General features: G+C 47.4%; 3 protein-coding genes across 3 annotated transcripts; all 3 read right to left on the bottom strand.

The window, feature by feature from the left end:
* Positions 1–8,854: 8,854 nt before the first annotated feature.
* On the bottom strand, positions 8,855–33,979 carry LOC142579862 (uncharacterized). The gene is made up of 8 exons (XM_075690486.1): positions 33,742–33,979; positions 30,275–30,484; positions 27,257–27,331; positions 23,729–23,767; positions 22,474–22,557; positions 20,884–20,983; positions 15,213–15,318; positions 8,855–9,638 (listed from the first exon to the last, which is right to left on the bottom strand). The coding sequence occupies exons 1-8, from the start codon at positions 33,823–33,825 to the stop codon at positions 9,425–9,427; spliced, it is 912 nt and encodes a 303-aa protein (XP_075546601.1). The 5' UTR covers positions 33,826–33,979; the 3' UTR covers positions 8,855–9,424.
* A 5,766-nt stretch (positions 33,980–39,745) lies between these two features.
* Positions 39,746–99,339, bottom strand: LOC142577985 (uncharacterized). Its single transcript, XM_075687410.1, has 9 exons — positions 99,225–99,339; positions 98,731–98,743; positions 60,606–60,818; positions 57,312–57,386; positions 50,253–50,291; positions 49,656–49,739; positions 45,219–45,318; positions 41,616–41,715; positions 39,746–40,722 (listed from the first exon to the last, which is right to left on the bottom strand). Exons 3-9 carry the CDS (start codon positions 60,684–60,686, stop codon positions 40,455–40,457), a joined length of 747 nt encoding a protein of 248 aa, XP_075543525.1. The 5' UTR covers positions 60,687–60,818; positions 98,731–98,743; positions 99,225–99,339; the 3' UTR covers positions 39,746–40,454.
* Positions 81,356–82,000, bottom strand: LOC142578361 (amine sulfotransferase-like). The gene has a single exon (XM_075687757.1). It carries the CDS (start codon positions 81,998–82,000, stop codon positions 81,356–81,358), a length of 645 nt encoding a protein of 214 aa, XP_075543872.1.
* Positions 99,340–144,179: the final 44,840 nt, after the last annotated feature.

A 144,179-nucleotide genomic window follows, 5' to 3' on the forward strand; every position in this document is an offset into this window, starting at 1 on the left:
TTTTCTCTGGCTTTCCACTGTAAAAAGCAGGCGATTATGGACCGGTTTTTACCTTCTCTGAAAACGCCTACGCAATGAGCACGCGTTCAACCGAAATATCAAGTTTCATCACATATTTGCATATTCCACTAATTAGTTTTTCAGACGCCTCCCACGTCTCGTTATGCTCCCTGTCAGGCAAACCGAAAAAAGATCAAACTCTGTCCACGGCTTCTATTCTCAAAGTCGGTCAGTTCAGCCATAAATCTATCTTCAATTTTTTCCACCCGAGCCAATACGACTTTCTACATTCCTTGTCTTCTCTATTGGGCTCGTAATTTTGGATTGTAATTCACTTTGTCTTGCTGTAATTTCCGTTAACTTCGCGAGCACAGTTTCCTGGCCTATTTTTATTTATAAGAGAATCCTTTCGATATTTGTCATTTGGTCACGCCCCCCTGCATTCATGGGGCCCTGGATTTAGTTCTACGTCCCCCGACAGGAGCAGTAAGATTTGGGAAAGCGTCAGACAGCCGTCGTAGAGAGAGATTAGCACAGCATCAAGGATGTTCAAAGCATTCAATCATTTGTCACTTAATTGCTAATAATGCAATTGCTATCGCAATAAAATCTCATTACGGAAACGCCACCGTGTAGGCTTGATGTTGTGATACTTAAGGTGACCCAAGTTGACGTCAGAAAAGGTTCATTGATAAGCAAGCGGAAGGTGCCCGTTGGCTCCTGGGGCACATACTCAGAAGCACACACCCTCATGATACATACGCAATGCAATAAACAAAAAGAAAGAGCCTTAACCGAAGGGCCCGATTTTTATTAAGCATATCGTAAGACATTGACACCAACGGCAACATAGGGGAAAACACTTGAACTTGACTAAATGAATGGTATGGTATGAAGAACTTTATTTAGGTCCTGAGGGATCAGTCTGGGACTGATGCGGGCCGCTCCCACGTTGGTACAGAGAGGCCGAGCCCCTCTGCCATCACACGGGCCCTCTGGACAGCCCTGAGTTGGTCCGCCAGCACTTCACTGTGCAGCATTCGCTGCCACCACTGTTCACCTCGAGAACCATCACCGGCCAACGCCAAGCAGCGCCACAGCATGTGTTGTAAATTGAGCAAACCCCCACACTTACTACAATAGACTGAAACCCCGCAGTCCGGATTAATTTTATTCATGATGACCGGGTTAGGGTACGTCCGTGTCTGCAGAATCCTTAATGTAACCGCCTGCGGCCTACTTAATTTAGGATGTGGCAACGGGAATGCCCTGCGCCCTAAGTAATAGTGCTTGGTGATTTCGTTGTAGGTTAACAGTTGGTCCCTGTACTCAGGAGCGGGAGATCCAGCCCCTTCAGGGAGTACACGGCACACTAATCCTCGTGCCTCCCTGTGCGCCACCTCGTTGAGGTTACGCGGGGCTCCCTCCACTGTCCCCATGTGCGCCGGGAACCAAGTAACTGTATGCGAAGTGATATCCCTACCCTGCAGCAGTCTGTTAGCCGGTTCCGCAACAAGTCCTCTCGAGAAGGCTGTAATCGCAGATCGCGAGTCGCTAAACACCAAAACTCTTCTAGAATGAAGTAGTGCTAGAGCAATAGCCACCTGTTCAGCAACCCCCGGGTCTTTGGTATAAATGGAAGCAGCATTTCTAACGCTCCCTTTGCCATCTACTACCACCACCGAATAAGCATTTTTACCATTAATCCATGCGGCGTCAACAAATGCAGACTCCTCCTCCTGATCCTTTGCCTCTCGCAACAAAGCCCTAGCTCTCGCGACCCGCCTCCCTACATTGTGCACGGGGTGCACATTCCGCGGAAATGGACGAACCATGATATTTGCCCTAAGGTTCACGTTCAACTCGTGTAGGGGCGCCCTATCGTGCGACACAGCCACCGATTCTTCAATTGACTGTAATATATACCTACCCGCTGGTGTACCTAGCAACCGCTCCCTCTGTGCGGTACGTTGAGCCTCAGCAATTTCATCTAAAGTATTATGCAAACCCAGTCGTAACAACATATCGTTTGACGTAGTCATAGGCAGACCAAGCGCAGCCTTGATGGCTTTTCTGATTAATGCTTCCAATTTATTTTTCTCCCCCCTATTCCAATTTAGCATAGCTGCCACATACGAGAAATGACACATAATAAATGCGTGAACTAAGCGCATCGCACCTTCTTCTCCTAAACCCCTATGCCTATTAGAGATCCGTCTTATAAGTCTTATGGCCTCCTCCGTTTTCTTGGTAATACGCTGAATGATTGTAATGTTCGATCCGTTCGCTTCAAGTACAAAACCCAGGACCCTGATTGCTTCAACTTTGGGTATCACCGACCCTTCCCTAGTATGAATTCTAATGCAAGGCTCAACTTCCGGTACCCAACCCCTCGGCCTACGACCTAGCTTCTTAGATTTGAAGATCAACAACTCCGACTTTTTAGTGGAGCACTTGAGCCCCATGAGACCCAGGTACTCTTCCGTAAGCGTTACCACCTGCTGCAGCCTAGCCTCAAGCTCTCCATCACTACCACCGACACTCCATATAGTAATGTCATCCGCGTAGATAGAATAGCCAATATCCTGGACAGTGTCCAGTCTATTAGCCAACTTCGACATCGCCAGATTGAATAACATAGGCGAGAGTACGGATCCCTGCGGAGTACCACAGCAACCCAATTTAACGACTTCCGATTTGATCTCCCCAAACCTGAGACATGTCTTTCTATCCGTAAGGAAAGCCTTGAGAAAATTGAAAAGCCGCTGCCCCATATTCAAGTCCGATAGCACCCGTAGAATGAAAGAATGTCGGATTTTATCGAAAGCTTTTTCCACATCAAGTCCAATTAGTGCCTTAGTATCCCTTGTTCGCCGGTCAAGGATCTGATGCTTAATCCTGATCATAGCATCCTGAGTCGAGAGGCCGGGCCGAAATCCTATCATCGAATGCGGAAAGACCCCATTGCCCTCAACATAACGCGTTAGCCTATTTAAAATGGCATGCTCAGCGACTTTTCCCAAACACGACGTCAGGGAAATGGGTCTGAGATTTTCAAGCCCTATGGCCTTGCCCGGTTTGGGTATCAGAACAGTAGTTGCCAGTTTCCACTCTTCCGGGAAAGAGCCTTCCTTCCATAGGCAATTGATCTGCCGCGTAAGGAACTCAATTGACCCATCGTCTAAATTCCGTAGCATTTTATTCGTAATGCCATCCGGCCCTGATGCCGATCGACCATTAAGATTCTGCAGCGCCATCCTGATATCACTTTCACTAAATTCCGCGTCCATAGCTGCATTGTCGTCTCCACTATATTCCAAAACCACATCAGGTGTATCGTGCCAGGTCTCCAAAGGAAGGTATCTCTGAGCCAAATCCTTTAGCAACTCCTGCTCCGTGGAGTCCCGACACGCCTGATGGACCAGCTTACTTATCACAGTCCTCTGATTAGACTTAGTGTTTGTCTCGTCTAGTAAATGTCTGAGCAAACTCCATGCCCCTCCCCTCTTAATGCGACCATCAATAGAATTGCACACTTCATCCCATTGCTGCTTGCACAGTACCCGACAATGGTCTTCAATTTCCTGATTAACCACTGCTATACGCTTTCTAAGCCTTCTATTTAATCTCTGACCCTTCCATCTCGCTAACATGAATGAAGGAAATGATAAATTAATGAAAATGAAAGTGGATGAAAAAACAACTAGCCGCAGGTGGGGAACGATCCCAAGTTTTCGCATTACGCGTGCGTTGCGCTGCCAATTGAGCTACTGCGGCGCCGTTTCCCAATCCATTTTCTTGTGTATTTATGTTTCCTACTAGAACCCTGGGAGTGTTAGCCAGCGCCACCACTCACAAACCTTGGCGGTGGATGCGGAACATCCTCTCTGCCACAGGCGTCACGAGTACGTGATCTTTTTGGGTCAAGGCAACTGGCCAATAAACCCACGCATGCTACCTGAAGGCATCAATGTTGCCGGATTCGAGACCCTCTTTATGCATTAAACGAGAATGAAGGGGCTTAACCGGAGGGCCAGATTTTTATTAAGCATATCATAAGAAGCCAACAAACATTGACACCAAGGACAACATAGGGAAAAAATTAAATTATGGAGTTTTATGTGCCAGAACCACATTCTGATTATGAGGCACGCCTTAGTGGAGGACTCCGGAAATTTCGACTACCTGGGGTTCTTTAACGTGCACCTGAATCTAAGTACACGGGTGTTTTCGCATTTCGCCCCCATCAAAATGCGGCCGCCGTGGCCGGAATTCGATCCCGTGACCTCGTGCTCAGAAGCCCAACACCACAGCCACTGAGCAACCAGGGCGGGTAACATAGAGGATATCACTTGTACTTGACTAAATGAATTAAAGAAATGATAAATCAATGAATAAATGCATGCATCTTCACGACGACACGGGTCACTGTAGGTGCGGGACTGGGTAGGTTCCGCTGTTCAATTAAACTGTTTGACGCCGACTTGGAGCACTGAGTATGTTCCACTCCGTTTGTGCTGGTGGTCTTCAATGAACCTCTTTGACTCCAACTCGGGTAACTGGGGAAGAGTAACTGGGAACTGGGGAATTCACTGGGAACTGGGTACACGACATGCTGCAAGTGAAGCGCGAAAAACCTTGACATACGGAGGGTAGAACGCATGCGCTAACTTCAGTGATTGATTTATCAGGAACAGGGCGCTATAGCATGTACGGGGTGATAATTTTTTTTAATGTTTTCCGGAATTTTTAAATATCACCTGTGACAGATAGCACAATTCTTGTCCTTGAGCCAGATTACTTGAAGAGGGAGACATTTACTAGCACGAGAAATGGAAACATGTAATTAACAAAAATTCAATAATTACGGTAATTACGGCGAAATTTACGAATTGTAGCGGGTGAGTTCGCAAGACTTCTTGCAAGACTACTTGCAATGAATCTCCAGGGTGCCACCAGTTTCGAGATATCATTCTCCAAAATGTGGGACGAAGTACATGGGCGTTCCAGTTGCTTTTCTGCGTCAATGCATAAACAAGCGCTTTGTACAGAAAGTAAGCGGAAGAACAGCGCATTTTTACGCCGAGTTTGCACGCATATCTCGAAACTGGTGTCGTTCTGGTAATTCATTCGAAGTGGATACGCCTTGCTTACCCACCGGCTACCATTCGTAAATTGCAATATGTGCCGCAAAGTAAGTAATAAGTTAATTACTAAATTTTTAAAAATATCTGATCGTGTTTTGATTCCCCGTGCAAGCAATGCTTGCTTCTCTGAATAACGCTGCTCAAGCACTAGAATTACGTTATCTACAACAGGCGATTTTTAAAAATTTATGTGAACTTAAAAATGGCCACGCCGCACACGCACACACGCGCGCATACACACACACACACACACACACACACACACACACACACACACACACACACACACACACACGCACACACACACACAAGTGACGCTCAAGTGGCTTGGAAGCCATGCGCTGACTAGGGAAAAAAAGAAAACTTTTCCTGACAGAGATATAAATGGGATGCTCACACGAAGAGGTCCTGGATTATTAACTTTTGCAGATTAAAGTATCAGTCTAGTTAGAGCGTTTTTAATTCTTGTCAGAATTAACGGCGCAACTATGAAAGAGCGGACGACACCTACACGTGCTGCAGTGCAGACCGATCTCAAGAACTCTTTGCGTCATGTTCTCTGAGCCTCTCGTTTAGGTAGCGACCTGTCTTCCCTACGTAGTATTTTCCGCAGGAGAGGGTGATTTGATATACGACGCTCTCTGTGGATGCCACATATCCAGTCTTGTGCCGTTTTTTGCACGCTTGCCTCTTGCTACCACGTGGTTTGCAGATATTGCAGAGCATAGACGATTTGCCAGGCGCGGAAAACACTACTCTTGCATTTCCGCGTTCTGCTACCTTCTTCAAACCCTGTGAAATTTGCTGCAAGTATGGAACAACGGTAATTTGTTCTCTGACTCTGGAAGTGTTCCCACCATTAGCGTGCTTATGCTCAGGAGGTGGTATTATAACAAACATTCGGATACGGAAGATTGGACGTGCATAGGGTAACCTGCATCGAAGAGGCGATCAGACTGAACGGACAAGGTTGTCTAATACAGTGGCAGCAGGATTTCTTCAAGGCATTGTCAACACATAACCTAACCACATTGAGTTTCGAGTGTGCCTACTTGTGGGGTAGCAGTTGCCGGTTTCCTCGTGAACAGGTGCATGAACAGGTGCGATTGGCCAGAAAACGAAGCACAGTATTTTAAAAACCTGACTCATCTGAAGCTGGCAGTTCGTGCGTTACCACCACTGGCTGCAATATGTTTGATTACAGTTGATAGGTCAGGAATGTCAGAGTCCAAGGAGCCGTTATCGCGGTTAACTAAAAACAGGTAATCGTCAACATACCTGAACACTTCTATTACATTATTACCTCCGAGGGGCTGCAAAAGGTCTCTTTAAGCTTGGCTAGAAATAAGTCACTGAGGTCGGGAGCGATACAGGATCAGATGCATACTCCCTTCTACGTATGAGCGTTTCCGTTGGTCAGACAGTTCGCTGCCTAAACGAAGGGCTCAGAGAACATAGCGTTAAAATGGCCGAGAGGGCTGGCTAGCATTGCACGGCATGCAGCACGTGTGGGGGTCGCCCTCTATTTCAGAGTGGCGTCGTTCTGACTATAAATAAAGAAGCTCTAACTAGACTGATAGCTGAATCTGCAAGAATTGATAGTATCTGACCTCTTTGTGCGAGCATCCCTTCCTTATCAATCAGAGAAAGAAGCTATCTTTTTTCAATGTTCATTAGAGCGCGCCCGGCTTCTTAGCCACTTAAATGACACTTGTGTGCGTATATTAACTCGTGCGCTGTTTCTAAGGAATAATTGGTTGAGGTTAGCGCAGGTGTCGGGCCCTCTGCCCATTCCCATTTTTTGCCCTTCACTTCGCATGTGCTGCCTAGGCGTACCTAGGTATGTGCCGCTGGGAATGTGCCACTCTACAATGACGAAAAGGTTCCTTAAACTTATCCGATGCCGAGCGGAATCGCGCCCACGTCACAAAGATTACGCAAGGACAGCAACCCGACGCATAAGCAGACTGCGTCACAAATGCACTGGGTACGTCCCGTTTTTTTTTTCAATGAACGCCATTCACGCCAACAATTTAGCGAAGTGCGCCATGACTGCAATATGTGTGTGGCGCTCTTTCAATGAATCTCTTCAACTTGCTTCACTGAGTACGCGCAGCTGGGTGTGCAGCAAGCGAGGGAACAATTCTCAGCGTTCGCAAACACCGGCGCGCCATGCCACTCGTCTCGGAGGCCACGTGCGGACTTCTCGGCAGCGCCACTAGATGGCGCAGCGTGTCCGAGAAGCACGAGGATGGAGCGCGGCATGACGAGTTTCTCGGCGTTCGCACGCGCCGGCGCGCCACGCCTTTCGGAAACCACGCGCAGACTTTGCGGCGGTGCCGCGAGATGGCGCCAAGTGTTCTTAGGGAAGCGCGAAAGGCGAGTCCCGCTCTAGTACACGCCTCATACATAGTCGTTTCGAAGGTGGCAATACGTTCTGTCGCTATATTGACTCAATGTTAACGCATTAGCGTCGACACTTCGTCGACGCTAACGTCGAACCATTTCAGGATGACGTCAGGACGTGTTATAAGGCACCACTGTGACACTAAATAGAGGGTACCTCATTATTTACAAACTAGGTTAATATATGGATGACACAGCTTGGATATAAGAACCGATATTGTAAGGCTCCATCTTGATATTTGTGCGCTTCCACACGCTTTGAAATTTCAGAAATCTTGCGCCTTTGTTATTATTATTATTATTTGTTTTGAACACATATACACATATATACAGTTAACAGGAAAGGGAAAGCGAGGAGCAGGCTGGCAACTGCCACCGGAAGGGGCACAACGCCTGCCTACTCTTCTGAAGGGAGGTGACAGCAACACAGAAATGGAAGATAGGAAGGAAGGGAGGAAAGAGGAAAGGAAGAGCAACAGGACAAATCTAAAGACTAAAGTAGAACACAGTATACTAGCACGTTGTTCCGCCGAGTTTCGACTCTGCAGCCGGAATTAAAGTGACGCCGCATCGAACAGCCTCCAACAGCCACCAATACAAAGCCGTTCGGTATCAAACCAACTACCTCAGGTGCATCACCACCTATAGACTTACAATAACATATCTTTCGAGATCTGCTTTCTTTGCTTCAAGAGAACCGTCGGTGGAAGGTGCGCTTTCGACACAAAGACCGACGATGACAACAACAACGACAACAACAACAACGACGACGACGACAATACAACCTACATATAAACACTTTCTTGCAGTCTGCCATTTGTATTTCGCTTTCGGTTGCACTCAATTTCGTTCCGGCAAGCTTGAAGCTCCCAAATAAGCACACCTGGAAGCAGTGTCCTGAGAATATGCTGCTGAGGATGTTGCTCGGAAATGAGGCTCACGATAATTGCAGCAGCAGATGTGCTTAATATTCATAGGGGGCATGGTGCTGTGGACGTCCTTAGTTCGTCCCATAAAAAGCTAGGACGTTCGGATCTTTCCGGGACATCTACGGAATGCTTTAAGTTGTCTGGGAAGTTTCGTCTGTCCTTCGCGGCATAAATAAAGTGCTCATTCAACAAATATTACATATCTGTTCTCGTCTATCTCTAAGGAAAAGGTTCCCCGAATTGTAACCGAAGCCCATCCATTATATAAAGCGTTGGGCCCTAGAAGTACCTGCTGAATAAATTTCGTTCGTTGAAGCGGGAGAATTGCAACACTAAGTTTCACAGAAAAATGGCGCTCAAATGGGGCAGTAGTATAGGTATACAAACAGGCTTTGAAGAGCATTTTATTTCTTGGCACGGTGTTAAAAGGTTAAGAATAAATAAACCGCTTGTTTTACCTACGCATATTCATGTTAATTTCATCACAATTTTAAATAAGATGTCTTTTTAAACATAAGTTATGTCACAGTAACATTGTTCTATAAATCACTGGGAGTGCCACATGTATATTTGCAGTGCCGACACTACGCTGTCACGCGCGAACAGGACAAACCTACGCAGACAGGATCGAGGCCGACCATTTTTAAGCACGAATTACTATGGCTGCCCCTTACCGCAACACGCAGCAAGCGTGCTGCAGTGGCTTGTGCCGACTTTGGTGGAATATGCAGGATTGCATCCACGCTTCGCATCCTTAGCTATGAAACACTGCAACTAACTCTATTAGTACAGACGTTCACCGTGCGGCACAGACGCATCTCGATGGCGTGCCTCAAGGAGCCACGAGTGAAAAGTTAGGTGTCTCGCACTGCCCCGCCTTATTCGAGTCTCACAAAACCTGCACGTGTCACGTGCTCTCGCACAGGCGGAGGTTCTGGCCTTCTATTCCACGTTCGCGTAGTGGCCGAAGTCGGGCAGCCCCAGTCCTTCGCCCTGCGCCTCTTGCTGCAAGGCGGCCCTGGCGGCCGTTCTGCTGGAGGCGTCAGGCGGTGCCTCGGTGATGACGATCTCGATCGGAGGGCGGATCCTGGCCGGCGGCGACTTGGCGGCGCCAAACCGGAGTTTCATGCGCGGCGTGCTGGAGGGAGTAGTTTGCCTGCGAGGGAAAGGTGCCGGTTTGGTGGCCAAGGAAGGTTTTCCGCGGCGAGATTAACAATTTTCAAAAAGAGAAAGAAAAGAAGCTCGAGTGCGTGCGTTGCGTGCGCTTACGCACTTCTGTTGAAGATGCAGCATGCAGCGGAGCACAGGCAGACGCCTTCCATCCTGTGTGGGTTGACCCGGTACTCAAGAAGGCATCGACAGAAAGCGTTCTGGTACTTCCCGCGTCACTGTACTGCCGGTGAATTCTTAGCGGTGGATAAGAGCGAGCCGGAAGCTACAACGAATCTTAGACTCCCTCGCGGAATATTTCCAAGTGGTACAGCCACTAATGTACTTCTAAGTGTACCGCTCCCTATAGAAACCCATCCCCTTTCCATTCCATCCCAGATAATCAGTACCAAGACTGATGGTCGCACCCGCACGTAATATATGTAATATTTTGACCGCTATCACCATCGCTCAGAAACGTGGACATTACGACCTATTGTGAAACATAACGTAGAATTCACACACTCGAGTGGTTCGGCATCAAATTAGTGAATTTTAAAACGCCCTGAAATATTTTTTTCCTCACACAGTAGTCTCCTGGACTTCTCCGGTGTCGCTAGGAGGCATCGGAATTCGGACTACGAAGGTATGGTTATGTACCTTATGTAGCCACGTTAGGTTAAGCTTGGAAATAGAAAACAAACACCTTACTAGCAGCAGTTAAATAGGACAAAGCAACAGTGAATTTTACGTAAAAGTTACTTATTTTGCGGCTTTGCCCTTACGCGTCTAGGCAAACGCGAAACCGTCGCACGTGGTAGCTGCGTCGACTCGGCGTCTGTTCCGAGCAACCAAAAGCGCAGTCAAACGCTGGCGGACTACATGGCGCGGTAACACATGTGCAGAAGCTCCGCCCCCGTAGGTTTCCCTTCACTGCCACAGAATGTTGTCCGCGAGTGTAGAATACTTCGAGTAAAGCATTACGTGAGCTGCAGGAATGGATGCTCCTTGGTATAGGCCGGAAAATGTGGGTATTAAATGGGACCTACGTGTAAAGCTCCGCAAGACTGCCAGCAACCCAAGGATGAGCGGCTGCCGCGACAGCAGCGAGGAGAGCGTAAAAGCCAAGACGGCCTCTTAAAGCACGTGTATGCACGTTTATAGCGGCCTTTTGGAACACACTTGATCGAACTTTCACACAGAACGATCCCTTTGAAGACCCACCACGGCCGCTCAGTGCAAGGTTATGACGTTGCGCTGCTGAGCACGAGGTCACGAGTTCTATGGTTCGATCCAGGGTGCATATTCTGCGACGATCCCTTTCGGCGATATTATCGCCTCGGCCGACAGGCGCGCGCTGATTGGCTCGTTGAGCAAAACCAGATGAGCTGATTGGCTGGGTTGAGCAATACGTCACGCGAAAGCGATGGCACCGCCGAAAGTGATCGCCGCAGAATACGTCCCCAGGTCGCGGCGACCGCATTACTATGAGAGTGGAATGCCAAAACGCTCGTGTACCACTAATTGGGCGTACGTCCAGGAACCCCACGTGGTCGGAATTAATGCGGACCCCTGGGAACACTACGGCCTGCCTCATAATCAATTGGTGGTTTTGGTAAGTGAAAACCCAGAATTTTCAGTAATCTATTTGGAGAGAATGCAAGCAGTGAGAACTTCCAAAAGCGATCGCGGAAATCCTATCATGGGAGCATCTTCCTGTTCCATTGATTGTACCAAACCAGTGCCTTCAGTTCGTTCAGTTTTGTTATTCTAAGGACATTTTAACAGAAGATAGTTAATGACGCAAAGAAGCGAAACGTCATTTCGTTGCTCATTCAAGGTGCCTCGGCAAGGCAAGCTCTGCTGATTGGCTTTTGTTTATGGCTGATTCTGAAACGGCGTACTACAGTAACTACTGTGTACGAAGCACGAACAGAGCAGAACTCTTGTTTCAGCTGGGAACAGAGCGCCGGATCACACATTAATAGTTTTCATGTACCAGATCACCGTTATCTGATGGCTCTCCATCTTCCTATGTCAAGCTGCTATGAGACGAGGTATCCATACATTCGTTCGTCCGTCTGTCCGTCCATCCGATTCACTTAAACATAAACTACCGTTTTTAAAGGAGGACGGTCTGCTGGTTGTGTTCCGTCCTTTCATCCGGCCGTACACCCGTCCGTCCTTCCGTCTGTCCGTTCATCCTCTTAAACACGCCTAGTGACTCAAGTTGTCTACTAGCATGAGCCACTAGCAATGTATCATCGTCGTGGTCATTCGACCACCGTAATTTCAGCTTCGCCATCTTACTCTCGGGAAGCCGTCGTCACCGCTCTTTTTACGCCGATCCAGAGGACCAAATTGTCCAATAGCTTGAGCCACTTGGCATGCGCTTGTGGTCGTTGCATCGTTATCACTACAGCTACCAGGCTGAGCGACCATCTGTGATACGGACTCTGAGACGGTCAGTGGATATTGAGCAGAAAACTTACGTCGTCGCGATATAATTTTTCCCTCCACTTTTCCGTTCCCCCAGCGCAGGGTAGCCAACCGGGATCGGTCATGGTTAAGTTCCATGCCTTTCATTTACCATTTTCTCTCTCCATGCTCTAGTCATGCCATCGTAGTCATACAGTCGTAATGCATTCGCTGTCATACCTTCATCGCGAGGCCGTCGTGGTCGTTCAATCGTCGTCACAGCAGTCGTCATTTGACGCTCGGCATGCCGTCATCAGACCATCGTCGTCATAACTCTTAGCTATACGTCGTCGTCACGCCATCGTGCACGTCATCATACACATCATACAATTGCTTTCATACCATTGTCATGCCATCGATGCCATTGCCTCGTCGTCATACAGTTGTCGAGCATTTGTTGCCGTACCATCATATTGATACCTCGTGGTCGTTCCATCGTTGTCATTGTAACTTGGTCATCTGGCTCTCGTCATGCCATCGTCACACTGTCATCGTCATAGCATTGTCGTTTTACCATCATCATCACTTCAGAAACGTCATGCCACTGTCGTCACATTACTTTCGTCGTTCTGTCGACGTCATTCCTTTGTTATTTTATTGTAATCATGCTGTCTTGATCAACCGTGATTATGGCTTCGTTGTCATGAGAATGTAGTCATTGCGCCATCAAAGGAAACTCGGTGTCAGGCATCCATTATGCCATTTGATCGAACCATCGTAGTCATTACAGCTTCGTCAACCTGTTTTCACACCGCCGTCGTTATAACATCGTCATGATACACTCGTCGTCATCCCATTGTCCTCACGGCGACGTCGTCCCACTTTCGTCGTTATACCATCATCATCATTTCAGAAGTGTCATCTCATTGTCGGCATCCCAGCGTTGTCATACAGCTTTTGTCGTTTCATCGACGTCATTCCTTCTTTGTCATTCTATCGTCGTCCCTGCATCGTCGTACAGTCGCCGTCATGCGGTCATGCTCATGGGTGACCTTGGCAAGCGAGTGCCATAGCGAAGTTGGCCGATACCGGAAACAGTGTAAGTCACATGCAGCCGTAGCAAAGAAAGTCCCAAAACGATCACCATACATGTTAGCGAAACGTGGCCTCAGAAATACAGTGTGCCACTACATTGCTTGAATAGTAATCGCATTACCATCGACAGCCATCATAAGATGGGTTCTGCCGTAATGTTTTATGTAGCCGCTTGTGCCAGCCGAGTAGCACAAGTTACCAACTTGGGCCACCAGGAGTGTGCTCGTGGTCGTGATGTCTTCGGGGTCATTCCATAGTCATTTTAGCTTTGTGATATGACTCTCGTCATGTTGTCATTGTCGCATAATTGTCCAACAGCTCGGGCCACGAGGAATGTGCTCGAGCCTATGACGTAGTCGTGGTCAATCCAGCGTCGTTACTCCAGCTTCATCATCCGACTCTCGTCACGCAATCATTGTCATAAAGGCTTCGTTATACATTCATCGGGATGACATTATCCTCATACACTCGCCGCCATCCCGTTCTCATAGTGTAGTCGTGCCACGTCGTGACTGTGTCGTCGTGCATACGTTGTCATACCTTCATTGTGATGCTGTCGCCGTCGCTTCTTCTCAGTCATTCTCACTACGTCAAACGACGGACGTCCTGCCGTCGTCGTCACTAAGTCGTTGTCATGACGTGTTCGTAACGGTGTCGTTTTACCATCGTCGTCATGCCACCTTCGTCGTTCCATCGACGTCAATTCTTTGTCATTCTATCGCTCTCCACGCTGTGGTGCCGTCGCCTTCGAACAGTCACTATCATGCATCCGTTGTCAGACCATCGTCACTATGCCGTCGCAGTCGTGCTATTGTCATCACTCCATCTTCATCATCGGACTCTCATCATGCCTTCGTCGTAACGCCATCATCGTCATACAGGCTTCATGATACCTTCATTGTCAAGCAATTGTCACCATAACTCGTCATTATCCCATGTCCTCAAACCCTTGTCATGCTGTCGTCATCATGCAACTGCCGTCAATGCGTCATTGTCTGTCTGTATTAGTTGTCATACCGCTGTCGTTATGCAATCGCGGTCGTCGTTCTAACTGGACATTCGACTCTCGTGATGCCGTCGTCGTACAGTCGTCATTCCTTTGTCATGTCGTCGTAGTCATCACAATGTCGTTTTAGTATCGTTATCACTTCTGTAACGTCATCTCATCGTAGTTATGCCGTCATCGTCATACCACCCTCGTCGATTCATCGACATCGTTCCTTCGTCATTCATCGTATGATCACGCGGTCATCACACAATCGTTTTTAGGCCTCCGTTGTCCTGCCATTGTGTCGGCAAACAGACGTTATCATGCGTCCACGAGATACCGTCGTTATCGTGCTTTCGTCGTCATTCCAGCTTCCTCATCCGGTTATCGTCATACCATCATTCCATTGCCCTCATGTCGTCGTTGCCGTCGTTGTTATACCATCGCTATTGCTTAGGAACCGTTATCCCGTTGTCGTCATGTCGTTGTTGTCATAACTATTTTGTCTTCCTATCGACATCATTCATTCCATTGTTGCTGAGTCAGCGTCATACAGTGGTTTTCATGCCGCCATGCTCATGAGTTACCTTAGCAAGTGAGTGTCACTGAATGAGGGACGACACCGGAGTATGTCGCATATAGCAGAAGCTACGGAAGTCTCAGAATGACCCCTAGATATGATAAATAAACATGACCTTAGAAATACGGCACGTTACATTGCCTGAATGCTGATCGCATTATCATCGATAGTAGTTATGGGGTTGGTTTTACGTGCGAACAACACTTTCTGATTATGAGGCACGCTTTAGTGGGGGTCTCCGGAAATTTGGACCACCTGGGGTTCTTTATAAAACGTGCACCTAAATCTAAGTACACGGGTGTTTTCGTATTTCGCCCCCACGGAAATCCGGCCGCCGTGGCCGGGATATATAATCCATATTCATCGTGAGATGAGTTGGGCCGAAAATTCTTATTTTGCTTTACAGTAACCGCAGGTTTGAAGAAAAACAAAATAACAGAACATATCACAAAAAAAATCAAAAGCAACAAAAGCGAACGGGAGAATAGTTATAGACTCACACTTTCTTCGCAGGCCCAGACCGGTCAAACAGTGAGCCTGAGTAGTCAAGGTTGCCGCCCCAGGACTGACTTTTTCTTGGAGCCCATGAGCCGATGAATTGGTCCACTGCATAACAATAGAACAAGCCGATCTCGATGTCGCGAGTTTAAACCGTTGAATGGTACTGCTTTGAAGTGAGCATATTTGTTGGACCAAGTCATGGTGTCAATGGCGAAGACACGCAGAAAGTCCTCTGGAAGTTGTCTAAGTATGCGTATGCATTGTGCCACTTGCTCATCTGCATGAAGGTCGGTGTCATGATCGACGTTATCAAATTTGATCCGACCAGTGTAAAGCTTCAACCCTTATCAGCCGCTACCAACCTCATCGCACTAGATCCGACCCTTATCAACCCTTATCGGCTATCAACCTTATTGGACTCTATGCAACCCCTATCAAGCATTATCAGTCGGTATCAAACTCAACGCAGTCGATCCGATCTTTATCAACCCTTACATGTCCTTATCGGCCGTGATCCGACCCTTGTCAACTTTTTTCGCTCTTTATCAACCTTATCGGATTTGATTCGATCCTTACCAGCCGTTATCAATGCTTATGAAGATTATTAAAATCAGAATTGTTTCGACCATTATAAGCCCTTATCAGTCTAGCACCTTATCCATCCGCGTCGAACCATTATCAACCCTTATGAGACCCATATAACCCGTCATCCTTCCTTATCCTTATCAAATCAGTTACTGCTTATCTGTGTGTTGCGCGACGTGAAGTCCACGAACCTTCATCGATCGGATGTATATTCGTCGGTGAAGAAACGCCCCAACGTAAGGCACATCCCGTGACCACCAAAACGCAACGGGGATGTGGCGTGTTTGGCATCGAATTTTCGCAAAATTGAATTTTCCTGATGCCTACAATGCACTCAGTCGGCTCTACATGTGGTTCTAGAAATAGCTTTTATTCCACCATGACCAAATATTTCAACAAAGCCTTCATAGAAACAATGTTCGTTTTACGTGACGGACAGGTTTACTCGTTTGGCAGGCTGGGAAATACCTACGCACTTAAAAAAGTGCAGATCCAATGCGCGTGTCGGAATCTGTGTGAAGCGGTTAATTGATTGATACACAACTAAGCGGGATGCGTAGAATTGTTTATTTTCATCTTATGCAGCATGTGACCTCTTGCAATGTTTATGCTAATGCACTACACTGTTCTACGCTATACCGTAATGGATACACCAAATCAGGTGGATGCACAGTGCGAGGCGTCGACGCACTCATGTCGCGAAGACGAAGTCGACGTATGATACTTGTCGAGGGAAGAAGGACGACATGTATCTCACCATATTTAAAGCTTCTGTCACAGTGGTACGCGACCATTCTGGAAAAATTGGCGAAGAATGGGTATGTACTCCGCAGCACATACAAAGTGGCACATACCCAATGGGAACACCCGGCGCCCCGTGAGGGCGAGATAATGGAAGGAAGGAACAGGGCTCGGGGGTGACAGAAAATGGGGTCACGGGTTCAGATTACGCAACACGAAGGGCGATAAGTGTTCTGTTGGCGCACCGTATACCCAGCGAACTGTTGGCGCTGTGTAGGGTGCTAGTGTTGAATTCTGGAAAATGCCATTGTCAAGTAACAGACACCTGACGATGATAATGCCGATGATGTCTTCGACTTCAGAATTTTAAATGCTTTAGGCTTTACAGCAAGTCAGAAAATTTATTTGGCTTTATGAAGCGCAATTGATATGTCTACTACGTGCGCTATGCGCCGCCTAACAGCAGAACTTTTGCGTAAAGTTGATGAACAGGCATTCTGCAGTATAACTACGCAGAAATCACTGTTTTAGCAAAGCTGTTAATGAGACTTGAATCCGTCAAAATATGTGCAGAGAAAACCCGCCGGAAAACGTGTGCGCACACCTAGTGGTCGCGGCCTGTCCTGGAAAATTGAAGGTTATTCGATCAGCATTAGACTCAGTATGAGTACAGAGACCATATTGGTTGGTATGAAAAATTTTAAAAGTGTTGGTCAAGTGGCTTGCCATAAGAAATTGCTAAAATATTGCTAATTCGCACGAATAACCAAAATAATGTAATGTAAGGCTAACCAAAGTAAGAGTGAAAGGGAGGTAAGTATTTGAAAGCATAATTGGGGAAGCGCTTATAGATTTTAAAGAAGGCGGGGGACATACCAATGCATCTATGCTTGACATCTGAAATGTCAAGTCTGTGGGCTGTTCAGTAGCTGCATAAGAAATTAAAGAACCGCGGGGCCCGCTAAAATGCCTTGAAACTGGCGCAATCAATTGGAATACAAATGAAAAGTAGGACCACGAGCAGAGGAATTGAAGATTTTAAATTAAAACTTTACATAGGCACACTTGAGTCCCTCTACGAGCTGATTTCATTGCAGATCGCTTAATAAAGTTTCTATTAAGCACGTTAATCAAAGTGCGCTGGTGTCTCAGTGGTGGTGGAGGTATAGAGGCCACATGAGCAGCGCGAGTCGTGGGAACGAAATAATGTCAAGAGGGCGCAGGGAAATGCTACGGCATGCTGCGCCTTGGCAGGATAAGTGCGAGAACTTCAATTAGCATTCGATCGATGATTCCGAGAAGTCTCCTAGGTCTGATAGGAGAGTTTTCATTTACTGTGTTGTTACCTTATCGTAGAACATAACTACATTTCTGGGCTAGTTGGCATCGATTAGGCGCGGCGTGATTAGGGTGTGCTCTGCTTTGACACCCGAGACACCACGACGTAGCAGAACTTGCTACTGCTCCATATTCGTTATCTCATTTAGGCTTGCGAAAAGACGCGCGCGTCCTCCATGAGTAAAGACGAGCCCATGCAGCTTCGCTGACACGGCGAACTGGTAAGTCTGGGAACTGTGATGAAGCTCGAGAAGCGACAGTTGCGGCAAGTTGGTGCGATTACAATTTGAGGAACCCAGCGCGGAGGGAAGCGTACTATATGCGGCTACTGGTCCCGCCCCAGCGCCTGGTCCGTCGCTACTATCTGGGTATTATACGTCTTTGTTCGCTTCGCATTGCTTACCTTTAAGGTTGTGAGAATTCGCTAATAATTTGTCGGACCCGTTTAACAATGACAGATACCTCGCAGGCAGGAAATATTTAGCATCTTTTATCCTTCACCGTTTTCCAATGGTGTTACAGGTCAAGCTCACAGTTCAGATTAATTTCTTCGACTTCCACTAAGCCCCCAGTCATCTTCCTCCAGAAATATAAGTTCACGTACTAATGCGCATCATCAGACTAATGGACATATTGGCAGGTTCTCGACTGAAGAAAAAGCTTCGAGCACTCGGCTTAAAGGGACAGACAACAGCTCAAAAGATTTCGTGATACTTCGGTGGAAATGGAAATAATGATTCGTAGTAATAGAATCGAACATGCTGTTAGTGTTTTAAATAAAAATTACTATTTTAATTTGGCTGGGAAAGTCGCGAGAAATCGGTATGTCACGACACTTTACGGTCTAACTTTGGCAATAGCCTGACAGGTCCACCGCATGACCGCACCTTACTGTACTGCTGCTATTAGGTGCACCATTTACGCATTCCTTGAAATTGCATGCTTTATATTTTAGTAATTTACACTTTATTTTACGTTTATTGGAATCTAAGTAAAAGTTCACGCGTGCTAGTTCACTGAGGTTTTAAAGAGAAGATATGCTTCCGAAATCAAAAGCGCGCTCGTGGCTTCGGCGACACGCATCACGCGTAAAGGCGTTGTCTCGCTTTCGAAATCCTGGTTTGGCTTGATTACAAAGATCTTGACGTGCGAATGAGCAAATCAGTTGGACAGAAAACTACGAAAGCATTAATTATAGTTCAGTTCAGGAAGCATGAACAGCAAAACCACAGGTTTGATGTTTAATAAAAAAGATCAGTTTCTTGTACGGCTATAGGGCCGCACCTCTCTGCTTCCAACCAATGTCGGCTCACAATTGCAATCGCGCTCACGTATCAGTCTTCCCAGCGAATGCTGCGTAAACATGGTCACGAATACAGATACGCGAATTCTGGTAAAAAAATTGACAGTCATTTTAGCATACGTCAACGAGGGTGACAGGGGAAGCCTGCGCGCTCAAGAGACGTCCATTAAATTACTTGAAATTCTCATTGGAATGCGTTGTTACTTCCTATTACTTGTTTTCTCCCACTAAAGGTCGTGAGCTCGAGTGCCTTAAAGCTACCTTAATGAACTATGCCTTAACCAACTTCGCACCTATTAACACTAGTAGTGGTGGGTTCGACTACCACCAGAGGGTGAAGATTAAAACTAAATTAGGGGTTCTACGCGCCGAAACCACGATCTAATTATGAGGCACGCCGTAGTGGGGGACTCCGGAAATTCGAACCACCTGGGGTTCTTTAACGCGCATCTAAGTACTTGGGTGTTATTGTATTTCGCCCCCATTGAAATGCGGCCGCCGTGGCCGGGATTCGATCCCTCGACCTCGTGATCAGCAGCCCAACACCGCAGCCACTAAGCAACCGCGGTGGGTTCCCATCAAAGGTCGTGGGTTTGAGTGCCGTATTTAACTCTACATTAATTAACTGTGCCTTTTCTGGCATGATTAGCGGAACCGATGCGGCAGCGATGTGGAAGAAGCGACGTGGAAGAAGACGACGAACGGGCGAGCAGTGGCACGAGAGCTCCGATTTTCTGTAACTCACAACGCGACCTCGAAACGGAGATCTAAGGCTAATAATAATATATAATATTTGGGGTTTTACGTGCCAAAACCACTTTCTGATTATGAGGCACGCCGTAGGGGAGGACTCCGGAAATTTTGACCACCTGGGGTTCTTTAACGTGCACCTAAATCTAAGCACACGGGTGTTTTCGCATTTCGCCCCCATCGAAATGCGGCCGCCGTGGCCGGGATTCGATCCCGCGACCTCGTGCTCAGCAGCCCAACACCATAGCCACTGAGCAACCACGGCGGGTGAGATCTAAGGCTGTCGCCTTAAAAAAAAAAAAAACGATTCACGACGTTTACTGCGTTACCGCTTCGGGATCGGTCATTCTGACCGGTATAGCTTTCCGCTGCCCTAGTGAGAATAGCTGCCATTGAAATTGGCTGTCGGTCCCCTTAAGGCGTGCAAGTAGCGCCCCGCTAGCACATGTTACGGCGATGCTACTCGTTAGACGGCCGGGCCCGAAAGGTGCTCAAAGCGAATCCCGCCATCACTGACAGAACTTTAGTTAAGGATTTTATAGATTAGGGATCACGAGAAGCGAAGCAATAATGAACAAAAAGCATAGAACAGCCATATTCCTGTCCAGGACGCCCAGCTTTATTTCGTTATGTTTGATAAAAGACATGCTTTTTTTTGCCGCAAGTTAAAACACACACAAAAAAGAAGACACATGAAGACAACACGGGTGGCCTGTCTTTTAGCAAGCTCCAACAAGGCCAACAAGCAGTTCTGTTGCAACAGATTATGTTTGAACTTGTAAGCACGATAATGGAATCTGGTATACCGGTTCCGTTTATATACCGTATCATTCGAGCTGCTATGGGACTGGTATAGAGTAAACGTAACAGACGCTGCTGTGTCAGAAGAGAGTTTCTGTTGCGTTACGTTACGTTATGGAGATACGAGATTATAAAAGAACAGAACGACATACCTGTTTTCATCCGGTACTCCTCGAGATTGTTCGCTCGATCAAGCTTGGCTTGAACTTCGGCTTGCGACTGGTCGACACGGTTTATAATGATGGTGATGCACTGCGACGCAATGAGGCAGTACATATATATATATATATATATATACCTTCTATATGAAGCACAATATTCCGTCTGGGAGGCTACATGCGTGCAGGGGCAACAATGCCATATCTTCAAATTAGGAAACAAAATGAGGGCGCGCATTTTTAAAATGACAAATGTTGTAATGTACTTGAATTTACCACAAATTCAAATGACTAGAAATGTTGTTGGAGTTATTTGTGTTGGACACTGAATTGTAAAGCCAGTAGCTCACCGAAGCTCACCGTAGCTCATGAAGCTCACAGTAGCTCACGAAGCTCACCGTAGAAAACTTCAGGGAACAAATAGGACAGTTCACAATGTTCTACACCTGGTAGTTGAAACATGGCACGCAAAGTACTCGGGCTTTTATTGATGCCGGTGTTGTAAAGAGTAGTGAATCATTAAAGTTCTTTAGCGCGATTCGAAACAGCGTTAACGCTGGGAGCAGCTCTGCAAATATCATATTAATCTGGCAGAGTTGTTCTACTAGCTGGCATACAGCCAGCCAGTCTGACGACAATTCGCATTCGAAACATAACCACAGGCGCACAATCTGACAAAAAGATTCTTGGTTCATGGTAGTTTCTTATCAATTTACTAAAATTTATTAGTATTGTTTCATCAGTCGCTTCTCACGGCATGGATAAATGTACAACCGCACCGGAGCATACATAGAAAAGGTAATTGCACGAATAGTTTTAACTAATAATTCCTTGACTTCGTGGGGTGCCTCACCGCGATCGCTGCAAAAAAGTATTCACGCGCAGTGTGCGACTGTTAGAAGAGGATTATTCTTCACCTAGCAGTAGTCTAGGTGTCCTCCTTGAAAAGAATTGCAGAGTGTAGGCCTTTGGGCTGGTTCTTTCATGGCTTGAGCAGTAATAGAGCAAAGGAACAGGACGTAAGAAAGGGACAGGCAACGGTGCTGATGCCTGTCCGTTGTCTGTCTCTTACGTCGTGTTCTTCTGCGCTGTTTCTGCTCAAGCCTTTTTGAGTCAAGGTCGAGTCCGCCAACCAATGTTTCTACAACTTTTACTCTTCAAACCTATAACTCGGAACTCCGTAGTGGGGGGATTCATTTATTCTAACCACCAGGGGCTCTACAAAGTGCAGCTAAAGGACGGTACAAGAGCAATTTTGCATTCTGCTTCCATTAAGATGTGGCTGCCGCTAATTTGCATTGAGCCCGTGACCTCCCAGTCTGCAGTAGAACGTTCTGGCCACCGAGCCATCACAAAGCGCGCTCACAGCGTATTGGTCCGCATTGGTCGATATTGAATATACCTGACGCTTGGCTTGAAATGGTAAAGGGTCAACAGGGATCGACACACAGCCCGTTCAGATGGCGCCACTTATCAAGTAGCAGAGCACCCGACTCATTTGATTCCGCAACCTCAGCTATAACCGTAGTATAGAAATGCGTGCAACAGTATGCCCATTTGCATAGGTGCATGCTGTCACCTCACCTGGGCCACTGCAGACGCCAGAAGCAGGCTGCCTATGGCGGGAATGAATCTGCCACAGACGAAGATGACGTTCTTCAAACAATCCTTAGTGGGAGAAGGAAAAAAAATACAGAAGTGAGGTAACATGTCTACGCTGAAACTGGTATAACGAACTGACGCGTTTTCTATCATTTCTTTTGAAGAACAGGAAATTGAACTTAGTAAGTATGGCAAGCAGTTATTTTACTACTGAGATTTACTGCGGAGTGTTGCTTAGCTGTTGCACTGCTTCCGGACTACGCTGACATATATGTACTGTACTCCGGATGACAGCTATCAACCGCGAATACGATGGGATTAAACTGCGCGTCTCCTCTTGTACTTGAAAAGGGGTTTTCCGGCGTCACATAAAATTTTTCCACTGACTTTCCATATAACGCTACGCATTAGCAGTTCTGAATAACAAAAAAAGATACAAAAACAAATGGCTGATGACGTGAGGTCAGTACTGAAAACTAGGTTGCACGAAAAAAAAAAGAAAGTAAATCCTACACAGCTCACAATGCACTCCTGGCAATCACTATAGAGGAGGCCGTGGTCCAAGAATAATTCTCTAAAGAAATCGCAGGGCTCCCCATTGCACTAAACTTGCTACACAGCTCTCGCCTTTGCTGGGCATAAAGCGGTCAGGTTAATGTGAGATATCGTCATCTGGTTCACCACAAGCCCACATGATTCAGCACGCCCTATTCTACGCAGGAAGTGGTTGGCGAAAGCCGCATCTATAACTGATAGTCACATTAAGAGACTTGGTCACACCTAGGAAAAGTCGGTTAGGTGTGACCTAGCGTAGTGCAATCCAGTGTGGCCTAGCCCAAACCGTGTGGCCGACTTTCCTGGCCACCTATCTCTTTTTGACGAACTAAAAAGCTGGAAAATAGGCGCTTGTAGTCCAGGTACAATATATATGGCGCTGCAATGCCAGAGAAAAATCTAACTGAATAAGTTTCCGTAAAACAGCCGGGGTCCTATTAGAAAGAATGAACAGATCGCCCAACAAAATGGTGTTCTCGAAGACAACGTTTCGGCTTTCGCACGGAAGCCCTGATCACTGAACGTTTAGTTTAAGCTTTTAGTTTAAACAAGGCTAGGTAGAAGTGGAAACGCTTTCGACAGCACCATGTTGGTCGGCATTCTGTTTATTCTAATATGTATCTACTTCCAGGCCTGCTGAGATGATCGACCTCAAACAGCTAGAACACGCAGAAAGACTCACCTTGCAGTTCGTTCGTCCTGGTGGAATGTCGTTCTTCACCTGAAAGTTTATGAAGAACGATTAAGGCTTTTGGATAAAAGTACACGAACTCCTCAATGCTTTATCATTGTTACGGCGGCCGTATGTATTATTTGAACAAGTAGTCGTTTTCGTCCCTTCGTGGTTGTCACAAAATTGTTCGTACTATGAAGCTTTACGGAAAAAGGAAATTGTCGCAAGTAAAACTACACAGGCACCGAACAGTCTGTTACCAGGCTTAGACACTAAACAGTGAAGTACGCGGGCGAATCAGAAAGTCGTCGTCCCTATTCTTTATTAGCCAGAATAAAGGGCAAACGGGTGATTACAAAGATGCGCACGACTACGTACCTTATGCGCACTACGTACCTTAAACTATTTTTCCACACAGCCCCACACCGGTTCACACCATTTGTCCCATCGCAGAACTAAATTTGAGGTGCCCCTGTGCCGTGAGTCAGTGACGCACGGTCTCCCTGAATGCTCATTGTCGCGCAAGTCGTCGCGACCTTTTGCGAACTCGCAACACCACCACCTCGCGCTACTCAAAGCAAGACATTTTCCCATACGTGGGCTACATTTCCCTGTGAATTTCGCTTGGCGTTCGCCCATTGCTCCACAGAAAAATAATCACATTTCGTTGCTCGTACGGCATGGACGTGTGAAGCACAACCGCCATCTCTCAGCAACTGACAGCAGCGCCATGCCACGGAGCTACCGGCTGATAAGGCTGGGCCAGCCCAAGCTGGAAATATGATTACTTCGAATTCACAGCCGTAATTTGACTAAAAAATAGGGGCAAAGACTTTCATTTGCCCTCGTACTAAATTAACGAGAAGAAAAAGATGAAAAAGAAAGCAAGGCTACCGTATCGTATTCTTGTTCACAATCAAAGATGCGAGCGTTTGCTGGCCATTTATGTCTGAACAAAGCAGTGTCACTCGCAGACAGGTGGCAGGTTGTGGTAAGTGCGATTCAAACTTCTCAAAGTTTGGGCGTTTATCTAGATTTTAGACAGACGTGACAGCTGATTACACTCAGTGGCGACTATTACGGCCTTCTAGCCGATTTCATGTACCCAGCGATATGTTACTCGACGATAGCGTTTACGGTGTGTTTATTCTCAGCAACACATTTATACTGATTCTACTTTTCTTTATTGCGATAGCAATTATATGGACACCCCAGGCGCATTTTTGCTGTCGCCGTCGCCGTGATGTTCCGTATAGAGACGAAGGGCGATAAGAGCGTCGCCGCGCGCCGTATACTGTACGTGCGAGTGAAAGCGTGCGAGAGGAGCCGACGATGGCGGCTCTATCTCGCGCGCGGAAAGGGAGGAACCGCGCCTTCTGTCGCACGCAAGCCACCGGGCGGAGGGGAGGGAGGAGGAGCGGCGTCGAACTCCGGCAGCAACTGCATATTGAGCGGCCACGCGCCATGCATTGAAAGCAATCTGCATTGGGGCCAGAGTCTGGGTGCGCCAACGTATCATACCTTTGCGTGCTGCGTTCTCGCCGCTCTGAACTGAAGCGACAGAGAGCCCGAAGCTCACTTCGCTCACTGCTGCTGCCGCGCTTCCTCACACCAGCGTTTTGACAGCGAGTGTTAGGTATTCATGTTTGCCTGTGTGCGTTGGCACCACGCCTGTTAACTTAGTAAGCGAATGTTCGCAAATTTATACGGCCGGTAAAACTACGATCCTTACTTGGTATGGCTGTGTACTAATTTGCTGTCGCAATATATGCGTTGCGTTTAAGGCGAAACTGCGCATTTTTTTGAAGCACCCTGTTTCGCCTATGTAAACTTGGTTGCAGTTCGAACAAGGAAGGCTGTACATGACATGGAGAAATCTTCGGGCACAGCTTGTCCTACCACCGAAGACACCGCCGCCATGGCCCAACGTGCCGTGTACTGGAGTCGAAAAGATTTAGTTTTGTCTTTAGCCTTTTGGGTTTAGATGTCGTTGATGCCTTGTAGCATCCTTATTTTTTGCAATGGTCAAACTCGACCACCTCAGTTCTTCGAAACCACGACTTCAGAAAATAATTGTTCAAGAAGTTGCGAATTTATGGCACTTAACCTAAACCCTAAACTGCATGGCGGAATGGTATGCTGTCCTTTCCTTCTTTCTTTCATTCCTGGTCCCGGCTTTCAGCAAACAGAATTAAAAATAAATAAATAAATAAAACGTGTAAAGTGGAGCAGAAATATTTAGGCTGACGTTCCGTTCTTTACTATGGAAGACATCAAAACAAATAATGATGTACATAATGATGTGCAACGAGAGAGTATTATTTAACTCACTCTTTATTTTATGTAAGTACATAAAGTACATGAGTACATGCTGAGTGGCTTCTGTTTCTATTGATGCAACTATCTTGCTGATCCGTTAGAATGGTACTGAATTTAGCTACACGGTTCTTAGCTTAAAGCGAGTTCAAGCTATAAACCAACTAACCAGCCGTCCACGACTTTGTCTCCCTTCTTTCTTTTAGGTGTAGTTAGCTACTAAAGCTGGCTTGAAGCTTATCATTCAGTTCATGAGACGGAAGGCGGAGTCGGTGCAAATTGCATGTTGACGTCAACTTCGCATTGTATACAATTTCTGCGATCTGGCGTGTTCAGTCCAAAGCATTCGTTCGCTTGTTCATCGGCAAGTTAAGGCACATTGAATTTCCCAGACAGGGAGCGAGTGGGCGTTAACGAAGATTCCCGGCGGTTTCTGGTGAGAGTGAAGTGATGCTAAGTGACCTTTGCCTTTAATTTTTGTTATTCCGTATACTGAAAAAAAAAAAAGAGACAGGGGGGTGCCGGAACAGAGCTTTTCTCCTTTATATCCTTATTCGTCTTAGAATAATGCGCTCGGTTCTGCTCCTTTGAGTCACCGCACGCAATTTTTCACTATCTGCGAAACATGCATGGGCGACATTCGTTAAGCCGCAATGCTAAAACGCTGCCTTTGACTGCACAATTTCGCAGTCATTCCAACCAAAACGCATTGATTTTTATAATGACAGTAATATGACATGACCAAAGGAATAAAAAGGACGCACTACTTGCCCCACCCCGTCCACTGCTGTTCCTCTTTTTACCGCACCTCCAACCTTCTATAGAGTCACGCTGCACCATTTGAACTCCAGGAGGAGAGTACATAAGCCCGCGAACTGAATGCCAGCGCTCATCCCATCCCACTCTCTCATCCCGCATTATTTTGCAAGCCCGGCCCTTTACGGCAGCTCGCTATGCCGAAAACGTTGAGCTAGATACCGTGAACTATGAGCTCGCCTGTATTTTTTGCCAATGTCCAAGTATTTAGACAAGCCGAGCTTGAAGCTACTCTCTAAACCGGAACCGCGAATGTGCTTGGAGTTCTTGCGTCTCTGCTTAACTAATAAGCATTAATGCAGTAATCAGGCTTCTATAAGAGCTTCGCGCATTTCCTGCGTCAGAGTACTTGAATTTGCTATGCTTCTCGAATCTCACATATTGAAAGACTATCTTATCACTTACCCATATCATTAAGGTGAAGCCTGCAGAAGCAACTCCAACTTGAGCCAAAATGAGAACGCCCGTAACGACGTCCAACTGAAAAAGAAACAGTCACTTGCGTTAAAAATTGAAGAAGCCCGCCGCATTGAAAATATCGATTGAACTGTACGCCATCTCGAGCGCCACTCTAGGTCGCAGCATGCCGGCATGTATTTTTTTTTCACATCAGCACCTTATTAAAAGCTCGGAGGAGGATAACTGGATGCAGGATTTACGGAGATTGTCGATATTTTTCAACAAGAAAGCATCTTGTGGAGCGGACACGCGGGGCGTGTTCCAGTTCTGGCCAGCATTGTAGGACGTCTACGATGACATTTCAGAAGACAGTAGGCCTATGGAATTTAACTGACATGGAACCGTCTGGAAGGAGTCTCTTCAAAATGACGCTACCTCGCGTCAACAATAGGAAAGTCAGGAAAGCGCATATCATTGCTGTAATCTAAGAATACACGCGTGCGAACCTATGAAAAACATAACGTCACTTAGCGCATCAGAAAGTGTGGCTACGTTTTTCTGTGAGCAGATTACCTTCCCGTGGAGTTCTGTCCTTCTGTTCAGCCGCCATCTTGTTTGGACAGCAAAGTAGCCTGCATTGTTTTTTACTCCAATGCTGTCTTCGCGAAGCCGCTCTTGTTCTCGTCAAAACTAGAACGAGACTTGAGGTGCCCGCTGTCCGCTTAGCTGTCCATTTAGCTGCCTACGGCGAGCATCGGAACGCAGCCATGAGCGAACGGAGACAACGCTGCTTTTGGTGCTTACAGGCTCCTAAAAAGCCGAGTTCGGTTCCCATAATGCAGACTGCTCGTACTGAGGCCACATTCTTCTATATAAAGACGGGCAAATAATCATCTTTCGATTGAAAGAGAGAAGTGGACGAACGATAGCTCTTTCTGATAGGCGCTGAGAAAGGAAAGTAAGGCTTGGAAATGCCTGTGGGAGGACTTCGGGCGCAGTCACTGGCAGGTGTCTGCCCTAAATCGGGCGGAGAAGGCCGCGAAAGTGGTATTTCTTAACGAGTTCTTACAAGAGAACGAAACACTGCGCAAATCAGTGACAGGTCGCGGTGAGATTATATTGTGGAAAGACAGGGGTAATTGTGTGTTGCTTGCCTATTTGTGCCATCTTTCTCATGTCACTCTGCTTTCCCAATTAGCTCGTGTTCAATATGTGCCGCATAATCAGTAGTGCAAATCACTTACGTTCACCGTTTCAACATTGTAGAGGAACAACTGAACTTAATGGAGCACTATTAAACTGGAGGTAGGCTGATGTCTTCGAATTTTGGCCGTGATGAGAAGAGGGTATATAAATACGCACCTAATTTCGCACAAGGCGGGGCCACATTACATCACTACATGTTGCTGGGCTAGTTGGTTCAGGCTTATTACTCTGCAATCGGGCGCGAAACAACGTGAAGTGAAAGGACGGGAAAGAGCGTCACTCAAAAGTGTGGCAACTCCGAGTGACGCTCTTTTCTGTCCTGGTTTCACTTCCCTTTATTTTGCGTAATAATTACACTGTAGGTCATGTTCGTATGGTGGCTTCTCCCGATGGTTCTCAAGCAAGTTCTCTTGGTGTTCCTTGCAATGAAATGATCAACAATGGCGGAACAATGGAAGCCTATGACTGGAGCCAGTGTTTCGATAACAGGACTTGTCTTCATCAGAGGCCCTGGCGAAGACGATTCCTCCTGTCGAAGCGTTCGCTCGCAAACAAAAGACGTGCTTTTCTTTCTTGACTACCCTTGATCGAGTCTTCACGTTTCCGTCAACCACGCTCATGTCTGCACTGAAGTTGGCTTTCGTCCTTTCTCAATGTGCCTTCCTTCCTACAAATTGCAACTGCGAAAGAGAAAGCACCTTTACATTGAAGTATATGTGCCACCTTTTTATATCCTCTTTCTTTGTTGGTTCAAAATAATTGTTTTTTCTAGAACTGTCTCTACCACGTTAGACAGATACCGTCCCAAGGCGTCACCGTTAGGCGCCACCGCCCCAAGCTACTCTATTTTAGGACAGCATACCGAGACGAAATTCTCGAGAATAGCGTACCTTGTGCACAAACCATGGACCCCTGTTTCTACGGGCATCTGGTGATTTCGTATGTCTCTATGCCTTCCCAGATGACTGTCATAGCTTCGTTTCCTGTTTGTCAATATTTCATGCTACCGGATACCTGCCCTACGCGTCACGTTCCCTACTGGAGCAATACTTGTAATTTCATCACTGTGCTCGAATCAGACATTTCTTATTCTATGCGCAATATAATTATCTTTGGGTTTGGCCAGTGTGCGAGAGAAAATGCTTTCGATCACACTGACCAGCAACGGATTTGTTGCCCGAGAACATTCCAGGGGACATTCCAGGCCATAATTCAACTACGCTATGCATGTTTCTAAAGTAAAATGAAACTCGGTGCCTGAACGGAACACGACTTAGTTGCCGTCATGTATGTAGACTTAGTAGCTGTCGTGTAGTCACCGTCGTATACCTTGAGCCGGAGATCAGATTTCGACGATCAACTATAGTGTGCTTGTCGCGATCGTTGTACTTGAGTTACCCGCTTTTCTGGGCAAAAGTTCGCCCAATAAAGAGTTAGTTTTCGTGACTCAGTATCGGGACCATTGTATGGTACTCCACCGTCAATATAACGTGTCCACATTACTTTACAAATTCCATAATTGGCAACAGTTTCGAATGTGGACAGAGATTACCTTCATGCTCTTAGAAGCGTTCACGTGCATAGAAAATCGTCATTGGTTGAAAGGCAAGCAAGATAAAGCACAACAATTAAAGCAGCAGGAACCTCTGACAGCCTAAGCAGGAAGATTTCACAAAGCAGTGCACTACCATCATTATTACCATGGTAACTGAAGAATCGCGCCGCCGTATAACTCTCCCGCTGTTTTTGTAGAATGTTCCACGGCACAAACCGCACAGCGACGGCAGCAGAGTGACACGCGCGCAGAAGCTTGCTCACCGCCAGATGAGGCCTTCTAGCCAGAAGCGCGTCCACACAACCAAGAACAGCTGCCAAGGCACACGCTGAACCAAGTACCACGGTGGCGACGGCCAGCGCGGCGAGGTGTCGCTGGTGTCCGTGGAGCCCCCAACGCTGGCTCTCCACGCTGAGGACGTTCAGCCGGGTCAGCGAGGCGTTGCCGAGTATGGCGACAACCAGCCCACTGCACTGCACAGCACACGTGATACAAGGGCGAAGGCGCGGCTTGAAGGATACATTGCGAGGCCGTTCTGAGGTTAGTAGGCAGTATCTTATTCGTCATGGACACGGCAGCCTCGGGCCACGTTTTTATCGTCGAAAGCTGGCCAATACACACTCATGGTTTGACCGCAGCGTTGAAGGCCGGTGTAAGTCGTAATTTGAATCTAAATACACAGCAAAGGTAGCCGTAATAAATCTTATGAATAAACTATAGAATGCGCTCCTCCAGAGCGTACCACGAGATCAGGAAGACTCTTGAGCTTGTGGTAGGTAATGCCCCACGACGCAGCTGTAGCTTATTTCTATATAATGAAGCAAGTTTAAATTCTGGAACGTATCAATAGACAGTGGTGCGTAGCTTTTAATGATGGAGGCAGAGGACAGTTCTTTTGCACGCGAGTGCTCCTGCGAGAAATAGGCAGTAAAGAACCTGCTTGGTTTTCCAAGCAGGTTGCCTTGGCATATTTATTCTTCACTGGAAACACGAGAAATAAGAACAGCTGAAGATTGCACAGAACACCTACGGTGATGAAAACGAAAACATTTTAGTCTCCACACAGACGCACGCACGCACGCTCGCATTAAGTTACAGAGAGAGGTAAGTCAGAAGCGCAAGGCAGTGAGGTTAACCAGGCTGCGCCCGTTTGATTACCCTGCACCAGGAAAGTAGGAAAGAACGCAGGCACGCCCATGAAGTGAAACCTTCGCCTCTCAGTACGTCACAAGCGGTCGTATAAACTGGTGCAACCCAAGAAACGCAGCAGGGTTTTGGCGGCCTTGCGCACCACAGGTGCATAAGGCCCCAGTTCTAGGATCTTTTCCATAGATGGACTGTCATCTGATCTCCCTACAGACGCCCGAAGGGAAAGCCTCCAGTCTATGTATGGCGGGCTGTCTCCACAGCACCCAACGGCGCGTAAAGCATGCCGTTTGTATCACATGGGAAATTGGGAGATTCGTGGCTCGAAGCTCGAAAGTTGCGGGAAGTGTGGCCAGGTCGAAGTCGATGCTTGTGGACAAGGTAATGTCGTTGCGGAAGGTATTTCTTTTGCGTCTGGAAACCGCCGCCGGGGTTTCAGCGTGAGTGGACGGATTATATGATGAACGAAGGACGAGTCCGCTTGGCATTTCTGGCGGTAAACGACTCGGTAAATGCAGCTTGAACAGCGGTAGCGGCAACTACTCAGCTAGCACGTAGTTGGCGATATGCGTTACTTTTTTTTTTTCGAGCCGACAGCATTATCGAGAAACGCCAGCGATTACCACTCCGTTCGCTTTTGCCATCCAGATGCACGCACGCGCGCGCTCTTGCAATTCTTGATGGCGAGTCAGCGGTCTTGCAGCGGCGAGAGGCACTCCGTAAACGAACAGCGCATCAGATGGCATTCGAACTGGGATTCGCCTTGCGCGCCCCGCATGCTGTCGCCTGGTCCCGCTTCCCCTCGCCGCTGCAACGCCGCTGACACGCCGGGCGGTAGACGCTGGCGACATATTATTTAAAGAAAAAGTGTACTACATACAGAACAGTGATAAGAGATAGCGCTGTAGAACGCCCAAGATTTACGTACCAAGAAGCTATCTGTGGTCATTTATTCTGCAGTAAAGAATTGCTACGAATGTTTCCGTTTTTGAACCCGGATATGGCAGACGGGTAACTACATAGCCCCCGGCCTACCACGGTGGTTATCAGGTTATAAAAAGTGGACGTATTTACTAGTTCAATGGGGATTCCCACCCATGATGAAATGTGGGCAAAAAATGTCATGACTCTGCTTCGCGTTTCACGTAGACTTGTGAATGGACTTGTTCTGTTGTGACAGACCTAATCCGAAGCCGGGTAGCTGCGTTTGCGTACCGTATCGTCAAGCGTTGTAAGCAGGCAGCATGCCATCTTAAGAACAGCTAGCGCTTAGTGCGGCTTATTTTTCAAGAAAACGATGAGACGCCGCGCGCACGCAACTACAAAATATAAAGAGAGGTTGACTGCGCAATGCTCCGTTGAATAGCCAATTTATGTGTGGTAGAATAGTCGTAATAAGGAATAGGATAGGATAGGAGATAGGAGTACCGCACCAGGAGCGTACAGGAAAGGCGATTGCGTAAGCAATGCCTAGCTAACTGTCCTCGTAATGCATGCGAATATTGCCGCCTCACGAAATGCAGCGGTAGTACATATCGTGCGGCTTCGTTTTTTCACAAATGTCTCGAGAATATCTACAGAAACTTCACGCCACATATCACCGCACTGCCGTCGCCTATTTCCTGTTCACCGTGAACTGTTGCAAATTGAACTTGAACAGAATGCTGAGCTACAACGAGTGCGCAGAATTAGGAGAGGCAAATCGTGCGCAAAAGCAACGTGACGTTTTCAAGATGCCTGCGCATATCAAGCAAAAATATGTGACCCTATGGTTTGAGTCACTCATCGATATGTGTGCTCGAGCGCATTAAAAGCGGCTAAAACAAACGCTGTATGGCGGATTGATTGGACACCTGGCATTCGTTAGTGAACTCCGAGCGTGTTTATGCCTCATACCAACGTCTGACTGTCTCGTGTAGCTGGGAATCGTATCTGCGACCTCGAATACAGAAAACGAGAAGCTTAACCTCTCAGCTCCCAAGAGAGCTAAGTTCAAGCTTCGCGATGTAGCTTACTTCTGGACAGTAAAATAGGTACGCAGTACCGGCATCACATCCATAGTGTTTGAAAGCCGCAGTCACAATACTAAAAAATCTCGACTGACATTTCGTGCGACGAATCTTTGCTCTCAACTTTTTACGTAACATCACGCCTTCGAAAACTATCGTACGCCGAATGGCAACGAAGATAGGAGTACCGCACCAGGAGCGTACAGGAAAGGCGATTGCGTAAGCAATGCCTAGCTAACTGTCCACGTAATGCATGCGAATATTGCCGCCTCACGAAATGCAGCGGTAGTACATATCGTGCGGCTTCGTTTTTTCACAAATGTCTCGAGAATATCTACAGAAACTTCACGCCACATATCACCGCACTGCCGTCGCCTATTTCCTGTTCACCGTGAACTGTTGCAAATTCATTTTGATATTATGCGATATGCCCTAGCCGCCTAATCTATTGCACGGCACATTTTCACAAGCAGCGTCGCTTAGTGCAGTTTACGTAACAGCACATAATAAGGCACGTACGCTTACATTCTTTCTTTCCGCGACGGCAATCACTAAATTGGGTGAACCACACTTACGAGACACATGATGTAAGCCGACAGCTTCAGGTACCGGCACCTCTTCATGGCGCATTCGGAGAAGGCTCTTGCCAGTGCTGGCATGATAGTCGTTTCCTGTAATGACTGGGCTTACGGACGCTATCTTCTTCTCATCGCCAGATTAAAAAAAAAGGGTGACTGAGGAGCCTCGATGTGCAGAAACTGCTGGGCGTGCCCAGTTTCGCTAACACCGCGGCGGACAGCTGCTCTGCTGAATTCGCCGCCTGGTGACAGCTTCGGAATGTAGACAGGAAATGCTAGCCCGTGTGGCTTAAAGCTTTTCGCAAGTTCCGGGGACCAAGTTTAGTGTGCCACTCGATGCAATGTGGCAGTTCGTGAGTCCGTTGGAAGTTACTCGGATACATGTGAGCCGAGCTAGGCAGCATTAGTTTTGCTGTAGATTTTCGCAAATCGGTCTGAGCGACCGTCTGCGCTGAGAATTTTCACTACGTCAACGACATCGACCGCTTCTCTCGTTCTCTTAATTTTGCCATCTCCTTTGCACTTCCCTTACTAGAGGGTAGCCATGCAACTGGGCTCTGCTGCTTAACCTCCCTGCCTTTCATTTATCTAGCATGCATGCAGCTCATATCAGCAAATATTATGTTGACACTGCTTTGGCGTCCATGAAGATCGGTAAGCCTTACCAGCTTTACAAAGGGCAGGTAGGGAAATGTGCACAGTGACAGGCGAAGTAGCAGGGCTTGCGTGTCAATCACGGTGGCAGAATATGTGGCACTGAAAATTCACAGTGGATTGCCGCACTATGTGCTATTTTTAGCATTGCTCAGCATGGCAGCGTGGCTACGGAGGCAGACGGCACCACGTAGATGGGAAGCGCCATATTGAAGCTTTATAAAAGAGAACGCCGCGTCCAATAGGAGAGCACAACCTGTACTCCGAGTACGTTAGTTACTGTAACGTGGAAGCCTTCACGGCATCATCGGTGTCTATGCAACAGCAAACATTTGCAAACGATACCGCTCTCATTTTAGCACGCAAGCCCACAAGCGAATCACGTCGTGCCGCTAACGAAAATTGATAAAAAAGAAAAGTACGTGACAGGTTTCTTTAAAACAGATCGGTGCTCAGGTAGGAAAGCAGAACATGTAATGAAATTGCCGAGCAATATAACAGCCGTGGACTGACAGGTGTTCAAAGTTGCAGGCGAGCCGATTGCTAGAGTAAATGGTGGAACCCTACTTGGCTCTTGTTAAGCTGCTACTTCAGCTTGGAATCCACATGTAGAGTCCTCTTATAAAAAGCTTAGCAAAGTGCTTGATGAATCAACGTGACATATCATATGTGCTAGTTCGTATTCATATGTCAGGCTGTATTGAATCATCGGTGATATACGTATGACTGGTAAATATACCGACCCACAATAATCCGAGGACACCTAAGCACTGCTTATGAGTTGTGAATGCGAAAGCATTGCTGTCCAATTGAGCGCCGCGGAGGGGTCCTTCGAGTTACGAACTCCTCACGGGCAAGCGAGCGCGTTGAGACGCTTGGTGCGTAAGGCACTCGGCATCTGAGCGTGGGGTCGTAGGTTCGAAACCCACGACCTTCAACGTTTTTCCTTTCGAATTTATTCTGCTTTTTATATGTTCATTTCTTTACAGTGATTTACTGAGGCGAAGTTAGAACGCAGGCAAGAGCTTGCGCGGGCAAGGAACGCGCGGATAAGATAAGGCTTGCTTGTGAGAGAAGCTGACGTGGCGCAGCTGTGGTGCCCTCTCCCCTCACGCAACACCTGGAGCGCCCAGTAGGTGTTCCCTTTCGCCCGCTCTGCTGTGTCGAGGCGCAGTCGTGACGTGGCGTCGTAACCAATGGGAATTTAGGTGCCGTTTTGCCGCCACAGACGCCGGCTTTTTCGCTCAATGGGCCATTTGGCGCGTTCGCATCAATACGACAAAAACAATAATTTCGGTTTATTACGAACCTGAGTTGTGTTGTAGTCACCAAAACCCCTTCAAAAGATGCCACATGATGTCATTTTGCCTGCTACTAAATTCCAAAACTACGAAGAGCGTCTGGAAACACATAACAGACCGCAACCTGTTATTTAATTTTTGTACCGTGTGATAATTTCCTGGAAACGCTAGTGGCAAATATGTACACAGGATATTCCAGCAGACATGGGCCAAGCTGTTTATAAGGATGCGAGACACGACGATGGGACCGACAGTATACCGTCAGCAGTCGCTTTGCTTAAGCTGCCTGGGGTATTATTTGTTATCGTTGATTAGCCCAGTTGCCAAAATAATATTTACTGCCCTTATTGAGTATATACACAATTAACGGCCAAATAATGCTCCCGAATTAAAATGAAAATGCTAAATAAATGTGTTCGTACCAACAAGCCCGGCTAGCCACTATTCTGAAGATCATGTTCAATAGTTCCACTCGTCTATGATTTTCGTAGGTATATTTTTATGCGTTTAAATGTTGTGGGGAAATTTACGAAACAAATGCGGAAAGACCGCCCTCCCACACGTGTCGCGGGCGCGGCATCAGCGCTCTCGAGAGGTGTTTTTAACTACTAATTACATGAAAAGTCTGTTTTTGTGAGGACACCAAAGTGATAAGACGTCGGTGCAACCGTTGGCTGCCGAAGGGCTAGTGACGCTGCGAGCTAGTGCACTGCGCACCGGCTTAGCGCAACGACAAGAATTACCATTTCTCAAAATAGCAGCCGAATGTTACGTCGACGCCTTGTCCCTCTTACGGTGTCGCCAAGCCAGATAATTTAATAGAGTTATGTTGAATTCCAATGGCGGAGTCGGAGCAAGTTTTTCTGCTCGTTTCGGAGCAAGTTTGTTCCAATGACGGAGTGAGAGCGGGAGTAAGGTGTTGCAATGAGAGAGTCGGAGTGGATTCAGAGCGGGAGTCACTCCGTGGAGCAGAAAAAGATGCTCCGCCAAAATCGGCGGAGTGGACCGGAACTCTGCGTGACGTATTTCCTTTACCACGTTTGCCTGCTGGGAGGCGCCACCGGTCACGACTCGCTAGGAAGCAAAAGCTGCTGCAGGCTTGGCGAGATATCCATTCCGCACTTTTAAAAAGGCAACAGGTGAACGGCGCTGAAGAGACAAGTAACCGGTGCGGCGGTACTGGGAGCAAACAGCGGAAGGAAATGACAACACGCAAGGTATCCTGGGTAACTCGGTGATAGAACTTCCGCTTCCGCCTTGCTCCGGCGGCGCAGGTTGTGTTCCACTCGCGGATCTGGAGGCGTTGCTCTGCGCCAGAGTCGAGTGCTCGCTCGCGGAGTCCGTCGGCTGCTCCGACTCCGCCATTTGAATTCAACATTAGTTGTTAGAAACCTTTTACGAGGTCTCTGCGGTAGAGCACGCGAAGCACGCCGGTGCGTGCAAACTGGGCGATTGTTCCTGCTGCGAGCGTCGGCGAACGCGGGGCGCAGCGGGAGATGAGAGAAGAGAGGGCGAGGAGCAAAGGAGAGGAGGGTGCAGCGGAACCATCAGGCGGAAAGCGGAGAAGTGGCGAAAGAGAGAAGAAAAGCGTTGTGGCGCGCAAGACGGGCTTTTCGGAGGCAATGGCTGCGAGATGGCGCCACAGTAGCGCGCGTCGTCTGCATGGAAACAAAGCGCTACGCGAGCGGAAGTCTGTCTGCGGCGGTTGCTGTGAGTCGCACCCGCGCGTCACCCACGTGCTGCCTCTCGTGATCACCCAATAAGCGAGGTAGTCGCGCCAAACTTCGCTCCGTTTGCAACGTGCCGAATGAGACAGATTGTCCGCCCCAGCCAATATATCGCGAAATGAAAGCACGTATAGAGCTCCGTTCTAATTTCGCAGTAGGAAGTTTCCTAATCATCGGTGAATCGCTTTTAAGGCGAAATGCTTAGATGGCTCATCGGTCGAAAAATCCGACGACCGTCCGTCGTTAAGGTACCTAAATTCAAGCGCGTGCGCTAGTATGCCATCAATTTCTTTATGAATAAAGAGCTCAATTATGTCTGTTCACATTGAATGAACGTCTTTCTAAATAATCAGTGTGGCCACAAAAGTGCCTGCGTGTGATTTTCCCGGTTTTGTTCATATTTGCCGAGCAATGTACACGTGTCTTATGATGTTTTGAGCAGTATAAAGCACGCCAGCGAGAACGGGAAATAAACTTGTTGTTGAAAGTTAGCGCTGTGTGTTTGTCTAATTTGCCTTTCCCTGTCCCTATCATCCCGCCTGCGCCCCAAGAATATAGAAGGCACGATATATACAAGTCCACGTAGCTACCCCTGGTCGATTAAAGTGCTGAAAAAATCCATTCAATGAACCGGCGTATGCCTCTTAATGGTTTCCATAGACTTGCCAAGACCGTTCTAACCTGCCAATAACAACTCAGAACCAACGGGGATATCTAGGTGACTGAAAAAGAAAAAAAAAAGCAAGAGGCAACAAGTAATGGGAGCTAGAAAACGCATTCCAATGAGAATGCCAAAGTAATGTAACGAATCCTTCGTGAACGCGCAGGCTTTCACCTTCAGCGTATGCTAAAGTTAGTCTCAACATTTAAATGCACAAGCATTTCTGCACTTACCAAACGAGAAAACCGTCCGTCCGTCCGCATGTAAGACGATCGCTTTGAAGATGGAGCCCGCAGCAGCGATCGAATTTACCTTCGTGCTGCCTGTCGCTTCAACGCTTACGAAGCGGCGAGAACATAGCGCTCATGGAGATCTCAGCTCCCGCCGCACTCCGCAGACCGTTTACAAAGTACGGGCCCGCGCGTCTCACTGCAACGCTAAGTAAGCGGAGAGAACACAGCGCGCCACGCTATCAGCAGTAGGTACTCTCGGTCGGCATCGCACATTGCTTTCAATATACGGCCCTGGCCGCCGTCCCAGACGTAGCCGGAGCATGGTTATTCACGGGTTCACAATGTGCCGACGCGGATGGATAATGCTCCCAAGAGCAATAGTGACTTATAGGGATCGGAACGTAATAGAATGCGAAACAGATCGCTCATCCGAGTAGAATGCGAAAGTATTCACCCAGCGAGACCCATAGGAAACGTCCACCTTTTAGAAGGGACTTAAAGCGTAAGGAAGAATTAGCCGGTCGGCGGTCGAAATAAGCCAGATACGTTAAGAGTGTTGGTGGAGGAAAAGCAGGAAAGAAATTGATAGGACTGGTTACGTTACAGACCTTTGTACATATACAAGGCAGATATAGAGGTTGTATGGAAGAGAGAAATTACTAAGGAGACAGACAAAATGATGGACTGATAAATATCTACAAATTACTTGATTAGCTCAAGCAGGCTGGTTAACTATTTGATGAGGCTTTTTGGTTGGATAGTCGGTACTGAGTATTGATTATCGATACCGATAATTGTTCCGATTAGTCGTCGTAGCCTTCTCGTCCTTGTATTTTCGCGCTTTTATTCGTTCGTTTGTTACCGCCCCGTTTCGAAGGGGATGCCAATAAATCATCATCATCACCATCACCAGTGGCGTAGCTCGGCGGAGAGAACAAAGCCCTTCGCTACATTCCGAAGATCCAGGGGCTTTATGCAACGCAGCACACTAGCGCCGACACGCAAAAAAGGCAGACATAACCGTTGCTTATCTCAGAAACTGCGCCTTTGTCACCTTCTATCTGCTAAATTCTCTCGCTGTGTAAAGCTTCGGCCAATACTATCGCAGTGCGGCTTCCACCACTGCACCAATCCAAGCATCAGCAATACGTGGCCTACCGTGGTCAGTATTCACAGGAAATAACGAAAAACGAAGGCAATAATACCTCAGACAAACGATATTAAATATACTGTGCTAAATACCTGATGTTAGTAGGCATATTGCAATGTTGCAAACAGAAACCTCCTTAGTAACACTAGCGCACGTGATTGAAAACAGTGACACGTAATATGACGTTAAAGAGAAGAGTGAAATATTTGTCTTTATTCAATATTCCAGCCGTGTCATTGAAGACAGGCAGCACGCACGTAAAGACATAAAACATTCTGTATGCAAATTTATTGTTTGCTGAAAGTAAGTAAGTAAGCGCATTTTGTGTGTTAAGGTTCGAACACGGATGCTGAAAAACAACAGACAGTCACTTTTTATCTGTCTTTTGTTTTTGACCTGCATTCGTGTCGCTCAATAGTTGCTGTGCAGAATGGAGATCAAAAGTCGAAAGGGGGACACTCGTTTCTTGCGTTGTCCGAGCAGGTGCATACAGATTACAATCGCATGCCAGGTGAGCAATATACCTGGCGTAAAGGATCGCTTACCAGTATTTGAGTTACAAAACACCGACATCAGGCCATCAAGGCCCCCTAAGCCTTAATAATTTCTCTCAAACACCCACAGGTGAACGCTTCTTCTCTCGTATACCTTCGGTATCGAGTGAAAAAACCCAGAATCTCTTCCCGCAGCATTGGTTACTATACGTACTAATCTAGACATTCACAGCGCATAGTTAATGCTAATGCATTCAGAACAAAGATATGGGCTCCCAACGTTTCCTGACTATACTGGTTCGAAGAGTACCAGCAGTGTTACGCGCATTTTTCATCGCAACTTCGGCTAGTTTCACCTCTTTTACGGCAAGACGCCAATCAATAACTAGCCCAAAAGGAAGGAGGCTCTAACGGACGCAGTAAGGCTTCACGATTCCTTGTGGAGCACCTCACTCTACTAGGGTAACCTATTTCCTGCCCTAACTGATATTTACAGCACTGGTGGAGCGCTGGGAACTGTCGCAAATGCTGGGAAAACGACGGCGCTCGGGCTACGCTCTTCCTCGTTGTCGTAGTAGCCGCTAAACTCGGCGTGCTCCAGTCTCGGCTCTCCGGCGGACGATCTGTGCTGGAAGGTCGCAGCGGCGCTAGCCTCGCCGAACACGTCTCCGGGCACTTCGGTGCTGGCTATCTGAACCGTTGTTTTAGTCGTGACCGGCAGACACACCATTCGCGTCGTGCTCGACACGGTGGATCCCCTGCGAATGAACATGCGAACACCTCTTGGAACTGGGAAGTTGAAAGTAAAAAAAAAAAAATAATGAAATATACCCTGACGTTTTACTCGCCAAAACAGGGTCGCAATGGAAAACATATGAAGTAAAATGAACGATCGCAAGGAAGAACTTTATTGGACGAGCATTTTTCTTAGAGCCAAGGACCAAAGTGCTCGTGAAGGCGTCAATGTTTCATTGTCGAAAACGAAGGTGAGTGTAGGAGGCACCGATACAGTACTAAAATCACGTTTGCATGTTTGCGCTTTTGGCTGCCGACAATTGCTGCCAGCGCGAATGAGACGTCTGCTGATACAAGGGTCTCATAAGGCACATGCGTAGTTTTAATTTGCATCTTATCTCGGATTCGTTTCTTATGTCTATAAGTGATACGTTACTTTGATTAAGGAACATATACGTATCAGTTTTTGCATACTACATAATATGCATTCTTGGGCGGCGCACATACAAATGAAACACGAGAAAGAATACAGAACAAGCGCTGGTCCTTCGGCATTGTATATGTTTCTAACAAAAGTCGCGACAAAGCACTTGCGCCTGTCTTGCTGTACAGCTGTAGTTTCCTCTTTTTTAATGCTAACAGTGCTAATAAAATGCAACTCACCAAGCTTTATTGACAGCTTTTTCGGAAGGTCATGGACAGTTTACCTCCGAGCACATGCACCAGAATGGCTGCTACGATGACGTCTGTGCAAACTATATATATCTTGTGAAAGCACAGGCGACACACAGACGATTGTAAACCGACAAATTACGCGGCGGTTCGGGCATTACGTGAGACAGTTGTCTTCCTTGGTATCATTCAACAGTTGAGCTGTGCTCGCGCGCGTGGCGGCAGAAGCAGTAATTAAGCTCACCCGTTTCCTTCCGACTGAGGCCGACCAAACAGCAAGTTCGAGCAGTTGAAGTTGCTGTTCCCGGAATTACTTTTGCTCACGGCCCTGGTAATTTGGTTCACTGAAAGGTGGTAAAGAAGAAAAAGCTTCTGGCAGTTGTTTGTTCCGATGGAATGAATCGCCTATTATTTTGTGTTCAAAGGTGAATATTTGAGCCTGGACAGCCTTCCGATGATGGCATTATTATTATTACAATAAATGTAAACGCGAAGAAGTCGCAAACCACTGGAAATGCTTCCTTAGTTTCCTAGATTCACCTGCATTTGCAATAGTGACCTAATCGAAACTGTAAGATGCACATTCGTGACCAAAACCAGGTCCTTGTGCGGAAGCGCAAGCACGAAGGAAGCACGAAGGTGCCCAAATGACACGTAATTTGACATATAACCTCGCTTGTAGGAGTTATAGTTGTAATGTATCAAACACGAAGGAAGCACGAAGGTGCCCTAATAACATGTAATTTGACATATAAACTCGCGTGCAGGAGTTATAGTTGTAATGTATCAAATAGTTTATTATTTAGAAAGGGTCGCGAATCAGGAGCAACCACGCAGGGAAACGCGCGGAGTGAGACAGGATATGGTCGCGCTACGTGCTGAGCGTGCACAGCGCTGCCCTCTACGTATACAACCGAGTATAGCTGTTTAACGGGTGTTTAAACGCAATGTTTCATGGGAGGCATAGAATATGTATGACCCGGGACTACTAAACTGCGACAAGACGAGGCGATTGCGGAGAAATTACCTTTTTGAATTTTAAGACTCATATGTGTATGTCTACACCCAGGTCGCTATGAGGGGCGTTGTAGGTGAAGGAACCGGAATGTACAATGCTGCAGAGAACTCGTTAAGCGGCAGTTTCCTCATGGAGCTTCCGCATGGCGTTTACGCAAGGTGGTAGTTGCGGACGGGAGTCGATCCCGCACCTTAGTGCTCAGCACAAGAATGAACGACGCCTATGAGGGCTCTCAATCACAGGTGCCACAGCGTACTCTTTAATTTAACCTGACCGTGGGGCTACCCAGGCAGCACACCAGCAATGGTTCAAGCACGCTCCGATTCTGGCAGAAATTGATACCAATTCGCAACCAACCCTGGCATATTGGCAAATTGCCACCCAATCCAATGCTGGACCACAGTTAAAGCCAAGATTGAACGAATATTATGCCAATGCAGCAGCCATTGCGCTGCTAGCGTAGCACCAGCGCTGAGCCATATCGTTGCCATTATTAGTGTCAGTTTTGAGCCAATGCCCTTTCTTTGCATGACGAGTATTGTAAATACGCTCGCTCTAGTGTGCGCAGCCATTATTACTTCGAACCTTCTGCTAGCGGCATTTCTGATGGCACTTACCCCCATTAGCTACGAGAATTCGGAGTGGCACCCTCTCGCGAGTGACGTCACGGTCAGGACGCCGTTTGTTCCGGCTTGCTCGTTCCCTTCGTGTATGCTTGGGATATGGGTGACTCGAGCCGTACTTATTTAAGGATATGTCGGCTTCTTTCTGCTGCCATGCCTGAACCACAGTTCCTTCTTCCATAGCGCGCGAGTCGAGAAAATTTGCGGCTTGGATATCGCATGCTATGCACTGTTGAAGGGGTCTACTGGTATTGCAACGCATATATTTGCAATGCCATAAATTTTGCGTAAAAGGAATGTATGCACATTTAACACGCGAAGTTGTGTATGATGCTTCGCTAAACGCTTAACATTCCCTTAGTACTTAGCTATGAGAGAGATTGCACTTTACATGGAAGAAAAATCTTGGTAATTGGTGTCAACATGTTATCCGTGTTAGAAAGATGCTGCCCAGGGAAGCTGTGATAATGATTCTTATTACTCTGGTGAGTTGTTCTAGTTGAATGTGGCCACTTTATTAATGCGTAAAAGGAAGGGTTAGGCGCGCATTTCGTATGAAAAAGTTTGCTGCTACTTTCAACGCTCTCTAAAACAGGTCCACATAAAGTGAATTGCTCATGGCTGCTAAGACGATGGCGCGTCACGTAGAGAATTTACATAGTTCATTCACAAATACCATAGAATCAATCAGCTGAAAGAAAAGTTTCATGGTTAAGATCGATTGTCAATCAATTTCAAGCGATGAAATGCTTCATGGTGGCCCTCAGTAGCCTTTATCGACTAAATGGCACGTCCCCCATGCAGCGGTACCAACCGACTGTCGTTATGACGAGGCAGGAATTGTTCGCGAAACCCATCACTTCACTTCAACTTCGAATTTAAACCATGAAACAGTTTTGACAGCGCAAATTGCAATGCCTAAAGTATACTCGAGGTACTACAGCGCAGCTTAGGCTGTCTATAAGACGAAAATTCAAGCGCCTTCTGCCTCACCATGTCTCGATCCAGCGTTGTTTAATTATACAAACGGAGAACTATTCGCTTCGTCGGTACATAAAAGAGAAGCTCGCAAACCTTCATGAGGAAGACACCACAAGCCTTGCATATTTCACTTGATTTTTGACTGTCCACCACATGATATCCTCCAATATGTCCCATACTACTAATGAATGACGCTTCGGCTTCTTTCTGGCTACAGCCATACGGTCCGAAAGGCATATCTCACAAGAAGATTGGGGCCGAGCAGCCTGTGTCATTTCGCCAAATAGATTCATCATGTATATTCCTCAAGCAACGAGCACCAATAAATTGCCCAAGTGAGTTGAACGTGTAGCACGGAAAAGGGAATATATATTGGTACAATCCTTTTCGTATTCTGCAACAGCTGTAAGCCTCAATTAGCTTTACTTCAAATTACCGCCATTTAAAATAAACAAGTGAAGAACCGCCCAATTTTGAGAAGCAGTTAAAGAAGCAAGTGGTGCTGGTAGAATTTAAACTGCAACGTTAGTCGAGTCCTCGTGTCACTGCCGGGCGTTTCTGTGAAGTAATGCCAAAAATTCGATAATACCATGAACTACTCGTAGTGAGCAAACCTGTTTAAGCGGATTAAAATCAAGTTAACTGTTGTAGAAGTCATATAAAGCCAGCGTTTATGACATACTTGTTGCACCGCGGCAGGTATGGTAGCATAACTGGATTCTTATGTGCTATGTTATTGCGGTAGTCGATCCGCGCACGAAAAACTCGCAGTGGGCTGGTCTGAGCTCCTTCGGCTGGCACTGTAGCATCGCCTTTGTGAATGGTATTGTTGTCTAAGAAATAAGCTCTTTGAATAAATCTTCGTGAACGAAGATGTCGTAAAAATATATTTGAGACACGAACAAACGAAAGCACTGCAGAAGGCGCCCGGACACATCCCGAACTGCAGCAGACGACAGGTGCGAGACCGTGCCCTGAGATCACACGAGCGGCGCTCGCGTGATGTCAGGGCACGGTAATGACAAAAATTATGACAAAGATTATGATTATGACAAAGATTATGGGGTGCGCGGGTTCGGGTAATTCACCATTTAGTGGCAAGAACTGAGAAAAATAAGCGCAAGTTTCACTAGAATAATGCAGACAGAACGATAATTCGACAAGAAAAATCAAGTTACAGCGCCATTTATTGCTTAAGTATGGTAAAAAAGAAAAAAAAACATACTTGTGTTCATTTCCTCCTTCTCGGGATTGCTGCTTCCTGCATGATTGACATGGTTTTCGACTCCTGAGCTCTCTACGCGGTTTATTACAATGCACACGCTCTGAAAGGAAAGGGTTGTATACACATTTAAAATATTCACGCACAAAGATTCCATATAAAGGGTGTCCCATGTAATTTCAGCCAAGAATTTAAATATGAAAGGCGCGTGGAAGCGAATTGAACCGAACGCATACTATTCGCGATGTCCTATAGTAACTCAGGCAATTTATTGTTTTCCCCATAACGCAATAACTAATTAAGTTTAATTACTCAACTTTGTCTTATATGCCCATGCCTTATAAGCAGATTTGTGCAGCACCTTCAGAAACCGTTGATCGAGTTGTTTTCTGTACGATACGTCCCACGTAGTCTTTTTCTGGGTTGCGAAGGAAGCCCGCAAATTGGTATCGCTGTGGTATCGTGCTGCTCTCAAGCGTGCGTTCGGTGAACATGGTCGGCTGCATCATGACTGGCGACGGGGAAGCGGCAGGGCGTTATGATAGTTGTAGGCAGCTAGGCCGGCGGCTCCCGTCGGATGACGGCGCAAAAGCATGCTGCTGGCTGAGAATTGCAGAGGAGATAAAGAACGCCCTGCCGATTCCCCGTAGGGATGGGCCAACTTTTAAATTTCGGGGTGGGCCAAAAAAAATTTTGTGTTAAGCCAAGTAGAAATTTAAGCGTGGGCTGAGTTGAAGTTTGGGGGGTGGGCCGACTTGAAGTTTGGGGGGTGGGCCGACTTGAAGTTTGGGGACTTGACCGAATTGACATTTCGGGTGAGCCGAATTGAAATTTGGGGGTGGGCAAACTTGAAGTTTAGAGGTCGACCAACTTGAAATTCGGGAGTATGCTTACGCACACTTAGGCAACTCCACTGGAGCTTATGCATTATTTTTCAGTCGAATTTGTTTTGAATTGGGCTGCCACCTACGCATGAATAGGTTATTATTTGGTTTTCTCGCGGATACAGGCTATGTGCAGGGGGTGTTCACATGATTGCCCACGCTTGCTCGCACTGAAATTGCACAACCGTCCTATTCAGTTTAGCGACCACAGCAAGAAAGCTACTACACATTGAGAAGATAAACGCACGGACGGATGATGCACTCGCGACCAATTCATTACAAGAAGGCACGCTGAATATGATACCTGCAGTGCACATGCGCGCACAGGCAAGAAGAAAAAACCAAAACACAGAGGGTTGTGCCGCAACCAATACTAGAACAGATGGACTAGAATAAATCTTATCGTGTGGTAGAAAAAATGTCTGGAGTATAGAACGCGCCTCAAAGTTCCTTTTACATAAGTGTGTCCCATTCACACGGCTTTAAGAAGAAAAAGAAACTGCTCATAAACATCACATTCAGCATCCTCGATGCTGCTATCACGATTCAAAAATTTTTGTACACCACTGTGGTGCGCAACTGATCCAAAATAATGCGCCTTCATCGAATACTGCGGCCAGGCTGCTGGAGCCAAGGAGGAAGAGCGTGCCGTGCGCAGTGCGCGTGGCTGGCGCGCGAAGAGAATCGAGGAGGAAAGCGCCGCGTGAAGGAGAGTGGCGCTACTAACAAATCATCGAAGGGTTTTAGCTGTTGGAAGAAAAGGCTACTCCATTTTGCACCCGAGTAACGCCGCCGTTAAGTTCCGTTAGCAGCTAGGGTGCCTCGATGTCCTCCTCCGCAACCGCTGCAGATTTTGGGAAGGAGCAAGTCGAGGCACGCTAGCTGCTAACGCCACTTAACGGCGAGGTTACTCGGCCGCAAAAGGGAGTAGCCTCTCCTTCTCTGGCTAGGCGTCGCCAGAGGGCGCGGACTTGTCGCGCGCCTGTCGGAACGCTCCGTGGAGCAGTCTTGCGGGGCACCCGAGCGGGGCACCCGAACGGGCGAACTCGATCCTTCGAACGCGACACCGCTCGCGTGACTGTACACACGATTAGGCGCTGGTGTCGAGTCTGGAGGCGAACATATTCGCTCAATATCCGGTCGCGGTGAGTCGGACTTCATCGATTCGTCCGGACCCATCGGCATGTGCTATCGATAGTAAATCGGCTTAGTGGCATGGGTGTACGAAAGGTGCGATAAACGCACTTGTGATTATCTGCACTACTGTATTGTCGTTCCTTTTTCTGGAGTGCACGTTTGAGACCCCCCACAACATATAAAAAATGCATGACAATGAATGCGTGACCATTGTGGTGGATAAACAAACATTCCGTGATAGGATGAACGTAAAAAAAATTGTACGCATAACCCTCAATTTTAAAGCATTTAGTTCTGCACTATACGAAAGCTTCTCGTCACATAGATTCCAACGTGTGCGTTGGATGTGCATTTTGTTTTGTGAATCGCCTCTTGGCGATGTTTATCCCTACATAATGAATATTTCATATTGCTGTCATGAGATTTACCTCAACTTTGTTGATTACTCGCTTCAAAAACTACACGAGTTGCCCTTATTTATTTATCATGAGACTGTTCACTGAAGTAAAGAAAATTATGCGGATCCCACGCACTGTGGGAATCGATGTACGAGAAACTTTCTGTGCTGTTGGCTTTCATTGATGATAACTAGCAGTGATTTTGACGGCAAATGTTTTATTTTTTTCAATGTTTAGTCTAATGCGAGAGTGGCGAGCTTGTGTTGAACGTTACATTGCGTGCCCCACTACTGTTTGTCTGCGTCGTGCACAGAAGACACAGGGAGACGTGTTTGTTTGAGGCGCTGGTGTGCGCCATTGTTGATAACTTCTGAGAGGGTTGAGCATTGTCGTTGCCTCAGATGTCACATCGCATGGGGGCAGAAGTGCTAAAACGTTAATTGAATTATGGGGCTGTACGCGCCAAAACCACAATCGGATTATGAGGCATGCCGTGGTGGCGGACTCCGAATTAACATTGACACCCTGGTGTTCTTTAACGTGCGCCTAAATCTAATTACAGAAGCGGTTTTGTATTTCGCCCCCCCGTCGAAAAAGCTGCTTATCTGTCAGCTCGATTGATGGGATTCTGACACATTTGTCTCTTCGGTGGATCGCGTGGGTCTCAAATATTTCGCGCGTTAGGCGATTCTTGTATGTCTTCAGTAAAACTCTCGTTTGCAACCGCTGCACGTCGTACGTGCAAAGCCAGACTGCTTCCTTGGCCGATTCTGATCGAGCATGAATGTTCTCTGAGGCGGTCACTAACGCAACGCCCATTCTGTTCGATATACGAGGGACCACATGACAGAGGAACGCTGTACACAACATCGCTACGGCAATCGATGAATTTCTTCACGTGTTTCTTCTTTCACCTTTCGGTCGTCGCATCGTCTCTGTTGATTAGGCTGCATAAACCTGTTATATTGTTGGCTACTGAGAAAACAAGCCGCACCTCGGCCCTTCCAGCAATTTTATTGATGTGTTGTGAAATCTTATGAATGTACAGTATGACCGGGATCTTCGTAATCGTAAATTGTTCGTAATAATTGCAATCGTAAATAGGTGTGTGTAAATCGTAAAGTACGAATTACACACAACCTACAGACAAGATCGCGTCGGATTGTAATTTGAATATACGAGAAAACCTAATTATGTTACGGAAAAACTCAAACAAACCCCTTTGCCAGTGTTTCTAACATTCATAGACCGGCCACGGCGTTCGCCATTTGCGCACGCTGGTGCGTGAATATCTCGAAGTCCACGAAGCGGCGCGCCCGTCTCCTTCAAACACTTCCAGATGGCGCTCGCATCTGCCGCATCGCGGCCCACGCAAGAGGCCGCGTTTCTACCAGAAAGCCCACCTTCGTGCATAGCATTCGCCGCGAGCGTTTCCCGGTAAACATTACGTTTACATACGCTACCGCTGCCGGGAAGCTTGAGGAGCATTCACGGATCTTTGAATGCTAACGCGTTCCACTCTTAAAAGCGAAACTTAAGCGTCCTCCAAATTTTTGAAGGCATACAAGAATCACCTCAGGCGCGAAATATTTGAGGCGCACGCAATCCACCGAAGAGACAAATGCGTCAGCATCCCATCAATCGATCTGACAGATAAGTTTGACTACCCTGCACCGACTAACCACGTATGCATTTGCGTCAGTATATATGTTCTGTGTATTTTCAAATAAATCATGCGTTGATAGTGTGTGCTCTTGTTTGTTTCCTTTCTTGTCCCGTCCTCGCGCAGTACACCCGAAAGTTACTATGCACCAACAAACTCAGCTAAAAACATTTCTTTGTTTTACATACGTCGTGGAAGCTTGGCACGGCGGGATTCTAGGTACCTTATTGCGCTTAGTAGTCCACAACTACGGCCTTGGAAAGGCCGGACAGAATCGATCTAAATATAAAGCGCTTGCGATCTGCTAAACTGATAAAAGTAGGAATTCTCCGTGCAAATGGCACAATGGTCGCCTCACCTTGGCCACTGCGGACACCAAGAACAGGAAGCCTATTATTGGAAGCAGTTTGCCGGTCACAATGACGGCGTTCCTCAGGTCTTCCTATCAAGTGCAAAAAATAAATAAATAAACCTTCGTGCCGCATTAGTAGAATGGAGTCATCGCTATCAAGTCTAGCGAATGTGAGATGAATGAAAAATTTCGTTTCGTTTGGAAACTCGACTAATCTCTCCGCCCAGTGGTGTAGAAGTTAATATTTTGGCAAAGCAGAAATCTCTGGTGCGAAGCCGGAACTATTGCAACAAATGCCAAAGAGGTGGAAAACAGAATAATAAAACTTTCTGAAATGCGCGAAGGTACACTTGAGTTGGAGAGTTCAAAGAAGTCACACTGAAAGCGTTAAGATTTGGTATTGTAGGCGCAGAATCTTAAGCATTGTACAGCGCAACTTGACACAGAAATAGAGACCAGATGCGCACAGTGTTGTCTGAACTAGTACAGCACGCTTGAAAATGAAAAGTATCTCATGACCACTTCGTGCGTACCGAACGTATCCCTCAGAAGAGATAAATAACAGTGCCTCGAATTGTGGTGGAAACATGCTAGGCTGCTTACCTCGCAGTCGGCTCTTTCGGGTGGAATGTCGGAGCGGACCTGAAAAGTGAGACAAAGAAAAATCATTCCGAGCAACATGTCGCTGCATTCTTGTCTTCGTTTTGGGCGAAAAATAAAAAGTTACCTTCCTCGGATTCATGTATATCGTCGTGGGTCTCGGATATTCATGTTGTACAAAACTAAACCAGAAATGATCTTCTAGAACCTTTTCCTCAAACCTAAAGCAAGACGCACGCGGCAGTTCGAGACAATGTTTTTTTGAGTTGTTGAGAAAATTGACACTACTTTGTACGACACTGTTGTGTCATTATCGACGAAGAACCAACGTTGTTAGATATGGGGCTGTTTCGGGCGCCTACTTCGAGTTCCCCAGACCACATCGAATCGCAGCACAACTAATTGAGAAGCGCAGAAACGCGGAAAGCACATTCCAGAGGAGCGCTCGAGCAAACAAGTTGAAGGCCCCCACTCCGTACCGCCGGGAGTAGGTGGGCCCTCGGACAATGGAGCCCAAGCGTCCGCCCCCGTCCGCCTTTGAAGAGCGCATTGTAAGTCAGCAAGGCAAGACGGCAGAGAGCCGCCGGGTGTGACACCGCCGCACGGGCGCCTACCATTGGCCGAAAATGGCGTCATCTGAGCGGACTCTCCCATTGGCCGAACATGACGCGACTTCCAGTCCTCGAAGGGTTTAAAAGAAGCATTCCAGAGATTCCTAGAGCATTCCCCGATTCTCCTCTCTCGAACTTCTTGCCGCGGGCCGCAGCGTCCGAGTGGCTGCCGGCCCGTAATGACTGTACGACTGTTCATTGACGTCTCAATGTATATAATGTAAAATAACCCTCCCAAGTTTTTTCATCGCAAAGTCCGTCCTCAACTCCTACAACTGGTGGCAGCGGTAGGATCGCCTTCAACCCCTACAACTGGTTCGCAGCGGTGAGATCGCCTCCGAATGCAACAGCTGGTGGCAGCGCTACGGATCAACCTTCGTCGAGAGAGATCGTAAGGAACCGGGAAGAGCGAAGAAGAGAGAGCCTTCGTCGAAAAAGGTCTGAAGAAACTGGGAGTAGCGAAGAAGAGCGAGCCTTCGACCAAGGGAGTCCGGAGGAACCGGGAACACCGGACAAATGAACCGGGTGGCAGGGTGCTGCAACCGTAAGTGAGCGCGTGGTTTTTTTCCTTTTGATTCGCCAGACTCAAATGTTGTGTGTTCATTTTGATAGTTCTGGGAATCGGGAATTTGTTGCATTGTGTGTTTGCACAAATTAATTAAGGAAAACAGTTCTAAACACCAGTCGGGGCAGCTGCCATGGATTTTAGAAGGTTGACGAGGTTAGACTTATTGTTGGTGTGCGACGATTTGGGATTTGAGGCGGATGAACGGATGAAAACGCCAGCTATCATAAAGGCGATTAACGATAGTGGCACTGATGACAAAATCATTGAGCTTGCTTGGGAGGTGATACAGGAGCCACGGGAGCGTGAGCGTCGTGAACGTGCGCGTGAGCGTCGTGAACGTGAGAGTGAGCGTAAGCGTGAAGAGCGCGAGAATGAACGGAAGCGTGAGCTTCAAGAACTTACTCTTAGGCGTGAACGTCACGAACGTGAGAATGAACGCGAACGTGAGTATCAGGAGCGTGAGCAAAAGTATGAGAGAGAGAAGGCAGCACTGATCAAAGAGATACAGTATTGTGATCAGTTAATGGCACAGAGACAACGGCTGTCTGAGAATTCTGTAGGTAGTACAGAGCGAAAGAATGAGGCAGCATCGAGCGGATTTTCGCCAAAAGCCGACGAGAAGAGTAGTGCCTGTGAGATTGGCTGCAGATTCATAAGTGAAGGGAAAAGGCTAGCTGCTAACGATGCCTTAGTGGCAACAGAGGCCGTTAAAGGCCGCAGGGAGAGCGACGAGGTGCTGTGCCAACAGATGACTGTAGAGACCGCTAGGCCAGCTGCGAACAAATTGGCACAGTTACCGCGCGTGTGCGTCGCTTGTAATGTTAGTGAGGTTGCTAGCGAAGAAAAGGGTACTGCTGACCCGATAGACACGAGCACCCATGTAGAGCTAGATCTGCGTGCAGAAGTGAAGTGCGAGCTGAGCGATGCAGGTGAGGGTAATTCTCAGGATTGCGAGCTGCGTAGCTCAAGAAATACAACTGCATTGTTCAGGGATAGGTGCAGCTCTCCGCCAGTCTAGATAGCCTAGAGATGGATGATTTAATTAGGAATCATTCGGACCGTGCGCGTGAGACAGCGATCGAGACCGACGGGCTGTGTGTCGATGCACAGCGTGAGCTGGGCAATGCAGTAGAGGGCAGTTCGCAAGAGTGCGAGTTGCATAACTCGAGTAAAGCGTGCTGCATTGTGCCAGAGTCGGTTGAGCTGTCCGCCAGTCGAGGCAGAGAGAGTGTTGATTTAAATGAGAATCACTCAGACTGTGCGGGTAAGAGACTGATCCGGGCCGACGAAATGTGTACCGGCCAGCACGAGGCACGAGAAGGCGACATGAAAGCGAGTGCAAAGAGAAAACGCCATAAAAAGAAGCGCGGTAAAGACAGAAAGACGGTAACTAATGTAGCGCCGCCAAAGATGGCGAGAAACCCAAAAGGGCAGGGCGCGAGGAAAAAGGTGCGGTCGTCACGGACGATGTTGACGCATCCAAAACGTTCGAGCCACCGGTCAAAAGGAGACCGAGAAGCATGTTCTGCACGGACGCGGACAAAGGGCACGGGGCTGTTAAACTCCTCGTCGTTCCGTAGTTCTTTTCATAGCTCAGCGTGCAGTACAAAGAAGCGCAAGGTGGCAGGACGAGACCAGGTGGGGAGTAGTGACGCGGTCAATCGAGTTTGTGAGGAAAGCGGGGCGCCAGGACACAAATTGGCAGGAGACCGTAACGTCTTGGGGGAGCTGATAGTGAGTCAGCCCTTTTGTTGTTCCTCGGCAGCCAGAGTAGCTTTCAAACCGCGACCACCTCGGGTACGACTCAAACTATGAGTCAGACGTAAGCATTTGGAAAGGGAGGCCAAGAGCGCTTCCGTAGAAATGAAGTGTTTTGCTTTTTATTTTGAGCATAGGAAAGTTTTCGCGAATTGAGACTAGGATTTCTTTCAATGTGTAAGGTTTAAGCTTTGTTTATGTTTTTGTTTGAGAAGCTCGAGATTTGAAAGACGCGTTTTCTTTTGTAAACATGTAGTCTCGCGGGGAGTTCATTACTAAGTAGATCGGCTTTCTTTTTGAGTGTGTGAGTAACCCGAGGGTCAAGGTTATCGGTGAGAGGCCTATCATACCGCGCGTGTGTTTTAGTTAACCTTCTTTTTTTATATGTTTTTTGTTTTCTAAGGTTAACCGCGTGGGTTTTCAGTGAGTGCATGATTTGCACCGAGGAGCGTTCTTAGTTGCATTAGCGCTTGTCCTGTGTGGACGGAAGGAAGCAGATTTATGACTGGGTTGCTCGTGTGTTGAGGGCAGCCGTATTCTGACTTCTCTGATAAGTATGCGTGGAACGAGTTATTAAAAGACGCATTATTTTAAGGGTTTTGCGGAGTGTGTAAGTCCCGCAAGTTGAATTGCTCGTTTAAGTCACGTGTCCTGTAGGACTATCAGGGAAGAAACGTGAGTAAGCGTAAATGAAAAGTTTGCCTACAACGCAAGTACGCATTCTGTTTAGTGACCACAAGGCTAGCGTGCTTGTGATTACGTACTTGTGAGGTTGACCAGACTGTTCAGTGGCACCATTACGTGCGATAAGTACGCCACTGCGATATATTGGAAACATGCTGTTCGTGTGGTTAGGCCACTTAAGTTATGTTCGGCTGTTTTCATTTGTTGTTTGCAACGTCGACGACCCTTTGTTTTGCAACAACAATAGTACTCTGGTCTTGTCGGCATTCGGGGACAAATGGATAGCTGTTTGGAGGGGTGGTTGGAACTGTTTTGTCAAAATTGGGGAAATAAAAGATCAGGGTTCATTTTGACTCAGTAATAGCCTGCGCTTACACGTGGTGCAGCGCTGTGTTGTTTTGTTTGTTTGACGTGTGTTCTCCAGGGCCCAGGATCCCGAAGTTCGCCAAACGAGGCTCGACACCAATACCCTGCAGGTTCTTTCAGCGTTCCTCATGGCCGGCGAATTCAGGTCACCGGCCATTCAGAACAACCGGGGCGAGGACGAGCTGTTAGATATGGGGCTGTTTCGGGCGCCTAGTTCGAGTTCCCCAGACCACATCGAATCGCAGCACAACTAATTGAGAAGCGCAGAAACGCGGAAAGCACATTCCAGAGGAGCGCTCGAGCAAACAAGTTGAAGGCCCCCACTCCGTACCGCCGGGAGTAGGTGGGCCCTCGAACAATGGAGACCAAGCGTCCCCCCCCGCCCGCCTTTGAAGAGCGCATTGCAAGTCAGCAAGGCAAGACCGCAGAGAGCCGCCGGGTGTGACACCGCCGCACGGGCGCCTACCATTGGCCGAAAATGGCGTCATCTGAGCGGACTCTCCCATTGGCCGAACATGACGCGACTTCCAGTCCTCGAAGGGTTTAAAAGAAGCATTCCAGAGATTCCTAGAGCATTCCCTGATTCTCCTCTCTCGAACTTCTTGCCGCGGGCCGCAGCGTCCGAGTTGCTGCCGGCCCGTAATGACTGTACGACTGTTCATTGACGTCTCAATGTATATAATGTAAAATAAACCTCCCAGGTATTTTTCATCTCGAAGTCCGTCCTTCAACCCCTACAACGTGTAGTAAAATGCAAGTCAACGAGATAACTGATAACGCTGAAAGTCGGGATGAAGATTGAACACATCCGGCCACTAGATAGTCCTAAACTTTCATGTTTAATTTTATTTTAGGGTAAACCATTTTTGGGTGTACACAGGCGGTTCTAACTTGCACAATCTGAACGAAAGTGATTTTGTCGGCTTACATGTCTATGCTATTATATGTATGTGCTCGTGCCACTTGATCAAACAGTAGGTTATGCAGGTTCGTAAGGAAGCCGTTGGCGATAATAACGGCCCATAAAAGGCTGCTATGCTTATGTTTGTGCAGGCTATAGAATGAGGGGTTCAAGAGCAAATTGTGGACATAACTGGTTCACGCGGCTTGTTTTCACGCCGCTTTACAATCAATGCCGAAGGAAATAGTGGATATAGAACTCACAAAAAGGTTTTTGCTCGCACTTTTATTTGAGGGTGTCAAAAAGTGGCACTAAGAAGAATGTTGACAGATTTCAAAATTGGTCCTTTACAAGTACATATATGTATAGTCCAAAGTTCGACGAAAACCCGTCAGGCGAGGGCGGTGAATTGATGCATGCGAACCGGCATTCACCTAATGTTCAAAAGGAAATGAAAAATATCTAGACATAAATAAACATAATCTCCCCGAGATATAGATGCTCACTTTGTGCCATCTATCACATAAGTAAGCGGCCACTGTTGCGCTCATCATCATTGTGAACAAGGCACCTGTAGCGGTCTCAAAACACCATTATATGCTTTATTTCCTTTTCAACTTTGCGAGTGCCGGTTTATTTGAAAAAATATATGTCTGTAAAAAGAGTCCGGATTTCTTGGTGAAAAGATCTGCTAAAAGAAGCCTCAGTAAGCGTAACACACGAAGGAGAAGATGGTAGTAGTGGTGATGTCTACTAGGTGCTTAGAAAAAGCGGCAACCTCAATTTCTGCGGCTTGATGAAACAGTTTCGAGCGAAGTAGAAAGATTTGGCTCTGCCCTCGTACTTTTATCAATCAATAACCGCTGCCTATAATTGTGAATATTTTTCGCGGTGATGAGAAGAGATACATGCGAATTTATGGGATCAACTTCGGAAGTTGCATAGAACACCTTCCGAAGAACCTTTCGTTCAGATTCCCCGGGCTCAAATATACCTATAGGTAGCGCAGAAAAGTATTGCTTTTTAGGCAAACGCTCAACGAAATTTGAATGAAATTTGTTACATAAGATGCTGAATTCAAGTGTTAAAAGAAACAATTATTTCGCCTACGTTTATAACATTTTATTCCTGAAACTAAGCGAAATTGTGAAATCTTGAAAATTTTAAGGAAGGACCTTGACGTCACAATACTGACTAAGCACAAACAGAATGTTGACCCCCACGGTTTCATTAAGGTGCACACAGACCAAATGTGTGGATAATATTGCGTTTCCCGGAAACCTTTCTGGCCAAAGAACACACCATCGTTGGAAATTAACGCTTTGAAACGAATAATAAAGAAAGATGCTGACGAACAGTCTCAGCAATTGTCTAAGCTTAGAGTATCCTCCATACATGTTAGAAAAGTTTTCAAGCAGAAACGTTAAGCTGTTTTGCTTACATCAATTAAAAGATATATTGCACTGATTAAAAAAATGAAAATTTGTTATGACGTGAGTCCGGAAATTTCTCGAGGCCGTCCACGAAGCACCTAAACACTAATCTACACTTATTCCAGTTCTGAAGCGCAGTTTATCGCGCCACGTGTCCTTTTCGTACACTCAGTATCTTGCAAAAGGTGTACGTCCCTCGGCAAGCGCAAACAAAGAAAGCCACCAATTAACACAAGTTTGAAATTTGCGTGGAGCTTTTAAAACACGTAAAACTTGAAAATTGAGTTTTAAAGGTCGCTGAATTTTTTTTTTCGAATTATATGTTGATATTTGCGGTAGTCCTGAAGCGTAACTCTTTTTTGAATATATCATGAAAGTCAAAGGCTCAATTAAGACAAACTGAGTAATCTCCTGCAAAGCGCGTGAATCCACTACGATTTCACAATTCTGCCCAAGCGTGACCTTTGGCCGTGCCAAATATCACCATCAACGTTTAGCGCGCTAGCTACAGTGGTCCTTGAAGTGAATTTTCATCCATGATTGGAGGGGACAGTCTGCGTCACGTCTGGTTGCAATGCGAGCTTGACTGTAGTAAAACACTTCGCGTTGTCATGGAAATTAAATTGGCTGTGCAGGCTTTTGTGCTAACCGCCGGCTCGCACCGCCTACTACGTCGACAAACAGTATCGTCGCGAAATGATAGTTGCGAATGCATCTAAGTGCTGTATGGGCTTGACGTACCCATGTCCTGAGCATGAAGCTTGCCAAAGCAACTCCGACTTCAGCCAGGGTTAGGACTGCGAAGATGATGTCCAACTGCAGGAAGAGATATCACGGGTAAGGGTCAATGATTTAAAAAAAAATATGCGTGCTTGAAATCGCTCCGTCCGCGACCTGCTTGGTCAAACCAAGTGTCTAGAGGTTTCACGTAGGCTTTTCTAGGGAAATAACGGTTTTAATCATCATTATCATCATCATCATTACCATAGTTTGTCTATGTCTACTTCTAGGATGAAGGCGTCTGCCAGTGATCTCCAATTTCAGCTGCCTGGCGCCAGCTGACCTGCGAATGCTTGCGAATTTTCCAATTTAATAATATCAGCCAATTTTCTGACCGTCCTCGACTGCGCTTCTCTTGGCGCCCATCCTGTAACAAGTAGACCACCAGTTGTCGACAGTACGCGTTAGACTACCGAATTGCCCCATTTTCTTTCTCTTAAACGTCAACTGGAATGTCGACTGCTCCCGTTTGCTCTCTAGCCCACACCACTGTCTCCCTGTTTCTTAGCGTTATGCCTGGCATTTTTCGTTTCATTGGTCGTTGCACGGTCCCTAACTTCTCAGGCTTCTTTGTTACTTCCGGTAGAATCGAATGTTTGCACACTTTCTTTTTCGAGAATTGCGGTAAACGCACGTTCATGACTTCGGAATGCCTGCCGTACGCGCTCCAACCCATTTTTAACTTTTCATGTAAATTTTCTTCTATTAATTATGGTGCACTGCGAGTAATTGGCCTAGATAAACGTATTCTTGCGTGTACTTAGAGGCTGACTGCCAATCACGAATTATTGCTCTCGAAAATAAACGTATTGCAATTCAATTCCGAAGGTTTCTCAACCCATTCTGGCCGAGAGTAGATTTCCGGTAACCAAATTGAGATGCCATACAGAACCTCAGATCGAGAATCAGTCTCGTTGTCGAATTACCAACACGCACGCAATCAAACTTATTAAAATCTACTGCACTGGTGAGCCGAATTCATTAGTGTTGTTAACATGTTGTCGCTTCATGACCCCCGGCTAAACTTTTGGAAGCGGATGGGCATGGTTGCTTTCCAATCGAAATAGTTACGGCCCTTCACTAGCGGCCGATCCTCGAGCTGTATAGTTTCGTTATGATGTAATAGCAGCGTCTGCTAGAATCCGCCTGAGTGAAGATGTCCTTTCCAAGCAAGACCTCATCGCACGACTCATAGGGGAGTGTTCCTGAAGCAGAGTGACTAGTTCTGTTGAGTCATATGATAAGAAGCCAACAAACACTGACATTAAGAACAACACAGGGGGAATTACTTGTGCTTAATAAATGAAATAAAACAACGATAAATTAATGGAAATTAAAGCGTATGAAAAAACAACTTGCCGCAGGTGGGAACCTAACCCACAACCTTCGCATTTCGCGTGCGATGCTCTACCAATTGAGCTACCGCGGCGCCGTTTCTTCAGCCACTTTCTTGGGTATTTATGTGTCCTAGTAGAACCCTGGGAGTGTTTGCCAGCGCCGCCGCTCATAGACCTTGGCGGTGGACGTGGACGTGGTTCAGCCATCATCTGATTTATGGGAAATACACGGGTTGGCATAAACCTCATCCTTCTGCCTTGAAATGGCTTCGTGGCTTTTTAGGCTCGTGATTTTCAAGAAAGTACTGCCTAATAAACAAATTATCACTACTAAAATTACCCAATGGCAGGATTCAAACACGGGACCTCTAGCACATAAGCCAGATATTGAAATCATTACGCCACGAACGCATGCATCGAGAGGGGACGCGAAACGCCTTTACGAATTCATCGCGCGCAAGCCATTGTCTTCGGTCGCTTGGCGCGTTTCGATTTGGCCAGCTCGACAGGCTGAATCGTCGCAATTAGTAGCGATTGTGCGTGTTCGCAGCTTCTGCTCTTCGAAGAGTATAGATTTCTATGAAGCATAAGAAGCTTCATAAACAAAGCCACAAGAACGTCTGAATGCGCAAGCACGAAGGTCCGACAAGTTCATGTACGTCTCTTATGGAGGAAGGAAAAATGTAGGAGGCAGCATTATGTGTCGCAGCCAGCCCGGTTGGCAAGCGAACACTCTGTCAGGCCACAGTGGTGGCCCAACACGTGAACTCTTGCATCGGGATCACGGAGCAAGAATCGAGATTTGCTGAGATGTTTGGTTCCCAGTATAGCTATGCCACTAGTTTTTATTCAGTGCGCGTTTGTGCGGCTGTCCTGCCGTGACTCTCTACCTGCAGAGCGGGAACACTAAAACCAACCGCGCACTTTGAAGTGCGATCCCGTGTTTGGCCGACAGGTTTGGCGTCAATCGCGGTGCGATATGCTTCCCCCTGTCTTTGTCCTTCCTTGACATCCAGTAAAATATGTTAACAATAATTGGTTTACAGATGGGAATATTCTATGCAGCGGTATCTCGTGGTGATTTCAGCCATGTGTGACGGCAGATGTATAGTTTCTTCGTCGCGAGGCCCGAGAGTGAAATAGGCAGGAAACACGTCTTAATGTCGTTGCGGCTGACTAGTTATTAGGCGACAACATTTTCTGACTTCGTAGAAAAACAGATGCGAGAAGGAAATTCTGGTCGCTGAAAAGATTGTGCTACCAGTACAAAGTTTCTACTGAAAAACAAAATCTTATCAAATAGCTGCAGTTTTCAACAAGAGAGAGAGAGGGAAAAAGATCGAATCGAAGAAAAGGCATGCACAAAAATTAGGAATAGTAAATCCGGTTTTATCTTGTTAAGACAGCAGACCTCCATATGTCTGTACTTTTCAGAACAGAATCATGAGTGTTCTCAGCCAGTAGTACATAAAGCTGCTGGGTTAATATAGAGCCTGGATGATGATGGTGAACTTGCGTGGCAAATCTTCATTCTGCTATAAAGTATGAAGAGTAGACTGTATTTGAACCTGCTGATTGTCTATAGGTTCGACGCTGTTTAAGTACGCGCCTTGCCAAGATACTCTGGGACATTTTCAGGGACACAAACACATTGAGTGCTAATATTACTTATATGTAACTTTAAAAAAGTGCTAGCTAGAATTTAACCATGACAGCTCATTTGCCGTAAGAAACGTTGTTCAAGTAAACAACATAACTATACGTAAAGATATGTCAAGAGAGGACCCAAGAAAAATCCGAGCACAGCGAATGTTGGTACGTCAGTCAAACGGAGCTAGCACCAAACCGCGGCGCAACGATAACCAAACGAAACTATGACGGAGGGGGGGGGGGTAGTGGCTTTGTGGGAAACACTTACCGTTATGTGGGCACTCAAATCCAGCAGCAAATTCAGGATACCAAGAACGCCGGCCAAGGTGCACATGAAACCTAGCACCATGGTTGTGGCGGCCAGTCCCACCAGGTATTCCCGTCGCCCTTCCAGTTCCCAGTCCCGTCTTTCCACGATGCCAAGCACTTGGAGTCGTTCTCGAAGGCAGTACCCGAGCACGGCCACCAACAAACCGCTTCCCTGCATTGGTAATGAAGAACACACGCTTTGAGAAAAGGAAACGCCTGTTATCATTCTCAGCCCAAGTCTGCCACTTGAAATGAAGTTTCTCCGAGGGATCGCCTTCTGCCGCTGCCTCGAGTCCGCCTAATTTAATGAATCCATTTAAATGCCCTACCAACCTGTCATGCATAAAGGTATCGTGCTTTAGACAAGGAGGGCGTTGTCGCTTATAGTGTGAAAAAACAGTGCAGAAAACTTGCGGGTGCGCAAGCAAAGCAAAAATGGCCGACAAACATTGATTCTACCATTGAAGATTGCACCGCTCTGAACAGTAATATACAGGCAGAAACTTTCAAAAGTATGCCCCAAATAACAGGCCTTTTCTTCGAACATGGAGCATATCAGTTCTCATAATTGTACTCCCACAGAACCGTGCCAGTGTCTCATTCAATGAGCTCGGCTACCCTTTCTTTACCTGTACCAAAACTGACGGTAGCTGCGTCGCGTATTCTTGCCGTGATGTTCCGCAGCTGGAAGTGCTCACATAAGCGATAGTGACATGCCTTTTTCAGTGATGATCTCAAAGTTTCGGAATGTCGTACAGAAGACGATGCGCCACTGGTTTCCAGATAAGCACAAAGAAAGAGAAATTTGCGGAGGTACTCGACGAGAAAGCGCTGCTCGTGCGCATAATGGGAAAAGGTCGTTGCTTTCGGTTTGCAAGGAGGTACACCACGGCGGTAGGAATGGGCCCGTAATACCTGGGCCCGTATTTACAAAAAGTTCTTTCTCTGTCTTCTGACTACCATCTGTCTGTAAGAGCAGATGGTAGTCAACCGTGAAGTTGAGCGTACTGCTAGCGAAGGCGGCCGGCCAATGGCAAACACTCAAGAAAGAAAAAGAAAATTACACGGTCTCATAAGATCTCTCGTAAGAGGTGAACGGCGAAAGCCTGCTCATCATACCCTTATCATCCGCCTCTTTCTCTTTGCGTCTTCTCTTTCCATTCTTACAGCTCATTTCAGTCATTATTAGTAATTATTATTAGTAATTACTGGTCATTAGCATTTTTAGTAATCCAAATGAATTGTAGTCGTTACAAGTTGTCTTTAGACATATTGGTAATTTCGTAGTCATTACTAGTCATTGCAACTAATTTCATTCACTATTAGTCACTACTGCTCCCTACTAAGCATCTTCGATCATTTGTAATCAATTGTGGTCATTACAAGCCGTCGTTAGACATGTTGGTCATATCATGGTCATTAGTAGTCATTACAAGCCATTTCAGTGATTATTAGTAATTACTGGTAATTAGTAAACATTTTTACTCATTGCTAATGAATAGTAGTCGTTACAAGTTGTTAGCCGCATTGGCCATCTTATAGTCATTACTAGTCATTTCAGTCATTATTAGTCATTACTGCTCATGACAAGCATTTTAGTGATTTGTAATCAATTGTGGTCATTGCAAGCCGTCGTTAGACATATTGTCCATTTCGTAGTCATTAGTAGTCATTACAACTCATTTCAGTCATTAGTCATTACTGCTAATAGCGAAGCATTTTTAGTCCTTTGTAACCAATTGTGGTCATTGCAAGCCATCGTTAAGCTGGAACCGCATGGCGCGTTTTTCGCGAGCGAAAAACGCGACGGGCGGCAAACGCCCGCGTTGCCGCCGACGCGCGAGCACCCGTACGAAAAAAAGGAGCGGCGCTTTCGCGCCGCGTTTTCCGGGTTGCCAGACAACATAACTCTCAACGACATGTATTGTCTCTGTAACCGCATATATAAAATGCCCTTAAACTTACAGAACACTACAATAAAAATAATCTGAGTGTAACTAGACAGCGACATTTCTTTCCGAAGTGTATTTATCAAGCTTAATTTCAAGCAGCAATATCGTGTGCGAAACTGCGACTATGTACCTTCCGCATGCTGAGAGGCCGGTGCTTGTTTACAACTTCACATATAAAAAGGAGGGTCGGCCGCTTACTACCGAGCAGAAGAGGCGATCGCTACTATTAAGGGGGATGCTCATACTGAAGCAAGAAAAAATGCGGGTCAGGAGGTACATGTGGGTGCGGCCTGCCTGGTTGAGAAGAGAGCGAGCACCATACACTGGTAATATTATTAGCAAATTGTCTTGCCAGTATTAGCGATGAGACGCGACGCTTCTCCTCTTTAGTTATTAGGGCCTCGTTGAAGGTTGCTTTCTTCATTTTAGGTGAACACGATGCGCGAACCAACACGATGCGCGAACGAAATCACGGTAGCACACGTTTTCGTTGACGCGCGCGCCAGTTCTGCCGAGAAAAAAAAAATTCCGCCAAGGAGGTTCCGTCGAGATGCGCAGAGAGCAGGGCCATCTGGTGGCAAAAAAAGAACCAAAATGCCACGTGACCAAATGCCACGTGACTTACTTGAACTCTGATTGGTGGACGCGCCGCGCGACGCGATTTTTTCTACTCCGAGCAGCAGCACGCGGCGGCGCGATTTCGTGACGGAACATGCTGGGCACGCGTCAAAATGACGCGCGCGTCCCACCATCCGCGCGTCAATCGCGCCTGAAATCGCGCCATGCGGTTCCGCCTTTAGACATATCCATGTTTTCGTAGTCATTAGTAGTCATTACATGTCATTAGCAGTCATATTATTCATTGCTACTCATTAGTCATTAATAGCCATTATTAGTCATTAACCTCTGCCAATCTCTATTATAACGTTATGACTCACTTTAACGGCCACTATCAATCATTTTTCATTCATCAATCTGTGTTCATATGGCGTGATGACGCTTCGGCGGACACTCCGGCGGTCAGGTCTGATGACAAACTTCGCCATGAGCCTAGAAAGGCTTTCGCCTTATTACACAATCGAGACAATATGGAGATTGAGCGCATCCCGCTCTTTTGTAACTTTTGTAAAGGCTATTGTAACTTGTATTGTTCCTGAGGGCTTAATCGGAAGTCTTCTGGGAAGCCTGTTTGCAAGCATAAAAAAGGGTATATTCAGCATGTTCAGCATGCTTCAAAAGCCCGAATCAACATATCTTTTACATGGTGGCAGAGAGAATCAGATAACTTTAGAGGGAAAAAATTTGGAACAGTTTTGAAGAACAAAGAAATTCAGATGCCATTTTTTATGCGACATCCAATTGCTAAAAAAATGCGCGTTTGATGCCCACTTGCCCATCGCCTTTATTTCCTCTAAGTTGCACGAATCCTGTGGTGCCGGCCACCTTCGTTGCAGTGCTATTTTAGCAGTCCTTACGTGTCACGTAACGCTCTAGCGTGTCCCCAGCGTCAATCTCAGCAGACGGCACGTGAGCAGGGGCTGCCATCCCTTTTGAAGCAGCGTACGGAGACAAACTATGACTCTGCTAGGCCGCCCAAGAGCGTACTTACTACCTACAGCCCCATAGCACTTAATAAATACCGAGTCTGCGCGTTCTGTAGGCGCGTCTGTACCGCGCATTGAGTTGACGTGTGGTAAAGAAAGTTTCCTGGGCACAAACTTCGACGCAATCCTTACTTGAACTGCAACGTTGTAGGCGACCAGTACAGTGCGGTGGTGTTCACATTTGTGTCTGTTCGCGCGTATGGTTTCATAATTGAAAGTGCTAAAGCTTGCTCAGCAGAGCACGGAAAGCGCAGTTCAGCACGTGGTAAACGTCTGAATGCCAGTGCTGTCGTTGACGGGAGTGCGCCGAGTTATTATAGGCCTTCCCTTTCTTCATACCAACGATCGCCTGCGGTGGCACTGCAGGTATTGATATACTGGCGAAGACCGGTGGTCGTGGCGCCAACGCTTAGGAGCTGGCATTTCGCGGCAACGAAAGCGATCGCCTGCTTCCTTTTTGCAACCGATTGCGCGCAAGGAAGCTGCTTGAAGCACACTTACCAGGGACACGGTGTGCGCAGACAGCTTGAGACAATGTCCTCTCTTCTTTACATGTTGGGTCAACATTTTTTCGAGGGACGGCATGAGTCTCGGCGCCTGGGCGAGCTGATCGAACTTACAACGGGCTACTTCTTCTGGACCGCACAAAGCAGGACCGCGGCCCGCGGCTCCATTGTATCCGAAGGCGCACTGGGATTGATTTGCTGCGATAGGTTTCCACTCTACGGCCTCCTTTCCCATGAAGCCCTTGCTACGTTTTCAGTTACCTTCCAATCTCACTTGGTCCCAGCGGCCATGTAGATAAGCCTGCGACTGCGAATTGAGCTGTATCGCATCCAGTCTTCAAACGATGATTATCGAAGCGCGCAAAAAGCGAAAAAAAAAATATAATGAAAGAAATGGTAAAGCGCGAACACGCATGACGCTAAAATATTTGTCATTCTGCCTCCATAAAGGTATAATCGTTGTGTGCTTTAGGAATAAAATGGAGTTGGAAAGTTTTCTTAACTGGAAGTTTGCAGTTTACAGAAGACGAGTAAAACGTATCGATTGTAGCAGCGAACCTCTGTTTTACCTAGATTCACTTTAACGTTCCTTTTTTGCCTAACGTAAAGCCTCTTTGTGCACCATTTGTTTAACCATACCATCTAAGGCATTCATACACGTGCAGCGAAGGAACGCAGCAGACCAATAAAGCAGTAAATATAACCTGTCCGTTGTGGCCTCCCCTTACACTTGACCTGGATACGCTCCTGCCCTGGGGGTCAAAATTAATCCAGTCGTCAACACGGCGTCTCTCATATTCAAACCTTCGTTTCGGTACTTAACATCCCAGGATTTAATTTTAATAATATCGCATTGGAGTGTCATGTCATGTCAACATGTGGCATGACATGTTGACATGACAACAGGCATGTCAGCAGGAAAAAAATTCACCTACTATTACGATATTCCCTAATGCGAAACTTGTGCGCAACTGTATACGTGTTTTCATTTCGCAACATGTTGGCTGGCGCTGACAATAGACAGTCTTAGAATAGGGGCCCCAAACGTTTTGGGGCCCGAAACAAGCAGCGTCCAAGCCACTGCGCATGCGCGAGACGCAAACTTCGTTCGGGTTTATCGTTGTGAACGCTATTTCACCGATCTAGCGGGATCCCAAATGGCGGCCCCAAGAGCTTTGCGTCAACAAACATGGCGGCACCCATCGAAGAGACGGCTCTAAACTAGCACCAAACTGGGTTTGATTCGCGGTAACGCGTGAGGTACGCAAGCTAGGAGAAGTGACTGCGGTTATCGCTTTCTCTCAACTAGCGTGTGTTATGAAGATTGAGTCATTTGACACCGCTGATTCCGAATTCAATTGTGGATTTTATGGCTCGTAGGCCTAACACGGCAAAGCTTGGCTGGTGAAGGCACGTAAAGTTGGTTTTGTTGCTCAAAACTAAGCGCTACTAATTGTTTGCTGCTTGAAGAATAACCTCTAAATTGTAATGAAACGCGAATACACGCAAATCAAAATTACTATTCCTATCATAAAATGGTATATTTTATTTATTTATTTCTAATAGTTTTTCTTTGACGCCGTAGTGGCGCTGTCAGCGCAAGACGCTATCCGCAAATGCAAAACCCTATTCTAAAGGTCTTCACACCTGCGTTCCCCAACGCTAAGACCCGCAAAGCTCTATGGGGTCCCAAAATATTGGGGTTATTCCTATTCTAAAACTCTCTAATGTCTCGTACGGCACATAGCAAACGGAGCGAAGACTGGCGCGATGACTGCCTCGCTAGCCGGGAGATCGCGAGACGCAGTTCATGGGTGACGCGTGGGCGTGATTTACAGCCGCCGCTGCAGATAGACATCCGCTCATGCAGCGCTTTGTTTCCATATATGGTATAGGGTTGACGCGCTCGCCGCATGCCATCGGTAAACAGACTGCGGCACGCTACTATGGCGCCATCTCGTAGCGGTCGTCGCCGCAGAGCCCGTCTTGCGCGGCACTACGCTTTCCTCCTCACACTTTGACCATACTCTCCTCCTCTGCTTTCCTCCTCGCGCTCTCTTTGCTATCGCCGTATTTCAGCCCACGCTGCGCTCCGCGTTCGCTCTTTGGTCCTTCGTTGGGCTCGTTCACTCGATTACGCCGAGGGAGGCTTAGTCACGCAGACGCTCAATGCAGGAATGGGCGCTTAGGAGCTGCGCTCTAAAGAAGCTAAAGACATACAATAACAACACAAAGAATGTTAAGAAGGAAAAGAGCTCCGCAATGAATGGCTTTCTTAGTTCACTAAGTGAAAATATTGTTAATGTGAACATGAACTTCGCCAATTACTGCATGATCAGCAATATTAAGGCATCTGGCTTCCTAGTTTATGTGGCAGTTTTATACCCGCGACAAGAATAGTTATGCATCCTTATTCAAGAGCTGAGTGGATTTGACCGCGAATCTTGATGCTAAACCTATGTTCCTAATTGTGCTGGCATAGTAATGCCGGTCCTATTTTGCCAGAGCTTTGAACGGGTACAGACAGAATAAATTGAAGCACTACGCTCAGAAGCCACACGTAAATCATAACACATACACTTGGAATGAACCGGAATGAAGGGGAGGTATTTTGACATCACTTCTGAACAGTGTTTCAAAACGCTAGAGATGTTTTACTGTGTGGTTTCGTGACTTTGCATTTATAAATATTTTAAGACGCTTTCTCATATGATGAATAGAAGATACTGAAAATGCATGGGCCTCCGGCAACACTTGTCGGGTTGCCTGTTTTTCCAAGGACGCACTTGGGATGCGCATGTATGCTGAGAGGGCCATTTAAAGCCTCCAAAATGCAATAATCGCCTTCATCGTCCAGCGATTTCCAACAAGTGGACCACACTGCGCTGCCACGAGTAAACAAAGCCATCTCGCACGCGCAGACATAAAAATCTGCAAGCTTTTTGTTTCTCCCGCCTGTTCGTACGGACCGATAGACTTAAGAGGCATGCTGCTTTGAAAAGAAAACCTGCGCCCCGCATCCTTTTGCAGCAACTTGCGCGCTGTACCGAGCTGTGAGCCGTGGAAAGTTGGTCACTCGCTCTTCAGTTTTCGCGGCAAACTTCTAAAACAGCTGTTGTCGGTTGTGGCCTCTCGGTTCGCGCGTGGAGCGTGCGATCTGAAACCGTGCAAGGTGGAATGCGCGCGCATGCGCCAGCAGGACAAGGCGGAGACGGCCAGGCCGGTTATGCGCGCGCATGCGCATGCGCCATGCGCCTCGGGGTTCCGAGGCGGGGCATTGTCTCCGAGGAAAGGCAGAAGACGGTGGCGGATGGGTTGCAGCCGCCACCTTCCTGAGCAGGCCCACAGTTGCCTGCGTGTGCCTCGCGTTCTGCCCGACCTAACGGTAGTGGGGCTGATTCCATGTGTTGCTTTTTTCCGTTTCCCCAAAAGGTATCATGTGCCACTGGATTTGACCGGGTTGACGTTCGGCCTGGTTGCCGTGACGCAGTAGCAAACACAAAACGCTTTTTCATCCCCGTCGCTTCGATTGCTTTATATCTGTTACTGTACCACAGGATGGGGCGTAAATCTCGGTCTATCTCATTCCGCACTCTTTGTGGCGGGAAATATCTGATCGACGAAATTTAGTTCCAACAAGCGAGCTCTCAGGCCTATCTTGGGAAAGGTACATGGTTCGAGGACGCATGCGCAAACTGTTCCCCTCCCTCGCGTCCGCCAGACTCGCACACGCGCACGCACGCACGCACGCACGCACGCACGCGCGTGTACACACACACACACACACACACACACACACACACACACACACACACACACACACACACACACACACACACACGCACACACACACTGCAGGACATTGTTACAGTGACACACTTTGCAATTACGTGAACTTTTTGGTGGCTATGTCGCAAGAGATGTGGTAATATTCTGATTACCCGCCGTGGTTGCTCAGATGGTGTTGTGCTGCTGAGTACGAGGTCATGGGATCGAATCCCGGCCACGGCGGCCGCATTTCGATGGGGACGAAATGCAAAACACCCGTGTACTTAGATTTAGGTGCACGTTAAAGAACTCCAGGTGGTCAACAATTTCTGGAGTCCCCCACTACGGCTTGCCTCATAATCAGAAAGTTGTTTTCGCACGTAAAACGCCATAATTTTTAAAACTCTGATTCTCCTGTGCCATGCTTACGTCTGAGAGCTGATGGGCAGTGGGACCCTTATGTGCGTGTAAAACAAAACAAACTGAATTGAAACGGTTCAGACCACATTATTGCTGTACGTTTTACAGCGGAGCTGCCTATGGCTACCCTCCGCAAAAATCATGGCGGCGAACAAAAAACGCCTTGCGACAAAGCCAACTTTTACGAGAATGCTCTGTAGCTGAATCTTATGTAGGTATCTTGGAAGCAAATAATACCGAAATTGGTCGCTTAGACGACCCTATCATTGTGTCGATTTTAATTTACTTGTCATTATTAGTTAGTTCACAGTGAAGTTCTAAACGTTACAGATTTCTCGTCTGCTTTCAGCACAGGGGCATCTAGGGAAGGAGTAGGGTTACAGGAAATGGCTGTAGCTCTTCTTTTATGAAAACTGTCCCGAAACAAATTATCTTAGAATTATCCACGAAGGCGACTCTAACATTACGCCGAGTTTCATTTAGTTTTCGTCATTACGTTTAGTTCACAGTGAAGTTGTAAATATTGGGGAATTTCCGTCTGCTGTCAATACATGGGCTTCTACGGGACGGAAACGGACAACCCCTAGTTTGTCAGTTACAGTAAAACTCTAGTCCTTCGAAGTTTCATTAAGCTAATTAGATAGGAAATCTTCTCAATCGCGATTGACAAACAAAAATTTTTTTTTCGTACACTCCCTCGAACTGCGCCCCGGTCAACGCATACGGTCACTGATGTCGAGGCTTGGTTTAACGGCCACCTGCGTCTAAACGGCCCTCCGTCAGATGTGTCAACAACACATATGTCTTTAGAGCGGAGGCATAAAAACCCTTTGGTAGTCGCTGTGCGTATGAATGACGTAGTGCGTGACGTATGCACGCCTGAGATTTCTTTGTACTTCGCATTAACGACATACGCATAACTATATGTGTAGTTCCATACCAACGAAACTCTATGCTAACATAATTTATACCACCATAGCAGCTTCGCTGGTCAACCACCTTCACTGGGTGGAATGGCTCCTCATTTCTTTCTTTCTTTTTGATTGGGGACGCCCCAAACGAGGCGGGACAGGAAGCTACCTATACCTATAGATAAGTGTTTGGATTGCATTGATAAGATTCTTGATTTAGTTATCCAAATACACTTGCTCGGGGTGAAAGGGCTGCGATGAAGTGAAGGCTTCGCAGGTAAACGCGAAAGGCGATGCGTTTGCGTGTGTGTAGATGAATCATCTACTGATTTAACAACTCGTTGTGTATGCGTGTCGTGTTTCGCGGCTCCCGTGAACGAAGAGGCAGACCGTACTTAAAACGTGCTTTACTGCATGACAGCCACCAAAGGATGCAAGGAAGGAATGCGCAGCCCAGTCGCCCAGCGTTGCGGTCAGTGCTATACCCACATAGTGGGCGAGAGGGATGTAATCGCGATATGGGCCGCATGACGGAAGGGGGAAAGCGCTATCACGCGAGCACACGTGTACAGATACGCGAAAATGCGCTGCTTGGAAGTGGGTACGTGTATACTTGCGTGTGGCAAATAGGCTGCCGTGTGTCGAGATTGTGCTGCTTGAGTGAGAGAGTGAGTGAGTGAGTGAAGAACCTTTATTGCAGGTCCGGCGAGGACGCGAACTCGTCGCGCACCAGGCTAGTGCCACGTCGGGACCACCGGCCCGGTCGCGGGCAAGCCGGACAGCCAGGATTTGCTTTTCTAGAGCGGGGCTGCGCAGAAGCGCGTCCCACTCCTCCTTGATGAACTTGGGGCATGTCGACCCACACTCCCAGAGCGTGTGCGCTAGAGTGGTCATAACTCAATCAACTTAGCACCGCTATGACCGAACGCAAGGCACGTGACATATTCGTCTGAATGCAACGCGAGCGTCATGTAGAAATGTGCACGATGAACGCGGGGCATCTCAACTACTCTCATGCAAGACATGCGAGGCGCACAAGCAACAGGGAGCAAAAACTGCAATTACCGCTTCGTTGATCAATTTAACCGGTTTTACTGCACAATTTATTGTTTCCTTGTAATATTATTCATGGGGTTGTAGGGAAGCATAACAGTAGCTGTAATACCATGGAAACTAACTAATTTCTGTGATTTGAATTTGCACAAAAAGGGTATGTTGCATATTTGCAACAGTGTGCAAATAAAAAAGTTGAAAGTGAAATATAGACTTAGTGCGATTCACACTCAGATGTTTATTTACACGTGACAATCATTGGTGCACTTATGTTTTAGTGTGGAACAAACAGAAGCAATAGCACTTGCTTGTGCAGCACAGCTTGCTTCCACACTTCCTGCAGTACGTCATGCAGATTCCCGTGCAGCCAGGAAACAATGCAGTGTTTTTGCATTGTCGTCGAAATTTAGAACATAGACGCACGGACTTGGGGCTGTGAGCGTGACGACGCGATACGGCAGCGTACGGATGCACCGCATCCTTTTGAAAAAAATTAAATAAAGGAAATTCGACCAAAAAAACATCTTCCACACATATTGAACCGAAACTAACTTACACTCGTGGTTGTCGTCACTTCCGGAAAGGTCGCTGCTTTCACTACCAGAATTAATTGCTCGGCTATAAAAGCGTTTAACAGCCATTTCACTTTTCCGAAGAAAATAAACCACGTCCACGTTGTTGCATTTGCGCACCATAGCAACGTTCCGTCGCCAGGGACTAACTATACCGAGATAACAATGATTTCCTTTTCTAATGGACAGGGTCAGGAGGATATGGATCTTAGCGTAAGAACTTTTCTTGCGCTTTTTCTTGTGGACAAATACATTCACAATTGGCAAAACTTACCTGCATCGCTTCTCGCGGCCAGGCGCAGCCTCCGCCACGTTTGTTTTTGTGGAAGATGCGAAGGGTGAGCACAGATGGCAGCACAAGGCGACGCCTTTTTTTAGACGAATGTTGCGGAAATGCAACGACGTGCACGGGCAGCTCTAAACGAACTTTGCTTCTGTTTTTAACGCCACTCATCGGTATGTTGCGCAAATGCAACAAGGTGCAGTAAAGGGCCAAGCCTGCTGCGCCGAAGAACCGGAATTGCAAGGCAGGACCACGACACGAATGAAGAGCTAGGCAACGCCAAGACAAGACGAGTGAGCAAGGAACGCAGTACGCCGCCCGTGCCCGCTCCAGCTCATTTCCACCTCTACGCGGAAGGTCGTGGTTTCCTTCACGAGAAAGAAGTAACAGCAAGGGATGGGAAGACGCAAGCAAGCCAGAGAAATAGAAGATAGAAAAAGCCCGAGTGCTAACTGAGGATTTATTGCACGTCATTTGAAATATATACCACACCATAACAGCAAACGAAAGGAGAGAAAGAGAGAGAAATGAATGTTTATTTCTGGGTTAGCGACAGAGAAAAAAGGATCTCTCTTCGTCCCCAGGTGGCCGGCTTCCTCATTCCAGGAATCCGCGTGCTCTTGCTGCTACCTTGCTGCGGTCCACCAACTCTCGCTGGTCATCCAACCGAAAAAGAGAAGAATGTGGAAAGCCATGCTATCCTGCCTCCCTCACACCCCCCCCCCCCCCCCCTAGGAAAAGGAAGAAAAAAGAAGAAAAGAAGACACGATAAAGAGCGTCGCACAACCAGATCAACCGGGCAATACATAAAAAAAAGAACTCCTTTTGCCGACAATGCCACCGACGGGGCGCTATGTCTCGTCATTTTGGTCGACGTCTGTGTTTGGTTTGCGTTGAACTGTACAAGAAACAGTAGGTGTAGTAGGAGGCGTTTGTCGTTTTAGAAAGTTGGTCCGCTCAACAGATCAGTGCGGCAGCAACCCAAGGAACATGAGTTGAAAGAGTGACCAGACTGGCCTAGTAGCAGTGCACCGGAAAGTTTTGCAAAGTATTAAGATGGCGACATGAAGTCTGTGGGAAAGAGTGGGGTTGGTGTGAAGCTGACGTAGTGGATGAAAGCGGGTTGTTCTTTAAATGGACAACCCCCGGATCAGCGTAAGCGCCGTCGCTGCGTTATGCATAAGTGACATGACCCTGTGTCGTCGAGGTGCCGAAAAAAATATGCTGACGCTTGGTACCCTGGCACGTGTCGGTGGCGGTTAAAAAAAATTATAAGAATGAGAAAAGGAAAACAAGAAAAGAAGCGGGGGAGGGCAGGTGTACATGGAAGAACGGCTCGTATGGTTGATCTATGCGTAGACGCCTGGAAGCAAAATATGTAATTGAATATTAGGGGAGGAGCAGGGAAAGCTTTAAAAGGAGGAATAAATGTGCTTAAAAATTGAGGTTAGCTGGTGGCATAATGTGTTTTTGTGCATTCTCCAATGATATGAAAATTTCTGAAGTCGCAACTTTTAGGCGATTCCAAGTTACCACGTGCCAAATTAGTTCCGGTTGAGTTAGGCACCCAAACTTGTGCAAGAGGTATGTATAATTCCGTGGTAGAAGGAAAACCGGTGGGTTTCCGGTGGCCCAGGTACTTGAACAGAATACCTCCCACATATGAGGCTGATGTTCTGCCACAAGGTCCATGTACCCGTGTAAGGGCCGCGCCCCCAACTTGGCAGCCCAAAATTTGGAAGAAAAAAAATATCAACGGAGAAGCAATCGCGTTCAGTGCAGCGATGACGCGCGCGCGCATCGGAGAATTTTTATCACGCTGTGTACTTCCGCGTGCAGCTACTAGATGGCGAGAGCTGCCTCTTGACCTCTGATGCAATGGCACGTCCGACACCATTTTGAGTTTTGTGAAAAGTGCGGCTCTTGCACGAGTCTATACGGTATATCAAGTCATGCATGTGCTTCAAGTTCAAACGCATCTCTGAATGGGGGTGGGGGAGTTCATTTTTCGTACAGACATTTGATGACTGGCAGGATCAATCAGGGCCGGCGATATTCGAAGCACTCGTTTGTGTTTCGGAAAAAGTTTCATTGCAATAGCAATTCTACGGACATTCGAGGCACGTTTTCACCGTTGACTTTGTCGTGATGTCATGGTATCGAGGTGTAGCGACGCAGCAAGCGCGTGGAGTGTAAGGTTTCCAGAAAAGCTCAGTGCGTTTGGCCAAGAGGCCAAAGCGGCCAAGCTAAGTGGACGCAACCTTACGCTGCACTCAACCACCTCTACTGGAGGAGCGTCTTAAAGGACTGACCACTGGCCAGAATGTGTTGTGAGACGTTTATGGAAGTGAAATGACCACGATCTTTAGTTATAGAATCCAGCGTGCTGTTCGCAATTTGAGTAGGGAATACACTTATAAATTGGCAAAGGAAGTCTCAAAAACCAGTAAGTGGCGAGGCCTGGCGGTGATATCTTGGTACTTCGGATGCAGTCTATGACATTACTGTACGTAAGTTGGGCGTTAATAAGTACGACATAATTATTGCTCAAATTGCAGTTGCTAAATTACTAGACACTTACAATTTGTTCTATGCTTCGGAAATCAAAAGCACATGCGCGGCTGCGGCAACACGCTTAACATGGTATCGCATGTAAAAGCGTCGTTTCGTTATCCATCCGATTGATTTCGTTTTGACTGGTTAAACAGTGAACAGCTGGACAGAAAACCACGAGAACACGAAGCTATAATTATCGCAGAAGTACTTTAACACTCGAAAAAAACATGAATCGCAGGAACATCGAGTGGAGAAACGAAATAATACTTTCTCACAGTTACGGCCGCGCTTGTCGTCTGCCTCCCATTAATGCCGGCGTTTAATCGCCATCGCGCTCGCCTATCATCGATTTCAGCATGCTTCTAGCTCACGACTACATCGAAAAACTCGGATAAAAAATGTTCCACGGCGTTTTCCGCCTTACCCCTTCGCGATCAGACACTGACCGGTATGCTTTCTGTTGCATTAAAAAAAAAAAAATAGGTACCCTGAAAACTGGTTGTCACTCGCTCCAACTTCCACTCCTACAGGGTTAGTTTTGGGCGCACAACACATTAACGTTCATAGTGAGCAGCTGTGCGCATCCTACAGCGCATTGGTCTGAGCGGAACGAAAAGTAAACGGCGAGGTGAACTTATTCAATCCTTCCCATGGGCGCCGACGAAGGGCGGTGGTGCTTCTTCGGTCTCATCTCGTGCACCATCGAGATGCGACGGCAGCAACAGCGTCCGCGGTGCCCGCCCGTGAAGCGTGCCGCACAGGTGAGCCAGCCACACCACACCATCTGCCACGGACATGTGCTGGCCTATCCTGACTGCGAAGGATCTGCCTTCCTGGGCTACGGAGAGCAGTCGTTACACTAAACCACTGGATCCTTCCAAGAGGGACCCGCTGCCCACCACGGTAGAGTGATATGCGACAGCTTGCTGCTCTACCTATTAAGAACAATTAACCTAATTTAGGCACATCGCCGGAAAAGCCACGGCGGTTGGCTTGAAATATATAAATACTTTCTTTTTTTCTAACCATAAACACGGTTCCCTCATGTTTCTTTGTCCTCATCACGGCTCCTTTCTGACACGCCTTATGTGCAACGCTAAACACTGATCTCGGTTTCAATGCTTGGACTTCGAGGAAACCGCAAATTTTCGTTTTTTTTTAATCCTTACTCAAAAAGAGAATTCTTCACGACGGTGTTAGCTGGATATCAGTATTACTTAGAACAGCCTAGCCAAGTGAAGTTTGCTGAGATATTGCACCTACCTCATGAGGTGTACTTGACGGATCTTTAGAGCTTCCTTAAAGTTTTCATACCACCTTGGAAAATCGCCTAAAAAGCAGTTTTATATTTCTTTTGTGCTGTGTAGCTATTAACCGAAGTGCTAATAAATAACAAGGCTCTCGTAGAACACATTTTTCTCTTTGGGAAAGTGTAGGAAACTGGAAGCATTAGACAAGGATCAGATTTGCGGCATTTTCCGACGACGGCTATAGGGATTTCCCACGAGTACTGTTTCCCAACACTCCATATTTGCGTTAGCTGAGATTCGAAAATACATTGGAAACTAAATTATTTTGTGCATAATGGCAAGCACACGTGGAGCGCCAATCGCTGCTATCTCTTGAAGGCGCGACGTTCCGGAGGGATCGTGACTGTCGTGTTAACTCAGTGCAAGTTTTGGCTCCCTAATCACTTCTGATAGAAATATGCGTTGCTTTATTTTTCCAATAATTTTTCGACATTAGTTGTGGCACCGAATTGCAGCCCACTGTCAAGATGCTGTGAGCAGCGCTCGTTTCGTCTTTATCACGACATATTTATTAGCAGCGAATCGCAGATGGACAACTTCCCCGAAAAGACGCCAAGAAAGACGTGCGCGCAAATATCTTCCTGCAAACTGCAATAAAATGTATTCTAATTGCTGGTGGCTTGAACTCACATCACGCATCACTGGGCAGCCGTGAATAATCGTTTCTGTATTTTTTGTGTTCTGTTAAATTTCTTCCCGGACAGTTTCGATCTCTTCTAAACCTTCCATTTTCGAGTCCTGAGGAGAGAGAGAGAATTTATTAGAGCACAGTGGAAGATAATGCCCTGAGCTAGTATGCCCTAACTTGCTACTCTGCACAGGAAAAAGAAAGGAAACGGTACAAAAAAAAAAGAGTGATGTAACATGACGGTCTTTCTATTTTCTCTTAAGAGATTGAGGCATATGGGAGAAGCAGCGCTCACGTTCCAGTTTCTTTTTGTCTTGAGGTGGTATGCCCGCAACCATCTAGAAAGCTTCAAATGCGTTGTTTTGTTGACTGCCACTGATTTGAAGAATGTTTGCGGACCACTGTTGAGTCGCTGACTATTGGGAGCCATGAATGTATGATTCGCAATATTTGCTCTATTGGAGGCTTCGCCAAAGAAATCAGCATTCGAGGTGAAGGTGTGTAAAGACTACTTCTAGTAATTGTTGAAATGCGAAATAGTTACGGAACTGTAGGTGGCAGGAAACCGCGTGTAAACATACAATGCATAATCAGTCGTCCAGGAGTTCAAACAAGTTCTTTGCAGGAACGTTAAAACGCATGGTATCCAAGCCAAAAAATAACTACAGTGCTCGAGACTTCCATTATCTTTCGGAGTCAAATAACAAGCGCGCTTTCTTTTCGTTCATGGAATAAAAAGAAATTGCGACACGTAAACGTAGCCGTAGAGTTGCTAGTGCTACCATTCAGTCAAATTGCTGACTATTTTGACCTGATTGCGAAAGGGTTGGGTACTCTGTTCACGACCTCTCTTCTTCTCTTCGGTGGCTTGGCTCCATATATGCTTTCGAAATGATTTCTTCAGTAGAATTATTCTCGGTTGTTTCATGTTTACATGCCACAGCCGCAAGTTCCGTTGAAGTCACTACAAAGATGCTGGAAAATTTGTTTAGAGTCGTTCCTATCGTTTCGTTAACCACTGGTAATCGTTACATATCAAATGAAGGGATACTTAGTATGCGCACAATTTCTGAGGTGATTCTTCTGCTTGAACAAAGCGGGGAGTGCGGGCTAAGCAATACTCTGCCCATTTATAGGGTAATAAAAATGTTCTTGCACGCACGCACGATGAAGTGTGTTCTCGAAGGAGGATCGCCGAGCCCCTGAACCGCAGTTTGTCCATTGTACTGAGAAAAGCCAGCACTAGTCGATTTGGCATGCAGCGAGACATACTGATAATGATTTGCCGTATGTACATGTGTACTACCTACTTTGGACTCTGTATGTGTCGCATTCTGCGCGGAGGTCGCCTTGTAGGTAATCTGCGGCAAGTACAAAGAGTTGGCGAGTTGAGATGGCTGGTCGCTTCGTGGAGGCTGTCTTCCCGCGCGTCTGGTGTTGAAGGTCACGTAATCCCGAATTTTGGAGATTCGTTGAAAAGAGCGGCAGCACAAAGCATTATATCCCCTCTGTTTGTGCTCTTCATCACATCAGCGCTGAGAGAGCGAGTGTTCTCTTTTACCGAGTAAGGTCTGTTCATGTTCACCTGTGCGTGTGGGACACCATGCTTGTTAACTTATTTAGTAAGCGAATTGCATACTGAAATTTATAGGTCCAGGTGAAACTACAAACCTTAAAACAGTGGTTAGCAAGGCTTCTTGGTCCATGGACAAACTATTGCAAGCAGCGTGAGAACGGGACTAAGATTAAGGGAACACAGCACCTGCATAATGTGCTTCCTTAATATGAGTCCCGTTGTCGCGCTGTTTGCAATGGCAAGAACGTTACTTCGTGTAGTTTAGTTACTCATTTCCTATCGAAATCAATACATCGCTTTTCGGGAGAAAGTGTGACATTCTTGTACATGCTTCTCAATGAGAAGAAAAAGACAGAGAAAGAATATTCTCATTGCGTCTGAATTCATCTTTGCTTTCTTGGTCCCCGCACTTCACTCCGACATTCACGGCGGAATTCTTAGTCATAATTATAGATGTCTGCAAACTATACTTTTACATACCAACAGCAGTAGAAACAAACGATCCATTATAGTAGTGCTTCTCTCTGCAGTAAAATACGTTGTGGGGCTAGTTGGTGCATACCTTTGAAAAATGAAGCGCCAACGGTAACGGCACGCTAAGAAGGAAAAAGCACCTTGTCCTGCCTTTTTATTCCTTCTTAGTGTGCCGTTACCGTTGGCGCTTCATTTTTTGAAAGCTTCTCCCTGACTGCATCCAGTCACTCACATATGATAGTTCTTATACGGCGTGGCGCCTCGTCATTTGCGTGCATTACGTGTCGCATGGATGCCTGGACGCAAAATTCAATTTTTACAGTGGAGCTGTTAGAACCTCGTTAGGTTTCTCTTGACGTCTGCAGCTTTGCCGAACTGGGGAAGAGAGAGCTGAGAGAGAGTGAAAGCAGATTGTCAATATAGCATCGCGCAGCATAGCGACGCGGCGAGTGTGGGTCGAGCGTAGCGGTGGCGAAGGATCTGCGAGGCGGGGACACAGGTAGTGTGACGCCATTGCTCTCCGATAAAAACCCGCGCACTCGCTTCGGCGGATTTCACGAAGGAAGCAGGGTTCCTATAACGTAAAACTATTCCAATGTGTTTTTATTCCAATCTCCTGACGTCAAATTTGCGTTATCGCCTACGAATGAATCGGGCGGTCACCCACAGGATTGTCTCAACATACCAATCAAACGCTCTCCTCCTTCATAGGAGATCACTTTTGTTTACTTCAAAAACAATTAACATTGCCTACACTGAGCGGCTTGTCTCATCTAATTTGCTCACAAGAGGCAAGGAGCACACTCAAGTTGAGAGGAATTCGATGGGGCCGAGCCACTGCATTGAAAATCGATAACTGGATGAAGAGGGTGGTGCTGGCGTCTGTGATTGGTCCGCTTTCGCTTACTTAGCTTACGGTAGCCCGTCGACAATCGCGGCGGCATGCAACGTAAAAGGATCTTCAGCGAAGAAGAGTTGGCAGAACGAGGTTGTAAACGTGCCGAAAGTACTCGAAAACGTTACAGGGCCACACATAAAGTTTTATCACACGCAAATAAACCCATCCTCTCAGGCAAGCGCGAGGAGCTAATGCGGGAGCTATCGGCGGCAGCCTTCTATTGTTTCTTTCGGAACGGGGCAGCCTGCGGCTATTCAGAAGAAAATTGAGTTTTGTTCGGCGTATTAATGCATCTTTAACGCGTACACGTCACTTTGACGTCACGTCGCCTGACAGGCAGGTGAAGTGGGGTGGTACAAGAATGTTTTTCACCAATCGCGGAGGGCTGGTTGCAGAATTTGAACAGAAAAGCTTGGAATAGTTTTACGTTATAGCGCCCAGGTACACGGGGTGAGAGCTTACGTGTAGCAGAGCTAATGCGCGGCGGTCGCAGCTTCGTCGGGTCGGTGCAGCGTCTGTCACACGACATCGACGTATATGGCGTTCAAACGAATCGCTTCTGTTACTACGGGCGCCCCAAATACCGCGCCTCCCAGCCGAAACCACCCACAGAGGAAGACGGTATGGATTTTTCTGAAGCCTTAACTTCACTCAACTGGACTGGTCTACTGGCTCCACTGGCGATAGCAGAACCACTCATAATTTTATTTACCTGGTGCTAAGTTTGACTTCCCTTGCGCACATTATTTTTTCTATCTTCAGGCGATAGATTACATCACTTCGGTCATGTTTCCTAAGTACACACAGTAAGTGTGTACACGTCTCAGAAGACACACGTCTCACATATCTTAAATTAAGTACTAACGTGATAGCGTTAAGCTCCCCGTGTCGCAAGAAGATACGGCGTCGGCGTCCCGCGTCCTGCGGCGTACATAATATCGGCAAAAAAAGAATTTCGAACCATGCACACCCAACCGCTCTTCTATCACCAAAGTTGCTCATGCCTTCCCTTTTATTCCAAACAAAATTATTCCTCGGAATTTTCTGATGACAACCAACAAGCAGATGTCATGAAAAAAAAAAAACCGACAGCGCATACCTATTATGTTAGATCTTCTCAGACTGGAGTATGAAAGTGTGGAACAATAAAAGGAGATCAGGGGTGGTTTTCTTTAATAAGAGTCCACCTAGTGGACTGTCCATTTCAGCTGCAGCTGATTGGCTAGGGCCGCTCGTCTCCTTCTCGCTCGTACAGCTGCATCTAATCAGCAGCAGTCGAAATGGATAGTCTCCTAGGTGGACTCTTACAGAATACCCTCCCAGCTCACGGAAGAGGCCGCATTTCTACCAGAAAGCTCGCCTTATGCACAGCGTTCGCCGCTAGCCTTTCCCGGTAAACATTACGGTTACATAAGCTGCAGTTGTTTACGAGGCCTAAAAAGCAGCCAGGGATCTTTGAATGCTATCGCGTTCCACTCTGAAAGGCGAATCTTGAGCGTCTTCCAGTTTTAACCGGAGTACCAAACACGTACGTTTGAAGCTACATTGACGAGACGACAGTGTCGGGTAAGCCCCGCACACTTACAAACACAAAGTGATGCGGGCTGGCTGTCTCTGCGTTTTGTCACAACTGCAATGAATTAGAAAGAATCGACCACTACTTGCTCTTTTGTCATCATTTCTCTTATTTGACAAAAATAACTTTGCAAATCTTGCTGCGACAGCTTGGCCTTCCCTGTAATTCTCCTGTCTGGATTCCTTTTGCAGCTATGGCACTGAGTCACAAAAGTGACTAATACCTGCAAAAAGCGGGCCATACTGCCCGGTACGCTTGTACAGATATTTTTTGAACAGCTGAGACGGGCAGGCATCAATACAACGGCTTCCCTTAGTCGGGGATCCAGTTCGGTCAAAACAAAAAGCTGCCACAAACCCAATCCACGAAAGGATTCATTGCCATATACATTAGCGGTATGTTCGGAAGCTTCCAATGGATAACTTCGAACAGGTACTGCCGTGACCTCTTTATTTTCCTGAAAACAGCACTCAATGAGATCCTTGTCTTCAACACTGCTTATCGCATCTGGATGTAACAGAGAATTACATTTTGAGATGAATTTGATTCAAACTATTATTCCAAGAAACAAAGAAAAAATGGGAAATTTCATGTGAACTTTTCACCTTCACACCTTTACTTTTTATTTCTCATTTAACGCCGCAGTGGCCTCTTCACGTATATCGCTCCAAAGCTCCATCACTGGCGATATTTCTTCAACCTTCTTTATCTCTTCTTCCAAGCGCCGGAGCTGTTCCCGTGAAAAGTACCTTTTCCACCCACCCACCTTGGCCTCTCTTACGAAGCAGTACTTCTTGCTGTCTCCGTTGTGTCCATCTTTGCAATTCTCGTCAAGGCGCCGCAGCACCTTGTCAAAACCAGGATTTGAGTTTGTGCTGAGGTCCAAGACCATCGTCTCTTTCATGTGATCCGCCGAGCATCGTTCAAGCAACTCACTAAGCATCCGATTATCCTTTTCCAAATCTACTGCATAGCTGTCTCCCAAGAAGCGCGCAAGCTTCAGAACAGTGCCTCGGATGTCTTTCGTCAAGTTCTCATATGTCACGAAAAACACGTTGGGTATGTCCTTGAGCTCATATCCGGGAACCACGTGATCGAAGTAGTTCCCGTAACCTGCGACATCTTCGCTCAGGAAAGCATCGAAGAACTGGTCGAATGTGCCATCTTGGAACCGGTAGGCGCTGAGACTTGTCGCCATGTGGTAGAATGACACGCAGACGTCCCACGGGTTCCGCGCCACGTAGATGTACTTTGCCTCGCTGCTCATGAACTCACTTCTCAAGGGATAATGCGATGAGATCACACGCTGTGGCAGGCTTTGTTTCAAGTCGTCAGGGTGTGACACGCCTAGATATATCATGCTTTGCGTGAACTCATCGTAACTTGTGATCGGTTGACCTTTCTTTAGAATAAGCTGCACAATATAAAGGACCCAGTGCATTCCGGCTTTGGGAAATGAAAGCTGGACTATATCGCCTTCTCGTGCGCGAAACTCCAACGCTCCTTTGAGGAGTTCAGGGTTGCAGTGTGGGTCTCTAGGGACACCATCAACGTTTTGAGTAAATGGCTTTGTTGTCGACATGACGTTGATTTGCACACTGTGGCTGCGAAAAATGAGCATGAAAAATATGTTAATTACGACACTTTCAGTAACAACATTGGCTTTATATCACGTCCTTACGCCATCAAGTTTATATTATCTTCTGCAGCATTTTTTTTTCAAGAATCCCCACTGGCATACTTCCTTGACCTGCATGAATTTGTGTCGGCAAATAGCAATTCACGTGAAGTGCACCAAAAGACAATATATTTCACGAATTTCACTCGAAACTATAAAAAAAAACGATCACAAGCAAGGTAAGGAAGATTTATGAACGGGAAAAATTCACCCACTCGACTGTAGCATATAGCTGCAAATGAAACCCGTCAGGGGTTTACAGAAGGAAAGCTCATCAGGCGAAGGAAAATACGTCCTGGTCCGGGTTTAAAACTTCGAAGCAGCGCCTGACCAAAGCGGTCACTATATTTTCCGACCCAACCGTCATGCTAGGGTGGTTTTTGTTAACTCAGAGTGTAGCTCAGATACATGAATAGCCTTTGACGCAGTCAAATGAGTGACAGGCATGCTCGGCCATTTTTCGGGCATCTGCTGTTTACGTTCGCAACGCGTGTCCGCCTCAAGAATGTGCACCCCCCACTCCCGCTGACCGAAAGGCCGCATCATCGTTAGGAATCTTCCAAAATCCTGATCTCCGTCCGACAAAGTTGATTGTTACATCAGGCATGCAAGAGGAAAGAAAAAAAATTTCGGAAGGAAACAATAAATAATGTAAAAAGAGTGAAGAGGTTCAGGTCGGAATAAGATAAGAAAAAGAGTTGTCCGTGGACCGTCAGTTGAGGGAAGGGAAGAAAAAAAGTCCGCGTTGAAGACAGCTGACCTGAAAAGGGTAAGGTGTAAAGCAAAAAAAAAAATTGGCTGAGGCTTAGCTTGGTTAAGCCTAGTCAGATGCGAAGCATATTGGTGGCTAAAGTTGGTAAAGAACGTTGTCGCCGAGCCGCATACTGAGCACGTTGCTTGGCCAGACGTTTATCCCGCTCTTCATCAGTCTCTGTAGCACGCCGCAACCTTCGCTTCTCATTCCAACGAGCAGCTCTGTCTCCAGGAGGCATCTCACCTCGTGAGTGTCTAGCAGAGGCAAGCGCAGCTGCTTATATACCGCCGCGACGCCGCGAGCGACGGCGCGAGTTGGAGCCCCGTTTCTCCTCTGTCGTGACGTCACGGTGTCACGTGGTCAGCCTTGAAGGCGACGCCGCGAGCGACGGCGCGAGTTGTAGCCCCGTTTCTCCTCTGTCGTGACGTCACGGTGTCACGTGGTATGGCATGGAGTCGCTAAAGGTCATTGAAGGCGACACCGCCGCGCCTGAGGAGCTGGGTTGAGCTCTAGTAATATGCTTCGCATAAAAGAAACACTGAGAGGTATCGTCAGAGAAAGTAAGAAAAAAAAAGACGGAAGTGAAAGTGCCACTTGTCCTCCCGTCGTAATCCCACAACCATGCTGAACGTTTGTTGACTTGAGTAAGAGGTACGACAGGTTAAACGCTACAAAAACTTATGCTAAGAGAAGTCCACATACGTCATAAGCTAGAGGTGAAGTCGGAAAAGTGAAAGAGATTTTGATAGGAGAGAAATTGGAAGAGCCCTCTTCCGTTTATCTCTTGATAGTGACTTGTACATGTCAGGGGTGACTTATACGGATGCATCATCCTTTAGAAATCATGCGGTAGACTATGTTAACGTGCAATCATTGAAATGATGTGCTGCGGAGTCGCAATAGTTTCCGCAAGCGCATGTGTTGGAAGATCAAAGTTGAAAAAGGTGATAGTAAGATTTAAATAGAACTTGTGACGTTATGATGTGCATGAGTGGTAGAGGAGGTGGAAATAACGGCCGGATGGAATACGCACTGTTTGCACATAGATAGATATCTGTGTGAGAATGGTCCTTCGTTCAAGTTGCGTGCCGCTTTGTGTGTTAATTAGAGAATAAGCGGGAAAGAAAGGAGCTCAAAGATTAAAAACCGGTACAGGTCACATCCGAATAAGCTGCTGTTGAAGCAGCTGCATCATCATTTTTGTTGCCAGTGATAACATGGTATACGGGTATGAAATAAATAAACAGCCCGTGTGGCCGACATTTCAATATGAATTAGTTGTATGGAGTCTACTTATGGGATTGGTTGTAGTATGTTGCGACAATGCTATTGAAGTGGGCAGACCGGTAGTGTAACCATGTAAACGTACCATGCCTGCTTTCCTTTGGGTGTATAGAAGACTCTCGAGTATTGCAGCACTTTCGGCTACCTACGAACTTGTTACTTGTGTAACGAAGACCGGCACTAAGCACGGAATTGGCGCTTGTGCACGGACTTGGTGTTTTGGTCTTACAGTCGCGTTAGCCGCTTCGAATTGTCGGCGAATAAACCTCATTACAATTGGTGGAGGTGAGGGGTACCTTCAAAGCGTCCCACTTGGCACTTCAATGCCTCACGCTACCACCAACCACACCCGACGATGCTCCTGAGGAGGTTCCTTCTGGATCCGTCATGTGCGCCGATGTGCTCCCCCAAAAGGACCCTGCTGTTTTCAGCGGCGCGGATGACAACGACGTAGGGGAGTGGATCTCGTCATACGGGAAAGTAAGCGCGTAACACATGGGACATGCCACAAAACTGAACAATGTGATTTTATATCGCGAAGGCGTGAGAGTCCTAGAACCATGAGACGGATTTCCAGACGTTCCAGACGTAGTCGGCGTTTAGGACCTCTTTTGTGGAGCTGTCTGGCAGACCTGCTGTTGGCAATTGTGCGCAGAGCAGTGTTCGCAGTAGCGAGCGCAGCTCGCTACTGCAAATTCCTGATCATTCGGATCATTCGCAAATTCCTGAAATTCGGATCATTCCTGATCTACATCGAAGACGTTCTGGTCTTGCTCAAGATAGTGAGTACGACCGTGTTGGAGTAATAAAGAATCACCAATGTTATGGAGGAAATGTAAGATGGTGTGTTTAATGTGCTGCTTACAAAGAGTCCACGTGCATTAGCAGAAACCATCACTCTGCGCGAAAGTTGCAATAAAATGCTCAGTCACCAATATTTGACATGTCGCGCTTCTCCACACGATGAACCGCGCGCTGGAGTGGCTGCCATTTCCAATCAATCGAAGTTTCTCGAACCGATAAAGGCGTCTGTGCGTGAGGAAGTTGCTTGCTAGCTCTCCTTAATGCCATTCGCTCAGCCGTAGCACATGCAGCAGCCTATTACGAATTTTAAGGCCACGCTCCGCCACGCCATTGAACAAGAAATCGCCGAGGTCCTGCCGGTGCACAGTGAACAGCTCCCTGCAACGGTGCCTGTTAATTATGCTGAAGCCGTCCAGAGGCCCCGACAACTCTCTGCAGTAGCAGCTCCGCCTCTCACTTACGGCGACGTCGTACGTAGGCCCGGACTACCAGCCGCCGTCCCGTTCTTTCATCAGGCGCCTGGTGCACCGCGTCCTGTGACTTAGATTAGACCTGCCGTCGCAAACTCGTGACGCACGTCAGATGACTGGCCTATATGCTTTCGTGTGGCTACGCCATTTATATCGTCGGCATTGTCGACACGCTCAATTGTCTGGTACCACATCGGCCGTGGCATCCTGTGATACAGCCGTGCCGGGTCCACTTTGAGGCTTCTATGACACTTATACCGTCGCGTCAGCAGCTGTTCGTCGCATGTCACTTGCCAATCATTCACGTTCTCCATGTCGCCATTCGCCATCGTCGATGCGGCCTCGTTCTGTGGTTTGAGAAGACGAAAATTGATTGTCGTTGTCCGCGAGGCAAGTCCTAGAAATTTCAGATGAAGGTGTTCGCGCATTCTGTCTCGTGGGCACTCGAACCACTGGATCTGATATGGACTAATAATGCTGTCGCTCGCTTCGCAAAGTCACCAATACACTTTCGGGCCAGTCCATTCGCACACCAAGCGCTGAGCATATTGACCTTTTAGCCACGTGAACGGCGCGTGTAGTCTCTGAGGACGTCCTGTATAACATCAAGTTTATTGTCATTTCTTCTTGCACTTATAACGTTATCCTCGGGTGCAATTTCCTCTGAGGCCATAACGCTGTCATTCATTGCGCACATGCAGAAGTTGAACTATCACCGATGTTTATCGTGACCTTGGCCGATGTTCCTCCCATTGGCTGTACATGACTGTAAACTTCTTATGAAGGAAGGCACGAACATTTCTCCAAGGGCTGAGCGCTTCGTCCGGTGTGCTGCAGCAGCGTCTATGATGTAATCACACTGTTCTCTCCATCTGTCCTGTTCATTAGGCGAAAAGCTTTTGCGCAACCTCTTGGTGCTGCGGACATTACGCAAGCCTGCTGAAAAATTGTTGCGTGCCCTCTGCCCTTTTCTGTGACACTGCTTTGAGCAGAATGCCTTGGCGATGAGGAATACATTGACGACGTGCAAGTCATGGACCCGTCGGATGATACAGCCTCCACCAGGTACCCTACCCTCAGTGAGTTGTCTACGTCGGAAACATTGTCCACAGAAGTGTTTAGTCTCTCCACCGCCAAAGGCCTCACACAGGTTAAGTATTCCTAGCTTCGGTGCGTCTCAGAAGAATTTCCTTATTTCGATTTCATATAAAGTTCTTCAGGTCGTACCCCCACTGTTACGCAACACATCGGTACCAGCTCGCACCAGCCATTGCCACAACGTCCGTATCGCGTATCTGCAACAGAGCATCATGTTATCAACTGGCATGTGCACTACATGCTTCACCGCCAAGTGATTCGACTTTCATACAGTCAATGGACGTCTCCTGGTGTTCTTGTTACGAAGAAGGATGGCTCTGTTCACTGCTGTGTAGATTACCGATGCTTTAACAACTTCACTCGCAAAGACGTCTATCCCCTGCTGCTAATAGATGACGCCATAGACTGCCTAACTAGAGCAGAATTCTTTCCCGAATAAGATTTGAGGTAGGGCTATTAGCACGTGTCAGTAAGAAGTTGATCGTCCAAAGACAGCATTTGTTACACTTGATGGTTTACATGAATTTAACGCCATTCCCTTTGGACTTTGTAATGCGCCAGTAACATTTGAGCGCATGATGGACAGACTCTTGCGTAGCTTGAAGTGGGACACGTGCCTATGCTATCTTGACCATATTATTTTTGCTCCGGACTTGACCACACACCTTCAACGGCTGAAATTTGTCCTGACAATGTCAACCACCGCTTACCACAATTGAAATTGAAAACGCGCTGCTTCGCAGCGAGATAGCTTATCATACTTGGTCATGTATCCAAGGACGTCCTCTTGCGCAAATTAGGCAACCTTCGTGCCATCGCTAAATTTTCCTAAAGCAACGTCCGCAACAGTACTACGCAGTTTCGCTTGACTTTTAGTACGGATGGCTCATTCAAAATTTTGCCGCAGCTATTTCACCCCTGACGAAACTACTCGAAAGCAAAGGCACTCTCTTTGTGGTCATAAAAGTGTTTGGACACTTTCAAGGATCTGTACGTTCTTACTTCACTTTCCATTTTCCAGGGGGCGTGGAAGCTAGCCGTATCAGCCTCGCCGCTGTTGATGCGCAAAACAAGCTCGAATTCGCTGAACATGCCGATGCAGACGAAACTCGAATACTGACAAAAGCAGTAACCAACCACAATTTAACACTGAAGGAATGCGTAGCCATCGTCTGGGTCCTTACTAAGCTCCGTCCTTATAGCTATGGCCGTCCATTCGATGTCGTCACAGACCATCATGCACTGTGGTGGCTTTCATCATTGACGTATCCCTCAGACCGCCTTACCCGCTGGGTAATCCGTCTTCAAGACTATGACATCGGCGTCGTGTACCAAAATGGACGCCAACATTCTGACGCCGATGCACTGTCACGCTCGCGCCTGCCCGCTGAAATTTCCTGTTCCTCAGCGTCTCATTGTACCGTTTCGTCCATTGAAACTGGCATGATCGGTCCTTAGAAGTGAAAGAAGCGCTGGATTGCTCCCTTAAAGGCTTTCTCGCCGATTGGTCAACACAACCGACCACTTACACAAATCACACAACCAAACACTTCTTTCTCAGAGTGCCACTAGTGGTTACTAAGACTTAAGTATACCTCGAAGTCTGCGTTCTGAAATCTGTCCTTTCTTATACACTGACCTGGAGCACACTCAGGAGTTTTACCATCTTCCCAGTGTCTTAGGTAGCGGTATTATTGGCGAGAGAATGTACATCTACGTTCAAAAGTTTGTTGGCTTTTGCTCCGATTGCCAATGCCAGATATGTTCACCCGAATTGTCGCCAGGCCTCTACATTGCCTGGCCAAGCCATTTGCGAATATCGGCGTGGATTTGTATCGGCCACTTCTCCTGATATGTGTTGCTAATCACTGCGCCATCGTCGCAATTGACCATCTTACGCGATACTGCGAAACCACCGCCCTCTCTTTAGCTAGAGAATGCGACGTTGCCTAGTTCCTCCTTCGTGGTTTTATCCTTCGTCACGGTCCACCCCAGGTACTGCTCATAGATCGCGGGCGTGTCTTCTTGCCCAAGGCCTTTGAGGCAGTCCTTGATCAGTGCAATTTTCTTCGTTGGATAACTACTTTGTACCTCTCTCAAATGGATGTCGCCTCTGACCACACAAGCTGGGACCTCATTCCGCCCTTTGACGGCCATGAATACAGCACTGCTACTCAGAGAACCCCTGATATTTCTACCTCCTTCCTATTTACTGTCACTATCGCCACAATTCTTACGTACGGGCTGGATACATCCGAGAATGTGCCCGTTTCTACAGCCGCGAATTATTCAGAGGCGCGCCGTGAATTTGCGCGGGTCTTAACTTTAACTGACCAGGAGCGCCAGAATAGCAACCGCGCCGAGACCAGAACACCTATTTTCCTTCTTTGTGGCCTTGCGTGGCTGTCAGTCCCTGACAATATACTTGGTCTCTCTTCGAAACTACTATCCGATATGAAGGTCCTTACCACATCATTGAGCGCACAGTTGTGAACTACGTCACCGAAACAGTGGTGCCGTCTTAGGACCTGTGCAGTCGCGGATGAAACATTTTACATCTGAGTCGCCTCAAGACGTACTATGACCCGCACATCATGGCGAGCTCTTAGCTCATCACGAGGGCTTCTTTTTCGTGCGGAAGTGTAATTGTAGCGAAGACGACGAACGCTGCATAATCAGAATCAATTGTGGTGATGCGGGCTTGTTGGTACACCTTTGCGCAAAGTAGTTAAGCACAGGGAGACACGAGGACAAAAGAAGGTACATTAGACAAACTTGCTTACAATGCCTGTGCGTCTAATGTGCCTTTTTTGTCCTCGTGTTTCCCTGCGCTCAATCACGTTTAGTGCATACTTGATCATAACCACCAGCGCGAGTCATAGGATAGCCGCTTATGCTCGGTGTTCAGGTCTTACCGTTGCGTCAAACACTCTAAATTCCCAGTCAGTAAACCTCTTTACACTCTAACGAACCAGTAATGGCCAGATATTGTTAAAGTGTCGTGAAGACGACCATGATAACGGCTCCAAAGACAATGAAAATTCAAGACAGCCTCATTGGGCGTTCTCCCGTATCCGCTAGCGCTTTACATCTTTGTAAACGCATCTTGTGAACAACTTTATAAGCGTAAGATTAGGGTATTTACACACAAAAGAAAACCTAGAATCACAAACGCAGGTTTGGCAGAGTGCGACTTGCGGGATGCTTCAGTAAACAAATAGTATCATCATCATCGTCGTCGTCGTCGTCGTCGTCGTCATCATCATCATCATCATCATCATCATCATCATCATCATCATCATCATCATCATCATCATCATCATCATCATCATTCCTGCTACTCCCACTGCAGGGCAAAAGCCTCTCCTATACTTCTTTAACTACCCCGGTCATGTGCTAATCGCGGCGATGTTGTCCCTGCAAACTTCTTGAGCTCATCAGCCCACCTAACTTTCTGCCGCCCCCTGCTACGCTTCTCTTCTCTTGGAATCCAGCCCATAACCCTTTATGACCATCGGTTATCTTCCCTCCTCATTACATGCCCTGCCCATGCCCATTTCTTTTTCACATTTCAACTAAGATGTCATTAACTCGTGTTCGTTCCCTCACACAGTCTGCTTCTTTCTTGTCCCTTAACGTTACACCAATTATTGTTCTTTCCATAGCTCGTTGCGTCGTCTTCAATTTAAGTAGAACCCTTTTCGTAAGGCTCCAGGTTTCTGCCCCGTAGGTGAGTACTGGTAATACACTGCTCTTATTCACTTTTCTTTTGAGGGATAAGGGCAACCTGCTGTTCATGATCTGAAAATACCTGCCAAACATACCCCAGCCCATTCTTATTCTTCTGATTGCTTCAGTCTCATGATCCGGATCCGCGGTCACTATCTGCCCTAAGTAGATGTGTTCCCTTACCACTTCCAATACGTCGCTACCTATCGTAATCTGCTTTGTTCTGAGACTGTTAAACACTACTTTAGTTTTGTGCAGATTAATTTTAGACCCACCCATCTGCTTTGCTTCTCAATGCATGACCTGGCTTCTCCAGGTCGTGCATTGCAATTGGTCCCCTGAGTTACTAAGCAAGGCAGTATCATCAGCGAATAGCAAGTTACTAAGGCATTCTCCATTAACTCATATCCACAATTCTTCCCAATCCAGGTCCCTGAATACCTCCTGTAACGCTGTGAATAGCATTGGAGAGATCGTATCTCCCTGCCTGACGCCCTTGTTTATTGGGATTTTGTTGCTTTCTTTATGGAGGGCTACGGTGGCTGTGGAGCCGCTATAGATATCTTTCAGTATTTTACATACGGCTCGTCTACACCCTGATTCCGTAAAGCCTGCATGACTGCTGAGGTTTCGATCGAATCAAACGCTTCCTTCTAATCAATGAAAGCGATGTATAAGGATTGTTTATATTCCGCACATTTCTCTATCACCTGATTCACAGTGTGAATATGGTATATCGTCGAGTAGCCTTTACGAAATCTTGCTTGGTTTTTTGGCTAACAGAAATCTAAGGTGTTCCTGATTCTATTTGCGACTATCTTAGTAAATAATTTGTAGGCAACGGACAGTAAGCTGATCGGTCTATAATTTTGAAGTCTTTGGCGTCCACTTTCTTACGGATTAAGATTATGTTGGCGTTGTTCCAAGATTCCGGTACGCTCGAGGTCATGAGGGATTGTGTATACAGGGGGGCCAGTTCTTCTAGAACAATCTGCCCACCATCCTTCAACAAATCTGCTGTTACCTGATCCTCCCCAGCTGCCTTCCCCCTTTGCATAGCTCCCAAGGCTTTCTTTACTTCTTCCGGCTTTACTTGTGGGATGTGAAATTCCTCTAGAATATTCTCTTTTCCATTAGCGTCGTAGGTGCCACTGGTAATGTATAAATCTCTATAGAACTCCTCAGCCACTTGAACTATCTCATCCATATCAGTAATGATATTGCTGGCTTTGTCTCGTAGCGCATACATCTGATTCTTGCCTATTGCTAGTGTCTTATTCAATGCTTTTACGGTTCCTCCGTTCCCGAGAGCACGTTCAATTCTATCCATGTTATACTTCCTTATGTCAGCTGTCTTACGCTTGTTGATTAACTTGGAAAGTTATGCCACTTCTATCCAACTGTAGGGTTAGAGGCTTTCATACATTGGCGTTTCCTAACCAGATATTTCGTCTCCTGCGATAGCTCACCGTTATCCTGTCTAACGAAGTTACCACCGACTTCTACTGCACTCTCCTTAATGATGCCCATAAGATTGTCGTTCATTGCTTCAACGCTAAGGTTCTCTTCCTAAGTTAAAGCCGAATATCTGTTCTGTAGCTTCTTGCAGAATTCCTCTATTTTTGCTCTTACCGCTAAGTCATTCATCGGCTTCTTATGTGCCAATTTTTTCCGTTCCATCCTCAAGTCTAGGCTAATTCGAGTTCTTACCATCCTATGGTCACTGTAGCTCACCTTGCCGAACATGTCCGCATCTTGTATGATGACAGGGTTAGCGCAGAGTATGAAGTGTATTTCCTTTCTAGGATTTCCTTGCTGAAGAAGGTATTCATTTTCCGCATAGTATTCCGTTCTGCAAACTCTACTAATAACTCTCCCCGGCTATTCCTAAAACTTAGGCCATATTCCCCCACTGACTTGTCTCCAGCCTGCTTCCTGCCTACCCTGGCATCGAAGTCACCCATCAGTGTAGTGTATTTTGTTTTGATTTTACCCATCACCGATTCCACGTCTTCATAGAAGCTCTCGACTTCCTGGTCATCATGACTGGACGTAGGAGCGTAGACCTGGAAAACCTTCAATTTGTACCTCTTATTAAGTTTCACAACAAGACCTGCCACCCTCTCGTTAATGCTATAGAAATCCTGTATGTTACGGACGAAGAAGTGGCTCTTGTGTGGAACCCCGTTTTCTACTGTTCTCTTTTTGCGAGTGTTTTTGCGTGTTTTCGGGAGGCACCGCTTCCGAGACCTTCGGCGATGGAAGCGGAGTCAGCTAGACGTCCGGAGGAGACCGACGTCACAGCGTCGAGCGCTCCGAGGAAGCGCAATCACCTGATGAGCGACACAGGCAGCGAGGACACCCTGCTGTACTACTCTGCTTCCGAAGAAGATCTGTCGGATGACGGCGACTACTTGACAGTTGTGAGGCAAAAAGGAAAGAGGAGAATCGTCACTGCCTCCTCGTCTTCAACAAGGACGACGGCGGCAGCAAAGGCCCATGACACGGCTCATACCATCCTCTTCTTACCCGAGACGCCGACCGACAACCTGAATCGGCTAAACAGGCAAGCCGTATCTGTAACACTAGAGGCTCTTGTTCCAAATGAGATCACGGATATGAGAATTAACACCCGTAAGAACATTCTCGCGGTTGATGTCAAGAACAGAGCAGCATTGGATATCTTGAGTAAAGTGAAAATACTGGGCAAGATAAATGTTCGCACCATAATACCACAGGACAGCAATACTATATCAGGTGTGATTTATGATGTCGATGAGTCAATCGACGACAACTATCTGCCTATTTTGGTCAAACCCGCCACAGCAGATGTACCTATTATTGAAATCCGTCGCCTAGGAGATTCACGCTGTGTGAGGATAACTTTCAAGGGAGGTAGCTTGCCGTCCCACCTGAAAGTTGGATTTTTTCGTCATCCAGTGCGACCGTTCGTTCCAAGACCACTTCAGTGTCGTAATTGTTTGAAGATCGGGCATGTCAGCGGCATATGCAAAAATTCGACCGTGTGCGCAAGATGCTCTGAGCAGCACAGCGCAGATGCTTGCCGTGCGACTCACTTCAAATGTGCCAATTGCTCCGGTCCCCATGAGGCATCGTCGAAAGACTGCCCGAGACACAAGACAGAGCGGAAAGTCCTCAAACAAATGGTGAGAGACAACTCAACTCACAGAGCGGCCGCCGCCAAAGTGCGACGGCGTAGTGTCCGCCGTCACCGTAGACGATCCTCGTCTACAAGAAATGCTGATACCGTCGCGAGACAGCCGATACTTCCTGAGGCTGGTGCTCCCAAGGCGCTCACCCACACTAACAACACGGTGTCTGATGACGCAGTGCATACCTCTACTGCAAACGACTGGCCTGCACTTCCAACATTAAATCCTCCAGCCCAACAAAGGTCGACGGTGGACTACCGACGAACCAATGAGGGCACAGACCATGGGCGAGGTCAAGAGAAGCAAGTAATCGCCATAATACGATCTCTAATGAATGTCATTCGCGTGTTGTTAAACGACATGCAGGCGCCATCTGCTCGAGGTGCACTACAAGTGCTGGACGGCCTGGATCCGGTTCTTGCGAGCCTCGAGTAGCAAGCACAATGGCTCTACCGCGTCAGCCGTTCTTCAGACAAGTCAAGGAAGCATCTATTATGCAATGGAATGCCCGTGGCCTGAAATCCCGCAGTGATTTTCGCCATTACGTTTTCACCAATCGATTCCCCATTGTTGTCGTCTGTGACCGAAGCTACAGACACCCGTCCGGATCTCAGGCTATGAACCTCATGTGTCATCGACTTGTACTGACATTAGCAAAGTGACCATCTACATGCGGTGTGAATTGACTTATGTTGTTCATCCAGTGCGGCCACATGACAATAATCAGTATGTGTGTTTGACCGTGAAACAACAAAACCTTGCGTTTACTTTAGTGGGCGCTTACCTTTCTCCATCAAGTCGTTTTGATAGGCAGAGACTGAGTGACATTATAGATGCGACACCTGGTCCATGGATTGTTGTTGGGGACTTCAACGCGCATCATTCTCTTTGGGGAAGCAACAAGATAAATTCGAAAGGAAGAAACCTCGTGTCCTTTGCTTGCGACCATGAACTTTGTTGTCTAAATGATGGCAGTCCCACGTTTCTGCGCGGCCGGACATACAGTAGTTGTTTAGACTTAGCATTTGTTTCGCGATGCCTCACTCGCCGCGTCCATTGGTTCGCAGATATAGAAACCCACGGAAGCGACCACATTCCTACCTACCTGAAGATAAAAGGCCTCACCAAATCCGTTCCATCAACTTTTAAACAAGCAATAGATTGGCCCGTGTTTAAATCCCTTATGGAAGACGCATGCCACGAAAGCATTTCGTCCACACTAGAATTTGAGATCGCCAAGGCTATGCAGGATTCTTTGCGCTCATTTCGGCCATTCGAGAACTACACGAATTTCGATTCGGAAATACAGAGCCTCCGTGCAATCCGCCGGCGAGCGGAGCGACGTTACCGACGGACTAAATCACTCTACGACCTTAGAGAGGCCAGACGCATTCAAAAGAAAATTCAGCGTCGCCTTGCTGTACTCCACAATCAACGCTGGAAGTCGTTTTGTGAGTCTCTCGACCCACGTAAACCTCTGTCGGTTGTCTGGAGAACAATCCGTGGTCTTCGAACAGCTCCTCAACAGCGTCGTCCATTTAAGTCTCTAGCCCTACATCAAGGACGCCGAGAGGTCGAGATAGCCGAAGATTACTGCGCAAGGATTGCGGGTACGGCGCTCACGTATTCACCTTGCGCACCTATTCCCATTGTGCCCCCTTGCTCCCGGGATCCTCGTATGGACACTCCTTTCTCCATCGAAGAACTGGAGGCCGCACTTGCTGGTTGCAGGCGATCTTCGTCACCAGGACACGATGGCATCACATACTCTGCGCTTGTAAACCTTGGTCCAGAGGCCAGAGATGCCCTTCTTGGCCTATACAACGCATCATGGCGTGACGGCTTGGTCCCTACAACGTGGAAATCCAGCCGGCTTGTTCCACTCCTCAAGGCTGGCAAATCCCCGTTGGAATTATCATCTTACCGTCCAATAGCACTGGCCAGCTGTGTCGGCAAGGTAATGGAAAGAATGATACTTGCACGGCTAGAATGGTACTTAGAATTCTACAACGTCTATCCAGAGGTAATGGCTGGTTTTCGACGTGGCCGCTCGTCAATAGATAGCGTTATCGACCTGGTAACATACGTACAACACCAGAAACATCTGAAACGAATCACTGCGGCCCTATTCCTTGATGTTAAAGGTGCGTACGACAATGTAGATCATCAGGCAATTCTGGACGCCTTAGAAGCTGTAGGGATTGGTGGACGCACCTTTCGCTGGATATGCAACTATTTGCATGGAAGATCTTTCTTTATTTTGACTGAAGACGGACCAACGCCATCTAGCTATACCAGTCGTGGTGTACCGCAAGGCGGAGTACTCAGCCCTACCCTTTTCAACCTGGTGCTCGTTGGTCTCGCTGATTCGTTACCGCGAACCGTACAGCTCTCCGTATATGCAGACGACATTTGCATATGGGCTTCAGGCGTGACACGTGTACAAGTCCGCGCACGACTTCAGAAAGCCTCAACGGCTGTGTCAAGATACCTAAGAAGACAAGGCCTGGAGCTTTCTGCTGAGAAATGTGCAGTCGTTGCTTTTACTCGTAAATCGATGTCCCCGTATGCTTTGCGGATTAATGACCAAATCATACGATATAGACGAACGCACCGATTTCTTGGCGTCATCATTGATAGAGACTTGTCTTGGAGCCCTCACATCTCGTACATGACGAAGCGTTTGGCCGCCATTGTGGACCTTCTTGCGTTTCTCGGCGGAAAGTCCTGGGGCGCAACAGTACCGTCAATGTTGCAACTATGTCGAGCACTGTTTTTGGGCTTCCTGCGGTACAGCTTACCTGTAATAGGTAATACTTGTACTACGAATATTCGTAAACTCCAGAGCGTGCAAGCCCAAGCACTCAGGACTTGTCTCGCTCTTCCCAAAACAACGTCATCGATTGCGACAGTGGCCATAGCCAGAGACGCGCCTTTGACAGTCTACATTGATACAGATGTCCTGAGAGCGCACATCCGACACCTGACTCGGATTCCCTCACACCATCTTGCTTGCTTGCCAGCAAAAAGGCCCCTTTCAACTTTTGCTAAAACTATTGTAAGACATCAGTCGTACTTGCCATCAGAATTTACGCCCGCTTCACGATTGTCAGATCCATTGTGGTGTCTGCACCGGCCGCAAGTGCAACTGACAATTCCAGGAGTCAGAAAGAAAGCTGGAGCGCCATTGCAATCTTTGAAGCAAGCAACTTTGGAGCACATTCACAACGTGCACAGATTCCGGAAACATGTATACACAGATGGCTCAGTAAAACTCAACAGCGCTGCTGCTGCAGTCATCATCCCGGCACAATCTGAGGAAATCAAGTTAAGAACTTCATGTGTGACCACATCAACGGGTGCAGAACTCGCGGCGCTCCGTGCTGCACTTGATTTCATTAAGCAGAAACCACCGCAACAATGGACAGTCTTCAGTGACTCCAAGGCAGCCCTTCAGTGCATACGAAGCCCAATGCGCCACGGACCCCATGAACAACTGGCCTCAGAAATTCGGCACATATATCATCAAAGCTATGATAAGGGCCACAACATAATCTTTCAGTGGCTTCCAGGACACTGTAACATCAGCGGGAATGACCAAGCCGACGAGGCCGCCCGATCGGCACATGAAAGTGGTCAACGAGTCTTCATTCCGCTTTCGCGAACAGACGCTGCGGCTGGGCTGCGATTGATGTCCCGTGAGTGTACTTTGCCCCTGTGGGACTCAAATGTTTTCACCATGTGTCGGTTGCGTTCGTTGTCTCCGGACATACGGATGCACCTCCCGCCTGGATTACCACGACGTGAACAGACCATGCTTTACCGTCTGTGGCTTGGCGTTGCATTTACAAAAGCCTATGCTTTCCTCATAGGAATGGCCGACAGCCCCACGTGCGACACATGTAACATCGACGAGACGCTCGCACACATTATCTGTGTCTGCCCGCGATACAGTGCTGAGAGACAAGTGATGTGCAGGGTACTGGACAAGCTGGACAATCGTCCACTTTCAGAACTAAAAGCTTTAGGCCAATGCTCCGAAAGAACATCCGCGTTGAAGGCCTTATTCGCGCTATTAACGTTCTTGCGGTCTACGGGGCTTCACGACAGACTCTAAGAATGCCGCCCCCTACCGTTCTGTAGTGTACGCGCTTTGTTCGTGCTTGTCTCCCTTTCTTTCTCTCTCCCCCTTCCAATCTCTTTCTCTTTTTATCCCTCTTAACCCTTCCCCCTGCGCAGGGTAGCCAACCGGAACTACCTCTGGTTAACCTCCCTGCCTTTCTCTGCATTATTTTCTCTCTCTCTCTCTGTATGTTACCAACTATATCCTTATTAATCATGGATCCGACTCCTAGTTCTCGTCTCTCCGCTAGGCCCCGATAGCACAGGACGTGCCCGCTTTTTAGCACTGTACATGCTTCTTTTGTCCTCCTAACCTTACTGAGCCCTATTATATCCCATTTACTGCCCACTAATTCCTCCACTAGCATTGCTAGACTCGCCTCACTAGGTAACGTTCTAGCGTTAAACGTTGCCAGGTTTAGATTCCAATGGAGGCCTGTCTGCACCCGGAGATTCTTAGCACCCTTGCACCCTTAGCACCAATGGTATACGGGTAGCGAAGTGAGGTGAAATTATGTGGCATATGTAAGATGTGTGAAATAGAAGGGTGTTCTTGGGTTGGGGCTTCCCGTCTAGGCATCTAAGGGCAGTTGTATGATTGAAGCTTGGTAAGTTTGGGTCCCGTAAAATGTATTTGATCTTGATGTCAAAAGTGCGAACGGTGCGTTGGTACGATCTAATTGAATGTGTATAGGTAACGTGCACGTATCATCGTACAATGAATCTATGCGTGCAGTTCTGGAAGCTCCTGTGATTGAAAGAACTAGCGTACGCTGGGTAGATGTAGTTGTTGATGTAAGTCGTGAGGTGGGGATATGTGTACCACCAAACAGGCGAAGCCTATGTTATGGAAGGTAGTAAAACCTTGTCGTAGAATTGTCTTACCTTCGTTGGAGAGCTGGAATAAAGAAGTATGAAAAGGCGTTAGTAGAAGTGATGCCGTGAGCTCGGCTATTGGGCAGAACGAAGAGAGTAAAAAAATGGCACAGCTGTAAGAAATTTACTGCGGTTACGTGTATGGCACAAAACTAAGGTGCAGCCTCGTTGTGACAAGCGTAGTGTTTTCACCCAAGGAATGCGTCCGAGTATGTCCATTTCAGTTTGTGCCAGAAATTTGAATGAATAAGTTTTCGCCGAGTGTTCTCGCACTGGATGGCGAGAAACATACTTCATAAGCAACTGCTGTCTGTTTCTTGAATAGCCTTGAGTCCACTAACATTTCAGTCTATTAATAACGCTTGAAATCCTTTTGTGTCGAAATGTAATGAATTGTGCTTTCTTAATGAGTGCAAAAACTTACTGTGGTGAGGAAGCACAGTAAATAATGCATGCACATTCTTTACGCAAATGTTTGACGCTGAAGCATTGCAGTCACTTACCGTGATAGCTGGACTAAAAGAGCATGTGCTAATGCGGGAAGGTTGAAAGGTACAATCGCATGCACGCTACAGCACCGAATATTGGGAAACAAAAGTGGTGTGCTGCGGATATGGACGGTTGTTACACCTACTGCTAGTGCAATTTTGTTACCGTGCCTCATTTTGTCCCGCTATCTAACAGCACGTCACTCTATTTGGCACGCAGCTGTTGCCTCAGGGACGTTTTAGTCATACACGCCTACCTACAAACCCCCGCCGCTTGGGAATCTTCCACTCCAGCGGAAATTATTGAAGCGCACATCAGCTCAGGTTGGAGGCGGCAAAAGAAGTATTCACGGGAGCTTAAAAGAATTTACCTTTCCACTTGCAATCCTTATCCTACTCATGGACCACGTGGGACAGCGTAGGGAGCAGCTGGGGATAAATGCTCCCCAAATGGGTCGCATTACCTCTCACCCGAAGCGCGATAAGACAAGATCAATTATAGGCGATAGGGTTCGAAATTCAAGGCACTACCAAAGGAATGTGTTGACTGGACGAGTACTTGCACACTCCAAATAAAATTCGGCAGCGCCCTTCTCCCGATTTGGCGGTAATGCGTTCTGCATTGAATCAATATAGCGACACAAAGCATCGCCACCGTCGGAACGAGTTACGCAGCCAGGACTCCTCTCTCGCGCTTCACTAAGAACACTCGGAGCATTCTAGTGGCGCCAAAATGCATGTCGTGCCGGTACGTGAGAAAGTATAGAGTCGCGTCAAGGCTGCTTTGCATGATACGATTATCATTGCACTGGAAGCGCGATTTCGCTCGCGTGCGACGGTAGTCGCAGTCGCAGGCGCTCATTTTCACTCTTCCCTCTGCGACTACGACCAAGCGGCTGGCGGAACGTCGCACGGATCGCACCGATCACTGCGATTTTTCGTCGAAATTGCTGAGAGACCCACGAGAGACATTTCGCTGTTTGTTTTGTCAGATGGCGTCAGTCGCTCATCACAAAGTGTATAGATACTATTTTCTTTATCTATAAATGTTGGTTGAACAAGCCTTCAACATGCAAGTAATAGAGCGGCGTTGTGGATTGAGCAAGCGGTACGTACCGTCAGCACCGGCACGCGAGCAAGGCAGATAAAATATCGTAGGTCAGATTCGGTTCTTGGTGTTTTATGCGTTTGTCACGACGCGATGATGATCAATCGATGCTTTTTTTTTTTACGTTGGCTTCTGTTGCTGTTAGTATGTATTTTTCCGTGACTTGCTGTTGTTCAGTCGCACTGCGATTTAAAAATACTATAAAGTGTCCCTCATGACAAAACGTGGCCTTCGGACGTCGTCCCAGTTTTCTTGTTTCTTGCGTACAAGCCAGTGGGGGTACACGAAAACGCCAAAGATGCAGCGCGGTTTGCTTTTACGGACTTAGCAATATAAAGAATGTGCAACTACAGTCAAATGCTGTGTCGAGGAGATATGAGGTAAGAGCGTAATACCCAGCGTTTGAACATCTCGCTACGTGCGCCACCATTTAGTTGGATGCAGTCGGTTGGCTTCGGCTTGCACGCGTATTTTTCCCGGTCAGTTGTTTCATTTCAGGGTTCTGTAAATTCCTCTGCGTGACGCGACTGATTGTATGCATGGAATGAAACTACTAATGCAAGGTACAGCTGCCATACCTATTCCGACAGAAACAAATGACTTTAAAAGCCCCGGTATCGACACTTTAGGATTACAAACCTGAACGCGAGAAGTATGATAAATAAATTGGTTGAGTTAGAAAGCATAGCCTTAGAACATGAACCTGACATATTGTTACGCGCGGTCTTCGTTTTCTTTATGCGTAACAATATTGGTAGTCAAAAAAGCAACGCTTCATAAGGATAATTTAGATCCCGAAATTACTCTTCCCGACTATAAAATAGTCAGAAAAGGTCGAGAACACAAATGTAGGGGCATTGCGAAAATGATAAAAATACCCTAGCATTCTCTGCTTTGCCAGACGTAAATGGCATCGAAGCACTGTTGATAAAGACAAACTTACATGTCCACACAGTTTTCATTGTGGCTGTCTACAGAGCCCCAAAATGACCGGTGGACGTTCTGGCAAAGTTGCAATATTTTATGGACGCATATCTACCTCATGACAGTAAGATTCTCTTGCTTGGGGATTTTAATCTGCCTGGGATTGGCTGACCTTCAAAATTGCCTGGCACACGAGAGTTGGCACACACAAGTTGCGAACAGTTGTTAGATCATACCATATCCGTCATAAGTTATTTCAACTTGTAACTGACTACACAAGGATATGTGTTACGACATCACCCATTCTCGATTTGGTCTTTGTATCCGAGTGCCTAAAGTCACCCGTCCGCGAGTGCGAAGTACTCGACGGATTGTCGAAACACATGACAGTTTTGTTGTCGTCAGACGCATCACCAGAGACAACGAATACTCATTACCACACGACTTTCCCTAATTTTAGAGCTGCCGATGACGTTGCCGTTAATAGACAGTTTTCAGTATTCGATCTTTGATATTATGCTACTTTGCGACGCAGGTGCCGGTACAGGCCGATTATATAACTTCTTTTCTGAACTGACAACATGGCGCATTACCAAGTTTATTTAAAAAAAAATTTAACGTACTAATAAAAGAAATTATTGGATCACTAGAGATATACGTCATCTTAAACGGAGACTAAAAGTTAAAATTAAGGTGGCTTCACTAAACCCTGCCCCTGAAAAGAATCTTTGCATTGACCGTATAAGCAGGCAAGTGGAGCTCTTGCCAAAGGAATCCAAAGAAAGGTTTTATGACGTAGCACTAACGAAGTTTCTTCGTGAGTCCCCTGGTAAATTTTGGCGTTACATTAATGCGTCATGTGTTATGCACCTTGCTGGCGAAGAAGAGAATGGGCTAGAACGTTTTGAAAATTTTCTGTTATTTTTCATCCGTGTTCACACATGACAATGTAATACCGCCTTTTGTTGATGAAAATCTAAGACCGCATAATCCCGACTTAGAAATTGATGAACAAGGTGTTCTGAACCTCTTACTCCATGTTGACATTAAAAAAAACCCGAGCCCGGATGGCATCCCAAACGAGTTTTTGTACTGGTACGCTGAATGAGTCTCTAAATAGCTGAAAAAAAAATTCAGTCATCTATTAGCAGTGGATGTTTTGCAGGTGCTTGGAATCGAGCAAAAGTCATACTGGTTCACAAAAGTGGGAAATAACTTTCCGTTAACAATTACAGACCAATTTTTCTCCACCAGTACAACTTCCAAGTTACTTGAACGCACCATATCAAAACATCTCCTGCGCTACCTAAATTAACATAACCTTATTTGCTGTCGCCAACATGGATTTCGGAAGGGATTCTCTACAGTTTCCAAACTGTTAGAAATAGTTCACGATCTTGCTGAAACAATAAATTCACGCGGTCAAACAGGCATCATATGCCTGGATTTCGCGAAAGCGTTTGATAAGGTGTCGCCCCCGAAAGTGTTACATAAGTTCAATACTGTTTTCAAAAATCAAAATCTAACAAAATGTTTCTCCTTGTAGCTTTCTTCTCGTGAATAATAAGTAGATTTTGGTGGTCACCAGTCTAGCACCCTACGCGTCGTCTCAGGGGTACCACAAAGTAGTGTGTTAGGTCTGCTTTAATTTTTCATCTTTGTTAATGATATACTAAAAACCATTTCTGTGCCATTACGACTCTTCGCTGATGATTACGTGATCTACAGTAAAAAAATTAAATCCAAGATCAGAGTGAATTAAATTCCTGCCTTCAAAAAATGATGAAATGGTGTGAGGAATGGCAGATTGAGTTAAACCTTAAAAAGTCGGTGCTAATGATCAAAGCTAGGAAGAAAAATATTCCTAATTACAATTATCAAATTATATGACCATACGCTTGAACGTGTGAATCAATATACATATGTAGGAGTAACATTTAGATCGGACCTACGATGGAATACCCATATACATGGTAGTCTCTAAAGCTTCCAAATTTCTGGGGTGCCTTACACGCACCATGCACAGTGCTACTCCCGATGTAAAGAGCCTCGCACACAAATCTTTCGTAAGTCTTATAATAGAATACGCAAAAAATAGTATGAAACACTTACACAGCAATCAACTGCCTCAAGCATGAAAAAATTCAACGCCTTGCCTCAAGATTTGTAATTAATAAATACTGCCACATCTACTCCCCAACCCAGCTGTGCGAACAAGCTCAGCTTTAACCCTTGAAGCAAGAACTAGATATGAGAGATTGAAATTCCTTTACCTCGTTATCCACAACTACATTAGGATAAACAAATCAGAGTATTTCAAGACCAAAACTAAGGAAACATCCAGACATCGCCGCAGTAAATTTATTCCATTAGCAGTTCTAAGAAACGACTGGTTTGTGTACAATTATTTTCCCCGCACTTACAAAGATTTGAACAGTCTCCCAGACTCCGTTGTTTCATCTACCACATTGATCGAATACCTCCATAATACTGAAAATATTTTGTTTGCTACTGAGACCGAGCACTAGGACTGTATTGCCTGTGTGAACTGATGTTTTTTAGCCTTTATCATGTTCCGTTGTTTTGCTTTGTGCCAAGGGATTGTACTTACCAACGTCCCTGAGTACATTTATATTCAGTTGAATTTGTGCCCACCTTTGCATTTTATTATGTTCAAATTTGTCCTCTCGCACTCCGGTTTAGTCCCTCTGGGACTGACAGTATAAAAAAAAGGAGGTACAAGGCATTGCACATTTCGCGCGACAGGGGTAGGGAGTTCGCCAAAGAACGCTTACGTATTAAAAAGCAAGTGTCTGCTGATGTCCTGGATCGCGGTATAAATTACCTTTTCAAGGACACAGTGGAAAATGCATTTTGCTTTGAAAATGAACCCTTATCTTTGACAATTTCCGGCGGACACGCTTCGCGGTAACCGTCGACGCCGAAGTGCGTCGCTCTTGCTTTTCGCTGTGCGCCAGTCTGCATGTATGCGTACTACGTACCAGCTGGCGGATGCGGTTTCGCCCTTGCTGAGCGACAACCGCTGTCCCTTCGTTCTTTATTGAAAATATATATACGGATCTGAAGGCTTAGGAACACATGCTGGGCCCATGGTCATGAATGCACCCTTTCTAACGCAGGTTAGTTATTTACCGCACAACTGTATTGCGACGGTTTATGCATCAACCGGTGTGTGCGTTTTGTATCAATGCTTATGTTACCTCACTCCTGTTGATGCTATCGGGAGACATTGAACTTAACCCCAGACCCACTCTTGACTCTATTGCCAATATACTGTCACGTCTGGAAACAAGCCAAAATACTGTATTGACAGAGCTCAGTCTCATTCATTCAGCTCAGTGTAACATAGAGAATTTTGTTGGCCGCCCTTCCAGCCGCGTTGACGCGCTGGGAAAAAATGTCGAGGCTAATAGGAAGCGAGAACCTGCATCTCATGCTGGGTTTAATGACGACATTTCCAAACATTTATATGAAATTAACGTACTAACGGAAAAATGTGACGACACCGAGAACCGTCTCCGTCGATGCAACCTGCTGTTTTTTTGGGGTACAAGACGCAAAAGGTGAAACGTAGGCTCAGTCCGAGTCGCACATACTTTGTTTTTGCAAGGAAAAGCTTGATGTTCCACTCGAACCCAACACTATTGAAAGAGATCATAGGGTTGGCAGCTTCTACAGCGGTAGAATTCGTTCCATATTTGTTAAGCTTGCCCAGTATCGAAACTTAAGGGTTCCTAGTTTTCAATACGCGACGGCTACTCTGCGCGTGTATGGCAGGCGAGAAGCAAACTTTACTTGTAGGCCCAACAGAAAAAGGTTTCCTTCAAAATCCGGTTCGATAGGCTTCTCATTGAGAAGAAGCAGTTTATCTAAAATGCCGACACTTACTCAGTCACTGAATTGGAGCCATAGCTATTGCATATTCTTGCTGCAGCACGCTCTCTGCCTTCCTTGCCAACGCCCACCCTGGTCACTTCACTACGTTATCTCAGCATTTCTTGCATGCTAACAAATTGCCACAGCTATCTGCCTAAAAAGATGTCGAAGACTTCCTCAAGGACAGCAGCACTGATATAGCCGTGATAACCGAATCGTGGCTTAATCCGCAAATAGCCAACGATGAACCTTTGCACGATAAATCACGTTTTACCGCTTACAGGCTTGGCAGAAGGGGGCGCACAGGTGATGGTGTTTTGCTCTTCATAAAATTTAACTTGCCTTTTTATATATTCACGTTTCATTGTAACCATGAAACTATTTGCGTTAAACTGTCCGATGACTCGATCAAACTTACACTAGTAGCCATTTACCGCCCACTTGAATCCAATTCCTCTTTATTCGACGAGCTGCAGTCTGTGTTACTGGAACTGTTTTCTCACTTTCCTCGTGCCGAATACATTCTTTGCGTGACTTTAACCTGCCTGATATTGACTGGGACAATTTAACTGCAGCGTCACGGCTGCCTAAAGACTTTCTTGATCTCATCCAAATGTTCAATTTTACCCAGTCTGTTAACACACCAACTCGCGGTATTAACACACTTGAACTAGTCTTTGTTTCCAAGCAAGAGTCAGTTCATTCAGTGCCTTCAGTGGCGTAGCAACAGGGGGGGCCGGGGGGCCGTGGGCCCCGGGTGCAAGGGGCCAGTGGGGGGGGGGGGGGGTGTCATTTACGCCTGAAGACATCCCTCTTTTCGCCGGCGCGACTGGGCGCAAATTGCAAAGAATGCTCCGGTATCCAGTAGCCCGAGCTCATGCACCCGATGCGTTGCGTCGCAGAATTGTCGACTGCAGCTCTATCGACACCCCACGAAATAATTGCACGAATGTGCGGGCTAAAAAATTTAATTCGCGAAATGGTCGCTAAACTACTCGCCTTAGCGGAACGTTTCATGTGGGGTGCGCTCGTGCTGTGCGTTCAGGCTGGGAGCAGGAGTCGCTAAACATACAGTGAGGCGTTGTAAGGCGTTGAGGCTCTTGGGTCCCTCTTCCGTTCAGAACGCGCAGCGAAGACGAACAAAGACAGCAGCAAGAGGGCGTTCAACCAGCGCGCCCGGCGCTCGCGTTTACGGCGAAGCGTTCGTTGAGAGCGCCGTTGCATAAGTGGGGCCGTCAAAAGTCGCGAATGGGATTCTCTGGATCGTCTTCAGACTCGGTTCGGCCGAAGAGTTTGGCGGCGTATGACCCGACAGGCTGTAGTCGCGGGCCCGCCGCGATGCGATGCTCGGCTCGCTTTTACTTCCCCTCTCCCTTCCCCGCTCCGCAAAGCCGCTGCGAAACCTGCCGTTATGTTTCACGCTTTCCTTCTTACCCTCGAAAGTTTCAGAAAGCTTTTGTTGTTGCGTGACTTCATGTTACAAGTACAGTGTCTGTATCAGCTGCACAGAATTTTATAAAAAGAAGGTGAATTTTGTGAGGATATTTCCCGATCGAGATTCTATGAAGTTATGTGTTTTTGTGATTACTAGAAACTCGCTAGCGCGAAATATATGGCAGATCAGTAATAACCATATCCTTAATAATCCCGTAATTAGTACTTATAGAGGAAGCACTTCAATTCGAGAATTGAGGACTCAAAGTCATATTATTAGCTCAACAAAAACTTCTTAAACAAAATCGTTTTGGGTGCTACAACCTACAGTACTTTGGCACTGCGGGCGGCGCCCAGTATATGGCAGCAGCTAAAGAAATATGAAATAGTGGACCAGTGACGTTGATCCCTTAATGCTCTCCATTGCGAGTGCAGACCAACAGCAATGCAAGCTTTCGCTGGCACGGGCTTCATCGCGGCCTTTTCTTTCTTTTTTTATGGTGACGCCAAGAATCGACGCGAAGCGTGCTCTATTCTGTTCCCAATCTTGCGGTGGTACCGCAGCTCGGATAATCACGTTTGTACGTATAGCAGCAAATGAAAACAAGGCTTTATTGATCAGAATGACGAGAACTCGTAATTGTCATAGCATTGGCGCCCGCGCAGCGGGGAGGCAGGTAGCGTTTTCTAATAGGGTGGGGAGATCAGCGTCACCGTCAAACAATTTAATTTTCGTTTTCGTTCAGGGCTGCCCACCGACAAAATACTGCGTGCCATAGTACCCACGACGATTTTTGTGAAGTTGTTGTTGGGCAAGATATGAATGTCGGGCTTCAATTTTGCAAATGTAATATTGCCGCTAGAATTGGGAATTGAAGCTTTATTATAAAGATATGTTTGTTACTTGTGACGTGATTCATGTTTTCCACGATGCCGCATTTGTATTGGCTGCCAAGCCTTACAGTCTGACAGAAGATGTGCACATGGGCTTGTCACCCGTTATCAGTGCAGCACCCTGTGTTATTTGGCGCAGAAAAAAACAGCGTGTATATTTGCTGCATTCGCGATCTCTGGGAAAGAAACGCGAAGGAGAGGGGGCCCGGGGAACGTGCGCGGTATCCAAGGCGGCTGTACTGGTGCTGAAACCCGGAAATTGTCGATATGCTCACCTTCCTCGACTACATCAGGGGAGGGGGGGGGAGGTTGACAGAAGACCTATGGGCCCCGGGTGCCAGACGACCTAACTACGCCAGTGGTTTTGTAATATTCCCCTCTACAGGATGGACAAAGAATGTGTTGACAGGGCACAATTCTATGACTGCCGAAAGCAAGAAAGGACGACGGATAAAAAAGGAACACTAAGGGTTTTGGAGACACCTGCAAGAAAGGATCGTGTCCATATGTTAAAAGTATCATCATCAGGATTGACTCCAGCATCGTTGTCTTCCGCAGCTGGATCGCGGCGGAGGTGAAGCATGCATTAAGAAATCCTCATACGTGGGCCGATACCGAAGATAGTGGAATGCCGGGCCGACCCGCGGCGGAGGTGACGCAGGCATTAATTAACCCGCTATGCTGAAACAGAGGCTCTTCCTGAAGGCACAGCTTCTGAGGTGGCACAGTTTTTCGTACAGAACATCGTACTGCGTCATGACGCCCCAACCTGTGTCATCACAGATCGAGGCGCGGCGTTTACGGCAAGGCTGCTTGCAGAAGTTTTTCAACTGAGTTACACCACGCACCGAAAGACGACTGCATATCATCTGCAAGCAAATGGCTTGACCGAAAGGCTTAACAGAACGATGACCGACATGGTGTCGATGTACATAGACGTGCAGCATAAGACGTGGCACGAGGTACTACCGTACGTCACGTTTTACATTACTGCTACGCAAAAGATCACACGCTATATATATATATATATATATATATATATATATATATATATATATATATATATATATATATATATATATATATATAGTGTGCGTACTATATGTGCTGTTCAGTGTTTATCAATGTACACATCATAATCATCACCCAGAACCTGGAGTAGCATGTGAGGCGAACAGCCATGCTAACATCTCCAGCATATCATTAAAGGTTCTACATATATATTGTCACGTGCTAGAGACGGTGAAGAAAGCAGCAAAACTTTGAATAGCGAAACTAGTTTTTTATTTATTAACCTGTGCCCTGAAAGACAGGCCACACTCAAAGCACAACGATAGCGGCGAACACAGTCGGCGATCGTCGAAAATCTGATCTGCCGGACAAGTGCGTCGGCTTTCATATATCAGTCATCGGAGGTTCCAAAGTAATCGGTGGTGCCCGCGTGTCTTCCAGAAAATTCTACACAATTCCGATCCGGCGTCCCACGCGCCTGAGCGGCAGCCGTAATCGAGTGCGAACGAGAAGGTGTTCTGCCGTGCCGAAGCGCCGCATCGGACGCTCGGCGTGCGACAAACCGGGCAGGTTTTCATCGTCCGACGCGGCCGGCAACCGCACTGCCGTTTGGCCTCGGCCAATGACAGCGCGGCTGGCATGTGACGTTCTTTGACGTTCCCTCCACAAAGGCGGCGCCGGTGGGCCGGTTTCTCCCGTTCTTTCTTTTTAGAGCGCAGCTCTTTGGCGTCCGTTCCTGGGTTTCGCGTCGTCGTCGGCGTTGTCGTCGGCCTCGTAACCAGCTCCGCCCCCCTTTCATCCCCCCAGCGCTAGCAGCGACCGACTGATACCGCTGGATGCCGCTGACGCCGCTAGAGAGTCAAGATAACGTGACTGCATAGAACACCGTCGCCGCCATGCAGAAAGAGGAGGAAAGGGTCCCCCCCCCCCTGTTCTTGTGTGGCGGATAGGGTGCTCTTCAGTTGCCGACGCGCCGGTTATTTCACGTAGGCCCCGGCACGTCGACGAATACGTGACTACCTTCCCACGGCTAGACCTGGTTCTTAGCGCTGCGGAAGCGAGGGTATCATATTGTTTGTGTCGGCATCGGCGGCGTTGTCCCTGAAACCAACTCCGCAGCTGGGGTTGACTCACTATCGGCGTCAGCGGCATCAGTCAGTCGCTGCTATCTCTTCCCTCCTCCCTTTATCGTGTTGTCCGCTTGCTGCGCGCGCTTCTGCCCCCATCGTTTGCCGCTGGGTGTACTACACGCCGCCCCCCTCCCCCCTCTTCCTGCGAGTCTCCGGTTGTCAAAGCGCCGGCTCGAACTTAATTCCTTTCTTCGCTCCTCCTCCAATGCAACCCCTGTGCGGTGGCAATCAGAGAGCCAGATCGGTGGCGGCGGATCTGTATATGTGCACCGCCCGAGCCGAAATTGCCGCTGCCGTTCGCCACTGCGAAATTATCTGCCAGTTCTTTCTGAGCCATGAGCGAGACGACCGATGGAAGTCCTCCGTCTGCTGCTGCTGCTGCTGCTGCTGCTAAACGAGCTGCCAGAGCAGAGGCCCAGCGCCGTCGCCGTCAGAATCCAGAGGTGCGTGCCACCGAAGCAGAAGCTTACCGTCGCCGCCGTCGAGATGATCCAGGAGTACGCGTCGCCGAAGCAGAGGCTAAGCGCCGCCGCCGAGAAGACCCTGCCGTTCGCGCCGCCGAAGCGGAGGCTCATCGCCGCCGTCGAGAGCAACCAGCAGTAAGCGAGGCTGAAGCAGAAGCTCATCGCCGCCGCCGAGAAGACCCTGCAGTTCGCGCCGCCGAAGCGGAGGCTCATCGCCGCCGTCGAGAGCAATCAGCAGTAAGCGAGGCTGAAGCAGAAGCTCATCGCCGCCGCCGAGAAGACCCTGCCGTTCGCACCGCCGAAGCGGAGGCTCATCGCCGCCGTCGAGAGCAACCAGCAGTAAGCGAGGCTGAAGCAGAAGCTCATCGCCGTCGCAGAGAAGACTCTACCGTTCGCGCGGCCGAGGCCGAGGCCAAACGCAAACAAAGGCTCGCAAACAGATTTCTTTGCCTCAATCTATCCAAAAGGTGAAACAGCTTATTTGCTGCGCTCAAATTTCGCATTAGGAAGTAACGTAATCGTCGGTAATTTTTTAATAGGCGATAACCGAAACGTTATTCCTTGCTGCAGACTACGATCGTATACGTTTTGCGGCCATCGGATCCCGTGTGAACAAGAAAACGATCGAGGCACGCGCGATCGAGAACGGAGCCGCCCGTATCATACGAAAACGACGGCGCGCACTTATTATGGTACCAGCAAATCTCCGCCCGGGTCGTCGCATACCGCATCAAACCTACTGCGAAAAGCATCCTCGCCTATGCGTTTTACAGTGCGCGGTGCGTAGCGCCATTGTTAGCGTACTGCACGCTTTTTTCCTATCTCTCTCTCTTGACGGTTACAATTCGTTTCCAACACGAAACAGTTGCCAGTTCAGTAAAATTATCTCGAACCTGGGCCTGTTCTGCAAAGCAGCGCCTAGTACACTAACACTAAGCTACTGGCGAGTTCGGGAGCCGCGATGCGAGGGCATTTCGCAGGCAGACTGCATACACCCGACCGTCTGAGCGAGGCTGCTCGCTTCACTTCCACGTTTGCCCTTCGCAATGACTGCGTCAAGTAAACCAATTGTATTTAATTACGCGCATCCTTAGTGTACAGTGTTATTCGTTTTGGCAAAAAATAAGCGCTCTTCGACGAGCTCGGGCTGGATCGCAAGTGCCGTCGGTTGCGGCGTCCGCCGAGCTAGGCCTACCGGCCCTATGCTGTCAGCGGAGCCGTCAGTAGACAAAGCGCCGTTGCGAAGTGTTGTGTCACTCGCAGGGGCATAATGTTATTGACAGTGTTCACGTAAAGCGAAGCAATGTTATACAAAGTTGTTTGTATTGGGTTTCTCGACGTGGATATCAAGTCTTCTGAACGTACAAGCTGGGGCGCTGGATCTGGGCGGAGCTTACGTGCCGCTCGCTCGTTCGGATGCACGCACCGTGTTCCCCGAATCGTCGTATCCCGCATGCCGTAAGGCCCCTCCATAATTTTTAAGGTAGCGACATCTGCCGCACGCGCCGCAAGTTCCTGTAGCAGACGGCGCCCACGCTAAACCGCGGCGCCGCGGTATTCATGAGGTGAAACAATATATGCACATGCGCGGAAATAAAACCTACTGGGGCCTGACTGTGGCGAAAAACGGAAGGGCCCGAACTGCTAAAACTCGTCCTTTAATTTCAAATGAGCGCTGAAAGAAAAACGCTCAAGAGAGCGGAATGAGTGCTTGATCGCCTCGATTCCGCATGTTTACATTTCGTTCGTTTGCGCTCGTATTAAATTAAATGTTCACAGCATAAATTATCTGCATATGGTTAAATGCGTGAAGTGTTGATTTACTTGTATTTCATAAAAGCGTCGAAGCACTTAGAGAGAAGGGTTTCCCCCCCCGCCTCACTCCAAGTTAAGCAGGCCGCAGGCGGTCACACTAAGACTTCTGCAAACGAACTCGTACCCAAATCCGGCGTCCCTTAATAGCATATATCCCGAGATTTATCCAAATTGTTCTTGCGTGGCCTGTGGTGAGGTAGCTACGTTGCCTCATATGCTCTGGGAGTGCGGGTCGCTGGGCCCGAAGTTCACCAAGGAAGAGTGGGACGCGCTCCTGTGAAGTCCCGTCTTTGAGGATCAAATCCTGGCCGTCCAGCGCGCCCGCGATCGGGCCGGCAGACTAGATCTGTCAGTCCCGTCGTGGGATTAGCCAGGTGCGCGTTTTATCGCGCTTTGCTGGACCAAATAAAAGTTTATTCACTCACTCACTTGACGGGCGAACAACACGGCCTGAACAACACGGAGGTTCTGTATTCTATGTCTATCCGCGCGAGCCTTGCTCAATGCTTGCGCTTAATTCCGTTTGCTCTGTGAATCATTTTGCTTGTAAGTGTGCTGCGTACACATAGCGGTTACTTTGAACGAAGAATTCGTGTATAAAAGAAGGCTGGTAGTCGCTTCGACCGAAAAACGTTCGACATAACGTCGCTGAAACGTGCGAACCTCACGGCAATTAAACATCGTGTGTGTGTGTGTGTGTGCGCGTGCGCGTGCGTGCGTGCGTGTGTGTGTGTGTGTGTGTGTGTGTGTGTGTGTGTGTGTGTGTGTGTGTGTGTGTGTGTGTGTGTGTGTGTGTGTGTGTGTGTGTGTGTGTGTGTGTGTGTGTGTGTGCGCGTGCGCGCGTGCGCGTGTGTGTGTAAACGAATGCGCCAACAGCCACTTAGTGTGTCTGTCGTGTAGCGATTACACGACGACTGTTGTGTTTTGTGGTTCAGTGCTACGAGCCAGTGCAACTGTCGTGGCACCCTGAAGCGGCGGTATGGATCGTGTCAGCGAGTCTCCTCGATCGTGTTCGGGCTGCCAGCGCGATCAAATCCCGCGGCACACTAACATCGAGCGTAGTGTGTGCGCGTGTGTGAATGCGGTTGACTGTTCTTGTGAACCGTGCGACATCGCCGCGTAAACTCGAATCATGACGCGCATTGTTGTGTTTATCCCTTTTCGCCTCCGTGCACCGCTAAAGCCCCGTAAGAATTGGAGGGCTCTTATACGAAACGCACGCGGATTGGCCCAGCAATTACTGCACTGTGTTCTGCTGGCAATCCGTGCATCGCTTCTGGCGTTTTTGTTATGTCAATTTGCAGTTGTATTTTTTTTTTCATCAGTAAAATGGCATCGCCGATTACTGAAACATCTTCAAGCGTAAGGGAAACTTGGAAGGAACAAGCTCGCAGCTGTATGTAATGTACTTTGCTATAGTGTATTATACTTTAATATTTGGTGGCCAGTAGCAGTGGATATGTAGTATTTGTTTTTGAAAGCAGAGGAATGCAGGCACTTAGGAATATATTTATTCACATATGCAGTGCGCAAAATACGATTAGGATATGCAGAGTTCGAACTGACTTTTTGGACATATCGTAAAGTGCAGTTAACAACGCGCGCACAAACACAGGAAAGTGTAAAAGTAGAATTCGCTGCTGAAATTTGTAATTCTTTATCGCAGGTAACGCGATGCGGATATTTGCCACCGAGTTAATATGCTTCTGCCCCGCTATTTACGTGCATGCTAGGTCACACTGCACTTGCTAAGTCAATGGGCTCATAATGCACTAAAATCAATAGTCTCCACAAACTGCGGCCGTCAACATTCATGCGCGCGAATGAAATACTATAGCAGCTCTGCACACACACACGTTTATACTTTCTCTCGCACCTTCGTATCGCTCTACGTTACTTTCCTCGCATAGTCATGCAGTTACCGACGGTGCAGTCTTTCCGTCCAATTCTGTGTGACCACATTTATCTTCTGGTTAGGTATTGTTTGCCGCGCGGGATACAAAATAACTTCTTGCCATCGTCCGTCCGGTTTCGGCACCCACCCGCACAGCAACAAGGCATTTCGGTCCTTCGCATCCTAGGTCATACCAAAGTCCTTCCATGTTTTTGACTCTGGTCATACTGAGCTATTCAGCGGGCTCATAACGAACTAAAATAAAGAATCTCCACAAACTTCGGCCATCAACATTCATGCGCGCGAGTGAAATACTATCACAGCTCGACACATGCACGTGTATACTTCCTATCGCACCTTTGTATCGTTCTGTGTTACTTGCCTTGCATAGCCGTGTAGTTAGTTATCTACGGTTCAAAGTCCTTCCGTCCAATTCTGTGCAAGCGCACTTTTCTTCCGGTTAGGTTCTGGTAGCCGCGCGGGATGCAAAATAACTTCTTGCCATCGTCCGTCCGGTTTCGGCACCCAACCGCACAGGGCATTTCGGCCTTCCCGGAAGGAAATTATCGCAGCAATGTGCATAGCACAACAGGCGATACGCGCGCTCTTCGCCCGGCTATAGCCCGGCGCACAGGGACTTTCATGGCGGCAAAGGGGCGGAGCAATGTCACATGTCACCGATCAGCCTATCGCTGGCGTCGTCGGCTTGATCAAAGCCTTTCCGTACTTTAAAATTATTGAGTGACTTTAGCATGCCGGAGCATACAGCGCCGCACGTCGGATAGGACGCCGAATTGTACTGTGTCTCCTGCTTTAGACGGTGAAAAGCGCTCATCCATAGAAGATAGAGAACAAGTCCACGTGTAGAACAAGTCCACGTGTCAATGCCCTCCTCTCAAAAAGCATCGTCCCGATGCTACAAACATAACAGGAGAGTGAAACAGAAAAGCACTCATTAAACCAAATTTACAAAACAACGAAAAAAAAAACAAATTCCAAAGTAACACAGTCAAAAAAGGAAAGAAAGTCCAAAGTTCATCTATCAAAGTCCCGAAGTTCGTTAGCGCTGGTAGAGCGGCCTAAGTCGCACAACATGCACCACTTCAGGTCTTCAGCGGCGTCGCTGTGATAGCGAAATGCCGTCTGGTACGACCTCATAGTCGAGTGCGCCAATGCGTCGGATGTTCTTGTAGGGTCCGAAATAGGGGCGTAAAACCTTCTCGCTAAGTCCTCGTTGGCGTATCGGAGTCCAAACCCAAACACAGTCGCCGGGCTGGTACTCGACGTAGCGTCGTCGAAGGTTGTAGTGTCGGCTGTCGGTCCTCTGCTGGTTCTTGCTTGATTCGCAGGCAGGCGAGCTGTCGTGCTTCGGCGCGCTGGAAATAGGTGGCGACGTCAAGATTCACTTCATCGCAGACGTGCGGCAGCATGGCGTCTAGAGTAGTCGTCGGATTCCTGCCGTAAACCAGCTTGAAAGCCGTAATCTGTGTTGTTTCTTGCGCCGCCGTGTTGTAAGCGAACGTTACCCACGGGAGGACGGCATCCCAGGTCTTGTGGTCGACGTCGACGTACATTGCTAGCATGTCGGCGAGGGTCTTGTTCAGGCGCTCCGTGCGACCATTCGTCTGCGGCTGGTAGGCAGTTGTCCTCTTGTGGCTTGTCCGGCTGTGTTGCAGAATGGCTTGGCTTTCCCTGCGTTATATATAGTAATGTCTGAATGATGCACGCGATCGCTAGAATAATGTGATAACAATTGTTCGTGACGAAAACAATGTTTAATAGTATACAGAAACGCCACTGAAGTTGCCTAAGTATGCGTAAGCATAGTTATTCCCAAATTTTGAGTTGGCGCACCCGAAAATTTCCATTGGCCGATTCCTACTATAAGCATACTCAAAAAAAAAAAAATATGGGGTTTTATGTGCCAAAGCCACTTTCTGATTATGAGGCACGCGGTAGTGGAGGACTCCGGAAATTTCGACCACCCGTGGTTCTTCAACGTGCACCTAAATCTACGTACACGGGTATTTTCGTTATCAGCCCCCATCGACATGCGGCCGCCGTGGCCGGGATTCGATCCCGCGACCTCGTGCTCAGCAACCCAACACCACAGCCACTGAGCAACCACGGCAGGTAAGCATTCTCTATGGAGCCCTCGTATCCCTGGAGGTATTATCTCTGATCAGCTTTTTTTTCAATTGTTCCTTATCGTTATAAAGCTACAAATCATCTACATTTACACTATTGTATAGATTAAATGTCTTCGCAAATTACGCATTTTCGTTTATAAACAAGGCATTACATTTTTCGAGGGACTGGCTGGTGTAGCAGAAATGACACCTCCCTCCCCCCCCCCCCCCCCCCGCCTCCGGTACTGCAGCGCCCCTGCCAGCAAAAGGGTGAAGCCCAAACAGTGTCGATCGGCTCGTTTTGCAGAAAGACACGGCGCCGTTCAGGCACCTATCTTCCACCGTGCAGTCTGGTGGGTAGGCAGTACCGGTTGCACCATAGCGCGCACCCGTGACTCCGCGCTCCCGATTCATTGGCAGCCCAAACGGGCTGTAAACGAGCCTTTTGTACCTTTTGGTCCCATGGTGCCGTGGAGTGCTAAGAAATGAGGCGCTTGTGCATCACTGTATCGCGTTTCATCGCCCTTTGCTTTGTTTGCGAGAGAGGCTGCAAGTGTTTGCCTATAGCATGGTGAGGGCGATGTGGCGCATTCACGTGTCGCTGTAATAAGTAACTAACATGTCTGGCCTGTAAGGAAGAGCGCTGTATCTTCAAGCTCGCAAGGAGCTGCCAAGTGAATTTTAAAGCTAACTTCATCGAGGCCGCGTATAGCCTACGCAGGTGCATAAAACACCAACTTAACGCGTAGAATGTTAACAATAGGAGGCGGTGTGCCAGTTATATTGTGTGGTGATGAAAGCTATGCAATATTTCTTCGTGGCGAAAACTTATAGGAAAATATATTTAAGTCGGTATTCATCGCTCCTGTGTTTCGTCTGCTCGTGTCCTATCATAAAGCGCTGCCCTTTATTTGCCCAAAAGGCGTCCATCTGATTATTGCTTGACTTTCAATACATAACTGCATATAGTCAGTGCACTTACTGTTGGCTTATAGCTTAGTTTTGTGAGTGACTCGATAATGAGGGCGACACTCGACGAAATGACTGAGCTTAAGACGTTCGTAGGCACCGCTGTCCTGCACGACCAGAAAGGTTCCGGCTTATTCGAGCGCCCTCCGCGAAATGGCACCTGCCAACGGCGTCGTCTGTTGCGCCTCCACCCAGGCTGTCTCCACTGTCCGCGGTGGCAAGTGTTGAGGCGACATCGCTGAGGGCAACGAGATTTTTGCGTGTCGCCTCGCTCCGAGAACTTGTCTGGCAAGCAGTTCCTGAACTCGCCTGCCCTGTATCGCATGCGGAGAGCTCTGCTACCTAATGAGGAAACCGAGTCGTCTGTGTTCCCTGCTGCTTAACCGCACACAACGGCTTCTTTCCTTGTCTGCCGCATTCCGAGACGGGCAATCTCATTACGCAGCCGTGAATACTAATTAGTAATTACTGCTTCCAGAGCAACGTTTTGCTCCTGGTGTCATCGTCTTTCCGGGCAGTAATTAAAGTTCCACGCTGGGATCCTCTCGACGGCGGGAACCCTGTCGAAACGCTTCGCCCTGTCGCTGCGAGAGGAGGGTGGTGGCCAACACGGTGCCGACCAGCGCTGGCCTCCACGTGTCGAGCTTGCCGATTGCTCGTGACACGGCGAGGCACAACCACGCACGAGGCCTTGCATCTCGCGCTGTCCCGAACTCGGGCGTTAGTCTTGGGCAACTCTGGCCGAGGCTTGCGCAGATTGATGCTTGGGGAGATACATTCAACGAGAGTGGCAGCGCAGGGGTATGCAGTCCGAAGCCATTCAGCTGGGAATTCTCAAAATACAAGAAAAAAGAAATGCATGCCCTCAACTCAAATATTGCGTGATCTTCAACTCTCTCTCTCTCTCTCCCCTGGCATAACGACTCGCTGCCAATGGCAAGAGCTCGAATCGTCCAAGCAGCAGATGTTTGCGCTCCGTGGTTGAATACATATTCCACGTTCATATATTACGGTTACTCCGGTGTGCTGTCGTGGCGCTGTTGCCATGGTAACACGCATCCTAGCACATTTCATGGTTGCCACACCCGGTAGAGCATCCTGGGACTGCGCAACGTCTCTTTTCTTCTCTCATTGCCTCGGTTCAGCATGGCACCGCGAACAACAACAAATAGCGTGCGGCAACAACAATGGACCGAGGAGCCAAACCGCGGGAACAGCACTCACCGAGTGTGCTGCACGTGCATAGCGAGGCGACGTGGCTGCTTATGAGCGTACGTAAGCGAGAAGAGAAACTCTTGTGAAAACTTCTAGTGTGCGCGCTTCTGTGTGCGTGTTCGAGCGACCATATTTGTCTCCGACCGCAACCTCCTGTCGCGGCATATATATATATATATATATATAGGAGGTAATAAGAGGTTCAAAATGAAGGTGTACAGGTCTACGCCCATACCTCCAGTCATGATGACCAGGAAGTCGAAAGCTTCTATGAAGACGTGGAATGGGCGATGGGTAGAGTGAAAACAAAATATACTATACTGATGGGCGACTTCATTGCCAAGGTAGGCAAGAAGCAGGCTGGAGACAAGGCAGTGGGGGAATATGGCATAGGCAATAGGAATAGCAGAGGAGAGTTATTAGTAGAGTTTCCAGAACAGAATAATATGCGGATAATGAATACCTTCTTCCGCAAGCGGGATAGCCGAAAGTGGACGTGGAGGAGCCCGAACGAGGAGACTAGAAATTATATAGACTTCATACTCTGCGCTAACCCTGGTATCATACAAGATGTGGACGTGCTCAGCAAGGGGCGCTGCTATGACCATAGGATGGTAAGAACTCGAATTAACCTAGACCTGAGGAGGGAACGGAAGAAACTGGCACATAAGAAGCCGATCAATGAGTTAGCGGTAAGAGGGAAAATAGAGGAGTTCCAGATCAAGCTACAGAACAGGTATTCGGCTTTAACTCAGGAAGAGGACCTTAGTGTTGAAGAAATGAACGACAATCTTGTGGGCATCATTAAGGAGTGTGCAATGGAAGTCGGTGGTAACTCCGTTAGGCAGGATACCAGTAAGCTATCACAGGAGACGAAAGATCTGATCAAGAAACGCCAATGTATCAAAGCCTCTGAACCTACAGCTAGAATAGAACTGGCAGAACTTTCGAAGTTAATCAACAAGCGTAAGACATCTGACATAAGGAAGTATAATATGGATAGAATTGAACATGCTCTCGGGAACGGAGGAAGCCTAAAAGCAGTGAAAAAGAAACTAGGAATTGGCAAGAATCAGATGTATGCATTAAGAGACAAAGCCGGCAATATCATTACTAATATGTATGAGATAGTTCAAGTGGCTGAGGAGTTCTATAGAGATTTATACAGTACCAGTGGTACCCACGCCGATAATGGAAGAGAAAATACTCAAGAGGTATTCGAAATCCCACAGGTAACGCCGGAAGAAGTAAAGAAAGCCTTGGGAGATATGCAAAAGGGGAAGGCAGCTGGGGAGCATCAGGTAACAGCAGATTTGTTGAAGGATGGTGGGCAGATTGTTCTAGAGAAACTGGCCACACTTTATACGCAATGCCTCATGACCTCGACCGTACCGGAATCTTGGAAGAACGCTAACATAATCCTAATCCATAAGAAAGGGGACGCCAAAGACTTGAAAAATTATAGACCGATCAGCTTACTGTCAGTTGCCTACAAACTCTTTACTAAGGTAATCGCAAATAGAATGACGAACACCTTAGACTTCCGTGAACCAAAGGACCAAGCAGGATTCCGTAAAGGCTACTCTACACTAGACCATATTCACACTATCAATCAGGTGATAGAGAAATGTGCGGAATATAACCAACCCTTATATATAGCTTTCATTGATTACGAGAAAGCGTTTGATTCTGTCGAAACCTCAGCAGTCATAGAGGCATTACGGAACCAGGGTGTAGACGAGCCGTATGTAAAAATACTGAAAGATATCTATAGCGGCTCCACAGCCACTATAGTCCTCCATAAGCAAGGCAACAAAATCCCAATAAAGAAAAGCGTGAGGCAGGGAGATACGATCTCTCCAATGCTATTCACAGCGTGTTTACAGGAGGTATTCAGAGACCTGGATTGGGAACAATTGGGGATAAGAGTTAACTGGGAATACCTTAGTAACTTGCGATTCACTGATGATATTGCCTTGCTTAGTAACTCAGGGGACCAATTGCAATGCATGCTTACTGACCTGGAGAGGCAAAGCAGAAGAGTGGGTCTAAATATTAATCTGCAGAAATCTCAAGTAATGTTCAACAGTCTCGGAAGAGAACAGCAATTTACAATAGGTAGCGAGGCATTGGAATTGGTAAGGGAATACATCTACTTAGGGCAGGTAGTGACGGCGGATCCGGATCATGAGAAGGAAATAATCAGAAGAATAAGAAGGGGCTGGGGTGCGTTTGGCAGGCATTCTCAGATCATGAACAGCAGGTTGCCATTATCCCTCAAGAGAAAAGTGTATAATAGCTGTGTCTTACCAGTACTCACCAACGGGGCAGAAACCTGGAGGCTTACTGAAAGGGTTCTACTCAAATTGAGGACGACGCAACGAGCTATGGAAAGAAGAATGATGGGTGTAACGTTAAGGGATAAGAAAAGAGCAGATTGGTTGAGGGAACAAACGCGAGTTAATGACATCTTAGTTGAAATCAAGAAAAAGAAATGGGGGGGGCATGGGCAGGACATGTAATGAGGAGGGAAGATAACCGATGGTCATTAAGAGTTACGGACTGGATTCCAAGGGAAGGGAAGCGTAGCAGGGGGCGGCAGAAAGTTAGGTGGGCGGATGAGATTAAGAAGTTTGCAGGGACGACATGGCCACAATTAGTACATGACCGGGGTTGTTGGAGAAGTATGGGAGAGGCCTTTGCCCTGCAGTGGGCGTAACCAGGCTGATGATTTTATATATATATATATATATATATATATATATATATATATATATATATATATATATATATATATACATATACATATATATAATGAGGACCACCGGTAGTTGTACTTCCTTCCTCGAAGTGGCAGGACGCGTATCGAGTGAGCTCCTGAACAACACTTTGCAATGTGGTGAACGCAGCTTTAATCGTGGATCCGGAACCTCAAAGAGCTGCGACGTAATTCTAACGCATTTCTCTCTCATTTACCACTATATCGCCACTGATTCTTTTTTCTTTAAGTGCGGAGGATGGGGTCCCGGGATGTCGTCCGTCCAATGTCGTTGCATCACGCACTCGGGTTGATACCGAAACTAGTCTAGAGAGGGCGCCACAGCACCCAGGCTGATAATGAAACTAGTCAAGAGAGGGCGCCACAGCCTCTTGGGCGTCACGCACCCAGGTTGATACCGAAATTAGTCAAGAGAGGGCGTCACGCACTCAGGTTGATACCGAAACTAGTCAACAAACGGCGCCACAGCAACCAGGCTGATACCAAAACGAGTCAAAAGAGGGCGCCATAGCTTCTTGGCGGCCCACACCCAGGTTGATACCGAAACTAGTCCAGAGACGGCGTCACAGCACCCAGGCTGACACCGAAACTAGTCAAGAGAGGGCGCCACAGCCTATTCGGCGTCACGCACCCAGGCTGATACCGAAACTAGTCAAGAGAGGGTGCCACAGCACCCAGGCTGATACCGAACCTCGTCTAGAGAGGGCGCCACAGCCTCTTGGCTGTCACGCCTGAATGCACCCTTACGCACCCTTACAAATTTACGCCTGAATGCACCCTTCTTTCCGCCGGCTTGACTGGGCGCAAATTGCAAAGAATGCTCCGGTATCCAGTAGCCCGAGCTCAGGCACCCGATGCGTTGCGCCGCAGAATTGTCGAGCACAGCTCTATCAACGCCCCACGAAATAATTGCACGAATGTGCGGGCTAACAAATTTAATTCGCGAAATGGTCGCTAAACTACTCGCCTTAGCGGAAAGTTTCACGTGGGGTGCGCTCGTGCTGTGCGCTCATGCTGGGAGCAGGAGTCGCGAAACATAAGGCGTTGGGGCTCTTGGGTTCCTCTTCCGTTCAGAACGCGCAGCGAAGACGAACAAAGACAGCAGCAAGAGGGCGTTCAACCAGCGCGCCCGGCGCTCGCGTTTACGGCGAAGCGTTCGTTGAGAGCGCCGTTGCATAAGTGGGGCCGTCAAAAGTCGCGAATGGGATTCTCCGGATCGTCTTCAGACTCGGTTCGGCCGAAGAGTTTGGCGGCATATGACTCGACAGGCTGTAGTCGCGGGCCCGCCGCGATGTCCGGCTCGCTTTTACTTCCCCTCTCTCGCTCGCTCTGAGAAGCCGCTGCGATACCTGCCGTTATGTTTCACGCTTTCCTTCTTACCCTCGAAAGTTTCAGAAAACTGTTGTTGTTGCGTGACTTCATGTCACAAGTACAGTGTCTGTATCAGCTGCACAGAATTTTATAAAAAAAAGGTGAATTTTCTGAGGATATTTCCCGACCGAGATTCCATGAAGTTATGTGTTTTTGTGATTACTAGAAACTCGCTAGCGCGAAATATATGGCAGATCAGTAATAACCATATCCTTAATAATCCCGTAATTAGTACTTATAGAGGAAGCACTTCAATTCGGGAATTGAGGACTCAAAGTCATATTATTAGCTCAACAAAAACCTCTTAAACAGAATCGTTTTGGGTGCTACAACGTACAGAACTTTGGCAATGCGGGCGGCGCCCACTATGAAACCCGGAAATTGTCGATATCCTCGCCTTCCTCGACTACATCAGGGAGGGGGGGGGGGTGACAGAAGACCTATGGGCCCCGTGTGCCAGACGACCTAGCTACGCCACTGAGTGCCTTGTGTCGATGGTATTAGGGACCACAGGATTGTATTGTTCAACAATACAATCACAACACACAACAAATAGTTGTAGCGAAACAAGCATGTTATTTCAGTGCAATAAAGAATTAAGCACTTGATGTTCTTGTGCGCCAACCGTCCAAGATGTACATTCGCGACTACCGAAACGCTAATATGCTGGCCTATAATTCAGAACTTGAAAAATTGTGTAAGCATTTTTCTCAGTCGGCCATAACTAGATCAGTTGACTAAAACTGGTTGCTCTAAAAACAAAGAATACTAACTTTAATAGACGAGCACGTACCCCTTGTCCGCATTCGAAGTGATTCCAATAAGCCCTGATATTAAAACATGTTCAGAAGATTATCGAAAAAAGCTACCCTCTTTACCGCGCAACCAAAACGTCACCCTGGATAAATAAATGCAAACAATATTTCGCATGTCTACACGAATATACTAAGCTCGCAAAACGCTTCAAAAAGAAAATTTTCCTTAAGGACATGTTAAATCTAGTACGCGTTAACCCCCTAAAATTTTGGACTATTCTGAACCCAAAAAGTCGTTCTTCTAGTATGTCTTTAACGAATCCTTATGGGTCACATGTTTCTCATGGGGAACGCTCAGGCGTAATGAATGGGCACTACACGTCAGTTCCTACTCGCGAGCCAAACGATGAACCTGAAGTACCGAGATCGGGATTTACCAAATGCCTCCTGTCACTGTTACTTCGATTGGTGTATTTAATCTAACTACCAAACTTAAAGCATTATGTGCTCCCGGACATGATAATATACCTGCCAAAATTGTAAAGGCTACTAATCCCTTTTCTAGTCGAACCCTAAAGGTAATATTTACGCAGTCTATCTCTGGGGTCTCTGTTTTAAAGGACTGGATCACTGAACGGTTGTACCAGAATTCAAGACCGGAAATCAATTATTAATTAAAATAAACTAAAATTATTAGGGCGTAATTTTATACCTTTTTCCTCGCCTATTATAGCGGAATGGCGAATGCTTAATTCTTTATTGCACTGAAATAACATGCTTGCTTCGCTACAACTATTTGTTGTGAAGTTTCACTTCAATTGGCACTGAAGTTTCATGAGTAAAACGGGTATAGAAGTGAAATGAACTGCCCCGCATACTTTTGAAGAGTGAAATGCTCAGACTCCGTACATTTTGTCCTTGTCTGTTGCACACCTCATTGCTTTCGCTGATGAAAAGACTCTTCAAGAACAGCAGACGCTCCGGAGGTGTCAAATACGACGCCATTTTGAAAAGGTCGCATGACGACGATTTTGTTTGCTTCTGTGATTGGCTGGTGGAGTAACACAACTCCGCGTGGTCCGTGTGCCTTTGTTGCCGACTGTTGTTTTTTCAAGCTCTATTCTATTAAAGTAATCTTTATTATACACTTTCGCTTCTTTACTTGTTCTTGGCAGTGTTCTTCCTGCGCGAGTCCATTAGACGTGGTTCTTTGTTTGCCAAGTAAAGGAGAGGTGTATCGCACAGGCGTACGTGTAGACTACACCTTATTTCATTTCTCTTTTGTGGGTTTGCGCGTTTCTATAGCAAATGGCGGGCGTTATTCACATTTGTACTAATAAAGGTACCCCCCTATTTGCATAGAATAGTTGCCTTGGGTTGACCCCTCCCCCCTCCCATCCCGAAAAGAAATCCTGGGTACGGGCCTGAAAGGAGTAATGATGCCAGTGCTAAGATTCGTAAATGCCATTATGTGCTTGAAATCTGATATTTTCTCGGGGTTATCGGGATTGGAAGTTGACAAAGGATCGGCAGGCCTATTGGATATGGAAGCCCACGGTAAAGTTACAAATAGCGCGGGGTCACATAGATTGGGCCTCTTTCGAAGCTAGAGAACACAAGAGCAAGTTTAGTTAAAAGGAAGACGAAGGAACTTGGATCAAAATAAATGGGTGGCTAAAGTGCACAAGTATCTGTGCACAAGCACCCAAAAAGCGTGGACCCGGAGAAGAGGTCACGAAAGTTGGCATCCAAGCACAGGTTAATTGAAAGTGTAGATAGTCAACACTTGGTCACAAGAAAGAAAGTGGAAGAAACAGAGACAGAGAATTGGGCGCAAAGAATGGAAACAAATAACACCATGGACATTGACATATACAAGAATTTCAAGAAAGAATTTAGTAGGAGAAAACTGGACGATAACACAAAGGGCAGTGCGTTGATATATTAGGCTTGAGCTGGTTGCCTAAAGAGAAAAACATACGGCGGCAAATATTCGCGACAGCATGAGACGTGTGTGCTGCAGCAAACATCCGGAGACCACTTAGAACTTCCTAATGGAATGCCAGGGCATTCACTCTGGGAGGCCCGGAGGTAACGTACACCTTCCAGAAGCACTTGGATTTAAAGTGGACGGAAGCATCAACCGGTCAGCAGTCGAGATAAGCAAGAGACGTTTAGAGTATTGGTGGATGCGACAAGATTATGGAAATATATTGATACATGCATGTGGCGTGTTTATGTGGACGATGCATGCAGGCACGCCGAAGATGACGAATGCTCTCTCCCTCTCGAGTTAACGGCTGGACTGGCCAGCGCTGCAGTTATCCTTTGCAAATATACTTCACATATAGTCTTCAGTTCTTAATCCTTCGTTCGCGTAACATTTTGGTGGAGAGGCACGCGGATTAATTCGGATGGCGCTGGGATTAAATGTGGTGGCGTCTGGATTAAAAATGCTGGCGCTCAGATTAAATTGGCTGGCACCTGAGCTCCGTAGCGGCCGCACCGTCCTGCTTGCCGCCATGGCTTCCGATGAGGACACCTCGTCTGCGTCTACTCCTGTGACCCCGACAACAACGTACGTTACGGTTACCAATCCCCGCCATCCTGGCATATTCTTCGGCGAAGATAATGTCGAAGTTGAGGACTGGCTAAGCTAGTATGGGCGTGCTAGCCGAAACAACTGCTGGGACCCTACCATTATGCTAGCGAATGTCCTATTCTACTTGGGCGGAACTCCTCGTGTCTGGTTCCGGACACACGAGGACGAGGTCTCTAACTGGGATGCTTTCAAGGCGAAGCTCAGCGACCTCATTGGAAATCCCACCGGCGGGCAGATGGCTGCTACAAAAGGGCTTGCTACCCGAGTTCACTCTTCTACTGAATCGTATGTCTCGCACATTCAAGACGTGCTCGCTCTTTGCCGCAAAGTCGACGAGAAAATGGCCGAGGTTGACAAAGTTGGCCACGTACTCAAAGGGATCGCGGACAACGCGTTCAACTTGTTGGTGTTCAACAATGTGGCTACCATCGACATCATTGTCAAGGAATGTCCCCGCTTTGAACTCACCAAAAGCCACCGCTTCATTCCACAGTTCTCCCGGCTCCCTAACATGGCTGCGGCGTCGTTTTGCGCCGACCTTACCGCTTCACCACCCTCAAATGAATGCGTCACACGTACTGTTCGCCGAGAGCTGGAGGGTAGAAGTCCTGCGCCTTTCCATCCACGCCCACTTGACTTCACCATTGACCAACAAGCCCCAGCGATCTCTCTCATTCAGGCAGTTGTGCGGCAAGAATTCGCAAACTTAGGTTTTCCTGCTGCCTGCTCTGTTTCCCACCCTGCCGCCCGACTGGTGCCGACAGCTACGTCGCAGAGCTATCTGTATTCCACTCCCAGATACCGCAACCCTTCCCAGTAGAGAACTCCGGAAGGCAAGCCCATTTGCTTCCGTTGCGTCCGCGTTGGCTACGCCGCTCGCCACCGCCGCACTTCCTGGACATCCCCGTATTCGAGCTCTTTTCCCCCGTCTCCTGCCCATATGGCGACCCGCGCCGTTACTCGCCTCGCCACATGCCTCCTACCTCTGACGTATCTGTAGATGACAGTCGTCCTGCCCGCCCACTGTCACCTCAGCGCCGTTGGTCGCCGTCGCCCCAACCACGCCGCTATTCGTCGCCGAATAATTATGGACCCTCTCTGGCGGAAAACTAGACCAAGCAGATCCTGAGGGTAGTGCCACATTTTCATCGTGTCGAAATCCTCCGTTGACATTCCCAAGGAGCCAGAACTTGATGTTCATGCCGGCAGTTTAGGATAGTGCATGAGTGAGAAGCGTGGTGACGTCACGAGTTTCATTAGTCATCACGTCACTTGAGTCTATGATAGGGAGCAGGTTTTTAAGCTTTAAAAGCGATTTCCTTCGATATGTTAGCAGGCAGGTTAGAAGATGTGCGACGGCGGTGACGATGAGTAGGCCACTAGTGACCTAGTCATGTCACTCAAGAATAGGCTGTTACATTCTGAGTACCATTTCGTTTGATGTGCATGTTGGAAGCATAAGAGTGTTTGCAAGACACAAGCTTAATGAGCTATATTGAATCGCTTAGTGATTATGTCAAGTGCCTGAGTAATGGTGGGCAAGTTTTTACCCTTGCGAACGATGTAGATCGACACGCAAGATGATAGGGAAGGAAATCGCATGTCATGATCGCCAACCCAATTCGCGTAATATCCGTCACGATTCTGACTCACTTATGTGGGTCACTCTTGTCACTCGGAAATGCGACTCGAAAAGGAGGAAATGAGCGAGCGGTATAACACACGGGAGTGTTTGGCAGTAATGACGAGAACGGTAGCGTGGAAACTTTGCTCCTATAGTGCTGAAGCCAATATGGTGATCACATGAATGAATAGACGGCATTCATGACGCCTGTTACGACCTCTTCTGCAAGAATTATTTGTTTCTCAATCAATTTCCAACAGGATTAAATTGACTGGCACTGGGATTAAAATGTGTGGCATATGGATTAAAATGGCTGGCGCAAGGATTAATTGAGTTGGCACGCGGATTAATTCGGATGGCGCTGGGATTAAATGTGGTGGCGTCTGGATTAAAAATGCTGGCGCTCAGATTAAATTGGCTGGCACCTGGATTATTTTCAATGGCCTTTGAATTAAACTGAGCGGGAAAACCTGTAGATCGCCCTCTCTTGCGTGAAACTCCAACGCTCCTTTAAGGATTTCAGGGTTGCAATGCGGGTCTCTAGGGACCCCATCAATGTTTTGAGTGAACGGCTTCGTTGTCGACATGAGGTTCATTTGCACGCTGTGGCTGAAAAAAATGAACAAGATTATTATGTTTATTATGACACTTTTCGTAACAACACTGGCTTTATGTCACGCCCTTACACCATCAAGTATACATTATCTTCTGCAGCATTTTTTTCGAGAAATTCCACTGACAAATTCTTTGATCTGCGTGAATTTGTGTCCGCAAATAGCAATGCACGCGGAGTGCACCAAAAACAATATATTTCACAAATATCACTTGAATCTGTCAGAACCATAAAAAAAAAGCTATCACAAGCAAGGTAAGGAAGATTTATGAAAGAGAAAATTTTCACCAACTGGACTGTAGCACGAAGCTACGAGGGACACCCACAGTGGTTTTACAAACCAAAAGCTCATCAGGCGAAAATAGAACTCGTCCTGGTCCGGTTATAAAACCTGGAAACCCAGCTTGTGCAGGGCGGTGCCTCTAATTTCCGATCTAGGCGACATAGTGGGGTGCTACTGGTTAACTCATAGGGTATCTCAGAGGCCTGAATAGCTTTTGGCGCAGTAAAATCTGTGACAGGCATGCTCGGTCGTTTTTCAGGAATATGCTGTTTACGTTAGCAGCGCGTGTGCACCTCAAGAATAACTGCCAAGCTAGATCAAATTGGTGTACGAGAACAAAAGGAGTTGTCCATGGACCGTCAATTGAGGGAAGGGAAGGAAAAAATTGGCATTGAAGACAGGTGACCTAAAGAGAGTAAGGTACGTGAAAAGCAGAAAAACACACTGAGAGGTATTGTGAGTGAAAGTAATAAAAGAAAGCCAGGAGTGAAAGTGCAGCCAGTCCTTCCGGCTGTAGCCCCCGGACTGTGCTGTACCTTTGTTGACTTGAGGAAGAGGTACGACCGGCTGAGCGTCACAAGATATGACGCGTAGAGAAATCCACAGGCGTCATAAAAAAGAGGTGAGGTCGGAAAAGTGAAAGAGATAGTACATAAGAGAGCAATTATAAGAGCCCTCTTCCGTTTATCTCTAGATGGTGTCTTATGCAAGTCCGGAGCGATTTATACAGATGTGTAATCTTTTAGAAGTCATGCGAGGGAGTATCTTAATAACGTTCTGCCGAGTGGCAAGGGTTTCCACAAGGCGATGTGTTAAAAAGATCACAGTTGAAGATGGTGATAGTAAAATGTAAACCAACCATGTGACGTTATCAGGTGTATGAGTGGTAGAGGATGTGGAAATAACGATTGGATAGAATACGCACTGTTTGCTTATAGATAAAGATCTCTGTATGAATGGTCTCTCGTTCAAGTTGTGTGCCGCGTTCTGTGTTAACTGAACTACAAGCGGAAACGAAAGGAGCTCAAAGATTATATACGGATAAGGTCAGTATCCGAATAAGGAGCTGTTGAAGCAGCTGCGCCAACCTTGTTGTTGCCAATGATGACACGGTGTCAGGGTATGGAATAAATGAACAGCTCACGTGGCCGACATTTCAATAAGAATTGGTTTGATGGGGTGTCCTTGCGTGATTTGTTGTAGTAAGTTGCGACAATGCTATTGAAGTAGGCAGGCAGGCCGTATAAATACGTAAACATACCATGACTCCCTTCATTTGAGAGTACAGAAGACCCTCCAGTACTGCAGCAGTTGCGGCTGCATACGAACTTGTTTCCTGTGTAATGAAGACCAGCGCTAAGCAGGAAATCGGCGCTGGTGCTCGGACTCGGTATTCTGATCTTACCGCCACGATAGCCGCTCCGAATTCTCAGCGAATACACTTTTCACAGTTGGTGGAGGTGCGGGGTACCTTGAAACCTTCCAACCTGCCACTTCATCGTAGCACGCTTCCCGCTACCACCAACCATGCACGACGACTCTCCTCGGCAGGCGCCTTCTTCTGGATCGGTCGTAAGCGCCGATGTGCTCCGCCAAATGACCCTGCTAATTTAAGCGGTGCGGGTGACAACGACGTGGAGGACTGGCTCTCGTCATGTGGGAGGGCAAGCGCGGAACACATGAGACATGCCAGCAAACTGAAGAACGTGATTTTATCCCTCGAGGGCGTAGCAGCCTCCGAACCATGAGACGGATTTTCAGACGTCATGGGCATCTAAGACCTCTTTCGTGGACAAGTTTGGCCTACTAGCTGTTCGTTACTGTGTGCAGAGCAGTGTTAGCGGGAGCGAGCGCAGCTGCGGGGTGGATCATTCACGAGCTACAGCAAAGACGTTCTGGACTTGCTCAACGGAGCGAGGACGACCGTGTTGGAGGAATAAAGAATCACGAACGTTACTGAGGAAAAGAGGACGGTGTGCTTAATGTGCTTCTGGCGAAGAATCCGTGCACAGTGCTTGAGATGAATCCGCGCTCAGTCAGCAATATTTGACCCGTCGCCCTCCTTCCACAACGAACATCTCGCTGGATTGGCTGCCGTTATTTGCAATCAATCAAAGCTTCTCGAAATGATAAAGACGTTTCTGCGTGAGGAAGTTGCTCGCCAGCTCTCTTTAGTGCCCGTCCCTCAGACGCAGCACATGCAACAGGCTAGTACGAATTTTGTGCCCACGCTCCACCACCAGATTGAGCTAGAAATCACCGAGGTCCTGCCCCTGCACCACGAACCGCTCTCTGCAGTGGTGCTTGTCACTTATGCTGCAGCCGTCAACAGGCCCCGACAGCTCCTTGCAGTTGCAGCTCCACCTCTCAGTAACGTCGACGTCGTACCTAGGCCCCCTACTACCAGCCGCCGTACCGTTATTTCACCAGACGCCTGGTACATAGTCGCAGACTCATGGCGTTCGTTAGGCGATCGGTCTATAGCCTTTGCTTGTGCCTACGCCATTTATATCGCCGGAATTGTCGACGCGCCTAATTTTCTTGTACCACATCGTCCGCGGCATCCCGTGATACAGCCATGCCGCGTCCATCTTTAGGCTCCTACGACACCTCTTTGTTCCCATCAGGAGCTAATCGTCGCCATGCCATTTACCCACCCTTCACCTTCTCCGCGTCGTCACTTACCATGGCCGATGCGGCCTCGTCCCGCGGCTCAAAAAGAGGAAAATTAATTGTCGTAGTCCACGAGACAAAGACTGCGGCACTGACGAAAAACAAAAGTCCTCACTGTAGCCCATGAACAATCATAGAAATTTCTGCTGAAGATTTTCGCGCATTCCCTCTCGTAGACACTGTAACCGTTGTATCTGATATGGACGCATAACTCTGTCGCTCGATTCGCAAAGTCACCACCCTACTTTCCTGGCAGTCCCTTGGTACACGAGACGAAGAAGACGAGTTCTTGATCAGCTGCTCATCCTGCTTCGCTCTAGTTTTTGGGCGTACCTACGCCCCCATGGCGGGTACGATATCAAAAGCAATGATGGACGTTCCGCCTCCTCTGCCACCAAGGCTGGGGGCTGGCCTCCAAGCTGCAGGTCGGTCTGCTGCGCCCGACCACCTCAACGCGACTCTGCCAAGGTCATCGAGCTGCTCAGACGTCGACGACACGGATTCTTACGGCGGATATACCGAGGTCACAAATCGTCGGTTGAAGAGGAAACTTCGTAGGACATCAAGCGTGAGTGAGCTTAACTACAATAAGCCGCCCTCATAGCAAGCGTACACAATCGCCTACATCCCCGTTGGTGCTACAGGCAACCTCAATTCCCTCAATAGGCAAACTCTCACTGCCTATCTCGAGAGGCTGGCTCCAGGGCAAACCAGAGAGGTCCAAATTATACCACAAGAAACATACTTACTGTTGATGTGACTACGCGAACCATCCGCGACACTTTGAAAGCTGTAACTGAGCTAGGAAATATACTTGCCCGCTCATTCATCGTACATGGAGGCAGCACCACCGCCGGTGTTATCTACGATGTCGATACAGATATTGATAATGGTGATCTCCCATCGCTAATCTCCTCAACTGTCCATACCACAGACATACACCGATTTGGACGGTCGAGGTGCATAAAACTCATTTTTGAGGGAGAGACCTTACCAACACATGTAAAAGTGGGTTATGTGCGACATCCTGTCCTTCCATACACCCCTAGGCCCTTGCAGTGCCGTAAATGCCAGAAAATCGGGCATGTAAGTGCTGTGTGCGTGAACAAAATGACATGTCCGCGCTGTGGAGGTGATCACGATGAGTTGACGTGTGCTGGCTCTGATTTGAAGTGCCCTAACTGCGATGGGCCACACGAGGCAACGTCGAAGGACGGTCCAAAATTAAAGACTGAAATGTCCGTGCTAAGGAAAATGATACGAGATCAATCTACACACAGAGAAGCGGCTACCATGGTCCACCGTAATCGCAGAAGGACATCAGCATCGACAACAGGACAACCTGTACTCCAGGAAACGTCGTCGCGCTCTCGTGCTAGTTCTCAAACGTCACCTTTAACCTTTAAGCCACCTTTAACCACGTCTACTCTTCTGAACACCAAGAGCACTACTATATGGCCTTCCCTGCCGTCTCGGAGTACAGAAGTGCAGCCGGAAGGCCAGCGTGAACATGAACCTTCATCGTCTGATGGGCAAATCAAGGCAATGCTTGCACAGTTGATTCGTTCCTTGCGAATGCTGCTCATCGGAGTCAAGACGCCCGTTGCCAAGGCTGCGGTGCAAATTTTCGATGCACTAGAACCAGTGCTTGCTGCAGTATAAAAGCTAGCAAACGCCATGGCATCAACTTGAAGGGTGTCACTACACGAAAGGATAAGCGGTTCTGTAATATTCCAGTGGAACTCACGAGGTCTACGGCGTCGCCTGGGAGATTTTAAACAGAGAGTGCTCAAGTATCGCTTTCCAGTTATCGTAATATGCGAGCCGAATATGACATCGCCAAGTAGACTCTCTGGACACGAAGAATTCGCGTCTGGGACAAGTGGAAATACTAGCAAAGTTTTGCTATGTGTGCGATGTGACCTCACGTATTCGCTAAACCAAGTTCCGGTGCATAACAGCAACGAGTGCGTCTCTATAACACTGAAGCTAAAGCGCCGGATAATCGCGATCATCGGTGGCAATATTTCTCCTAGGGGAAGATTTGACTTTAGACACCTGAAACTTGTTCTTGACTCTTGCCAAGGACCTCATATTATTGTAGGCGATTTCAACGCGCACCACCATCTTTGGGGTAGTAGGATCACAAATCTTCGAGGAAGACAACTTCTTAACTTCACAAGCAGCAAGGATCTTGACATCCTGAACGACGGCTCACCAACATTCCTTCGTGGCACAACGTACAGCAGCTGTCTCGATTTAGCTATCGCTTCACGATGCCTTTCGTCTTCTGCTGCCTGGTGCACAGATGCTGAAACGTATGGCCGTGATCACCTACCTACTTATGTACAATTGAGATGGTTTACAAGACTTCCAAGCTCTCATATGCGACGCAGTGACTGGGATGCTTTTCAGAACAACCTACAATAATCCTGCAATTGTTTAATTTCCCCGAAAGAGATTGAAGACCGCTTTAGAGCAGCAATGCACGCAACACGCATCCTCCAAAGATCAAATTCAAGAACATCCGTTGACATTATATATGAGGAGCTGCGGGCAGTGCGACGTCGCGCCGAGAGGAAATACAGGCGAACTAAATTGATATAAGACTTGAGGACGTCACGCCGTGTGCAAAAGAAAATTCAAGGATACATAGAAAAGCTCGACAGACAAGGTTGGAGGTCCTTTTGCACCAGCCTGGACCCAAGAAAATTGTTGTCCACAATATGGCATGTTGTACGAGCACTACCATCTTCTCCACAACAGCTACGTCCCTTCCGAGCTTTGGCTATCACCCAGACGCGCAGTGAGAAGGAAATCGCAAAAGATTTCTGCACACACCTCTCTGGATCTACAACATCGGTAGCTTCAGTGCTCATGGACGATCGTCTCGACCTCTCATTCACGCTGCAAGAGCTACGTGCAGCGATTTCCTCTTCACGGCACTCAAGTGCGCCTGGTCCTGATGGCTTTACCTATTCTACCTTGCGCCATCTAGGCCCTCGAGCGACTGAAGAGCTTCTGGCTTTGTACAATCTCTTTTGGTCCTCGGGGACTGTGCCTGCACACTGTAAGACAAGCAAAATCGTGGCATTATTGAAACCAGGCAAGACACCCCATGCTATGCTTTCCTACAGACCTGTCGCGCTTGCAAGTTGCATAGGTAAAACCATGGAACGCGTAGTTTTGTTGCGCCTGGAGTGGTTTTTGGAGAAGCGTGATATATATCCAAATGCAATGACAGGTTTCCGAAAGGGTAGGTCGTCAATCGACAGCGTCATTGACCTAGTAACAACTGTTGAATATCAGAAACGTCGCCGTCGATTAACGGCTGCTGTCTTTTTAGATATCAAGGGTGCTTTTGAGAACGTTCTACATGATGCAATTTTAAATGCCCTGGAAGAATGTGGCCTCGGGGGACGTATACATCAGTGAATAGCCAGCTATCTTCAAGACAGAACTATATTCATGACAACTCCAGACGGTGAAACAAAGAACCACCCCGTCTATCGTGGAGTGCCTCAAGGAGGTGTATTGAGCCCAACCTTATTTAACATCGTTCTCATTGGACTGGTCAAAGAACACGCAGGCACAGTCTCGGTCTCCGTGTACGCAGACGACATCTGTATATGGACCACGAGCTTAACGCGCTTGCAAGTGCAAACGAAACTGCAGCGCGAGGTGTCAATAACGTCGACATACCTAAACAGTCGCGTACTGCAGCTCTCACCGGCAAAAAGCGTAACCAAAGCATTTACACGGAAGTGAATGGCCTGCTACCCCGTTATGATTGATGGCAAGATTATACCTTCAGTAACCCAGTACCAGTTTCTCGGAGTCATCATCGACCGTGGCTTATCTTCGTCGAAGCACCTCTCTGGATTAAAAAGAAACTGGACAGCTTTACTCAGATCATTCGACATATGTCTGGAAGGTTCTGTCACTTCCGCTGCGTGACGCGACTGATTAAGGTCGCAAAGCTAACGTTCAAAGTCTAAATAGGAACGAATTTTCTACAATTGCATATTTAGCGCTCCCACTGGAAATAAACAGCATCTACAAAATGTGTTTTCGAAGCGTTAACGCGCGATAAGGATCATATGAACAGTTTTATCTCTTTTTGCTGATCTGTCATTTTTCTGCTGCATAGAAACGAAAACACATTCAACGTGTTGGAGACTTTGCGCCCTAGCTGCACCTGTATTATCCCTCACACCTAAAGGTAGTTGCATACTGCACTTACTTCACTGTTGTGAATTTGTTTTGTTTATGCTGGTAGTAACGTATCGCAGTATTCCGAGAAACTACATTGCAATAAACATCCTTGCTTTTCTTTGCTTCTCTCTCTTTACCTCCTCCAAAACACATGCAATAATATTGTTATGGTTAAAAGTAGTGTGAAGTATATTTACAGGATATTTACAATAATTGTAGCAGCTGACAAGATGGTAGACAGCGCACTAAGTCCAGAGTGCCGTCTTCTTCCGACCAAGCTTAAAATGCCTTCTTTGTCAGCGCGTCACATGACCCCCGGCAGCTGAAGCACCAGCTCGGTGCTGGTTAGGAGGCGGGCGAGTGATACGACTTAAGTCGCGCGACCTGGACCACGTCGGAGCGATGCTGAGCCACGGTTGGCTCAAGAGAAGCGATTTCGTACGTGACGTCAGTTACTTGACGCAAGACACGGTAAGTGCCAGAATGGAGTGGAAGTAACTTTTCTGAGAGGCTAACGCGTCGTGATGGTGACCAAAAGAGAATGAGGGCGCCCGGTGTGTAATGGACGTCACAATAGCGGGCGTCGTATAAGCACCGCTGATTGTCCTGCTACTCCACAAATCGGTGTCGAGCAATACGACGCGCTTCTTGTGCTTTGAGTATGGCTTCCCGGGCGTATTCAGATGCGAAATTCACACTAACAAGCAGAACGGTGTCAAAAGGTAGCGTAGGGTCGCGGCTAAACAAGGGAAGAGTGGAGAGAAGCCTGCAGTGTCATGGCGAGACGAACGGCAACGCAACGTCCCAGTCGCGCTGGTCAGCGGAGACATACATGGACACCATGCCAGTAAGGGTTCGGTTAAAACGCGCGGTTATGCCGTTAATTTGTGGATGATAAGCAGTAGCAAGTTTGTGTTTAGTCACGAACGAGTGTAGAATGTTATTGACAACTTTAAAAAGAAAGTAGCGGCCTCGGTCGGTGAGCAGCTGTCGAGGGACACTGTGGTGAAGGATGACGTTCTCTAGGAGGAAGTCAGCGACATCGGTTGCACAGCTTGTCGGAAGAGCCCGTGCGATTGCATATCGGGTGGCGTAGTCTGTTGCTAAGGCAATCCACTTGTTTCCCGAGGTAGACGTAGGAAAAGAGCCAAAAATATCAACACCTACACGGAAGAATCGTACGCATGGTTCGTCCAGTGGTTGAAGGCGGCCAGAAGGTAGTGTGGTCGGCTTTTTGCGTGGTTGACAAAGGTCACACGCAGCGATAGAACGGCAGACGTCACGGTATAGACCAGGCCAAAAGAAGCGCAGACGAACGCGGTCATAAGTCCGTGACACGCCAAGGTAACCTGCAGTCGGTACATCATAAATCTGGGCGAAAACAGTCTGGCACAGGTGGTCAGACATAACGTGTGGGGGATCTCACATCCGTGCTCTTGGGACAAAGGAACGACAACACAGTAGTGCAAACAATCACAAGGGCATTTATTGCACCTTTCATAGATCAATGCCTGCTAGCCGAGTTGCTATCCACAAAACATGCCGATGGGCGCGCGACAAATCTAGAAGTCCGACTCACCGCGACCGGAAAACGAGCGAATATGTTCGCCCCATGCTGGATCCCAACGCCTGGTCGTTCGCGTGTACGTTCACGCCAACGGTGACGCGTTCGAAGGCAGGCCACGCGAGGTGGTCTCGCAGAAGCATGGGTCGGCGTGCGGCGCAGGACGTCCTCGCTGTATTCCGATCCGCCGGGAAAGAGCAAGCGCCATGTCTCCCGGCGCCCAAGTAACCTCGCCTGTCGGCGGCGTTAGCAGCGCAACACTCGCGCCATCTCTCGCACCGCGCTTGTACCACTCCGACCGCCGCGGGCGCCAGGACACGCGAGCCGTGCGGGAAAACAGCATATCAGGGGATGCGTGAGAGTCGCGCATCCCCACAAACGAAGAGTCGGTGAGCGCAGTCCGGGCGCACGTTAGAGCGGTACAATACGCCATCTAGAAGTTGAAACATGCGAAGGGAAGGATCGGGCGTCGTTGAAGTTAGCCATTGAATAAGGAGGTGTCCCAGCGTTGTTCCGCTCCAATATCACGAGAAGCAGCCAGAGGGAGAATGGTGACAGGTATTCCGGCCACAGAAACGTCCGGTGGGTCAACAGGATGGCACGACAAGCAGTCGTCATCTTGATGTAACCGGCCGGTCGTGTATAGAACTGGATAGCTGCATTCTTGAAGGCACAGAGCTCAGCGGCCATGACGCCCTGAAGGATCCTTCAGGGATGAAAGCCAACACAGAGCGTGGTGATCAGTGATGACTGTGAATTGCCGGCCGTAGAAATGGGGGCGGAATTCGCCCACTGGCCAAACCAGAGCCAGACACTCGCGTTCAGTAAAAGAATACTTGCGCTCAGGAGGGAAAAGAAGGCGGCTCTCGTAGGCAATAACACGTTCTCATCCTTGTTTCTGTGCCAAGACAGGCCCAATACCAATCCACTGGCATTGATACGGACTTCTGTTGGAGCTGACGCATCAAAGTGAGCGAGAATGGGCTGAGAGGTAAGCAGCCCAATCAGATCGGTGAAAACACCAGCTTGCTCAGGGTCGCAAATCAAGGCAGCGTCTTTCTTGATGAGCTGAGTAAGAGGGCGGGCAATGTCCGCAAAATTTCGGACAAACCGACGAAAGTAGGAGCAAAGGCCCAAGAAGCTACGAACGTCCTTGGCACACGTTGTTAGGGAAAGTTCTTCCCTGCCCGTGTTTTATCCTGGTGCGGGCGTACACGAGAAAAATCGATGAGACGCCCGAGCACAGAAATTGCACGACGACCGATGTGGCACTTCGACGAATTTAGTTTTAGCCCCTCCTGACGGAAAACTGATAGGATGGTCGATAGGCGTTCGAGGTGCGTCGCAACAGCCGGAGAAAAAACGATCACGTCGTTCAGGTAACACAGGCAGATGGACCGCCTGAAACCGTCTAGGAAGGCGTCCATCATTTGGTTAAATGTGACCGGGGCATTACATAAGCCGAATGGCATCACATTGAAGTGATAAAGGCCATCGGGAATAGTAAAAGCTGTCTTCTTGTGGTCCATGTCATTGACGGCAATTTGCCAGTAGCTTGAGCGAAGGTCGATGGACGAAAAATATGGCGCTCCATGCAGGCAATCCAGGGCATCGTCAATGCGCGGTAGCGGATAAACGTCCCTCTTTGGTACCTTGTTGAGGTGTCCATAATCCACGCAAAATCGCCAACTGTTGTTCTTCTTCTTCACTAGTTCAACAGGGGATGCCTATGGGCTGCAAGAAGGTTCAATGATATTAGGAGAAAGCATCTTGTCAACTTCATGTTGGATAATGTGTCGCTCAGTAGGCGAGACGCTGTAGGGTCGGCGATGGATGGTGCTCGCATCACCCGTGTTTATTCGACGTTTGACGACAGATGTTTGTCCTAGAGGCTGCTCTCCAAGGTCGAATATGTCACAGTACGAGGCAAGTAGGCAACGTAGTTCATGAGCACGCTGGGGCGGAAGGTCGGGAGTAATCATTTTCGTTAGGGCATTCAAGTCAGAAGGGGCAGGAGGCGAAGTAAGAGTTGCATACGAGGAGCTGTCACTAGTTAAAGGGCAGTCTCGGGCCGCCGTCATTTGCGCCAGGGATATTCCGCGCGGGAGTATTTGTGTACAAAGTCCAAAGTTCACAAGCGGCAGACAGGAAGTGTTGTTCGAACTGGAAATGACGGTGTGAGGAAAAGCGACGTTATGCGAGAGCAGGACATCTGGATTAAGGTATGCGATTATATGTAAGGGGGGATACGAATAGGATATTAGGATACGATATTAGGGGATACGAATTTATGTAAATGACCTGCGCGCCATCTTTGATGTTATCAAGGATGTGTTGCTGTCGCTTTTTAACAATATCATTTCCAGTGGTACAATTCCATTAAATATGAAATGGAGCACGCAAGACGAAGCATACAGCAAACGAGCACACAGCTCACGAGTACATTGACGAGCACAGAGCACGACGACGAGCACGCCTAGCAGCCGAAAACAGTCGTTTTTAAACACTTCGTGTTCCCTAGGTCCCTAGGTGAGGCAAAACGTTCGACGTCATCGTAAGCAAGCCGCCTCTCTGCGGGGCGGTTTACACCCACACACTCACACACAGGTTTCAGTGCTCCCATCGAGGGTAGACGACCTTTTCAGCGCAGTCGCCGTGGTGTCCATTGTCCTGCGTCCCCGTAGCCAGGTGGTCACGCCCGACCCCAACCGGCGCCTCTAAATTCCGGAGCTGCTGTAGTCCGCAGTTCTCTGAAGAAAGTTCACGGCTGGTTAGCGCTGTCCTCGCTAGTTCTCAGAAGGGCGCCCCCACCGCGGGTGGATCGAAACACGTGCAGCGGGCTGAAATAACTTGCACGTTGCCACCTCGGCAGGCTATTCCCAACAATACTGAGTACACTGTTATATAATATTTATGTGAATGACCTTGCTGATATGGTGCCTGTTGGATTGTATCAGTATGCAGATGGTACTGTCATTATAGCTCAATCAACAAACTTTAGGCATGCTATTACTTCCTTACAAGCAATGGCGAATAAAGCTATGGACTGGTTTTGTGCTAAGTTAATCAATATTAATACGTCAAAGACAAAACTTATTTGTTTTCACAATCCTCTGAAAAAAATATACATCGATTACCCGTTTGTACTACACAATTCAAAGTGTTCTCCATGTCTGTGTACACCTTTATATTATGTGCCTTCTGTAAGATACCTGGGTTTGTACTTTGACAGGTATCTTTCATGAAACTCCCACTTAGATTATGCATGCAAACGACTTCGTGCGGTGTCTTGTGTGTGATACAGTTTGGGATATTATATGCCCCTCTCGGTTCGAAAGGTTGTTGTACATGCGTTGTGTTATAGTGTATTAAGGTACGGCATAACAGTTTATGGTTATTGTGCAATTCGTTGGCAAACTAGGGTCAACTCTATTCTCCGTTCTATTCTAAAGAACATCAACTATGATTTAAATCTTAATGACAAAAGTGACGTTTTCAAAACCTCCTTTATGCCAGACTTTAATCAACTACTGCTGGAAACTGTTGTGCTAAAGCACTTCTGGGAAGTAATTTCAAGGTAAAGTACGTTCTCTCACGTCGTTCGCGGCCTAAGAATCTTTACCTCGTACCCAGGCGTTGTAGAAGATATGGCAAGAGAATAGGAGACTACTATGTTCCTGTATATTTTAACAAGTTGTCTCAAACCGTCCTGCGCGCTCAAAGCAAATACAAGTTAAAAAAGGCACTCAGGCAAATTTACAACTAGTCGCCTTAGGGAACTATTAGTTTTTTTGCTTCTTTATTTTTTTTCTTCATAGACTACTTTAAATGTGAAAAGTACATGTCAATTGAATAAGTGTTTGGTTCCGCTGCCTGCCAGGCATTGCCGCTCAAGCCCTGTGTGGCTTTGGCAGTCCTGTTATGTACGCTGCTTTCTTCGCGACTTTGTAGAATAATGTATTATTGTATAGTCACCGTATGGTACATGTGGAACAGGTGAAACTCCTATGTAGGCAATGGCGTGGTGAGGAAGGCGAATATGTTCTGTGGAACACAGCCATATCGGAGCACTATCGGGAGGGTCAATAGCAGCAGGTACAGCGAGTTGCGCAATACCAGCAGAACAGTCTATCAAAGCTGAATGTGTTGACAGAAAGTGAAGTCCCATGATTTGGTTGTGAGGGCAGTGCTCTAGAAAATAAAATAAAACAAATGTAGGATTTCTGGCGACACTCACGCGAGCCGGACACATGCCAATAACGGCTGGTGTTCCACCGTCGTCCACTCGGACCACAGGCGACGGGGCAGCTGCGAGGGCTTATTGAGACGATTCCGAAGCTTAGCACTCATCACAGATACGTGCGCGCCAGTGTCCGTCAGATCTGTAACAGGTACGCCATCCACGTTCACTTTGATGAGTCAGAAGAGGATTTTTGCGTCGGGTCGGTTTGGCAGCATCACCTCCAGGTGCTGCACCCGTCAGTTTTCCGGTAGGGTGCACCGCAAGGAGCTAGCGGACGGTGATAGAGGAGAGCGGGGCGCTCGGGAGAAGCGGCGACGTGGCGAAGGAGAGCGGCTGGAGCGGATAGGCAGAGAACTGTCGCCAGAATTTACTGGCTGCATTTGCGGAGGGAATCGAGGAGCAGCATGAGGGCCGTGGGATGGGAGATAGGCCAGGGGGTCGAATTCCACGAAGAGCGGCCGTGACGGGAAAGATGGCCGATACGGCCACAAGTGAAGTATATATGCGTGTCGTCAGTAGTGGGCGATTCCGCCGGGTTGCGATACCGCGTAGGAGCATTCAGGCTGCGGTGGCGTATGACAGCGCTGGACGGAGTGTTGTCTGGCCGATTAATTGAGCAAATGCTGGTCAATTCCTGGCGCACGATGGACTGTATCAATGAGACGGTCACCTGGCACTTGTCGGGGCCATGAGTTGGGGTCGTGACAGGAGATGCGGCTTCTATTTCACGGCGGATGATATATATGCACGATGTCATCAGGACGATTGGGCGTGGGCGGACTGCGGAGGTCTTCGCAGGTGGACATCGCGCGACGCGGCAGCGTCCGAGCTGCGAGGAACGTTCGATACAATGACGAAGTTAGAAAATAAAATAATATGGTGCGCTGAGAAATGCGGCCCATGAACACACACCGTTCGGTGCAGAGAGCTATATGTTACACGCAGCGACTGCTGAAAAAGTATGGTGCTCTTCTTTTGCAAAAAAAAAAAAAAAAAATGTAACTATTTCTAAAGCGGTACACGCGCAATGTTTGCAGTATGGCAATAATGTGCAGTACATGACCGGGGTAGTTGGAGAAGTATGGGAGAGGCCTTTGCCCTGCAGTGGGCATAACCAGGCATATGATGCTGCTGCTGCTGCTGATGATGATGATGAATAATGTGCTCTCTCTCAACCTCTGTAGCAGGCTATGGGCGTTCAAGCGTTGTTGGCTCTTCTGCATTGGGGTGAAGATACGTGTTTTCATGTTTTTCTTGTGTACGGAGTCGTTACCGTAGAAAGTTCCTTGTTTCTTAGCATTTATAACAGTGTTTCTTAACCAAAAAATAGGCATTACATGAAGGAACGCAACATCTCCATTATAAAGCTTTGCAGGCTCTAGTATTGCGTATAGGAAGGAACGTAGCGTATACATTCAATAGCTTTGAAGCCTCCAGTATTTGCTTACCTTCTGTCTGTCGTTCTACATATTGCAGGAATCTCTACCATTTTTTCAAAATACACTGTACTGCCAAAGGACATCATGCATACTCAAGGGCAAAATTTCAAGTATCAGGCTTCGAAAACAGCAGGTGAAAAACCCCAACACATGCTTAATGGCAGCTGTTTAATGACGGACACACTGGCTTACACATTCGAGATGATGATGTTGGTGCGTGTTCAATTATTGTGCCAGACATTTTATTTCGGCACGCGACCATTCACATAATCTTGCTGCCCTAATTCACCCTCCTTCGCAGAAGTACAAGAAAAAACATATTTTTTTCCTTCTAGAACAATCCCATTTTGAGCAAATTAATTGATGGCGTGTATGGTCAGTTTTTTTTTCATTATCTGAATAGTTGCAACACTTCTATTTGTTTTGCTGGGGCAAAGTTATTGCCATCACGCCATTAATTTCCGACTATTGTCCATTATACCGGTGCCACACGACCACTTTCGATCGCAATCAAGTCCGATCCGGATCGAAATTCTCGACAGCTATTGGCTCCATCGCACAGCTTGCGCAAAAGTCCTAATCGCGACCGAGAAATTCGAACCGAATTGTGCTTGATCGCGTTTAAAAGTGCGCCGTGTGACATCCGTATTACTTGCATTTCGCTGTTCCGGTTTTCATGTATCTGCTTTTAACAATCTTGCTGCAGTAAAATCGTGTCTGCTATTTTCGTGTTCTTGATTGTGCAGCAATTTTATGTATATTTAAGGAACATGGCACATTTATTTACTATAGACCTTTTGGCGTGAGTTACTAGACGTACAATATCATAAGCGATAAAGTTCTACTTCCTCAACAGTTCGCATGATTGTTGCGCTAAGTTACAGCTTGAAACAGCAAATATCAATTTAAGTGAAACTAGCATGAAGTGAAACACCTTTGCGCGCTCGTCGTCACAACATATAAACAGCGGCACAAGCGCCTGCACGAACTCACTCGATTTAAGCAACGTTATGGGTCAATAAAAAAAAAAAGGAAACTGAAATTAGGGCCTTCGAGATCCAGCGGCATGCGCGACCATCTTGGAGGCTGTTGCGTTTCGCCGATTCCACTAGGTGCGCTCAGAGCCAAAGTCTGCCGCAGGCACCTATGGGAGTGTCCACTCTTTTACGTTTACTATGCTACTCTGTGCAGTTAAAAAATACCGCCTGTATATTGATAGTGCAGTATACATCTAATACAGCAGGTGCGAATGCTTGGACAGGTTTTCTTAACGCAATTCCAGTTGATGAACTTAGACACATGCACCCAACCGTGCACCTCTGTCTTTACAACGTATTCTCCTACATTGTACAAGAAACGCCTCAGCACCACGGTACATCACAAAAGGTGTGCGGGAGCATTATTTGCTCTCCCTAATATATTTCTGAGCGTTCGTGGCATCAGGCTTGGTTTCCTGGCGTCATCAGGAATGAAAGGAGCACATACCTAGGGGCCCAAGGAGGTAGACTACTTCCGCCACTGGATCGGCGCAAGATTATAGATAGATAGATAGATAGATAGATAGATAGATAGATAGATAGATAGATAGATAGATAGATAGATAGATAGATAGATAGATAGATAGATAGATAGATAGATAGATAGATAGATAGATAGATAGATAGATAGATAGATAGATAGATAGATAGATAGATAGATAGATAGATAGATAGATAGATAGATAGATAGATAGATAGATAGATAGATAGATAGATAGATAGATAGATAGATAGATAGATAGATAGATAGATAGATAGATAGATAGATAGATAGATAGATAGATAGATAGATAGATAGATAGATAGATAGATAGATAGATAGATAGATAGATAGATAGATAGATAGATAGATAGATAGATAGATAGATAGATAGATAGATAGATAGA

Source organism: Dermacentor variabilis, chromosome 4 (assembly GCF_050947875.1).
Source record: "Dermacentor variabilis isolate Ectoservices chromosome 4, ASM5094787v1, whole genome shotgun sequence".
In the NCBI taxonomy this organism is placed as follows: domain Eukaryota; kingdom Metazoa; phylum Arthropoda; class Arachnida; order Ixodida; family Ixodidae; genus Dermacentor; species Dermacentor variabilis.

What these genes read in the sequence shown, in the direction of transcription:
- LOC142578361 (XM_075687757.1), bottom strand. Translation starts at nt 82,000, where the DNA reads ATGAGCAGCGAGGCAAAGTACATCTACGTGGCGCGGAACCCGTGGGAC.
- LOC142577985 (XM_075687410.1), bottom strand. Translation starts at nt 60,686, where the DNA reads ATGGTGCTAGGTTTCATGTGCACCTTGGCCGGCGTTCTTGGTATCCTG. An exon ending in GCTTCATGCTCAGGACATGG is followed by an intron (nt 50,292 to 57,311) that starts GTACGTCAAGCC and finishes CTCACTTTTCAG; the next exon opens with GTCCGCTCCGACATTCCACC. An exon ending in GAAGGAGGAAATGAACACAA is followed by an intron (nt 41,716 to 45,218) that starts GTATGTTTTTTT and finishes ACCACCTTTCAG; the next exon opens with TGAACCAAATTACCAGGGCC.
- LOC142579862 (XM_075690486.1), bottom strand. Translation starts at nt 33,825, where the DNA reads ATGCCAGCACTGGCAAGAGCCTTCTCCGAATGCGCCATGAAGAGGTGC. An exon ending in CGGCTTACATCATGTGTCTC is followed by an intron (nt 30,485 to 33,741) that starts GTAAGTGTGGTT and finishes TGTGCTGTGCAG; the next exon opens with TGCAGTGGGCTGGTTGTCGC. An exon ending in TGGCGTCTGCAGTGGCCCAG is followed by an intron (nt 20,984 to 22,473) that starts GTGAGGTGACAG and finishes ATTGCGTCGCAG; the next exon opens with TGCATCACCATCATTATAAA.